This window comes from Maylandia zebra, linkage group LG6, assembly GCF_041146795.1.
Source record: "Maylandia zebra isolate NMK-2024a linkage group LG6, Mzebra_GT3a, whole genome shotgun sequence".
In the NCBI taxonomy this organism is placed as follows: Eukaryota; Metazoa; Chordata; class Actinopteri; order Cichliformes; family Cichlidae; genus Maylandia; species Maylandia zebra.
This window is the reverse complement of record NC_135172.1, coordinates 17,859,242-17,981,137: the sequence shown is the minus strand read 5'-3', so window position 1 is coordinate 17,981,137 and position 121,896 is coordinate 17,859,242. Positions and strand designations below refer to the sequence as shown.

General features: G+C 40.6%; 6 protein-coding genes and 1 long non-coding RNA gene across 18 annotated transcripts; 1 reads left to right on the top strand and 6 right to left on the bottom strand.

Annotated features, from left to right (window-relative positions):
- Window positions 1-851: 851 nt before the first annotated feature.
- On the bottom strand, window positions 852-7,749 carry casp3a (caspase 3, apoptosis-related cysteine peptidase a). The gene is made up of 6 exons (XM_004549271.6): window positions 7,512-7,749; window positions 7,020-7,159; window positions 3,375-3,503; window positions 3,064-3,239; window positions 2,858-2,966; window positions 852-2,742 (listed from the first exon to the last, which is right to left on the bottom strand). The coding sequence occupies exons 1-6, from the start codon at window positions 7,574-7,576 to the stop codon at window positions 2,513-2,515; spliced, it is 849 nt and encodes a 282-aa protein (XP_004549328.1). The 5' UTR covers window positions 7,577-7,749; the 3' UTR covers window positions 852-2,512.
- Window positions 7,750-9,288: 1,539 nt separating this feature from the next.
- On the bottom strand, window positions 9,289-18,822 carry LOC101477730 (oxysterol-binding protein 1). 7 transcript variants are annotated; one of them, XM_076884793.1, is made up of 21 exons: window positions 18,694-18,822; window positions 17,738-17,908; window positions 17,264-17,472; window positions 16,971-17,133; window positions 16,761-16,872; window positions 16,470-16,668; window positions 16,243-16,357; window positions 16,093-16,156; window positions 15,828-15,995; window positions 15,492-15,737; window positions 15,124-15,244; window positions 14,802-14,905; window positions 14,578-14,673; window positions 14,113-14,297; window positions 13,755-13,984; window positions 13,534-13,572; window positions 13,308-13,355; window positions 12,756-12,794; window positions 12,608-12,640; window positions 12,440-12,478; window positions 9,289-12,060 (listed from the first exon to the last, which is right to left on the bottom strand). In XM_076884793.1, exons 2-21 carry the CDS (start codon window positions 17,869-17,871, stop codon window positions 11,918-11,920), a joined length of 2,487 nt encoding a protein of 828 aa, XP_076740908.1. In that variant the 5' UTR covers window positions 17,872-17,908; window positions 18,694-18,822; the 3' UTR covers window positions 9,289-11,917. The 7 variants fall into 7 exon arrangements, with proteins under 7 accessions (XP_076740908.1, XP_076740909.1, XP_076740910.1 ...); XM_076884794.1 differs by lacking the exon at window positions 18,694-18,822 and adding an exon at window positions 18,504-18,670; XM_076884795.1 differs by lacking the exon at window positions 13,534-13,572.
- A 1,575-nt stretch (window positions 18,823-20,397) lies between these two features.
- On the bottom strand, window positions 20,398-23,247 carry sart1 (spliceosome associated factor 1, recruiter of U4/U6.U5 tri-snRNP). The gene is made up of 2 exons (XM_004549264.4): window positions 23,057-23,247; window positions 20,398-22,889 (listed from the first exon to the last, which is right to left on the bottom strand). The coding sequence occupies exon 2, from the start codon at window positions 22,880-22,882 to the stop codon at window positions 20,573-20,575; it is 2,310 nt and encodes a 769-aa protein (XP_004549321.1). The 5' UTR covers window positions 22,883-22,889; window positions 23,057-23,247; the 3' UTR covers window positions 20,398-20,572.
- A 56-nt stretch (window positions 23,248-23,303) lies between these two features.
- pcm1 (pericentriolar material 1) lies at window positions 23,304-46,460 on the top strand. Of its 6 annotated transcripts, none has more exons than XM_012918685.5 (40): window positions 23,304-23,476; window positions 24,663-24,777; window positions 25,193-25,441; window positions 26,539-26,865; window positions 27,988-28,158; window positions 28,645-28,764; window positions 28,983-29,169; window positions 29,512-29,621; window positions 29,868-30,141; window positions 30,231-30,378; window positions 30,697-30,912; window positions 31,097-31,263; window positions 32,167-32,384; window positions 33,056-33,198; window positions 33,287-33,416; window positions 33,953-34,123; window positions 34,263-34,441; window positions 34,622-34,834; window positions 34,918-35,176; window positions 35,308-35,453; window positions 35,535-35,731; window positions 36,492-36,672; window positions 36,759-37,063; window positions 37,273-37,434; window positions 37,727-37,783; window positions 37,992-38,164; window positions 39,871-40,002; window positions 40,561-40,690; window positions 41,105-41,272; window positions 41,401-41,498; window positions 42,056-42,190; window positions 42,293-42,496; window positions 42,595-42,654; window positions 42,745-42,895; window positions 44,443-44,603; window positions 44,693-44,756; window positions 44,873-45,081; window positions 45,190-45,282; window positions 45,429-45,552; window positions 45,753-46,460. In XM_012918685.5, exons 2-40 carry the CDS (start codon window positions 24,682-24,684, stop codon window positions 45,776-45,778), a joined length of 6,354 nt encoding a protein of 2,117 aa, XP_012774139.3. In that variant the 5' UTR covers window positions 23,304-23,476; window positions 24,663-24,681; the 3' UTR covers window positions 45,779-46,460. The 6 variants fall into 6 exon arrangements, with proteins under 6 accessions (XP_012774139.3, XP_012774141.3, XP_012774142.3 ...); XM_076884791.1 differs by having other exon boundaries at window positions 23,308-23,448; XM_012918686.5 differs by lacking the exon at window positions 23,304-23,476 and adding an exon at window positions 23,865-24,019.
- A 762-nt stretch (window positions 46,461-47,222) lies between these two features.
- On the bottom strand, window positions 47,223-52,014 carry asah1b (N-acylsphingosine amidohydrolase (acid ceramidase) 1b). Its single transcript, XM_004549262.4, has 14 exons — window positions 51,853-52,014; window positions 51,656-51,702; window positions 50,620-50,710; window positions 50,447-50,533; window positions 50,260-50,338; window positions 50,099-50,173; window positions 49,964-50,009; window positions 49,738-49,882; window positions 49,558-49,612; window positions 49,395-49,476; window positions 48,790-48,921; window positions 48,128-48,251; window positions 47,954-48,010; window positions 47,223-47,855 (listed from the first exon to the last, which is right to left on the bottom strand). The coding sequence occupies exons 1-14, from the start codon at window positions 51,919-51,921 to the stop codon at window positions 47,766-47,768; spliced, it is 1,179 nt and encodes a 392-aa protein (XP_004549319.1). The 5' UTR covers window positions 51,922-52,014; the 3' UTR covers window positions 47,223-47,765.
- A 2,003-nt stretch (window positions 52,015-54,017) lies between these two features.
- frg1 (FSHD region gene 1) lies at window positions 54,018-70,078 on the bottom strand. Its single transcript, XM_004549263.2, has 9 exons — window positions 69,940-70,078; window positions 68,927-68,994; window positions 68,546-68,668; window positions 60,483-60,540; window positions 60,029-60,143; window positions 57,890-57,994; window positions 57,559-57,650; window positions 54,825-54,935; window positions 54,018-54,170 (listed from the first exon to the last, which is right to left on the bottom strand). Exons 1-9 carry the CDS (start codon window positions 69,996-69,998, stop codon window positions 54,134-54,136), a joined length of 768 nt encoding a protein of 255 aa, XP_004549320.1. The 5' UTR covers window positions 69,999-70,078; the 3' UTR covers window positions 54,018-54,133.
- A 13,601-nt stretch (window positions 70,079-83,679) lies between these two features.
- Window positions 83,680-86,250, bottom strand: LOC143419177 (uncharacterized). The gene is made up of 2 exons (XR_013099155.1): window positions 86,129-86,250; window positions 83,680-83,861 (listed from the first exon to the last, which is right to left on the bottom strand). It is a non-coding gene; the product is annotated as an uncharacterized LOC143419177 (long non-coding RNA).
- Between the last annotated feature and the right edge of the window lie 35,646 nt (window positions 86,251-121,896).

The window sequence follows — 121,896 nt, the reverse complement described above, 5'->3', positions numbered from 1 at the left end:
TCACATTAGATGTAGCGGGACTCAAGCCTCAAGCAAAAAAGTGCAGAAAAAAGTAGTCCACAGAATATTTCCCCAAATGTCTTGGGAATCATCAAGGTGTTTTTCTGGTAAATGGTGATCTATCACATGGATGCCATTTTTGTTTATTCTCTTTCTTATTGCTGAATCATGAACTCTGACCTGAACTGAGGTGAGGCCGGCAGTTCTTTAGATGTTCTGGTTCTTTTGTGACCTGATGAGTTGTTGATGCGCTCTTGGAGTGATTTTGGTCCTGGGAAGGCTCGCCACCGTTACAAGTTTTCTCCATTTGTGGAAAATGATCTCACCGTGGTTTAGTGGAATCTGAAAGTCTTAAATGGCTATGTTGGGGGAGGGAAATTACTTTTTATATCATACAACACAGTGAATCTAATCACTGCAGCTAGAAATTATTACTTTAGGTTCAGTTATGCCATATTTATTTATACTATTAGTTTCAGGTATCAAAGTTAAGATAAAGCATTTTAATCACTGTCGATTGTAAATGTATAATTCACTTGTTTGTGGGAGCAGTTTCAGTAAAGTGCATTTGTGCTCAAGACAGTTTTATCTGGCCCCGGGTCTCAAGTTGCAGTGGTTCAGTTTTTCTCACCTACAGGCAAATCTGGAGAAATCCTGCATATTTAAACTCAAGGCATCGTAAAAGCGGATCTTTTACTGTTGTTTCAGGTTAGCTCTTGTTATGATATTCTGAAAAAACTGGAACGAGTTTGCCAAGAATGTGTCAAAAAATGGGTTTGGTAATCTTTGGTGCTATGAATATTCTTGCAACGGATGAGCCAAAACTAAACAATGAAACCAATTCCACAGCACAGAATACAAAGTGGTCTTTATTTTGCGTGAAAGACAGTTCATCAACCTTACATCACAGCTGCTTACAAAATCATGATTTTACAAAAAAGCCAAATTGAGAAGTGCGTGTCAAACATGCAACGATGAATTATTTTAACAGCGTAAGTGACACATACAGCTGGCTTGCTGTACATAAACAATTGCATTCTCATGATTTGTCACATGTAAAAACAGCATCAATGTGCAATCAAACTGTGCTTCATCTCTTATGAATTAGTTGATATTCATGGTGACATGAGTTTTGCAGAAGAACTTTTACTCAGTTTGCTTGTGGTTATTAAGAAAATTGCATCACTGAAGTACAAAATGTCTTTAGTAAATTTGCATTTCATTATTAATTATTAATTTTTTAAAAAAGCCACCATGAATGTTTCTTTAAGGCTGCAACCAAAAGCTTTTTTCCATCAATATTCAATATTTCTTTTACTGGCTCATTGTTTGTGGAAAAAGGCACATCACTGATCCCTGAAGCCAAAGTGAACATATTCAAAGATCATGTTTGGTCTGACCAAACCTCTTAAGTTTACGGGGAAAGGATGGTACTACACTTTGTGTCTACACAAGATAAAAAACAAAGTGAAAGTATCACCTGTCTGAACAAATCCGTCTTTGTAGTTCCGGTTGTCTGGCAAATTAAACTAACCACATCCTGAAATGTCTAACACTTTGCACCGTGGACTGCCTATGAGGTTAATCGGCCCAGTCAAGAAGCCATGAAAAGAGTAGTGAAATAAAAAAGTTCAAGTATGTCTAACGTGTTAAAATATGGCTCAAAAGACAGCATTGTGCGGATTGCTGAGCACTTCCCATGCAGGCTATTAAACCTGTTTCCCCATCAAAGATTTTCACAAGCAAGAGAAAGAAATAGACCTTTAGAAAAGAAAAAAAACCCCCAGAAAATTAAAAATGTAATTCTGAGCTTTCTAACCCACATACATTTAACTTACAGGATGCTCTTGAATTTGCTACATAATAATTTACCCACCAGGTTCAGGTGGTGCTTTCATTCAGGCTTTGCACAACGCATCAGGTACCGATCCAGTGAATGACATCACTCACACAACAATGGAGACAAATACAAATGTAAATAGAGACGAAAACAAAAAAGACAGACCATCTTCGTGCTTAGACACTTAAGTTACAATAGGCTCCTCATGTATGAGATATTGTTGCTGGTGGACAATCAGCCCGTCTATGGTTTCATGATTACACAAACGCAGAAGGTCAAACTTCCTATCAAACTGACTCACAACAGTTTTCCCTGAAATGTGCAGTGTAAACAGCAAAAAGGCGTCTACGTGTAACACACTCAGCCCGGAAATTCAAGCTGTTATTACTTGTAGACATCTGTAGGTTTTATGTCATGTTGGTATGTGAAAAATAACCTTCCTTTTGGTTAAAGGGCCTGCTGCTGGGGTAAAAGTGAATGCCAGACTTAAATAACTACTCAACACTGAATAAACTTAATAATGCCAAGGTGGTGAAGCATCACTGACATTTGCATCGTGTCTGCCCTCCAAGCAATATGAACGTTAGAAGAGATATCGAGTTGCAAAGTGTACATTTAAATAAAAATAAAAAATTCTAGCACTCCCAAAGCCTTTCTTCTAGTTTTCTGACATTAACCAGAAAAATACATCTCTTTGGTCAGCATCGACACAATACAGGGGATTTGTTTCTTTGCATGAAACCCCGGAGAATTGGAGGCAGACTCAAACTCTACTGCCACCTTGTGGTTCACTCGGGTCATAATGTGCAGGATCTCCAGTTCTTTTCCGTACTTGCTGATCATGTCGCACACCGACTGGATGAACCAGGACCCAGTCTGAGTATTCCTCCATGAGTAGTAACCTGTGTGTAGATGAGTCATGGAATATGCTTTGTTCAAATACAATATTTCTTAAAGGAAACAATATGCAAGCATGCAAAAACAAAGACAAGAAAAAGGAAAGGCCCTTATTTTAACCTGGGGCAGTGGAGAAGGCGTAGAGGAAGTCTGCTTCCACAGGGATCTTAACACCATCAGTTCCGCTGTCTGTTTCAATGCCTGGATCCAGATTTGTACCTCTGCAAGCCTATTCAATGTCAACACATGCACAAAAAAAGAAGCAGCGTTCGTTTACAGGTTTGCAGGTTAGAGGAAGTGGACTAGAAGAGAAACCACCACGGTACCTGGATGAAGAAGAGCTTGGGTTTTCCCGCCAGTGATTTACAGCGATCGCCTCGAAAAAGTGAAGTTAGGTGTTTGAGCGCTACTGAGCCGTCCGTGCCGAAGAACAAGTCTTCATCCCCGTGACTCAAAAGAATGCAGACAAAAGAGGCTGAGTTGCTGTGATCTTCCTTGGATGCTTAAAAAAAACAAAGAGATGGATAAATGAATACACGTACAGCTGATACATAACAAAAGCATGTGAAAAGAGTCAGTAGCATGAGGCTTATTTTTAATTTTACGAGTAGCAGTGGGAGGTTTAAATCATTCTCACCAGCAGTTAAAACGTTCATTATCTGATCAACTGTCTGGTCATTGTACAGCTTCACATGATAACCTAAATTTTTAAATACTCTCATGGCGTTGCCTGCATCCACGTCAGTACCGTTTCGCTGATTCATGCCTGGAACACACAAAACCACAATTCTGGTTACTTCAACATGAAAACCATGTGCAAGACAAATCAACATTTCCTCCTTCTGAGTGTACAAACAAACAAACAATATAAATGGAGCGCATTTTGATTTAGCTTTTCCACACGACAGCCGGGCATGAGAAACCTGACTGGATGTAGCAGGAGGGAGGTGTACTGCAGCTAAACAGCAGCATCTTCAATTTCTTCTTTTAACACGCTTCTAAGTGTTGTACAAAACCACATTATCGGTCCGTTTTATATTGGATTCTGTTGGTACAAGGGTTTTTTTGCCACTGGCAGGTCAGCATTAGCAGCATGTGCTGTTCAGTGTGCTAGACTCAAGCGAAGCAGGAGCGAGTCTGCATGGATCTACCCAATGACTTTGGTGTTAACAGGCGCACCTATTCTTACTAACACATGATCTCCGCCCATCTTGAGCAGCAATGAGCCAGAAAATAACAAAACCTACACAGCTGTAAAGAAACGAGAAAAAAAAAAGACTGCTTTACAGTCACACTGTCAGGGCTTATTCGTCATGAGGCACCTGAACAGAAAAAGAGCTTTGTTATTGTTCAGGTAACACCTGTTCCTTTCCGCTAACTAAACGACGAAGTACAGGATCAACCACTACTGATGTTTACTTGACTCGACGTGTTTGCTCTGAGAACATCGAGATGCATGTTGAATACGCAGTCGTGTGTGCCCTTTTAGTCCTGCCAGACAAGTTTTCAAAAACACAAATCTGATGGAATATTAAGACCATCACAGGACGTTTGTAAAGACAGATGTAGAAGCTGACTGAGACTGGGGGGTTTGGGGGCACTTCTGATTTTTAGAGGGCAAAAAAAAAGAAAAAAAAAAAGAGATATTCCCATTTCAGTAGATACAAATAACACATGGTTATACTGACAAAGATAAATGAAAAGCTGCCATTTGATGTTTATTTTGATGTTTATTCATTGCTATCACGTAAGGGACCTGAGACCTGTATATCCATCAGTATAGTCAGGTGTACATCTTGGGCTTTCTGGCTTTCTTTTCAAAATGATGGGCAAAACTTTGATTCAGTGTCCTCTATGGTTGGCAATAGGAGTTACTAATTCCTGAGTACTTCACTTTTGCTCAGAATTGTAGGAGATTCAGACTCATCGCAGTGTGAGGGATGAGATATTAGAGCAAGATGAAAGGTCAGAGAAGGACACACCAGCTTTCGAGGAGCCTGAACTCGAGCGCAATGATGGCACCAACCATCCGTTACAGTTTTAGGGCTCTGAACAATTTCAGAGAACATAATCAGCTAAAAGTTTGATTTCTTAAACTATTTAATATGTGCCGATTAATGATATATTTGCTAGAAGTGCATTAAAATGTATTGTTCCTTTCTCTGTCATTTACATTCCAACCCCACTGAAATGAGGTTAAACCTTTTTTCTTTGTTAAAACAAGAACATGAAAACAGGACAACACAGCCCACAACCACCAAGCCTGGAGGCCCTCTGATTACCTCAAACAGTAAAACAGCAAACAGGTTTTTGGAGAGACAAAAAAGAAAAAGTTAGAGAACACAAACCAGAGGGAAAGGTTAATCTCTGAAAGTAAATGGAAAAAAAGACAGTATCACGCAACCAGTATAATCATCTGAGCCTCAGAAAATGATAAAGAACTCTGTGCCAACACCCAAAAGCAACAATATTTAAAACAACTTCATTCCTAATAAAAACTACATTTTGAATATTCTCAAACAAAATACTCCACAGCAAATGTTGAACAGGAAGAGGAACTGATCAGCATACTCTCTTGTGGTGCCAGTCATCTTATAGATCACACCCATGCCTTGCGTGCCTGATCATACTTTGAGTCATGTGTCTGAACTTGCTGATGAGCCAGCTGACAGTAAAATGTGCTGGCAGCTCCCAAAACCTACTGTCATCAAATGCAAGGATACTTAACACGTAAACTGCAACAGATCCAACCAGAACATCTAATAAACCTGCAGTGAATGGAGGAAATAGGAATCCACAGCATTAAGGTTAAACCTTCCACACCTATAAACTCTCAAAAGGTGTAGAAGTGAGATGAATCACCTGGTTTCTGTCCTACATAGAGAATAGAGGAGAAGAGAAGCCACACTTTAGCACTGCCTCCACAGTGTGGGCCATTACTGCACAGAGTTCAAGCCTCAACGCAGTGATGCGACACGTTACCAAGGGAGAGCTTAGCATTGCAAATAAGCCCTAACAAACACTTGTCAACAGGCAGATGAAACGTGAGCCTTTAGCCTCAACACACACTCATACAACAAGGTGGCATCACCTCACATTTAATACTCAAAGAAGTCCCCTCCTCCAGCTTTCTACCATGCACACCCCTGTGTCAAAGGCGTCTAGTAAAAATGGGGGGGTGGATGTATTGTCAATAGAAACACTAGTATGGGAATGACACCTAATTAAAGTTTTAACAAAGAAAATTTGAGACAATGGATCCATTACCCAAAGTTAACCTTTACCATTAGTCTGGATTCACTTCCCTATGTAAATAGTTAACTCGGTGCACCACCCATACCTGTTTTTATTTACTAAGCATGAAGAAAACAAAGCAAATACATTTTCTAATGTGTTAATACAGCAACTGGTTTCAACAGTTGTGCAAACATTGTCCTCTATATCAGCTTTGGTCTCTGTATCACTAGTTTATTACTTCACGTAAGGGCCCTAACTTGGCTGAACAACAAAGTGCAACAAGAGCAAAACTGAGCTAATAAATAACCTGTAACCCACATAGTGGTTGCTTTTATGTCCAGATCCATAAAATATCTTGCAATGAACTGGTTGTAATATAAATTGCTAAAGCCCTGAACTCCAGCAGCACAATTCCCGCACACACATCCCAACACTTTAACACGTTTTAAGACCTTCATGTCAAATGTACAGCCATACTGGAGTGGTTTATGCATTCTCTTAGGAAGGGAAAGGTCACTGGTTTGATTCCAGTCGAAGACACAAATCCCTTCGGGGTTGCGTCAAGTGTAAAAACTCTGCCAAATCAAACATGTGGAGCTCCCTGCTAAAGTCACCCTTTGTGACAAGGGAGCTCTAGGTCAATTTTTATGTCTAAAGTGCATAATGGAGTTCAGTAGATCCAAGTTAAATTATGAACTGTATGCATGCAGCAGAACCCTGATGAGCTCTTTTGCATGCATAGTTCCAAAATTAAAGCCTTAATTTCTTCACCCAACTCATCTATATTATGCAGTGCTGGTCAAATCATCGCACATTTCACCTAAAGAGAAATAGATCATCAGTTTGTCTAATGTTACACACGTTAAATGTCACAGACCTGCTGTATATACCAAGTGTAGCTCTACAGCTTCTCACATATGTGACATTTTATCACCTTTCGATTTGCGCTTGAAACTGAATCAGGAAGATTAATTTTAGATGTTACTTACAGCTGTTTCGTTTAGAGTTTAAATTTCAGAAACTAACAGACCGCCCAAATGCTCACCTGTACTCCTGTCAAAGTTCTTGTTGTTGATGATGATACACTGGCCAATTCTGGGGAAATCGAGGCGGTATCTGAAGCTGTGTGACTGGGGCTTGGCATCCACGTCCATGGGGACAGAAGCAGACGAAGAGCCCGCTGATCTGACGGACAAGCCAACATTTAGTTTAGAAGTTTAATGTGTGATTAGAAACTCAGCAAATAATGCACGTCAGAGAGATGCTGCTGTAAATAAAGAAAGAAGCATGCAAAGATTGGACTACAGTTGCAGCTCCGTTATATCAAACGATCAAATAGCACAATGTTAAAGTACAGCAGAGCGTTAATACAGCAGTAAAAAAGGAGGAGAAGAAGAAGAAGACAAAACGAGCGGCTGTGATCTTTGAGGTCAAGGACGACAAACGGTTTCACTCTTACCCTGAACCTTCAACAGGATATGAACACAATAGATCGCAACACATAAAGATCGCTAACTAGCTTAATCCAGTGACTCACTGTTTTCCGTTGCCTGGCTTTGCGTCTGTATCGTCCACTCCAGGTCCGGATCCGTTTTCCGACATTTTTCACAGGCAAGTAATTAAACGCTAACCAAACAAATTCACGCTCTCTATGTGACAAAGAGAAGGCCTCAAAAATGCCCAGTCGTGCTCTGGCAGCGGATGTTCTCCCTTTACTGCTGCTGTGTGGTCCTGAGGGACTCTCTGCTGACTGGTAAACAAAAGATGCTGATGTCACTCAGAGATGCGCTCGTTTTACGTTCAGGGGCGTGCCGAGACGAGAACAGCTACAAACGTCCACGAAACGACTTCTCCAGACGCAAACAACATACGTTTGATCACTGAATTTAACTAACAATCGACCCAAGGCGTTTCACAATAACAGAAATAGAATTTAATTCGGGTTCTTACATTTTATTTTTATTTTAACTCGTGTAATACAATCACTGGCTACTTTGTTGAGTACACCCATTCAACCACAATTTTACATAAATATCAGCCAATCACATGGTAGATGCATTCGAGCGTAGACACCAGAGATGTCAATCTCATTTTATATCGTGGGCCACATCCAGCCCACTATGATCTAAACTCAATCAGACCGTCAGTGTAAAAACGTTTAGTTACACATTTACGGTGCAAATTAGTTTTTCTATGCCAAAGTTTTTCATCTTTAGTAACTGAAAAGAAATAAATCTATCAGCACATTCTCGGGGTTTACATTGTAAATGTGTAAAGTTACAGAAACATTTTGGTAGCTTGCTGTCCCGTATTTATGAAATAAATCTTTTTATGTTAATTCATATAAAATGTTATTTTTTCTTGTGGACCCATTTTAAATGAAAATATTGCAAATACATTTCAGAAACTGCTGACTTACTGGGATTTTTCCAAGCAGTCATCTTTAGGGCTTACAGAGAGCCCAATCCAAGAAAGAACCTTTGAAATGTGGTGAAACAGGAGATTTGAATCACTGGATGCGCAGCCAACTCATCTGCAGCAACTGTGTGATGTTATCATGTCAATATGGTCCACAATGTCACCTCTAAAGGAATGTTTCCAGCACCTTGCTGAATCTATGCCACAAGTAATTAATGCACCTCTAAAGGCAAAAGGACCCAACCCTGTATGAGTAAGGTGTCCCTAATATAGTGTCCAGTGTGTGAACATTTGAAAGTATAGTTTCATCTTTAAAATGAATTAAACCTTTGCACATCCAGGAGTACTTGTTTATAAAAGACCCAAGTTCCACCTTTAACTAGACGTGGAGCTTATTTACACAGACACTACATTATTAAATGTTGGTATGTTGTTTTCAAGGGGTACAGCAATTCAAACAGGTTGAAATAAAAAGTAGTCATCTGCTTTGAAATTACACATATACATTATATTAGTAAAACCGCTTTGTTGAGAGTTGATAAAATTAATACCAAAGATAAGCAGTTCATCTCAATTCAGACTTTAATCCAGCCACAATCTCTAAAACAGGGGTGCTCAATCCCAGTCCTCGAGAGCTACTGTCCTGCAGCTTTTAGATGCATCCTTGTTCCGACACAGCTGAATCAAATGAATGGCTTGTTATCAGGCCTTTTCCAAACTTGATGGCATGCTGAAGAGGTAATCAAACATTTGATTCAGCTGTGTTGGAGTAGGGATGCATCTAAAAGCTGCAGGACAGTAGCTCTCGAGGACTGGGATTGAGCACCCCTGCTCTAAAACAATCCTTTTAAAAACTCCATCAAAAGGACAGAAAAAGGTGAAAAGTTTCCTTAGAATTGTAATTCATTTCATATTTTATTGAACATGGTTTAGGAAAAGTTTCCAGAACAAGCTCACACAAATATCTCAATAGCCAACATCAAAATCTGACCAACTGAGCTTTGGACAGTTGTAGACGAGGACAGTCAGAAAAAGAGGAGGAAAAAAAAACCAAAACACACTAGCTGGAACAAAGTGATCAAACTGGTGGAAACCGACAGAAAAAAAAAAACTAGAAACATAAAGATGAAATGACAGAACCACACAATTCAAACGAACACAGAAACAGAAATGTTACATGTAATAAAAACAACAGAGGACACAAATCTGTACACCTATTCTATAAAGAAGTGTTTTTAAATAGCTCGCAGAGCCTCGGTGAAGATGACGGTGGCAGAACACAAATAAAGACGAATATTTCAAACTGAAAGCTAACTTGGTTGCTAAAGAGCTACATGTTGTAACACGGTGCCCTCGATTCAGAAAATGAAACTATGTTCATATGGAGTAAACAATGATAATGAAACACAAAAAACCCCAAAACAAAACTTTAAAAGTGCATCACTCTTTTTATATTCTTCATCAACACAACTACTTATGATCACAGTTATTTCACTATTTGGTGTATTCACACGGAAATCATTTTCTAGCGCTGTTTTTGTCATCTTTGTTGGTAGAGCTTATTTTAAGTACACTTTAATATGACATTGATTAAAACTTTCTATCACCTGCACAGTCCACCACCTCGAGACAAACAACAGCAAAGACCGAGACAAAAGTCGGTTTGTGCAGCTTTAGTGTTCTTGCTCAACGCTACCCCCGCATTTCAATTTGTGCCTCTTGTAGGAGCAGAGGCACTGTTATTGCTATTTAAAAAAAACAAAAAAGAAAATCTAAACTCACAGCACACAAATATTTGTAATCAAGATTAAAGCTATGCTCGCCAAGTCTGAAGTTAACCACAAAGGCCAAACCACTCGCTTCAAATGCCCTCAGTTTGCAAATCCTCGAGTTAGCAGTAAACTCCACGCAGCTCCGTGACAACTCAGCGCACAGATCTGCTGATTTAAATTTAGTCACAAACTCACGTGGATGGCCTCGACATCTACTGTGAAACCAGGAGTGAAACTTTTAAAGCTAAATTAGAAAAATACATCTGAAATTTATCAGCTTTGAGAAGTGGGGCAGTTTTCCCCAATGCAAATGTCACAAACGCAAATGTCATAGCTGTTGTTTCAATTCTTGAGCAAAGACGCCCCCCCCCCAAAAAAAAGAGTGTTTTCTGAGGTTAAGTGACCGTGACCACAGACAACCTAAAAATGCATCTGCAACAGTAACTGCCATTTCAGTAGTACTCTACTACTCCTGTAGTATGAAATGAACGATGTATGAAGCCATATTCAGGTTTTATATGAGTAACTCCACCAATAAGCAGGACAGCACAGTTATAATAAATACTTCTGGATCTTTGCGGTGTACTTACAGGGCATAGGAGAAGTATTAGAATGGGGGAAAATAAGACAGTTCAAACCATTTTTTTAAAAGTCTTAGTATATAGCTATATTATACCTCCATAGTTGTTGTTTCAGGGGTTGAAGCAGCACCACAAATCACTATAAATTCAAAGGCAAATTCTGCATTAGAGGCCGACTGATATATCAGCTATTTGCCGATTTGTCAGTATTGGCATTTAGAATGACCTATAAATGAGAATGAAATGCAGAACACAGAAACACAAGGAATATTCTGATTGTTGATGTTACGCTTTGTCCACTTCCCTGTTGGCTACACTGTGTTTGAAACACAACAGAAACACAACCAGATGCTCTGAGCATAGTCAGGCAGAGCGTAAACGAGTAGATAAATAAATACATGTAACAAATGTTAAGGAAATGTGTTTATGTGCCCAAAAAGAAAATTAAAAGGTCACTGTGTCAAATTTAGGCCAGTATATCAGTCTTAGAAATCCTATATCAGTCTGGCTCTGTATCTCTGTATCGAACATATGTTCATTTATCTCCAAAATGCCAAAAGCTAAACTTGTGGCCTGAAAATGGTAACGTGGATATTACTGTGGGAATTATAAAAGGATGCGATTTAACTTTGACTTGCTGTGGTTTTGTGCTGAGGAGGCTTTGGAGTATTTGGAAAACAAACAGGAATGTGGCAGAAAAACATACATTAATCATGTTAGGTAGTACCTCAACCTATCAGAGCAAGCCTTTCATATCGAAAGGTACCATCTGGGTCAATAACCCTTCCAACAATAGCACATCCAAAGAAACTGCAGAATGACATTTTCAGAAAGAGCTGCTGCAAACTGCAACCTGAAGGCTGGATCAGAAAACCCTGGACTGGGAAGAGGCTGTGGACCAAAACCAAGCTAAACTTCAGGGTTTGAGAGGCAGTGGGAGGAACACCAACCAGCTGCAGGGTGACTACAATGCCACACAGGCAATCGTGTGTACTTAAACGCGAAGTCCAGCCGACCTTGATCCTGCTGAACGGAGGGGCTGAAGGAGGTTGGTCAGATGACGGGCTAGGCTGATGTCAAACTGGATTTCCTAATTAATGTGATAGGAAAAAGGGGTCCCTCTAACGATCGTGTCATTTGTACACCTCAGTGGGGAAATTGTTCAGCTGTGCTCAGAAGACGTCAGGGCACATATCCCAGTTCCCTTGCTCCTTAGCTTCCCAGTAACCCCCCTTGTAGATGTGCAACGTTTCTCCGGACACAGGATCATCCATCTTCTCAAACCACAGTGCTTGGTAGGTGTCTGGATGGCCACCTATTGAAAAAGAAAAGAACGTTTCAATTTAGAAGCTACAGTAAAGGTTAACCCGCCCCCACTCAGCCAGGATTACATATCATGCTTAAATTAAGCCGATATGCATTCAGAGTTCTGCCCATGAGAAACAAATAAATGTTAGCATTACCTTGATCTTCAGATGCATCCTATACAAACAAAATGCAGGGGGCTCTTTCTGTATAACCACTTGGAGAGGACCAGGCTCACAAATAACACACTAGCTGCTTCAGAGTCAGAGGATGCTGGTCAATCACAGACAAACTGCCACTCTACAATGTTGTGAGGCCTCTACAGCTGTATACAGCTACTCTAAGAGGATCTAAGAGATGGGACAACAGTCGAAATGAATGTTACTTGCTTTTGGCTGGAGCTCCATAAGGGCCTTCCCTGCCTTCCACTAAGAGAGCAAATTGTAAAGAGGAAAATGGTGGAAGTTGGATGTTTTTCTGGTCATTAGGATTCAACTACATTACTAGAAAATGTGATATACTGGTGCTATGCATTAAATCATGATCAGAATACTTGCTTATATAAGGGAAGAGTGACGGTCCATAAGGGGCTATTAAAAGAAAAAGAAAAACAAAAAAAGGATGATTCTTCTTTGGAAGTTGAGACATAACAGAACTGCTGTGATTTGAAAATGACAGTGAGTGAAAACGAAATGGACTACTTGCATGCAACAGGTGTATGAGGGGGGGAATCCTCAGTGTCAGCTGAGCAAAACCCAGCACAAACATAAAGACACATCCAAAATCCACATAAAAAAAGATTTCTTCAAATTTTAAAAGTGCCATGTGTCGCATCTAAGGCATTATTTTCTGCTCAAAAATTTAACAAAAGCCCAACAGACTAATCGTAACAAAGAAATAAGTTGATTTGTGTAATAAACTGATTGTGCTTTAAGAACTGATAGGTCATTTAGATTTGACCTGATTAGGTGGTTCTATAGAGGGTTAGATTATAGATCTTCTCTTTGCTGGTCTAAAATGTGAACATGAGTTAACAATGAGTGAAAATCTCTTTACACTTATAGTTTTGTTCATTATAACCAGGAAGTGAAAATCACTGGAACATCCAAAATGACACATATGAGCTGTGAAGTCACTGATAGCAGCAAACGCACCCAGCAACCACCCCGTGGACATAAACGGTACTTGCTCAGTAAAAAAGCCACACAAAGCACCTTTAAAAGTACACTTTGTATAAAACTGTAAAATGATACTTGCTTTCATCAGAAATCTCACTTGAAGCAGGAGCAGGCTCTTTTGCATCAGCTAAATGAAACAAAGGAACGGGGGAGGGGGGGACATATTAATATAAATAAGCTGTTATTAAGAGAGGAGGATGCTGAGCACCTTAATACTGAACGCACAAACATTTCGTGTGTGCACTTTTGATTGTGCGGTCTGAAGTTCACACCAAAGGTGAGAAGAGACTAAGCTGAGTACTTGCTTTTCAAAGGCGAGTCATTGATCGAAGCCTCAGTGACAGCTTAGCATTAAGAGAGGAGGGGGGGGTAAAAAAAAAAGGAAAGACAAGAAACACCAAGACAGACAAAAATGGATAAAAGATGAATGGACACAACATCAGACAGAAATATAAGACAAATACAAACAAAACAAAAAAAAAAATCAAACCCATGCTAAACACAAACTCGCTCTCCGTCGTCCTACCTTCCTCAGGTGAGCTGGCTGCTTTCACAGCTTCTCTCTCTCTTTCTCGACGGGTGCTGCGTTGTTTTTCTTCTAGACGCTGTTTCTCTGCGTTGGCCTCGTCCCAGTGGCCTTCCTCCATTAACCGCTGGTCAGGTCGCCGCCGACTGTCTGTTGGCGCAACTCCCTCTTCGGGTTCATTGAGAGTCAGAGCCAAAGAGGAGAAGTAGTACATGTTCTCTGCTCCCTCCCTGCAAATTCAACAATATAAAAACATTAAAAGTAAAGAGCAGCAGTATTTACAACAGCTCCGCTCCAAATGTTTGAGAACACGTTCACACTTCTGAACGTCGCCAGGCTTTAAGACTAAAACACTTACGGTAACGGGTTCTTTCTCCAGATTTCTTTGGCTTTGAGTGTCTGATAGACAGTCCTCTGTTTGCCTTCAGTGCCATTTTCACCTTTACTGCTCTGCATAATTTTGGAAAACTCCATTTTCTCATCCCACGTTCCTGACAGGACATAATGCGCTTTTCCATCCTTATCTGTTACTACTCCTGTTACCTAGAAGGAGACATTAATTAATTAAGATATGTTGATTGCAGGCTGTAGAGGAGAGAAAATAATAAAACCATTGCCATTAAAGGCTTCCTATAAGTTTCCTGGGAAAATGACGGCTCATATGCAGAAGGAAAGAGGATGAGGATGACTCAACAGAATCAACTTATGTACTAGTGGATGTAATAACATCATCTTGAAAGGAAAATACTGCCTGAGGAAACCTCACTCAAATTATCTTATTTAAACAAACACAAAAAAAGAAAAAGGAAAAAAAGGAGCCAACCTTTCTCGGTACATCTCTGGAGAAATAACTGTAGGGAGCGAACTTGAGGTGGCAGCGATCTCCTGTCTTGTGGTTCACCACATCTATCTCTCCCGACTGGCACAGGACAAAATAAAGAAAGAAAATGTTCTGCGTGTTTTGTTCTCTAGCAGATTAAAATCAAAACATCATATGAAAACATCTAATGTTTTCATAATGTTTAAGCTAAAACATTTTGGCATTACCTGATCGATCCACAATTTCCCAACAATAATGTTGTGAACTGTTGTGGTCACTTTTTTCCAAGAATAGTGATTGTTGCTCTTTTCAAATATACACTGAATAGAACCTGGAGAGAGAAAAGGGAATGATGTTGCAAGTGATGGAAACGTATCCCATATATCCCATGAACTAAAGTGAAAAAATGAAATTCTACACTGAAATAGTGAATTACAGTAGTGTAAGACAGACGGTGTTCACTGGATAAAAACATCAGGCTTAGCAGGTGTATTGTTCTCGCATGCTGTGTCTTTGTTTGCAGCTATACAAACACACACACGCACTCACCCAAAGGCATGATAGAGAGATATTTCCCTCTAAACTTGCTGGCTAGTGTTATCTCCTGTCTGAGGGTCCAGCCCTTTTCAGAGAAGGCGTGGTGGGCTGCGGCAGGTGGGTGGTGACTGACCTAAGAAGAGGTAACAAAGAGAGAGAAGAGTCAGGAAGCTTAACATATGGTCACTGTAGTTATACAATGGCTTTGAGTGCATTAAGAAAACAAACATGACTAGGACAAAATACTACATGAGTAAATAAAGCATGTTTGCAATGGAAACAGGTAAAACCTGAATCAAAACGATTATAATTTGTGAAAAAACAATGCAATGTAGACCATTTCTGTGTTTTACAATGTGTGTTTGTTTTTTTTTAACTACCTGTTCACAAAGAGAGCGATAACCGCACTCTCTGTGCCGATCGAGCTCAAAGGTTTCTCCGAGCAGAGGGTTGAAGGGCTTTCCTGTGCGGTGGACTGTGGTGGAGTAGGAAGACACTGTGAAGGCTGCCACATAACACATCTGCTCTAGAGAGCTATGACTCTTTGCAGCCTTATCAAGGAGTTCGTAGTACTCCAGGTCTTCAGACAGACGTTGCAACATTGACAGGGGCTCATTAAAATTCACCTAAAAATTCACAGAGACACATCTCATCACTTCTGATTATTTTTAAATGGAAAAGTCACATTGACGCTGTTGTGTGCACAGATTTCTTACAGGCATCGGTATTTTTGAGAGCTCCTTTCCAATACAATTCTTCATGATGCTCCACAGATTGAGGTAATAGTTTGGTTTGTCCGGGATACGAGTTCGCCTTTGCCTAACTGGCTCCAGCTCCAGCGGCTGTGGAGACTCTGGGTTTGATGCCAAAGAAAGTTCATCAAACTGATGGAAGATAAAGAAAATATCAGCAGGAGTTAGGTGGCTTTGATATGGTAATGCAGTTAATACAAAAATAATTAGATATAAAAATTTAACGCACATTTACCGACTGATCATCCGTCCCAGTCTCACTGCTGATCCCACTGATGTTGCTGCCAGATCTCCTGTAGAAGAGGATAAGAGTCAAGTATAAAACAAAACACATGTGGAGGAAAAGAAACGTCTGACAATAGAAAATATCAGTTTGTACCTGTGATATTTGGGGTCAGCGGGGACAGTAATAAACTCTGCTGGCTCCTCCATAGCATCAAAGAACTCATTGTCATCATCCTCGTCACTGGCATCGGCTTTCCCTGAAACACCCCCTGAAATGAAGAAAGAGTTGGAAGACTGAATAACTTAACGGTTCGACAGACCTCAGCAGATCGGTAACGAAGGTGGCAGAGTAAGAATTTCCGATGATGAAAAGACTCTCACCTTTGTTTCCTAAGGCAGGATTACTGAATGAAGGGGGGAGAACTGTTGCTCCTCTGAAAGCTCTTTCTAGGTGGTTGTGCTGTTTGGCTAGCTGCTCCAGAGTCTCCTCCAGACGTATCCTCTGTTCTCTTTCAGTCTGTAAGGCCTTCTGCCAGCGCTTACTGTGGCTCTGAGCCATGGAAAGGAAGTCTCTACATGCCTAGAGGATCACGCAAAAAAATAGACATCATCAGTAACACACTCAGGGGGAGAGCTGTTTGCTCAACTTTTATTAACGCTTGATTGACTTACGTTGATCATGGCATTGGATGTGATTCGGAACAGCGTGGCTCTCTCTGTGACTTGTTTGACCTTTTCTCCCATGTCCACTGCGACACGAAGTCCTTCAAGTTCTGATAAAGACCTAAAATTGTGAAATAAAGATTTTAATGGGTAAGCGTAATTAAAAAAAAAAAAGAAAAAAGATTAGTTAATGGATAATAGTCTGTTAGTAAGTACTACCTTTGGAGAGCAGACCCATGCTTGACAATGAGATCATTGCAGGTGGCAAGATCCTCCACTTTGCTGTTAAGTGTGCGTAATGTAGACTGGATTTCTGTGTTACGGCAGTCTCCACCCTGTCCTGAGTTTGGCGAGACTGCAGGGAAATCATCACCTGAGTCATCTAAGGAAGAAAACAGAGAGTGTCATTAGTCAACACAAACACAATTCAGTGAAAGAGTTTGCTTCTGGGTGCTTTGTAAGCTTTCTCTATGGAGTCCCCTGCATTGTCCTCTGGTAAGAGTCCCTCTTACCAGATTCCGCCTGCATTTGGACAGCCTTCGCCTTTGCAAGTTCCAAAGCAGTGATCCATCGCTGGCGCTCTACTTCGGAGCTGGCCTTCAGGTGATAGGTCTGTGCCCCTCCATTAGAAATCACAAAATTGCACGAATCTTCCACAGCAATGTTGGCTGTGGCCAAGTTAATGGTGCCTCTGCATGTGTGACCCATCTCAGCCTGAGTCCTGAAGACAGAGACGACAACAGCAGTCAAATCTGCAGTTTGCAAATCACTTACATTTATAGATGTGTACTGCTCAGATGGCTTTGTGGTGTTATTGTGGTTCTGTTGCTGTCCTGTAAAAAGGCCTTTATTACAAGGCATACTTATAATAAAATTTTAATGCATGGATCCTCTTTAAGCTATACTTTTGCAATTTCTTTTTGAGCTTGGAATAGAGTAAATTCATTGCAAATTATTATAGCTTCAGTATTCTTCATATAACTTACCTGTAGTAAGAGAGCAAGCCATTGCTGAGAACAAACCAGCGTCTTTGGTAACCTTTTATGTAGTTTGTCCATTTGAAGAGCCAACCCTTGTATGTGTCTCCAGGGGTCGGAGTAGGGGACTTTGGCTCTGACATCACAACAGCCTGTGCTTTCACTGAGTGATGTTACAGGCTGTGGAGAGAAAAACATTTACAGGTGCATTACTGTAAAGTTTGTGTCATGCACATCACATTTGATACATGATGTGCATGATACAAGCTCACTATAAAGACATCACACTTACAGTAAATCAAGACACATTGTAACTACATCCTAAAGTTTATACCATCTTATAACCATATAATTCATCAATCTTTGGCTATATAAGACACAATGCGTTACGGGTAACGGAAGCAGATTCAACCTGCGCCACTAAGATCGGCTGCAATCACTTATGTTTATGTTTACCGAGTCATCAGAATTAAACCTACATAGCCACGCTTGTCAAAGGTAAAAAAAAATATGACTCAACACTGGCACTAGCTCTGGCTCCGTGAAACTTTTAGGCTTGTCGTGGCACCTTCCAGTGAAAACAAAACGAGCTGAGGGACGCTGACACGACTCCAATAACCTGCTTCGCTACAGTTTTATCGCGTTTGAAGGAAACTAATAAACATCCAGAAAACACAGCTCAGCGCCGATAACAGTGAGCTCAACCGTTCCCTTGGTCTCGTAGGATTACATGGAAGTGTCAAATTAACAGCATGGATACTGATAGTCAACTTACCCCGAATACCACATCAAAGCTACTTAAAACTCTGCCCGCTGTCACTAAGCTTGCGGTTAGCTAAACAACAGGAAGCTTTGGAAAAGCTGACACGCCGCAGACGTTGACAATTATCGTTTTAAACCGTGCAGCCCTCTCACTATGCATCCATCCGATGCATAACTTAATGTAATATAGCTGCAAGACTCACCGATGGGCGGGCATATCGAGCTTGATGATGCGACGTTAGCTCGCTAGTTTTTGCTTCGCTAACCACTTTGCTACAGGTTGTGCAACAAAATAGGGTTCGACCAGCATCTAAACCGTGCGCTTTAGTTCCGCCAGTCAATCTAAACGCCTCTCGGCAGTTGATGTAAATGGTTGTACGCCCTGTGAAGATCCAGATATTGTTTTCTTATTTTCAATGTAATACAATCCATCAAGCCTTTATTTGTCACATGCAATGTTACACATACATGTTACCTGCAGTGAAAATGAAAAAAAAAAAAAAAAACGACTCAAAGTTATTTGGTAAGACTCTATAGTTGAAAATTAACCATCCCATAAATTATCTTCACTACTTAATAACTTAAACAACAACAACAACAACAACAAAACGGTTTGCTGACGTTTTTGATCATGAGAAAAAACTTTATTTATCCCTTGTTTGAAAAATAATTTTATCACTTAATGCAAAAAATAATTACTATTATACTATAATTGTCGTAGTGTATGAATGTCTGTATCTATGTATACTATCTTTGCTATTGTAGAATTCTCCCATACGTTTCAGTTCAGGGGTCTTTGTCTCTCTAATAATGTCTGTGGTTCTCCACAGACAAAAAAGAAGCAGGCTATATCAGTGTAAAGAAAACATGCTTAATGTCCATACTCATTCTCATACTAATTCAAAGAAGGTATGCATATTTATAAATACCTTTACATCTGAATCAACTGGCTATGCCCCATTAGTATTGTTCTGGTTTACAGTGTAAAGCAATATGAATGGTATTATGCATGTAAAATAAGTTCATTTATCTACTTTTCCTTTAAAAAAAAATCCAAACTACATTGTTGTATGTATAGCATGACTTTCAGCCCAGTTTATATGAGAACTTACAGATTATGTATTAACGTATAACTAAGAGTTTAGTCCTCCAGGTTGGAGCCTTTTTTGCTTTCAGAACTACTTTAATTCTTTGTAGCATAGATTGAGCAAAGTGCTTAAAACATTCCTCAGAGTTTGGTCCATATTGACATGACCGCATCTTCATTGCTGCAGATCCACTTTGTGAATCTCCTACTACACCACTATTCCAAAGATGTGATCTTGCATCTAGATCACAGTAGATCAGCATTTTCTGAAGTACTCATGCCAGCCCGTCTTGTACCAACACCAGTGCCACTGAAATCACCCTTCATCCTTATTCTGGTGCTCATTTTCAAATTCAGGAAGTTATCTTAAGTATGTCTACACCATCTGATTGGTTTATTAGACATTTTTTATTAACAAGTATTTGAAAAGAAGTGGCCAGTGAGTTTATATTGTTATATTTTGGGTAATTAGTCAATGTGTGCACCCATAATGCACTTATGTTTGCATTAATTCCTGTCATGTAGTTTCCATTAAAAATATTGAAATTAAATGCACCTGCTATATTTGCCAGGGCACAATTACAGACCCTACTCAAACAGCTTTCATGAAACTAAAAGGCATTTTAAACACACAGTGCTCAATTCAATATATCCAGGTTTTTATATAGCACTAGTTCACAGGTACAGTAATCTTTTTTGTGGTAAAGTAAATAACCTACAATATTAGAGAAATAATTTTGTTGTTTTTATGACTTAATATAGCTGTGATCTGAATTAATCATGTAAATTCCAAACACAAGGAAAAACCAAACACTTCCTCTGAATTGTACTGATTTTATTGAACAATTCTTCAACACAACAATGCAGCTTCTATAAACTAGGACATTAAATCGTAGACATTAATTAAAAGATGTGTATGTGTGTGGTGTATTTTATCTATGTACTTGAATATTTCTACGTTAATTATACACAATTATAATACACTTATTTCATGCTTATTTAGTAATGGTGTTTGCATTCATACTCTTTCCACTCCCACTAAGCACAATATATGGCGTTTTCTGGGATTTTTGCTTCTCCTGCAGTAAAGCCACAGTTCCCAGAGGAGTATCGCTGCTGCTCATCTTCTTCAGCAACGCCTCTTCCTCCAGCTTTTTCATCCTCCTCTCGGTCTTCATTTTTCCAGACCCCTTTCCATGGAATCGATGGGAGAGCTGCCTAAAAGCTTCTTTTGGAGTGAGTTTCCGCCCAGACTCGTCCACGTACTCAATCTTGACGTCAGGCTTGTAGCCATCCTTCTCCTTGAAGTCTTGCGTGAAGCCTCTGTATTCTTCCCTGCGGCTGTACTTGTCATCAAAGCCCATCTTGTCCTCGATGCAGTAGTCGCCATTGGGCAGGGCACCCTTTGGCGCTTTGACACGTGCTACTTTCTGCATTTGAGTCTCCAACAGACCCTTATTTTTGCACAGCAACAGGGCAGCAGCGAGGCCGGAGTTGACGATGGGCTCCTCGTCCAAAATGGTGGCAGAGGCTGTGGCGAAATCTGGTTGTTTTTGTTCCTCATCCAGGTTAACTGTGCTCCATCCAACATTCTCATCCATGTCAGAGTCTGAACCTCCAGCATCATCTTTTTCCTCCTCCTGTTCAAAGTCCATAATGTCTTCCTGGTCCTCTCTGTTGCCTGACAGTCCGTATGTTGGGATATCACCCAGGGTTCTGCAAAACTCTGAGGTAGCATTGAAAACAATGTTGTTCTTCTTTTCAGGATCGTCTTCATTGTCATCTTTAACAAGCTTCTTAACCTGCTCTGCCACCTTCGCCCCAGAGTCTTTCAGGAGCTGCATTTGCTTCAGCTTCCTCTGCTTCTCCAACTGCTTCTGCAGCTCCTGCTCTGCCTCATCCTCCTCAATTACAGCTGGCTCAGGAGGGGTAAATTCCTCATCGTCGCTTATGTCCATTTCTGCCATCCTGATGTCGTCAGACAATAGGGGGATTTCATGCGTCACCACCTTCTCCTCTTTCTTTACTTCTTGGTCTTCATCATCCTCCTGTTTGCGGCCTCGGCCACGTGTCCTGGAGCCAAAGTCAGAGCTGCGGGTGTCATCGAGGTGAAGGTCATCTGCAGTGGATGTCTTCTCCTTCTTCCTGATCTTCTTCACTCTACGTTTTGTCTTTTTAAAGCCCACCATTTCCTGTGGTGTGTAGTACTCCGAGGCGATAGAGAGCGCAGGCATTTCCAAGGACTGGGCCTGATTTCGCAGCATTTCTTTCATGGCCTGGAGCTCGCGCTCTCGCTCTCCATCTGCAAAACCACCTGTATTCAACCGGAAGCTCTTTTTCTTCTCACCTTCAATTTCCTCATCATACTTTGACAGAACAGAGCGAGATTTAAATGAAACCATGTCGTCAACGCTCTCCTCTTCTTCGTAAGGTTTGTAATCTGGCTTTTTCTTTTTTAATTCCACATTCTTTTCTGCCTTTTCCTTGTCCACCAGTCCCACATTTACCAGCACATCTTCCTCCTCTTCCAAAACACCTTTGTCTTCAAGGGTCAGGATGACAGTCTGGCCCTCAGAGAAAGACTCTACTTTGTGCTGCACTATGAGTCCCTTTAAATCTCGAGATGTGTACGCATCCTGTTTAATCTGAGCAAATTCCTCCTCTACCAGATTGCTGACACCAAACTCTTCATCCATCTCTTCCAGAAGTTTGGCTCTTTTTTCTGCCATTTCTTTTTCTTTTGCCAGCTTTCTGCTTCTCTCGACCCAGGAGGATGTGTCATCCAGCCAGTCATCCTCAGCTAGGGTTTTGACTTTCCCCAGTTTCAGATTGAGTTTGCGTTTTTCCTTCAAAGCTGCAAGCTTCTCTCTCATCTCTTTCTGCTGCTGGATGACCACGGGGTTGATGGTCTCTGCAACCATGGGTTCCTCTTTGGTCCCAAGCTCTTTCTTGTTCTCATTCAGTTCCAGAGGCTTCAGACCCAACTTTGCCCTGAGTTTGTTTGTTTCCTCGATGCTGAGAGATGCATCTCCGCTCGCAGATTGAGGCTGCACTTCAGTATTGCTTTCCTCATATCCCGCATCTACTTTCTCCTTCTTCACTCGTGGTTCCCCGCTGCTCCTTTCACCCTTCCCACGGCTCTCCCGTCTGCCTCTTTCCCTGGACCTGGAGCGCTTTCTTTTCTCCTTGTCTCGGTCCGAAGTGTCTCTGTCGCGCTCCTTGTGGCGATGTTTCTTATGTTCACGACGGCGCTCCTCTGTGTCCTTATCGCGGCTCTTTTCCTTATGTTTCTTAGACGAACCCATCGTTTATCTGAAAATTACAACAACAACAATTAAAAATGCAAGCAGTGAAAAATAAAACCGCTAGCTTTGACAATTTTAAGATTTGATTGATGACGGGAAAGCGGTTAGCTTTCCCTTGCTAACTAGCTTACATAAGCTATGAAAACTAAGTCATTAACCGAAGCCACAACTTACGTAGTTCGAAGGCAAAGATTGAAATTTGCGTTCAAAATCCAATCTCGGTAAGGGACTAGAATGGTCGGCTGTATGTTTTCTTCAGGCCAGTGTAAATAACCTCACACCACGTTCGTGTAAGTTTAAGAACAAAAAACAGCGTACGACAGTGTTGCTGTTTCCTGAAAACGCACTTCCTGCGATCGTCAGCCAGAGGCTGACGCCGCCTGCCGTGCGGGAGTGTATATGTTATGTCACGCTAGGGATGCGTCCATTAGTTGGTGCGTCTCGGAAACGTTGCTAATAATTAAATGGATTTCACCGGACGAAGAGAGAATCTGTGAAGCTCTTTCTGGCGTATATGAAGAACAACGACGGGCAACAACATCTCTGTCCGTTTCTGGCTCTGAACGGTGACACCACCGTTTCTTATCTTGGAACGTAAGCTAGCTACCTTAGCAAGTGCAGTCCTAACAAAATGACCAAAAGCCATCACTTAACATGATACGTTTTGGTACAGCTACGTTGATGCTAATGTGCGGTGGCACAGAAGTTATTCAGACCTTAAGTTATCCACATAAATGACCGAATTTGCAGCTTTTAAGTGTATTTCAGCTGTCGTTACGCGAGATATTTGTGAGACCGAACTTTTACCTATACATTTAAAGTTAGCTGCACTGCGAGCAGCTGCTACGGCGAGCCTGGGAGCTGGTTAGTACTAGCCAGCTCCATCGGCAAGCTTGACAACTTTAGCCACTCGCTAGCAACACTAGTTTTCTCATTCTTTTGTAGACCAGCGTAAACGTTAAACACCGGGTTAGCTGGTACGGGTTAGTCGGGGTTGCCATGGCGATTGCGGGACGGAACTAGGTCACAAGTGTTGTGCTAGTGAAGTTTAGCAAATATGATGTGTACGCTGATACTAGGGTTTGTGTTTATAGCCAACACCAGCTGCTGCAATACTCGTCGCTGGACTTCTTGTTGGTAATATTATAAATTCTCCTGCGGAGTACAGGAATGAAGCTCGCGCTAGAAGCCGCCGCGCGCTGGGGGGAGTATGTCATAGCTTAGCTTTCCCCGGGAATCCGAGCGGGCCACATACAATAACCAAACGGTAGCTAGCGCTCAGAGACAGGGTACCGAAACAGACGGCACGTTTATGTGATCAGCGCAGAGGTACTGATGCTTTCGAGCTTTAAAATAAAGCCGCTAATTAAACTCTGTTGGTAAGAACTGATGCATATTTAGCTTTACCGTTAACTGTGACTGTCCATCATGTGAAGCGTTGATGAAGTTTTATTCAGAGCCTGTTTAATCAACCGTACGTTGTTATTAATAGCTAAATACGATTAGCCAAGTGACCTTAGTCATAAAGTTAAATTATGAACAAGGTCAAGTTCGTTTTAATGAGATGCGTAATGCCCTGTCTGTCATTGAAGAAATTGATTTAATTCAGTCCGTGGTTCAGTGTGGTGTCTTTCTGTTGTGGATTCCAGCAAGCTTTTAAGAAGCGTTTGCTTAACCACACGGGGTGTCATTTTGATATAGTTGTGTGTTACTTTTTTTGCTTACTTATTTTGAGTGCTTTTTCTGTGCTGACCAGTATGACAATTTTTGTGAATTTCAGCAAGCTGTAGGAGGGTAGCATGGCAACTGGAGGTACACCTTTTGATGACAGTGCAGAAGAGCTGCACAACTGGACTGTAAGCAATTGCAGTCTTGAAGATAGGCTGAACAACATGGTAAGGGCTGGCCCAATGCTGAATGTCAGAATGGTAGAAGCCCCATAATTTCATTGTACATGTACAATGACAATAAAGGACTTTTCTCTTTTTGAAGTACAGCTCATTATCTTTTTTTTCTACCAAGTGATATAAACGCTATGGTAACTCCCATTTATAGCCGTCTATCCTACTTTCTTTTGTATGCTATTTACACTGTGTATTTTAGTTTTGTTTTGATAGTATTATGTAATTAATTGCCAATCAATTTCCCTACGGGATTAATAAAGCTTCTCTCATTCTGATTCTGATCAGTTTCATGTCCATTTTGGAACTATGTTAAACTGCACTCTCCTTTAAAATAAATACATTTCATTGATTTTACCTTGAATAATAATTAACCTCAAATGTTGTTTTTTGTGTGTGCTTTCCTAAGGATTGGGGTGTACAGCAGAAGAAAGCCAACCGATCATCAGAGAAAAACAAGAAAAAGCTGTCAGCTGCGGTGGTGGAAAGCCGCCTCACTAATGATATTTCGCCAGAGTCCACTCCTGGGGCAGGTCGCAGGAGAGCACGCACTCCTCATTCCTTCCCCCATATGAAGTACACGACCCAAATGTCTGTACCGGACCAGGCTGAACTAGACAAACTCCGGCAGAGGATCAATTTTACAGACCTGGATGAGGTAAAATGCTTTGCTTTTTGTTAATGGGTATTACTGTGATAGATTACTAAAAAGTGGCTTGCATGACTTACTGTTAGTGATATGACACCTATGTCCCGTCTCAGGTGGTGGTGTTGTATAAAAATGTTGACTGGCTTCATTTGTTGCTTTTGATTTCTGTTCAAAGAGCTGTTGTGCAGTAACACAATACAGAATTTATAATCTGACAGTGTTTCCTGTGACTGGATGAATATGGCTGCTGTCTTTTAGGAAAAACAATTACAGGAATGCACATGCATGCCACAGGAATCGAGTAAGGCTTACAAGTCATACTGGCTCATGAGAGCAGGTTGCAGACATATCATTGGTATAAATTTCAACTGGGAAATGACACAAAAAAATGTTATAGCTTGGCTACCAGAGTCAGGGACAGTTTATTTTTCAGCTTCGGGTGTCCCAGCCTTCGCATTTCTTTGTTTCACTTAAAAAATTTGGTTGCTTTTGTTGCCGGTTGGGAACAAAAATATTCAGTAGTCAGATTCATTAAAACATCAGGTTTATTAACTAATTTATATGGTAATGATCTCAGAAGTCCCAGTATCTGTCAGGCTACACTTATCATACCGTCAAACTAAAAAGTTAGTGATTAAATCTGCTGTGGCACTTCAGCAGTCGCTGGGGGAAGTGATAGCAGAATATTTTTCATAGTTTGATACAGAGTTGTTTGACTGACCTTGTTCTGTTGCACCAGTGTGGGTGGCAGAATGACAGAGCGGCACACAAGCGTGGGAGATGAATTTGGGGATTGTAAATGGAGAAAGCAAAAGAGAAGATTGTTAATATATAACTATTTGTTTGGCTCTTCATTAGTGGAGAAAGCTAGAAGTTGAGGAGAGTGTTTTTAAAAAAAAAAAAAAAAAAAAAAAAGGCAGTTAGATAAATATATAAATAAAATTACATACCTTTACAATATTCATTTATCCTTTGTCAGATGTTTGCTTTAAAGAAACAAAATTCTGAACATTTACTTCACTTGCAGTTTGTGAAATAAAAAAATAAAAAATACCCAAAACTTTGAGTGGTGATTTGTCTGATTTGTGATGACTTTTCTTACTCAGAGGAGCATCGGCAGTGACTCCCAGGGGCGCGTCACAGCTGCCAACAACCAGCGCCAGTTAGCTGTCGAGAACAAGAAGCCCTATAACTTCCTACCTCTGCATGTAAACACTAACAAAAGCAAGGAGCTGCTCCCCCCCTCCTCCTCTGCCCCGGCTACTCCAGTGATCACCAAGGAAACTAAGAAGCAGAGCCAAGGACTCAGAGACACATTAACTCCTGTCGTTCCTACGAAGGAACCTCCGAGGCTCGGTCATGGCAGCACAGACAGATTGCCCTCGTCGCACAGGGAACATGGCAGAGGAGAGCCGAGAATAGACAGCAGCCAGGTAATGTTTTGTTGTTACTAATTTGATCTGTTGTTTGATGTCCGCTTGATGTCTTGGAGTTTTGATGATTGAGTGGAGAGCAGTTTGCAGACATATCAATCCATTAAGTAGATAGGAATTTTAATGATTGAAAACTCTGACCAGCCTATGGTGCTATGAGGAAAATAAGACTTTTTAAAGCAGTTAGAGGAGATCTATTTGGGAACTTGAATCTTTAACAGTGTGTTAAACATGTTTGCACATCATTGAAACCTTGTATTGATCAAAACAGGACAAAAATGACATGTGAAGTATTGAAACTGCTAACTTGCTTGTTATTTTTAAATGCAACACTATGTTTGAAGTGGATGCAACCAATATCATTTGAATAATTCATAAGTTGGAAAAACTTCAGCAAAAAAAACTTTGGAACATCTAAAAATAAGTTAATATCAGTTTGCAGTGGCTGAGTGGATGCTTAGTTGCTATGAATGCCTACTTTGAGTAACATTCTTAAACTTTTAATGTAAAATTGCAAAAAAGGGGTTATATTGTTATCTGTGGTATATAATATTAACATTCAGATGCTGCAAAGAAATGTTTGCAAGCAAGGAACAAGGCCTAAAACCAGCTACACGTGGTGAATAGCAATTATAGTTAGTTTATGGGGCAGGTACAAGACCTCCAGCAAAGACAGAGTGTGGACTGTTGAAGTGTTGCAGGTAAATGGCACTTACCAAAAACACACACATTTATGTTTATAGTTAATTTGACTGAGATGCAATGAAAATTTTTGATCTTTTCTTGATATTTATATTTTATGCAAGTGAAATAACCTATCCATACATATATGTGTCGTCGTCCGTGTGTTACTGCACTCAACTCTGAGAAACGAGAACTAGGATGAAAGTGAGGGAGAGCCAGTGCAGCTGAAACGAGGCTGTATTTAGGGCACTTTATAAATATGCCACCCTCTGTGCCCAGTGTTTCCGCCCAACCCCCTTTCTTGCCCTTGTTTAGCCCAGTCTGAGCCTTCCTTACAGATGCTTGCTCACCTATCCTACAGTCTTTCTCAGTCTACTCTTTATTTTCAATCTGAAACCCACACCCTTACACCACCCTCCTCTTTTTCTTTGGTCTCAGGTGGTGAGCAAATTGGTACAGATCCGCGAGTATATCAGTAAGGCCAGCTCCATGCGGGATGACCTGGTGGAAAAAAATGACGTGCCGGCCAACGTGGAGCGTCTTTCTCATCTCATCGACCACCTCAAGGAGCAGGAGAAGTCCTATTTACGGTTCCTGCAGAAAATGCTGGTAAATTTGATATTTGTTTCTCCAGCTCCACCCGAATATCTTTTAGAATCTGCTTCATGCTTTTAACATCATTTGGAAATTATTATTTTTATTTATTTATTTATTTATTTATTTATTTATTTTCTTTTACAAATTTGGCTTCTTCATAACTACAGTAGTTTGTTGTCTTTGGGCTATTCCACATGCTATTTAATAAATAGTTTAATCATATTTTAAGCTATAATATGCTATAAAAACTGTAACTACCATTTTTTTATTGTTCTGTGATTTTTTTTTTATTATTATTAATTTTTTGTGTAGTTTTATTTAATATTTTCTCTGAGAAATTAAAATTTCTAGAAAGATACATTTTAGTCTTAAGCCTTGTAGTCTACCAATTAATTATCATCACCATCTATTGCAGTCGAGAGGGAGTATATAGGCATGCCAGTTCTTGATTTTATCCTTTTTTACAATCACTGATTGTTCTCTCTGCTGCTTTTATAGGCACAGGAGAATGAGGAAGATGATGTGGGGACGCTGGACTCTGCAGTTGGCTCAGGTTCAGTGGCAGAGAGCACTTCTCTTAACACAGAAGTTCGATCTTCAGATGCTTCAAATGCAACAGTATGTACAGCTGTTATATACATATGTGCAGTACGTACACACTCTGTTTTGTCTTTGAGTTCTGTGATGAGAAAATGGAAACTAAACATTTTGTCCCTCCTCTGGCTTTTATCTTGTCTTATTTATTTCTTCTAACCTTCTTGTTCAGTAGCAGTACAGTATTGTTAACATGGCTTTTGGTAAAATAATGCTGACTGTCTGTGGGTTTGCATTGTTAGGGAGGAAGGCCAGAAGCCATGCGTGCTGACCAGAAAGAAGAATTGGAGAATCTGCGTAAGCAGCACGAGTTGCTGAAGAAGATGCTGGAGCAGCAGGAGCAGCTCAGGGCCCTGCAGGGCCGACAGGAAGCTCTAATGGCCATGCAGTACAGTGCAGAGCAGGCACTCGCTGTGATTGAAGACACTGGTGAGATATACAGTAAAAAGTGACAGGCATAATCACTGTGTACAGACTATTAGTGTGTAGGGTTAGAATGATCATTCACATCACATCGTTGTGTAAATTGGTCTTAGAGGAAAAATTTAAAACGATTTGTCTCACAAACGGTCGGTTATGCATTCCTGACATCTTAGATGGAATATTCTCAGGAAATATTTATTCAGCAGAGCTAATGTATTTACAAACATTAATCAGTATTCTCTGGTAAAGGTGTTAAGAGTTGAAATTTATATTCAGTGACTGACACAAATAAATCTTTCTTTTTTTTTCTTTTTTTTTTTTCCCTCTTAATTTCTTTGTTGTTATTAGTTGTCACAGAAACCACAGGCAGCGTTTCTGGTCTGAGCATCACCTCAGAACTCAATGATGAGTTAAACGATTTGATCCAGCGGTTCCACAACCAGCTTCATGACTCTCAGGTATGGTAGAAACTGTAAATTTACTCTCTCATGTCCATAAATCATATAATTTTATCCCCTCTGTTTGAGCCATCAGTCTACAGACTTTAGATTTACATTAGATTCATATCAGTTCCATCAGAGCCAGTCATGTCAGACTATTTGTTTAGTACGGTCTGGGAGTAAATCTGTAATGCTGGTGTGAATGGCGTTAGTCTGCCACTCATTTGACAACCCATGTCAAATCTTGAAAAATCCTCCCTGTAGACTAAAGCGGTGCCAGATAACCGGCGTCAGGCAGAGAGTCTTTCCCTCTCCAGAGAGGTGTGCTGGTCTAGGACTCCGCAGCCTGTTGGCCCCCCTCAACACAGGCCGCTCCTCCACTCTGCCTCTGGCCCACACACTGGTCTAGACACTGGAGCAACAGCTGCCAGCGCCAAACTCACCAAACTCCAGGAACTTCAAGACAAAAAGCAGACCATGGACAAGATCCTGCAGGAGCTGCATTCACTCAGAGACCAGACACTCAATAATAACTCACGTATGAGTATTTTTAAGGCATTCTTTTCAACCATTACATGGCTTTTATTCTTCTAAAGTTGTTGATGAATTGCGTGTGGATTCACTTAGGTCGCGGCTTGTCAGCACAGTACAGTCTGAGTATGGGGGGATCTTCAGAGTTTCCATCCACTCTGACCTCTGGGGCCTCAGCCTCAACTTCCTTTCATCCTTCAATTACACAACAGCAGGACAGCTCCAACTCAGCAGATAAGCTCAGGTGCGTACGCAAACAAAGACACAGCTTGAATAGGCAGGTCAAATATCAACAGCAGGTTGCTGTACAGGGAGTGGGGATATAGTATAACATTGACGTCACAAAACCTTCCACACGGCCTCCTGTTGACAAGTTTCATCCTTTTCTAAAGTGCTCTTGAACAAGACACTAGACCTCCTCGTTTATGGCAGTCTTTATTTTCTTTTTTCTATACTTTAGCCTTTGAAAAGGAAGAGAAATGTGAAAATATTTTCCTGGCCTGTCACTTAATTTTTAATGATTAAACCTAGCATATACTCACATTTCATTCACTTCCTGCAGGAAGCTGAAGGAGGTCCACAAGCGCTTGAATGAACTGCGAGAGTTGGTCCAGTACTACGAGCAGACTTCTGATATGATGGTAGACGCAGTAAATGAAAACGTGAAAGATGACGATGATGAGGAGGAGGACGAGGAAGATGAGACGGAGGATGGCTCGATGTTTGAGGCCATGTTTGACTCGGAGCAGGAGAACCGCCAGCCTGTAACTAACATCAGGTGGGTAACTTAATGAATAAAATGTTTTTTGAATTTCTTAATCTTTGTTAACAAGTTCAGTATCTTTTGTTAAAATGGTTATTATTGTCACTGGTTCCAAGTTGCAATATGATAGCATTAGTAATTAGGTGATTGTGTGTAAGTAATTCTACACCGCAACGGTCACTGCACCTTATCTGTTTAGGAACCCACAGCGCGGTGGGAACTGGGCAGACCTGAACAGCCTGACCAACGGGCGCAGCCCCAGGAGTGGCGCCACAAACAACCGGGACGGCAGGCTCAACACTGAATGTGAGATCAACAACCGGTCAGCAGCAAACCTTCGAAGCCTCAACATCCCCTCAGCTATAGGTACACACTGCACAGACTGACACACACTTGATGGTGTTAGTGTTATTTTATAAATAAGAATATGTGAGTTGAATAACAGAGTTAGTCATAATAGGCTTATATAAGCTTATACTGCACTTAATTTTTTAATTTTAGTTTCAGTCCAAGACGGTGTAGTTGGAGTACGGCACCTGAATTACATAACAGATTGAGCTAGCCAGTAGGGAAAATATGACATGGGAAGGACTTGTGGGGCTATCTACCATTTGGGGTTTAAACTTTCAAAATAAAAGCAACAAGGTTGACTGCTGCTAAACTGCTGTAGAAAAAATTGTAAAAATTGCTCACCAACCATTCTCTCAGACTGTAGTACAGTCTGAGAGTAAGTTTGTAATGCTGGTGTGAAAGTCTGCCGCTTGTTTGACAACCCATGTCAAATCTTGTCAAATCCTTCCTGTAGACTAAAGCGGTGCCAGATAACCGGCGTCAGGCTGCAGAAAAATTTGTAAAAATTAGGCACCAAGCATTCGTGAGAGTCTTTAACCCTCTCAGGCTAAAATTAAACTTTTTGTTGCTAATGCACAACCAAGTCCTGCAGTGGTACTTCTGAGTAAAAAAAAAAACAACTCATAAAATATGTATGTGGGGTAATCAGGTTGTTAGTTTTTAACTGTTGCAAATCAGCAACGCCTGCCTCGAGAGGGTTAAAATACCTGGTGGCATGTCCAAATAAAATCCTATGTATGAGAAACTCATTATATGTGTTGTCTTCTGCTGTGTTTTGACCATTGTATAAAATAATGTTAACCTTCATTTTTTATTTCTTTGACTTGAACAGCCACTTAAAGTCAAAGTCAGACCAATGTTTTGTCTTGTTTTTCTGTGATCTGTAAGTGATACTCCTGTAACTTTGCTTTGATTTAGACTGCCAGTACAACAGAGACATCCCCTATAATTTGTTGAAGGATGAAGATGGTCTTGATAATGAGCGAGGGGCGCAGGCTGTGGCTCCAGACAGCGAGGCATCGGAGTCTAGTCGGAGGAGCAGCCTTGGGAATGAAGCTGGTTTTGGTCAGAAGGTCCATCGACAGACTGCGAAGCAAAAACTGTGGCAGCTGCAGGAGCTGGTGGCCATGGTTCAAGTGAGAAAGATGAGAGAACAATGCTCAAAGTTCTGTGGTCATGAGTTGGGTGTAGCTTAACAAAGTAAAAAGATTTTTTTAAAATCCAAACTACCTGTAAAGCAAAGACACTCCAGATTAAACTGTCATTAAATAAACCCAGCAACAACCACTGTAAACCATCATGAGGCTCTGATTCTGTAAATGTGTGTAAAATTAATCATTTTATCCCACTACTGAGGAATCTGTTGCTTACATGCACTTTATTGGTACTTATGGGACTTATGTTTAGGTTCACTATTGAAATACGAAGCGACTTAACAGATTACAGAGTGTTCCAAGCTTTAAATGCTAACCCTACCAGCTGTAGCTGAACCACTGATACTGTGCCAAAGCTTTTAGGTGGAATTCAGTAAGAGTACTTAGACATGAGTAGACATGTAGAAATGTTTTGGATTTTTGGAGACAAATTCAACAACCATTACTTTTACTTATGTTTTAAATAAACATAAGACATTAGTTTGTTGGAATATGAGAAAACAAAAATGAAAAAACAAACACACCTGCAACTGCAAGAAAAATAGGAAAAGACTCTTAAAGACGCTTAAAGCAGTCAGTTGAACTGTTCCCTTAGATCATAAACGACTGACTATTTTAGTGAAGAAGCACTGACCCAATCTGTGTGTATCCAGAGTGATGACACAGATGGAACAACAGCTAATGAGGATGAAGCTTTACGCCAGCAGCCAAATAACACCAGGGCTTCTGTGCCGGGGACATTAGGAGCAGGATCAAAACAGAGTCCCAGAGAAATTACCCTCTCCAGCAAAGCCAGGTACAGAACTGTAAAAATATTCTTTTTGAAAACCCTTTATTTGACTTTGAAGTTGCATCACATCAGTCCCACCCTATTCTTCTGACAGAGAAAAGCTGTATGAGGAGAAGCTACGTCAGCAGAAGCAGGAGCTGAAGATGCTTCATGAAGAGCGTCAGAAGCTCATTGAAATCCAAGGCAAGATCCAGGACTTGCAGTGGGCTTGCCCTGACCTTCAGGTACTTGACTCATATTAATACACATACATGCAGCTATATGTAGGACTGGTGGCAAAGGGAACAGTCTCAGTGTATAAAAACTGACATGTTAATGCTTTAAGAATGTAGTAAGTAATGCTTTTTATTTCTGATTCTTAGTACTTGAAATTGAATTTTGTGGATTCAGTTCATGTCCACCTGTGTTGTTGTTTACACACAAGTGACTGGAGGCAGCTCAGTTATGGCAAAGCCAACCAATGGCACAAACAAACTTGAAATTTCTAAAAATAACTCACTAAGAAAAATGTACATAACATAAGGTTAGTAGATAAAGTTTGTAACATTAAAACATTGATCTCTTGTTTATACTCATACTTCAGAAGTCTTTTTTTTTTTTTGCTTTGTTATATGACAAATTGAATTTTAATCCAGTGTAACTGTAACCACAGATTTTATTCCAACACAGTTAGCCATGTCATGTTGCCATTGTGCTTAGAAGTCAGGTGTTACGAGCTGTTTTCAGATGTAAACAGTATTTCTGCTGGTTTTCCTTCCAGTCATCTGTGTCCAGCACGGTGAGTCAGCAGGGTTTGCTGAGGAAGGTTCCACTTGCAGTTTCCACTCCTGCAACCGCCCCGGCTCCTCCATCGTCTGGAGCCAAAACAAACTCAGCCGTACTCAAAGCCACAGCCCCAGAAGCAGCTACTTCTTCAGTCACTGACAATGAGGTGACAGACTCCACCATAGACGACAAAACACCTGCTAGCTAACTATTTAAACCAACTCTTGTGATATATCAAACACACTTTACACTTTGAGAATAATCCACATCCACTGATTGTTTCTGTTCTTGCTTTGAAATGGCAGCTTTGGTCAGAAATGCGTCGCCATCAAATTTTGCGCGAAGAACTGAGACAGCGAAGAAAGCACTTAGAGTCATTGATGGCTGAACACCAGAGGCGGAGTGGTCTTGGAGACTCTGCCTGCCAGATTGAAGATCAAGAGGGCATCGCTACACCCTCACAGCCTGTCAGCAGGGATGAAAGGTAGGAGAGATTCTGTTCTAGGGGTCTGTCTCATGAGGAGATAATTTTTTTGAAGATGAATAGCAGCGAAAGTGTGTAACGCATGCTCTCTTTTTCGGATGCAGAGCATTTCCTCTGCTAGGTTGTCATTTGTCATTGTTTCACAAACGTTTTGAACCATTGTTCATGATTTGTTATTAGAACAATGGCCACCTGGGGTTCCTCTCCATGCCACCTGGATGATGACGATGATGACGACGATGATGATGAGGAGGAGGAATATCGCTCTGAGATGGGCGCAGAGGAAGAAGAAGAGCAGGAAGAATGTACAGATAGCACCTCTGATGATGACATTCATCTCTACTCACCAAGCAGGAACCTGTGCTCCTACAGTAACAGGAAGAATCAAGGAAGGTCAGACAAAGTGGCAAAGGAAGGATTTATGTCACTGTGTAGTGATCAATAATTTACATGCTTTTTTTTTTTTGTGTCTGCAGCAATCTGAAGCCTCCGGCAGCCTTTTCCAGTGACAGTGGTGGGCTTCTTCATAACAAGACTAAGGCCAAGCAGCAGTCAAGAAGTTTGAACCAGTCTGGAAGCCAGCAAGGGGGCACACGGCGACAAGAAAACCTGCGCTGGGCCTCGGAGCTCTCCTTCACAGAGGGCTCGTATCACTGGCAGGAACAGGTCAGCCAGCTACAGAGACAGTTGGACTACAGCACCAGCATGTGTCAGACACTCCTGCAGGACCAGCAGGTTAGTGCACTCGGCACATACATGCACAGATGCTGAAATGCTCTTTGGTTGAAGTTTGTGTCCAGTGTTTGGATTAAAACCGCTGTCAACAAGTGAAAAGCATTCTTTTTGTGTCTCACCTGTTTCCACAGACACTATCATACATGCTACAAACTCTGCTGACAGGTCAGTACAGCATGTTGCCCAACAACCTGTCATCACCACAGGTTCAGCTCATCATGCACCAGTTACACCAGTGCTACACCCAGCTGGCCTGGCAACAGAACAATATCCAGAGGTGATAACAGCAACTTCAATATGTATTTTTCACTTTATGTCTATGAAGTACAGAAACTACATGATGTCACTTTTCTTTCAGACTAAAGCAGGTCCTCAATGACCTTCTTCATCAGCAGCAGCCTATGCCTTCCTCTTCATCAGCAGGTTGGCAAACCCAGAAGCAGGGATCATCCCAGGAATCCAGCTCCGGCCCTCCAGCCTCTCCTGGTTTCTTCCTCCCCTTCTCCTCTACCCTGCATCCTTCAGCCAACAACATGACATCCCCGTTTCCTCCCAGTATGATATGAAAATTTATCAGCTTTTGAGTTTAATTCTCTAAATAATTTTTGAATTTTTGTGTAATAGAAACGACAGAGAGGGCAAATATTTTTGAGTCTGAAAAGAGAGGAAGTTTGCAAGCAAGCAAGGAAGCAATTTATTTATATAGCACTTTCAGAACAACTCCCAGCTGAACACAAAGTGCTGTACACTTGACATGCCAGAAATGATACACTTAACAAGTAAAAAATAAATAAATAAAAATAAGATGATAATTAAAATGACATTTAAAATAATAAAATTAGCACAAATAGCAAAAAAATAAAATAGTATAAAATGATAATTAGAATTACATTTAAAACAATAAAATCAGGGTCATACTGTGTCATATGCCAAGGAGGAAAAATGGGTTTCAAGACTTGTTTTTAAAGTGGACAGTGAAGGGGCCAAGTTTGCATAAGGATTTTCACTTTTTAACCAGAATTATTGATTATGATGTACTATAAAAGCCAAATTTTACACTTGGCCAGAAATCCTATTTTCCACTCTAAAATTAAAAGTATAACCTCCAGTGACTGCTCTGGCATAAACACTATTGAAAAAATGTTATTATTGGTGTGAATTACACATTTTCAATCGGTGCATTTGATTTAGAAATGGTTAATATATTCAAAGGGGACCTTCAGTAGGTGTGAAATGTAAAAAAATCTCACTGTCTGACTTAATTGCCTAATTGCCATCTTAATCTAAGTTGTTTTTTTTTTCTTTCTGTCTGAAGGCTTTAATTTATATCCCCTGTTCCCTGGTTCCATGAGTGACTTTCCTCAAGGTGCAGTAGGTCAGGCTACTCCTGAACATCAGAAGCAGCAGTCAGATCCCAACACTTCAATCAAAACAGAATACTTGAGTTTCCCTCCACCGCTGCAGCGTTCTCCTCTTAACACTTCTACAGAGAGAGGGTATGTCAATCAATGTTGCCTGAAAACTCATTTGTGTTTCTTTATGGAACATTATTATCAATACCTTCTTTTTTTCCCTGCCTTAGGGCGGCAGGTTGGCTTAACACCTCCTACTCAAACAATATCACTCGCCATCAACTGTCTAACGCTGAGGCCCGAGAGTCTCCCTCCTCCTCTCCCATTTTTGCCAACCACCAATCAAGACATCGTGACTTTGACAAGGGGTCGCAGGAAAGCTTAAGCAGCATGCCCGAGCCGGTCGATCCCACCACCATAACAAAGACTTTTAAAACCGGGCGCAAGGCCTCCGCACAAGCCAACCTGGCCTCCCGAAGCAAGACTCCCAAAAGCCGCCGCAGGAGGAGCAAAGGGCAGGGCAAGAACAGTGAAGGTATTAAAAGTGGAATGCTGCACCCTGCTGAGAGGCCAATTGAATATTTTATGCAGGAAGCTCCTTTTAAAAGCTGTTGAATTCAGTTCCATTGTATTGTGAGTTTATCTTCAGGGGCATTTTTCTGCATTTCCTTACCTAAGTGTCAAATTATTGATATGAGAAACATTATCAGTATGTGTCTTTTCATTTGTTGGTGGCTCCCTCAGGTCATGAGAGCGACAGTGTTGGCAGCACTGCAGACTCTGTCCAGGAGAGGGCAGACACGTGCCACCAGAAGGAGCACAATCAGAGTCTTTTAGACAAACTTACTCAAGAAAAGCTGGACAGCAAGGCTAAGCTTGGGAGCAAACGGAACGACCTCTCCTCTGGTATGGCTGAAGCTGCTTGTAGTAAAATCAATGCACCCTCCTTTTCCTCTGTTATTTCTGTGTGTGTGTGTGTGTGTGTGTGTTTTCTTTTATTTATGATCCACATTATTTTATTGTAGAATGTTTATTCTTTCTCTTTCATAATAACACCCTGTCTTTTTATTTTAATATATATGTAATTGACTTGGCACATTCTTCATGACCACAGATTTCATTTTAATTTTGGGTTAATTTCCTTTTTTTTTTTTTTTTTTTTTTTTTTTTTGTCAATTTTAATTTATCTTACTCACAGCCTATGCTTGGAGAACACCCTTCCTCTCTAACAGAATTGCATGCACTGAAGCACCAGGTAAAGTCACCATGCAGATCTTAGCATTACTTAACTATCCCATGCATGGGCTTTTTTGTTTTCTTCTCCTTTTTGGCTTAACTAAACATGTGTGCAGGATAAATCTTTAGCTGTGAAAATAGTCAGTAGTTTTTTGTATGGTATTTTCTGTTGTTTGTGGCAGTTTGCAAATATCTGTCTGTAATGGTGTCACATCTTTAAATTTCAGATGCAAGCAGTGACTTCTCACTGTTTGAAACGCTGAGGGAGACCATTTACTCTGAAGTAGCTACTTTGATATCCCAGAATGAGTCCCGGCCACACTTTCTCATTGAGCTCTTCCACGAACTGCAGCTGCTCAACACGGACTACTTGCGCCAGAGGGCACTGTATTCCCTACAGGTAGGCTCAAAATTTTCACAACATGTTCAACTGCTGTTTAAATCCAATGTCCTGGGTTCACATAAGATTTTTGGGTGATTTTTATTTTTTTTATTTTATTTTTTTTTCCCATCTGGCTGGAAAGAGGATTCGGTGTGAGAATGTGGCACTGAACATCTGTAAATACAGTCTGTCAAGTATTAAAGATAACTTTGATCACTGACTTGATTTTTACAATCGTCTGAAAATATCTGGGAACACCTCTTTGAAAGAGGTTTGAAAGTATCTCTGCTTTTTGTTGAGACTAGAGCTACAGCTGACGATGGCTACAGATCATCCATCCATCCATCCGCTTCCGCTTCTCCTTTTCAGGGTCGCGGGGGGCACTGGAGCCTATCCCAGCTGTCATAGGGCGAGAGGCAGGGTACACCCTGGACAGGTCGCCAGTCTGTCGCAGGGCTAACACACAGGGACAGACAACCATTCGCACTCACATTCACTCGCACATTCACACCTAGTGACAATTTGGATTATCCAATTAACCTATCCCCACAACCTGCATGTCTTTGGACGGTGGGAGGAAGCCGGAGTACCCGGAGGGAACCCACGCAGACACGGGGAGAACATGCAAACTCCACACAGAAAGACCCCGGCCTGATGTTGGAATTGAACTCAGGACCTTCTTGCTGTGCGGCAACAGTGCTAACCACCGTGCCAGCGTGCTGCCTGGCTACAGATCATTTAAAAAACAAAAAACAAAAAACAAAAAAACTAATTTTGAAAAAACATGGCTACAGATCATATTTTTCAAAATTAGTTTTTTTTATTTTTTCTTTATTTTTTTAAATTTTAATCATGTGATTTTGGCTTCTGATGATTATGAAACTGAAATAATGGAAATAAAACTTTTTTTTCACTGTAATAATTCATGTATAGTGAGTCTAGGCTGTCAGTCTGTGGTTGACCTTAGCTGTCAGCATGTGTCCAAGTCTATTTACTCTAGAGGAGGCTGTAAAACTTGTTGTGAAAGGAGTCTGATATGAGTTGATGAGCCAGTGAAGCTCACTTCTGTCAGATAAGTGATACTGAGGCGATTTGTTGAGGAGATCCTGAACTTTTCTGTAAGTAAGCATTGCTGTTTTGATGCAGTAAGCCTGTGTTAGCTGCTGGTAGCCAGGGTTAGTGAAATTTTCTTTGAAGAGGAACTAACATTGTTTGACTTTGTGGCCAGTCTCTAGCCACATGCATAAAAGGAAGTTAAGTTCAAGAGTTGCATGAAGTTGGTTAAATGTATCCTGTCAATTGAGCAAGATTACAGTATTAACTCAAATAAAGGTGAGGGGTGAATATTTTTTATTTTTACTGGAATTTGGGCTGTCTTCCTCTCTTTTTCCTGACTGCTGTCTAGTTCAGCGCTGTAGCTCTTTGCCATGGCAGGTACAGTGACATATGCACACAAAACAGTAGCAATGGTGGACAAGATAAAGAAATCATGCCGGGTGGGATGTTAACTTAGGGTTGTGTGTGTGTGTGTGTGTGTGTGTGTGTGTTTGTTAGTGCTTCAGTTTTTGTTTTTGCTGATGGGCTTCCTTTTTCATGGACTCTCTCTAGCTTGTGTCTTTGGATGCACTGTAATGTTTATATGTCTGTGACATGACATGGGCAGATAGAGACACTGAAACACTTGATCTAACAGTTATGATACCCTCTCTGTGTGTTTCTTACAGGACATAGTAAGCAGGCATCTAGCCGAGAGGAGTGCAACCGAAGACCAGATGCCCCGTCTTGGTCCTGCAGTTTGGGCTGCCGGCTCTCAGTCTGAGCTCACACCCAGCGAGAGCCTGACTACCAGTGATGCAGTAAGAGAAACATTATTGCTTCCCAGCATGGCATTCTCACACTTTTTTTTTTCTTCCTCCTTTCTCTTGCTTCCATGTCGCTTTGGTCCTTCTGAAGCCTTTCATCCCTCATTGTCATCCTTCCCCTTCGCTTTCTTTCTTACATTTCATTATACCTTTCTTTAATTTCTCTCTCGGCCTCATCTCCTTTCATCCCACCTCGTCTTGTCTCCTTTCATCATTCCATGTCCCTCTTTATTTTCTGACTTTAATTTTCCCTCCCCGATCTTCATTGTCTTTGAGTTTAACTTGACGGCACGCATCAGAAGTATTTTTTCAAAAAAGGAAAAAGAGAAAGGAAAAAAAATGACCCTGTTCTGCCTGTGCGTCTGTTGCCAGATCAGACATGTGGTCTTTGTTCTTCTCCAGGGTCCCCAGAGTTGTACTAATTGGGAGCCAAGGCTTTTGTCTGTCTAAATAATGGCTTCGTTCAGGAGTGATGGATGAAATGTCTAATTTTCCATGCTAAAAAAATGGCGACCACAGCGTATGTGCCTCAAATCTGAATTATTTTTTCAGGAGGTGGTGGAGAAAAATCTGAGGATCACGCAAGACACAATGAAGAAGAGGGATGATGCAGAATCTGTGGACAACGACAGCACCATGTCAACCTCCTCCAACCTGGAACCTTTTGCTAATGATGACCTGGGTATATATAAATGTATTTGGGGAAAATTTCTTTTTTTAAAGTTCCACTTGGAGGTATTCATCTGAAACGTTTTTCCTTCTGCCTTGAACTACAAATCTGGTACCTCCTCTTGCTTTTTTCCCCCGCTGGGCTTGTTAGTGCTGGTTTTGGTAAACCAATCAGTTTACACGTCAGGATCAATAAGTAAACAACAGGACTTTTTGGCAATGTAAAACTTTGACTTGTTGGCCTGCTATCATAACTTGAGAGCAAGGCTGCCATACATTGTTTGATCCCATGGTGTAAACCTGTTTACAGATACAAAACAATCTATTATTCAGTTCTTTTTCTCTTGCTTCACTGATTGTAAAATGTTTGGTGTGTCCCCCCCCTTTTTTTCCTCCTTTCCCTCTCCTTTCTGTGCGGCTCTGACAGGCAACACGGTGATTCATTTAGATAAAGCTCTGGCAAGGATTAGGGAATATGAGCGCATGAAGCTTAAAGCTGAGTTTAACCCCTGCAGCACCAGCACTGCAGGTGCAGGCACTTCTGACGTCTCAAATGCTGAACGTCCTTCTGCTAACCCTGCTGAGCACCTCGAAGGTACCTAATCACAAGACCCTGCATGTGTACAACGAAGGCCTGTGGCTGGCTGATTGTGGTCTTTCTTATGGCTGTTTATTATAAATAGATGGCGTTTTGAATTAATATATATATTTCTCTGTGATCAGGAGCTGCAGGAGGCGAAGTGCACTGCCCTCAGATCGACACCCAGCAGTTGGATCGTCAGATCAAAGCCATCATGACAGAAGTCATTCCCTTCCTTAAGGTAGGATAAACCACAGACAGTGAATAGAGTTTGCTAATATTCAAGTGACGTGAATTTTCTGTGCTTAACAGAAGCAAAACACATTGTGGTTTATTAGTAATTGCTTATTAAACTTTCAACTAAATGTGTATTGAACAAATTAGCCTTTAAGTGGCACCTATTAACCTTTTCAATATTTTCTGTCCTATATACTTTTGAAATGTCAGATGATTATGTTAAACTCTTCCCAGTTTTCAAAAATGTACATGGTTGCAAGAAAGCTCTAAACCCTCAGTTTCAGATTTTCTTGTTTTTCCAGTCTTTAATAAGGTGTGTCTTTCAGGTGTATAGCATTGAGCACAGAGGCTGAACTGAGGGTTTGCACCAAATATAAGAGAAACAGGGATTAATTTCAAATGACTCATGCGAAGTCCAAGAATAAAATGTGGAGTTGGAAATGAGAATGATAGCTGTCCACACACTGCTCTAATGTGCGTTCGGTTGTCAGTAAAGTTCGCGCTTCTGAGCAGTTACTGAAGACTAAAATGACTCGTCACTGTCCGTCTTTCTTCTCACAGGAGAACATGGACGAGGTGTGCTCCGTCCAGCTCTTGACTTCTGTCCGGCGCATGGTCCTCACTCTCACCCAGCAAAACGACGAGAGCAAAGAGTTTGTCCGTTTTTTCCACAGACAGCTGGGAGGCATACTGCAGGTAGGACCGATGCCAGCCTTGCTCTAAATTTGCCTCAACAAGCGCAGTTGGATCACATGAAAAGTTGCCTGTCTGACGGTTCACTCTTTGTTTTTCTTCCAGGACTCTCTCAGTAAATTTGTCGGCCGTACTCTGAAGGATTGCGGGGAGGACCTGCTCGTGGAGATTTCAGAGATCCTCTTCAATGAACTGGCCTTCTTCAGGCTCATGCAGGATTTGGACAACAGCAGCGGCACCGCTTTGGCAGCCAAACACAAACATAAGAACAGGGCTGAGCAGCATAGTAAAGCCAAACACAGTCAGAAGGTTACATCTTTTGTTTTCTTTCTCCAAGCATTTGTAATGCAATGTTAGCTTGAATGATCCTAATTTTAATGCTGTGTTTATTTATTCCTCCGTATTAGAATAATACAGCCGGTGGCGGCAATAAATCTCTTTCTCCAGCATACACAGATGAAGACAAGGTAGGTAATCTTCACACCGATGACTGTTTTATTGGGTGAAACTGTCAGTAATTAATCTTTGTAACGACAATGTCTCTCACTGTCTTCCAGGACCAAGATGAGGCTGAGCAGGGAGGTGCCTCTGCTTCCCAGGAGCTTTACCTGCAGACGCAGATGAAGAACAGTAGGAGCAGTGAGGCTTCGGAGGCTGAAGAGGATAATGAGGATGAAGAAGGTGGACGGGAAGTGCCTCTGTCAATCAGTGAGTGAAAAGTGGAGTAAGAAAAGGCGGTTCTTGTGAATAACTTTAGGTCCTCAGGCTAAAAATGTTCAGTGAACAGAATTCAGCCCTTTGCTTTAATTTGCAAACAGCAAATTATGTTACTTGTCAGGCAGGTTGTTTCTGAGGTGATAAGAGTCTAAATATTTAAAAATGCAAACAAAAAAAACATTCAAATTATGATCCTGTGATTTGAAATCGTTGATAACCACTCTGATAGGAACTTTACATTAAAGGTTTCTTTCAGCCTCACTTTCTTGCTCTTTACTCGGTTTTGTAGTATTTATGACACAAAATTGGCAACTTTTTCTCGTGATGTCTGATCACGCCTCAGTTTTGACTTAATAACTGCAGCCCTCGAACTGTGACGGCCTGAGTTATCCCCGCATGACCCAACGATGCTCCGAAAATCTTCTTGTCGTGTTAAATGGTAAATGGCCTGTATTTATATAGCGCTTTACTAGTCCCTAAGGACCCCAAAGCGCTTTACATATCCAGTCAACCACCCATTCACGCACACATTCACACACTGGTGATGGCAAGCTACATTGTAGCCACAGCCACCCTGGGGCGCACTGACAGAGGCGAGGCTGCCGGACACTGGCGCCACCGGGCCCTCTGACCACCACCAGTAGGCAACGGGTGAAGTGTCTTGCCCAAGGACACAACAACCGAGACTGTCCAAGCCGGGGCTCGAACCGGCAACCTTCCGATTACAAGGCGAACTCCCAACTCTTGAGCCACGATCGCCCGTTAAGAAAGTTCCGCTTTCTTCTCCTTCTTTTCTTCCACCCCACAGGTGGAGTTTGAGGTCAGGTAACTGACCACGAGAGTCAGCACTTCTTGGTCTTCTTTGATCTTCAAGTAGTAGTTTACCTTTTAGGTGTATGTGTACTCATTATCATGCAGTGTGGTACAAACCAGAGGGGGAGCACATCTCTGGAAAATTGAGTGTCTCTGCTCGCTGGCTGAAGTGGAGTCGTTTCAGTGCAGCTGTCTAATTCTGATGCCGTGTTTTCTGCAATTACAAAGCTGCTCAATAAACACCATTATTCTAAAAACCTTTAATCGCAGCCACGTCTCTAACAGGTAAACAGAGGCTGCATGTTAAATGAGCTGCTGTTTAGTAGATCTGAAAGGCTGCTTCAGTAAAAGGTATACAAGTTGAAAGATATCTGACCCTGAGTACAGAATAATAAAAGGTATCTGCAGTGTGATTGGTGCCCTTGAAATGGTGCAAATATTTCAATTACTCTTTATCTGTAATCATAATTTATTGCGTTTAAATGTTTTTGAATCTTCAAATGTTCTTACAGTTTTAAACCCAAAGGTCATTATCTTTTTTCTTTTTAAAGGTTTTTTAAGCACATACTTTTGGGATTTTACGCCTTTATTCAAGAACAAACAGTAAAAACGACCTGGAAAATGGCCAACCAGCTGGGAATCAAAACAGAGAATCGCTGCTCACTTAAACCTGCACCCCGACCACTTTGCCGTTTCATTTTCACTTTTTTTTTTTTGCTTTTCAGGTCTCTCCAAAGCAGAGACGCAGGCGCTGACTAACTATGGCAGTGGGGAGGATGAGAACGAAGAGGAGGAAATCGAGGAGTTTGAAGCAGGACCTGTAGACGTCCAAACATCCTTACAGGCTTCTGCAGACGGACAGGCGGAGCAGGAGAGCACAGCCACGGTCAGCCATGGAGATGTGTGCAACAGCTGTAGCTTACATTATTAAGCAGCTTCTTCTTAGTCTGACTGTGTAATTGTGTTGTACTCCAGGGTACAGCAGCCAGCGAAGCCGAAGAGATAAGAACTGAACAGAGGAGCTCGGAGAATGACGACGGTGAGGCCTTTTCTACGTATTCAGCAGCGGAATTCGATCCCGGCCAGTGCGCGATAGTAAACTTGTCAGGAATATTTTGGGGCTCTCTTTGCACACTCACAAACTTTGTCTTGCAGAAATCGTGAGGTCAGTTGAGACTGTGGATTCTGGAGTGGAGGAGCATGAGAGGGTGGAGTGCCAGAGCCCCGAGGAGGAGAGCAAAGCTGGGGCTTCTGCTGTTGCCTCAGAGAGGGAGTCCACCATGTACCAAGGTCAGGATGTCACCAAGGAGGCAACGACCACAAGCAGCCCAGACACAGACTCGCCCGTCATGATCAGCGTGGATGCAAGTCCAAATATGACCTATATGTGACTTTTTTCCCCTTCCTGTTGTAGAAATAATGTCAAACCTTAATTTGCTGCTTTTTTTTTTTTTTTCTGGGTCTATGCTCAGGAGGTGGGATCTGGTAACGCGAGCCAAAAGTCTGATGAGGACGACTTTGTTAAGGTGGACGACTTACCGCTACAGCTCACAGTCATGTGTGAGGTGCGTAAAGACTAACAGTAAAAAAACAAAACAAAAACGCTCAGTTAAAATGCAAACTGCAAGCATTTTAAAAGCCGAGGCATGACCCCCACCCCGTGGCAAAAGGTGTCTGATTGTACAATGTGTCTGTGTGCTGTAAACATCAGGAGGAGCTGCAGAAGAGGATCGTGGAGGAGCAGCAGAATAACAACCTGTCGGTAGAGATCCTCAACGGGAACACTGAATTGCTGACTGGGCTGGTGGGAAACGCGCAGGCACTGAAGGAACCAGGTATGGATTACAGTCTCTGTCAGTCAAGATCGCAGTTTTGTTTGTGCAGATGTCACACATTTCGCCAAAAGCAAAGCCGCCGTCTCTCGGCAGACATCCACAGACCCGAGCAGCTTTTAAGTCGATACATAAACAAACTGTGAAGCTTTTTTTTGTGACAGCAAATTGTACCCTTTTTTTTTTGCTCTTTTATTTTTCAGAAACCGCTGCTGCCCAGGATGCTTAAAGAATTATACAGATGTTTTGTTTGTTTGTTTTTTAGCAACACTATACTTTAAAACCCTAAAACCTGTTCTGGTTGTAGGATTGTTAACTCTTAATCTGATAGTTTAAAGTTGCAAATCATTTGCGACTCTCTAACAAACACATGTGCAACAGATAATACTAAGACTTGTACTCCTATACAACAACACTTTTGGGTTAATTTTATCCCTGAATATTTAATGTGATTTATGGATAATCTGGAGCGGAGAATTTTCTTCTATGCTCTGGATCACAACAGTTAATCCTCTGCTTGAATCGCTATAGTGCTGATGCTCCTGTTCAGATCCGCCTTAGATTTTTTTTTTTTTTCTCCCATGGTTCTGGGATCAGTTCGATATCACTTGTGATGTTTTGGTTTTTTTTGTTTGTTTTGGTTTTTTTAATGTTTTATTTGTCTTGCTCTGGCCTTACTGTTACTGTACATCTCACCTTTTCTGAAGTTGGTTCCTATTTACAAAGAGATGACAGCTGACTTCAGCTAAATGTTTCTTTAGCTTGAACACACCTTTAAGCTCCAACTCAGCTTCTGTCCCTTCACACTCCTCTTTATATACTGTTTCAGTTAATGGTTAGTCTTTCCATGTATTTAAAATGTTGGCTACAGTAATGAGTTTTAATTAATAAAATGCTGGAACTTTCAAACATGGTTTTGTCATGTGGTTACTACATATATCATAACGATAAATCTCCATTACTGCTCATTGATTGTTTGCTCTTCTTCTTGATACCACTAAATTTGAATGAACTGTCACCTACATAGTTTACTGAACAAATATAATTATATCTAAAAATATGTATGTATATATCGCTTTATAAAGTGGTCGGTGAATGTAGGTAAATATAAGGTATGCCACTTCAACTGGTTAGTAACATATCTACTTAGCCGACTAAAAAAACATGAAGTGGATTTATTGGAGGAAAAAAAAAATAGATCAAAGGCACAGTTCACCCAGTCATACAGAAATATTGTTTCTCTGGCCTGTTTTAGTTTATTCGTGCAGATTGTTTGAGCATGAATTGTCCAGTTCAGGATGTCTGCCTTCTCTGAAATACTGAGCTGTATTATTCTGCAGGAGGTGGTCTGCATCTATGGATGGAAGGCTTGTGCTCATGAAAGTGTGACAGGATGTAATAATATAATGAGCTGAGCTGTTGCCCATCTAGTCTTTTATTTTTCCTGGTTGGTGGATTTAGACAAGACAAAACAGTCCTGCCTGAAATGGCTTTTTTTTTTAATTTTTAAATTTGGTTTGTTGCATTAAGAACTAAGGGCCCTCTAATTCAGTTATAGTCAGAAGCAACGTTTATAGCCAGTATCTCCAAGAGTGGGAAGTTAACATCAAAACCATTTCGATGGATAAGTAGCACTAGAGGTTGGACTGTCCTTTAAATTAAAAGCAGAGCAATCATTATTAGAATTCTTTTAATAGTCATAATTTAAAACAGTGAAAAAGGAAGTAGTTCAGTACCGATGCACATTTGTCATTGTCAGTGTGTAACATGTCAGTCATGTGGTGGCAGATCATTAAGTTCCTCTAACTTAACTGTTATTGACGTATTTGACAAGAGTGAGCTGGAATTGACACATTTAACAAATAAACTGACATTTTGGTTGTGTTACACACACACACACACACACACACACACACACACGTTTCCTAAGCCCACACAGAGATCAACTTATAGACTTGTCCTAAAATACAAATAATTACAGTGGAAAAACAAAATGAGGCACGTTTCTCTTTTATATTAGAAGAGGAAAAAAAGGATTTGGGATTCTCAGAGTTGAAAGTATTACTAAACTGCTTGCAAAACAAATGCTGGAGTGACATGAAACTGGATCAGGTGACTGGTTGCTGTACAAAAGCTTAGTTTTATCCAAAGGATCAGTTGAGTGTCTCTGTGCCAGGAAGCACTTCCAAACTGATCAGGATTCAGTGTCTAGAGGATCACCACGGCATGCATGGGTTTGGGCAGTCCCTGATGTAGGACTCCAGCTTGCCTTCAGAGACCTGCATCAGTGTCGTGTATGTGGTCAACTGGAAAGAAAGTAAATCGAGGAGGAGAAAGTAGTTACAGCCGATCAAAGTACAGTAGTCTTTAATTTTACAAGTCCTGGCAATCATAAAATGCTCACCTTATTCAGCACTGGTTTGGTTGACAGCACATCATACATTGTCTTCACTGAGATGTTCTATTTAAATAAAACAAAAGAAATGATCAAAAGGTGATAAGAGACTCAGACCTAAAGCCAGGTTTCTGACAGAATTCTGTCAGTTCTGGACAGGAAGTGGGCGTCTTCAGTACTCACAGCCTGTGTGGTCTGATTCATGCACTTCATGCCTGGAGTCCTGCGGTCATCCAGGAAGAAAGGGTCCTTCCAGTGGTCGTAGTTTGTCTCCAGGACGTACCACCGGCCCAGCTTCAGATCAATCCTGAGGAACAAGTTGGTCAAACTTCAGTGTGTGACGTGCAATAACAGCAAGTAACTGGACTGTTTACCATCTGACCTCAGCTGCTAGTTAAGCAACAAATCATGAGAGCATGAGGAAAGCAGCATCACTGACTCATGATCCAGTACTTTTGCTGTGTGTTGGATTTTAGTGCCTTAAGCCGTGTACAAACAGGAAGCGATACGCTTGTCACGCATTGCTTTAAAGCTGCCAGCCCGTTGCTTGCAGATCAGGATCTGGGTACCTCAGTGACCCTCTAATGTATTTATCAGTTATATCGATCAATGGTATTATCAATTCTTACTGGTAGTCTCTTTAGTCGCTTGCCTGAAGGTTTACAAGTAACCAAAATAATCACTTTCTATGGTCTCTAGCTACCAAATCGCCACAGATCTACACTGAGATTTTTGCAGGACCTCATGAGGGTGATCTATCATCCCTTTATCCAAGAATACAAGGTTCTGTGTTGTTCAACACACATTTAATATTAAGTGGCCTTGATCTAGGCAGCAGTACTTACTCCAAGATATCAATGCTGAGCAGCCTAGACCTGGTGATGATGCAGCCCTGTCCTGTGCTGTTTCCTCCAAGGATGAAATAGGCTGGAGCGAGCAGCTTGGTCTGAGCCAGACGACTTTTAGCTTCCTCGTAGCTGGAGAGGGAAAAAATAAAAATAAAAATATTGTTCGCAGAAACCGATTCACCAAAGAAACTACAATGCGCTTTAACTCAGTTCTTATGTTGTAGTGAAACTTTCTTTCCAATGAAAGAATTTTATTTTCTAATCATTTTAATATGATTTCTTTCAATGATTTATAATCTGATATTCTTATGCTTTATTTTTCAAAAACTCAAAAGGAGAGATCATCGCTAAAAAACAAACAAACTAATTTATTACTAACAATGCCATCGAAATCCCTAAGATGTATCAAACAGTGGATGCACTGCGTACCAAATAACAGCAAAACTTAATCTTCTACTTAAATCTACTTTTGTCTTGTTATAGTCGGGCACTGCAGCGTTTCACTGCCTCCCACTTCTACACATTAACACGAAAAGGCACACTGTCACACTGTCTTGGTGCTCATTAGTGGCCAAAAAACTGCTTTAAGTATCAAAGAATACCTGGTTGCATTTTCTAGGACTGATCGAGTGAGAAAGCTCATCCACATCCCATCTCTTTGTCCCAAGATCCACTCCAGGATTCCTGCATGAGAGCAGATCAACACGTTGACAAACAATGACAAAACATCTGATCTTGAGCACGTGTAGAACCCCAAAAGCTCACCAATGTATCCTCCGTCGAGGCTGAAGCGCTCGTTCATAGTCAGGGTGAAGATGTTCTGCAAGAGAAACTTTCCTTTTAATCTTCTGTACTTCCACAACTACAAAGAGCATAGGCAACTCTGCTGCCTTAAATAATGTTTTATGCCGATTGAGTCCTCAGATGTGCTACTAAATGACTCACAGGCTTGATGCCGGTGAGCATGCCAACATAACCGGCAAAGTTTGTCGACTTGAAGACTGTCTGGTTGTTTCTCTTGAAGTCGAGGTTGACCACGAGAGGCTTCAGCCTCTCGCTAATGATCCACGACTTGTTCTTCACGTCCCAGCTTTGAAGAAGAACACACTTTTAACCTGTCTGAGGCAAGACTTGGCTTAAAATTTGAAACCTGTGAAACTGATAAACTTACCCCATAAATAGACCAAAGTCTAAGTTTCTGCCATGAATGAGGTTACCTGAAAAAAGCCAAAGCCCAACAGTGTATCAGTTAATTATTAAAAAAAATAAAAATCACTTCACTGACTCCAAAAATCAGCCCACTTACCCTTTTCGTCTTCTGCAACAATCGACGTGCACACGGTGAACACCTCGTAGAAGATGTTAAACAAGACGACTTCACCTAAGAATGACGAAAACAGAGATTATTTGGATTTCCTTTTTCGCTTACTAGAGAGTTGACTACTTTACTTCAATTCATTTATTTACCAAGAGGAGCCCCTGAAGCAGCTGCGATTCCTCTGATTTCTTCATTGAACGGGCTTGGAAGTGTGTCCACCATTAAAGGCTGTGAAACATTGCAAAGGATTCAATCAGAAACACTTGAGATGAAGTTTAAAAAAAAAAAAAAAAAAGTATATATCAAGGAAGTGGGAGAAGAGAAGACAGCACTCACCAGTGCAATGTCGACCATCTCTATCAGCTTTCCGCTCGGCACTAAAGCGTCAGCCAGCTCTTTGATGGCTTCTATCATGTTGACCAGCTGAAGAGAATAAGATCACGATTTTAATGCGCTTTTTTTTCTGGGACTTGGAGCATTATTGCGAAGTGTTTTCCAATGACTCTTACATCTGTTTTTTTGTCAGTAATCACAGCCGACCATCTCTTGCTGGGCGGTAAGTCGAGGTCCACTGTGTACCAGCTCACGGCTCCTTTGAACCTGATTAGAAAGCAAAAGATTTAAAAACGACACTACTCCCCTGCTTTTAGTGGTAAGCCTCCATTCACAGCATTATTGTTCATCGCAGCTAAGTGAGTTCTAATACATTACTGACTTGGTTAAGAAATAATAAAGTGAGTGCAAAACTAGTCGAAGATATGATGACATAAATGATAAATGGCTGGATAAAACTACTTCTTTCGGTTAGAAAGAAGTAGTTTTTTTGCCCCGTCTCCCTCCCCTCACTCCAAACCGGTAATGGAAGATGGCCTCCCCTCCCTGAGCCTGGTTCTGCCAAAGGTTTCTTCCTGTTAAAATGGAGTTTTTCCTTCCCACTTTCATTAAGTGCTTGCCTAAAGGTTGATTGATAGAATTAAAGCACCTTTAGGTGACTGCAGTTGTGACTTGGCGCTGCATAAATATTAGTGAATTGAATTGTCTTTTTAAATTCCTGGGTGGGGGAGTGCAGACATCTAAGGGGGTCCTCATCAAAACTTGTTAAGCCTGATTACTGAAGAATGGTGGCAAAGAATAAATCTTACACTTCCCTTATAGCCGAGAGATCTTTAAAACTCTGTGGATAAAGTTTAAAAGGTGAAGTATCCGATGCATGTGTTGTCCTGATCCCTGCTATCTATATTCATTATTGGCAGTTTTAGCTTTAGTGTACAGTTAAGACACACACACAAAAAGGGAAGAAAGCTCGCCCAGAGCTCACTTAGGGCCAATGGCAGTAATAAAATTGCATAAAGAAATAATACAAAGTATTGTCAACGGATACATGTGCGGCTAACAAATTTACGAGGAGTAAGTGAAAGCAGCAGAGCTCATTACGAAGCAGGGCTGTTATCAAACACAGCAGTGACTCAGCTACCAGGCGAATCACGGAGTTTCTGTAACAACTCTAAAACATTAACATGACAGCTACACAATAATGTGACATACGTGGGGCCTTTCGGTGGATACATGTCCGTCCGACAGTCTTCTGTGTACTGCAAACACACGAAAGTAACAGCAGTAAATAAGCGGGAGAGAAGGTCACTGTCTCTTATGGTTCAAACATCACTGAAAACAATGCAGTCAGACAACAGTCGAGCTTTGATAACACGGCGTGTTAGTGTGGTTAGAGAAATCTTGCTTACCGGAGGCACAAACTGTGTCCATACGACACAGAACGAAGCCGCTAAAACGAGAAGCACACCGGGACCCATTTCAGAAGATCTCCCTCAAACCGCTTTCTAATGTCCAGCTCGGTTTGTTGTTTCGTTAAGTTTACTGCGGAAGTTCCTGCTGTTTATCCCATGACGGCGAACTGACTTTTGCACAGCCGAGGGGAAACAGGAAGAGCTCGAGAATGTATTAAACGCCCTTTCCATTAATAAATGCAGGGAAACACGCATCCCACACGTCTTCTGAGTGGATAAAACAGCACAATTAAAATGGCTTTTGGTTGCCAAGCGAGAGACGTGAACAAAGCAATTACAGAATAATTAAAGTGTTATAAAACACCCCCCCAGATGACAGGACAATGGTTGTTTCCATACGGAAGCGAAAAAGGACACCCGTGATGATTTGCATTTATCTTTCTCATGTGACAGCCAGTTATACACTAATATATATGTATATATTAAAAAAATCCCATTACTTTCCTGATTACTTATTTTCAAAAGTATTTAGTTACTTTATTACTTTGTTACTTTCTAAAAACATGATGCACAACCTGAAAACGTTATATAGCAATAGACCTTTCAGCCCAATTCTATTTTTTCCTGCATAATCCATTATATACAATTAAATCAAATGAAAAAGTTTTTTTAAAACTTGTTTTATTAGTTTGAATCTTTTAACTTTTTTACATCAAGTAAAAATGAAATTATATGAAACATTCTCTGACTTGAAGAAATGTTTTTAACATTTAAACCTATTTTCTCCATATTCCAGCATACAAAATAAAATATTTTTACATAGCAAAACATAAAGTCAAAGATTCAGGACCACTAAGTACTGTTGCTCTTAAGTCTATTTTCACCTGCAATAGTAATCCCTTACTTTTACAAATTACTTGGAAAAAGTAATCAGATTACAGTAACTGGTCATAAGTGGCTGTCACATGAGAAAAATAAATGCAAATCATCACGTGTCCTTTTCCACTTCCGTATAAAAACAACCCTTGACCACGTATATGTATGTATACATATGTGTATATATATATATCTAGCTATACATATATATATGGTCATGTCCTATTTATAAGAAAATTACCTTATGTGGCTTCTTCAACATTTAGTTACTTCATTGCCAGTGTAAACAGGAATCAAAGACATTTGACAAGCCTGTATTTTTCCTTTGAGGCAGAGCTCTTGTGGTCAGTGTGCATTTTCTGTAAAGGTTGTGCAACAGTGGAGCTCTATACAAACTAGTATTAGACAGCAGACCATCTACAGCTTTTAAACACAGTTTAAAAGATGTTTGATTGATAATCACTTTTGTCTCCATTGATTTTATCCTTCTATGGTTTGTTTTTTTATGTCTGTTATTTCGCTTTCTTTTCATTTTTGTAATGCTGACAGTTTTTTTTCTAAAGGTTCTTTATAATTCTGACTACAGGTAGGGACTATGGACAACAATTAGGTTGTGGCTAACTCAACAAGTGAGGATACATTTAAGAAAATATCTGTTCACCCCCCATGTCTAACTATGGGGGGTGAACTGAAATGAATACACATCCTAAAACAGTGAGATCACCAGCACTGCCCTGATACAAAAGAAGTATTTTGTAACTGATTGTATTCATTTTATAACTCATTCTAGACTAGGTTTCATTCACACAGATATTTTGCAGGTGAAAACGTGTAATATCTATGCCCCCATAATCCTGTGCCCAGTGTGCCCATTTAGTAATGCATCAATAGGCCAAAAGGATAAATGCCTGCAGTGGAGGGTAAAACACATGCTGAGTTGTGTAAGTGAATTCACTACCTCTTTTGAGTTGCATTCATGTACCCTTATTGCATAAAATCATTGCAAATACTGAAGCACACAGAGTACTGTCAAACTAAGTTATAGATTAACGAATTAGGTATTGCTGCCTTTCATTAAAGCTTAGTTAAACATCAGCCTGTAGTTAATTTCCCACTAAATAATCTTCATAGTTCACATATCAAATACCACTATACAGGCCATTTTATTCCTATCAAAGGTTGCAAAAGCATTCCACAAACATTAGACACAATTTTTCTCCAGAGCAAAGCAAAGCAAAGAATCTCACAAAGATGAACATGGCTGTAAAAAAGGACACAAAACAAAATAAAGTTTAAAAGTTTATTCAAAATACATAAAACACTCACAGTCATAATCCGATGTCATATGATCAAATCTATAAAATGCATTCATTTACAAAGGCATGACAGCAATCCACATTCTTCACTTGCAGTACCTGTCTGCTTTCATTTTGCTTCGCCTGCAATAAAATAAAAAAAAAGGACATCTTATATTCAGGGTTAATCAGTGCAAATAATACGTGTATTAATTCCATGATTAGAATAACTTGAATTTAAAAACTGCTCTAAATGGTAACTACAGAGAACTGATTTGTGTAAGACTTTATATACTATAAGAGTAGATAAAGATTATGCCAACACAACAGGATAAAACCTCCGAAAATTTCACTGTGTAAAAAAACTAAATCAGAAAAGAAACAAAAATATATATACCCTTCAGTTTTTTTCTAAACCCTTGAATCCCACTTGAATTTTTCAACTGAGATTTTTTCCAAAGCAAATCTTCATTTAAAGATGTAAAACTGCTATCAGCTTTATCTTTGAAAGGGAATCACAAACAGAAGTGAAGTGCAGGAATAAAGTGGATTTTGAATGCACACATGCTGATCTTGAATGCCACCTTTTCATTGCTTTGTATTACACAGTGTGTGAACACACAGGCCTCTGCAGTACCTGAGTGCTTTCTTTTTGCACAAAACACTCCTCTGGCACTTTGAATTTAATAACTTCAGGTAGAAACACTCATTTGGGAAAGAAGATCCCTTAACAGAGAGCGCTCATTAAAAGAAGCGTAAGTGGCTGACAGTAAGGATATAATACACTTATTTTCACACCTGTCGAGCAAAGCTTCGTGAAATTTTCCATCCGTCCTGGCTTTCTTTAGGACAGTGGCGTCGCCCTCATTAACCCTGAGCCTTCGATCTTGAAAACTCTGAAACTTCTTCCTGTAAGACACACACACACACACACACACACACACACACACACACACACACACACACACACACACACACACACACACACACACACACACACACACACACACACACACACAGAAATGTTCAATGACATCAAGGCTTCATAAGCAGCTAAAACCTTAAAAAATAATTCCAAATAATGCTCTCAAGTATTATCTAAATGTTGACAGTGGCACCTAAACAGCAAAAGGCTGAGTGGTTAAGCCTACCAGCTGCCACCAGCGACCACACATACAGTGCTCTTATTTAAATACTCAGCTGCCGGAAGCGTTGAAGTGGGTAGTTGGATTTCCCCTTTAATTAATACATGTTGCTGTGCATCTGAATAAGCTTCACCTGAATATCATAAAGTCCCTGGAAAAAAGCTTAAAATAATCCCTCATTTTAATATAAGCCACCTTAACAACATACTTAAATATCTCAGACAAAACCTTCATAAACAAGTGTGGCAGTGTGTCGGAAAACTCTCCGATATTTACTTTCTCTCCCATTCTGCCTGCATTTTGCCGTTCCCAAGGCACACTCCATCCTGAAAAGCATTTCAGATGCTAAACACTACATCAAGACACAGGCTCAAGGGCAGCCATTATCAACATGTCAGCAAGATGAGTCCATTTCCCCCGCATTCATCTAAAACAAATAATAGTGGCCAACGAAAGCCAAAGCATGCCAAGTAAAAAAAACTAACAAAAACACAGCTTCAGACATATTGCCCGGAACTTAATAGGCCACAGACAGGCTGTATATAAAACACTTGAAGCATTGGAAGCGAAAATGCGCCGCTGCCTGCCTTCTCATCACGCTTTTACAGCAGACCATCAATTGTGCCTTTAAAGGCATTGGATTGATGAGGCAGATCCTTTAGGCGTGATCTTCTTCACACCCAGGCAAGTGTTTTTGCTGTTCAAATCTTGTCAGTAGAGACTGACACTTTAAGATAATTGTGAGGATAAAGAAATTACTGTTTGTTTTCTTTTATTTTCCTCCCTGGTTTTGGGGAGGCAGATGGTGCTCGGTTGAAACTGTAAAATGTCAAATTATTGCAAAATATTAAATTTAATTACTGATAGGAAGCATCAAGTGCTTGTAAGACAAATTCTATTAGCAGTATGAATTTTTTACAAAGAAAGTGTATCAAAGCAGAGTTTATGATTTACAGAAAATGGGACGGAAAAAGGTGATGATCATTTTGAAGCTGATGGTTGGTCCAGGATCGGGTTGTCTAGGCAACCCTCTGAATGTATTTACTACTCTGCCATATGGCAATCACCAGTATCCTGTGCTAAAGTTTATCTTGAGAGCTACTAACGTCTGGTTGCTAGTGTGTTTCCACAGTAGTGACATCATCACCAAGCCGAAGGCAGTGGTTTTCTATGATCTCTGATCGTGACCTCGACACGAATCGTTTCCTGTGTGGATGCAGAGATTAACCCAACGGGCATTAAGCTTTGGCCTTTTCTAACATAACGATTTTAAATTGGGCATTTTTCAGTCTTCTAACCTCTGAAACCGAAGCATCATGTGTAGATGCAGCTCACTGTTTGGAACATCGAGAAGTTGTGACCAGCAGTGTGGTCGGGGTTCAGATGATTTACTTACGCTGAAATATTACAAATGATATGTCATATAAAAGAAGTGTTATCCCTCTTTTCCACTAGTACCTACTCGGCTCAATCTGGTTTTGGTTGTTTTCCATTACAACTGAGAGCCACCTCAATGTGTGTCAGGTCGCCGTAGCAACATGGCCAAAAGTCTTTTGATGTCATTTGTATGCGACACAAACACAACAAAACAATGAAGAACGTTGAGGCGATGGTACATCTGCTGCTCCGTCTACAGCTTTTAGTCAGACTCAAAGACACGGTGTTGGTTTTCATGCTGCTGTTTCCCTTGTTGTTGGGTTTCAAAAAGTTGCTTTCACAACAGTGATGCCACTGGCTGGCCAATCAGTGGCATGCGACTCCACTCACTTGGAAACCCAGTAAAGTAGGTACTAAAAAAGTACCTGGTACCTCTTAATGAATGCCTTTAAATGTAATGTTTTTATGATGTTGTAAACACTGGAGGTTAAACGTTGTTTTTTGAGCAGCTTATCGATGAGACCTCATACTGACTGATACCTATAGCTTTGCTATAGACACAGTATTTCCCTGTCAGATATCCCTCTTTTCCTATCATTTTAACCATCTTGCAACGCCTCACATAAGCACATCAGCTTATCTGTGTTTCACTGCTTGCTACAAGCCTTTTTTTTTTTTTTTTTAAGTAGTGGGCCGTGGTACATGCAGCCGCTTTTTCTGGTTATGGACGTCAATAAATTACAACGTCCTCTTTTTCACAGGCCTATTTTGAAAGAGAACAGAAACGTCTAGTTAAACTTCACATTAAAGGAGAACAAAAGCATCTACTGAACTTAGCAAAGAATAACAGGTAATTATAACATTTACTTATTCTAACTTACGATAACCTTTCTAACGGAGAAGATTCCAAAGAAAATATAAGAGAACTTAACATTTTTCCTTCATTAGTCTTTGTTTGGGCTGCTTACACATTTCATAAGCACCGCTTATAAACAGCAGAGGTTACGTACACATAATTGATCTCGCAGGACTTCACGTTGCCCCTGTCCTCATCTGCAATGTCATCTTTACGCTTGACCTCTCGTTCTGCACAAGTTCGGATCTGTTCTTTGTCCAGTGGGAAAAAAACAAAAAACAAAGAGAAAGAAGAAAGAAAGAGGGAGAGAGAAAGAGAGGAGCAGGAGGGAAGTGGTGCGTTACATATCAATACCTTGAACTCCATGAAGTGAGGTCACAACATTTCCCCCTTCCCACTTAACAGTCAGACCCCTACAGAGATTGCATGCTTAAAATCAAAGGATTAACATGCAACCTTGTGGAAGAACACTATTTACACATCACCTTCACCATCTCGCCATCCCCTGCTGTCTTGCTCTTGGCCACAATGTCCCCGTTGTCACTGTAGGAAATGAAACAGCTATTTGCTGCCAGGAAAGCGATTTTACCCTGAAGCAGAACAAAAAGAAAACACAGGAGATGGGGAGAGGGGTGGGGTCGGGTAGATTAGATAGAATTGCAGTGGGATTGGTTGTTGTGACAGGCATGAAAGGTTGCCCAATATTTGATGTAAAAGAGTTTCAAGGTTGTGCTGGGCAGCTTGTTTATAGTTTCAACAAAGCATGAAGGCAAGCAGCACGCTGCAGTGATAAGGTAGATGCTTTCTGCATAATGAGCTAGTTGCTCATAACTTCAGGTAAATGCCATCTCCCATGGGCTTAATGTCAGTCGAGAGGCGTGTTGTATGAATCAGGGCTCTTTGGGGCTGGTTAAACCAAAACAAAACAAAGAAACTAAAACATAAGCGATCCTTTTACACGATGTGACACAACCACAAAATATGCATGTTGTGTTTCAAATACAAATATTTACAAATTTCAAGAATATAAAGTTCTTATTAAAACATTTATCATTCTTCTGCAAGTTTGAAGGTATCCAAAACATATGAAAAAAAGAGAAAACCCAAGTAAATATATTCAAATGTCTTATCAGACCACTAATTGTTTAGTCAATTATCTTACTTGTGTCGGTGCGATCAGTAGAGCAACTTAGTGTTCACAGCATTATCTGATGCTTTAATTTTTATCTTTATTTAGCCTGTTATCTTTGTTTAGATTTCTATCTTCACATGCACATGTTCTCTGCACTTCACTGCACAGTGGTGCTGCTGCTAGCGGGCTAGTAAATGCACTGATTAAATTTGTGCGACTGCCAAATCATCTCTTCAGAGTATAAAGTCAGACAGTAAAGGGACTAAAAGGCTGCACACCAATTAAAAGTAAGACGCCAGGGTCCCTCCAGTGTTTGTTGGCAGCCACTTTGATAATGAAGGCAATTAGAAACTATGACATAATCATTATTTTTCTTATTTTAATCCAGTGCCTTTAGCAGTTAAATCTGGCTGGTGTACTCTATCGAGAAGGGTTCGATAAACCCAGTGCAACCATTTACTAGATTTAGTGGAGTGATAGCTTCATTAGCAGAGAATAAAGTATCTAAGGTTTTCTATTCTATGTTTCGGCAGCCTGGCCATCCATATCTATGTGAACCTCGTTCCTTTGAAAACACTGTCCCTTTTATTAAAAAGAGTCTCTTCTAACACGGCAATGAAAAAATAGGAAGTCGGAGAGCATTCAGCCACAAAAGGCAAACAATTGTACAAGTGAAATTGCTTGATGACAACTTGCTAGGGACATTTATTGTATTATATAGCGACGGGTTGGTTTTCGGTTGGATCATCACAAGCTTCCAGGTGGATGTAAATGATACACAAAGGAAGAGGAGGGGTAGTGTGGGTGCTGCACCTGCTTGTTTTGGCCTATTATGCTGATGCTGTAGTGTGAGATCAAGCAACTCTAATTTTCAAAATAAATGTCAGATGTTCAGTCGCGACTTGCAATAATACAAACTGGGTAACTGTGCCAACAGCAAAAACAAAAAGAAAACTAAACAAAAACAAACAAAGGCCGTATCAACTTACTGCTAATGCAATGTGAACGTTCCTGGCAGCTGCAGCATTTAATTGGTGGGTTGAGTTATATTTTGACATAATCACAGAAAATTCAGTAGGTTTCAGGATTTATCACTGTATGGCTGTAGTATTCAGCATGTTTTATATAAGTACAAGATAAAAAAACAATGAGCAGAAGCCACAGCGAGCTGCATTCAGCACGCTGCACACCTCTTCATGAGGTAACAAACTTCTTTCACAGCCCTGCTGCTGGCAGACTCAAATATGCGCAGCATGAGTCTGCCAGAATAACTGAAATTGACATTAATAATAAAATCAATAGTTTTGTGACCTGTGGGATTAAGCCACATTTTCTGTCACCACCAGAAACTACTCAAGCTACCAATCTGGAATCTTGAAAAGATGCGTTTGTTTTCTGCAAAAAAACTCACTGGACTAGAAAGAAACTCAAACAGCAGCTCTGCATGTCATTATTGAACTGGTGGCATACATCGATTAGAAGATTTACTCACATCCTGGAAGACTGGTTCCCATTGTTCCCTGGAGCCAATGGCATCAGAGCGCCCCATCACCACACCCTCAGAGCTGATGCCGAGGTACTTTCCATATCCAGACTTCAAGGCTATCCTGCGACAGCAAAAAAGAAAAAAACCCTAAACAGATTTGTAAAAAAGGCTAATCTAATATTCAAAACACGTTCGCCACAGAATATGTGTTTCTCTGTGAAAAGAATAGTTCAATAACATTAGTGTATGAATCTGAGATCTATCACTGAAACTAATGCATAAGAAATAGCTCTGTAACAGGCAGCGTATCTTCAAGGATTGATCGCCCATGGGCTGGTAAATTACTTGTGTACATCTTGACAATAGAAACAGATCCTTAATATAAAATGCAGAAATGGGGTAATAAATCTGCTGGTGAGAAGATGAAAAAACAATGTGCAGTTTATCTTTGTATACTCACCGTGTGTCTGAGAGCTTGATGGCAGTAAACTGTTCGGGAGGATCTGGTCCTTCATCATCTGAAACACAAAGCAACATTTGCCTTTTAAAGATTTTACAGGTGTCAGTGGCCCTCTTCAGATTGTTTAAGTGTTATATTATTGCTCTCATTATAATCTTGGCTTTATTCCATTTTTTGAACCCTATACATAGTTTGTCCTAATTCAATATTTAGAGTTTGAACCTTTGAATCTTTGAACCCGCTTCGTATTTTACTTATGTATGTTTTTCATAAATTATGCAGACCCTCTGGTTATGTAGTGCTGTGCTGATCTGGGTGCCTGAGATGAGGCTACTTTCTGACATTTACAATCAGTCAGAGCTTTGAGGAATTCACAGTCCATCATTCAGGTCAACGCCGAGCAGACTCTGAGATGTTAAAGAATGCATTAATGAATAACAGACACTGATTATGTTTGGAATATGTCTGACTGTGACCCAGTGGGGTGGCTAAAAGAACATCTGCATGTTTCCGCTGACCTGTAGGTGACTGAACATTTCTAAAAGGCTGTAACATCCACAGTGTGGCATCAGTGTAGAAATCTCAGTAAAGACGATGAAATCTTTCATCTCCCTCTTGGTGCTCTAGCTTGTGCCCTCTTTTATCTACTGGAAATTGGTGTTTGCGCATGCAGAGGATGAGGACCCACTAAGGGAATTGGGATGTTTCAATCTTTCAGCCATTTTCACAGGTTCTCAATAAATGTGGTCTGAATTAATTGTTAGTAGGGTCTCTGTTCTGGGAGGACTGTGTCAATGAAAAGCGCTTCCTCAGAAGTGCCTGAAGGCAGAAATGGGTGAAAACTCAGAGTTGGCTCTACCCTCCTCCTCAAGTCAACCCCTGTTCAGCCTTTTCAGTCTGGTGTCTGGATTTACTGCGTAAGTAATTACTGCTTTGTGGACTGAAGGCGAATCCAGGAGCCTACGGTAAACCTCACCCCAGATTAGGTTTTTGCTTCTCAAGTTTGCACGAGCATGGAATAAGTAAAAAGCTGCAGACTTTACATCTTCATTTAAAACGACAAAATGAAAAGCAGAACCACTTATATCCTACTGTACACAGTGACCCCCCCTCCGTATAATCCTGCTCTTCAATTATCCTTGCCCATAATCAACATCATGTAGATAAGTATACACATAAAATAGTCTGAAAGTGTTGCAAACAAGAAAATGTTCTGTTTATAAAATTACAGACAATTGAGAAAAAAAAAATCCTCGAGTTAATTATTGTGATTACTATTATGACTGTCAAAGAAAAGCATCCTGAGCTGATACGGAGCTCTTTTGGACTACTGCAGCACTACTGATATATTATGAAACAACAAGCCTAAAAATAACTACAGGGAGTGCAGAATTATTAGGCAAGTTGTATTTTTGAGGAATAATTGTATTATTGAACAACATCCATGTTCTCAATGAACCCAAAAAACTCATTAATATCAAAGCTGAATGTTTTTGGAAGTAGTTTGTAGTTTGTTTTTAGTTTTAGCTATTTTAGGGGGATATCTGTGTGTGCAGGTGACTATTACTGTGCATAATTATTAGGCAACTTAACAAAAAACAAATAAATACCCATTTCAATTATTTATTTTCACCAGTGAAACCAATATAACATCTCTACATTCACAAATATACATTTCTGACATTCAAAAACAAAAACAAATCAGCGACCAATATAGCCACCTTTCTTTGCAAGGACACTCAAAAGCCTGCCATCCATGGATTCTGTCAGTGTTTTGATCTGTTCACCATCAACATTGCGTGCAGCAGCAACCACAGCCTCCCAGACACTGTTCAGAGAGGTGTACTGTTTTCCCTCCTTGTAAATCTCACATTTGATGATGGACCACAGGTTCTCAATGGGGTTCAGATCAGGTGAACAAGGTGGCCATGTCATTAGTTTTTCTTCTTTTATACCCTTTCTTGCCAGCCACGCCGTGGAGTACTTGGACGCGTGTGATGGAGCATTGTCCTGCATGAAAATCATGTTTTTCTTGAAGGATGCAGACTTCTTCCTGTACCACTGCTTGAAGGTGTCTTCCAGAAACTGGCAGTAGGACTGGGAGTTGAGCTTGACTCCATCCTCAACCCGAAAAGGCCCCACAAGCTCATCTTTGATGATACCAGCCCAAACCAGTACTGCACCTCCAACTTGCTGGCGTCTGAGTCGGACTGGAGCTCTCTGCCCTTTACCAATCCAGCCATGGGCCCATCCATCTGGCCCATCAAGACTCACTCTCATTTCATCAGTCCATAAAACCTTAGAAAAATCAGTCTTGAGATATTTCTTGGCCCAGTCTTGACGTTTCAGCTTGTGTGTCTTGTTCAGTGGTGGTCGTCTTTCAGCCTTTCTTACCTTGGCCATGTCTCTGAGTATTGCACACCTTGTGCTTTTGGGCACTCCAGTGATGTTGCAGCTCTGAAATATGGCCAAACTGGTGGCAAGTGGCATCTTGGCAGCTGCACGCTTGACTTTTCTCAGTTCATGGGCAGTTATTTGGCGCCTTGGTTTTTCCACACGCTTCTTGCGACCCTGTTGACTATTTTGAATGAAACGCTTGATTGTTCGATGATCACGCTTCAAAGCTTTGCAATTTTGAGACTGCTGCATCCCTCTGCAAGATATCTCACTATTTTTGACTTTTCTGAGCCTGTAAAGTCCTTCTTTTGACCCATTTTGCCAAAGGAAAGGACGTTGCCTAATAATTATGCACACCTGATATAGGGTGTTGATGTCATTAGACCACACCCCTTCTCATTACAGCGATGCACATCACCTAATATGCTTAATTGGTAGTAGGCTTTCGAGCCTATACAGCTTGGAGTAAGACAACATGCATGAAGAGGATGAAGTGGACAAAATACTCATTTACCTAATAATTCTGCACTCCCTGTATGCGCTTTCTTTCTGACACAGAACAATATGATCACTGTTTAATCTGTTAGTACAGAAGTTCCCAAAGTGTGGGGCCCGCCCCCTAGGGGGGCCGCAGAGCCATTGCAGGGGGGGCGCAGTATGAAGAAAAAAAAAAAAAAAAAAGAACGCTTGGACACTGCTAGCATAATGGACAGTTTTTTTGACGGGGCTTCCTTCCACACAAACGCAAAGCAGGAGATGAAGCATCGCCAAATATGTTTCCAAACCAACTTCCTTCCAAACCAAAGACTAGAAAATATGGTGAAGCATATCTTCCCTTTGGCTTCACCTGCACAAGTGCCGAGGTAGATCTCCGCGACAGAAGTGGTTTTCCCTGCATCGAAAGCAGCGCTGGGCTGTTCAAATCACAGACAAACAGTATCATTCTTGATTTTTAGTTCACAAGCACTTGTTGTAATGACTAACTACTCCTGACATTTTGGCGATGTTAGCTCTTTATACAGTAAAGTTACAGTGGGATACAAATAATATCAGGCTGATCCTGCCACGATTTGTTCCCTCGGTTCAAATCACGGACAAACAGTATCCCACAGTTATTTTTTTAAACCCATTTTGCACAGAGAGGCATTTTTTGAAAAAATTTATTGATAGCAATGTTGAATATTATTACACAGGAAAAAAACAACTACACGTAAAATAATTACACCGTGATGCCTCTGCCTTTGTAAATAGAGGGACAGTAACTGCGAGTATTTTGTCTCTATCTGCCATTCTGCAATTCATGTCATGTAAACAATAATGTGGAGCACAGCGTGATGTGAAAAAAGGAACATACCTTTGACGTTGCGAGAGGAACTCCGTATTCCTCGTCCACACGTAAACGCAAAACAGGAGTTTTAAAAAAATCTCAGTTTTCGGTGATTCAAAACGCCGTTTCCGTGTGGACGAAAGGTCAGAACGCACAGAAACAGCTGCGTTTTCAAAAATACCCGTGTAGGTGTGCACGTAGCGTAAAAGAGTTAGTAGTTTATTTTATTACTACCTGTAGTTTATTGCAGTTTACTTGTATTTGCTTAATTGTTTACTAAATGTTTGAGAATTGAGACATTTTTCTTGTAAAACAAAGGGGGCCTAGCAAAAAAAAAGGTTGGGAACCACTGTGTTAGTAGATGTACAATTATCATCCGATCATATAAGACCTCAGAGAGAGGGCGATGCAAATTTTTGTGTTAGGAGTAGGGCTGGACGATATGAGGAAAATCTAATATCACGACATTTTTTGGCTATATCACAATGGTTGATCTGATATCCTCGTGTTGGTGTTGTTCCCAGATCATCATACTAAATGTTGTTCCAGGATCAACGTTGCAAGTGACCAATCAGAATATTGTGACGTCATACTTTTGCAACTTCGGGAAAAAGCGGCGTAAAACAAAAAACTGTTCTAAAGCTGCGTGAAACCGCCTCTGTCCGCCGATCAACGGACCATGACCCTAACCCTAACCCTAACCCTTTAATAAACAGTAAGCAGAATTGATATTGTCCTTGCAACATTGGAATTTCATAAATGCACGAATGGCTTGGCGCGCAAAAGAATAACGTCACAACAATGTGATTGGTCACTTGCAATGTTGAACCTGGAACAACACCAACATGAGGATATCAGATCATCCATATCACAATACACGGTATACAAATGTTATTTTCAACCATATAGTGCCATAGAATTTAGAAGACAAAATAAACTGAGACTGAATGACTACAGACCTGTCGCCTTGACGTCTGTGGTCATGAAATCCTTCGAACGACTGGTGTTAGCCCATCTGAAAAACATTACAGGCCACCAGCTGGACCCTCTGCAGTTTGCCTACCGGGCAAACGGGTCGGTGGATGATGCAGTAAACATGGGGCTGCATTACATCCTGGAACACCTCAACCGCCCGGGAACTTATGCCAGGGTCCTGTTTGTGGACTTTAGTTCGGCTTTTAACACCATTGTGCCTGAACTTCTCCCCTCCAAACTCTCCCAGCTCAGCGTGTCACCAGCTACCTGTCAGTGGATCACCAGCTTCCTGACAGATAGAAAGCAACAAGTGAGGCTGGGGGAGATCACCTCTGAAACTCAGTCCCTCAGTATTGGTGCCCATCAAGGATGTGTCCTCTCACCACTGCTGTTCTCCCTCTACACTAACGACTGCACCTCCAAGAACTCGGCTGTTAAACTCCTAAAGTTTGCAGATGACACCACTGTCATTGGCCTCATTCAGGATGGTGATGAGTCTGCATACTGGCAGGAAGTTGAGCAGCTGGTACTCTGGTGCAGTCAGCACAATCTGGAGCTGAACACTCTTAAAACTGTAGAGATGACAGTGGACTTCAGGAGACATCCCTCAACTCTGCTCCCCCTCACCATATCAGACAGCCCTGTGTCGACTGTGAAGACCTTCAAGTTCCTGGGTACCACCATCTCCCAGGACCTGAAGTGGGAGACCAACATCAACTCCATCCTCAAAAAGACCCAGCAGAGGATGTACTTCCTGAGACAACTGGGGAAGTACAGTCTTCCACAGGAGCTGCTGATCCAGTTCTACACTGAGGTCATTGAGTCTGTCCTGTGCTCCTCCATCACAGTCTGGTATGGTGCAGCCACTAAACAGGACAGGAACAGACTGCAGCGGACTGTACGGGCAGCAGAAAGGATCATCGGCGCCCCCTTGTCCTCCATCCAGGATCTGTACCTCTCAAGAACCAGGAAACGGGCAGGGAAAATCATCGCAGACCCCTCACACCCTGGTCACAGACTTTTTGATCTGCTGCCCTCTGGCAGACGGTACAGAAGCCTGCAGACCAGGACCACCCGACACAGGAACAGTTTCTTTCCCCTTGCCATCTCCCTCCTAAACAGTTGACCTGTCACACTGCTCCCACTGCCAGACTGCAACTGCACCTTATGTACATTCTGTAGTATTCATTCCATTTCTGTATTTTATGTATATAAGTTTAGATTAGTTATTTATAGTTGGTTTACACAGCGTTGTGTATGTATGTGTAATGTGTATATATAGACGTGTGTGTGTGTGTGTGTGTGTGTGTGTGTGTGTGTGTGTGTGTGTTTTACATTGCTGTGCTTGAGAGCCACCATCTACCGGAACCAAATTCCTTGTATGTGTCTGCACATATACTTGGCCAATAAACACGATTCTGATTCTGATTCTGAAAAAAATGAAATTAAGAATGTGCTCCTTCATGCTTCTAACATATAAAATTTTACAATAAACCTCAAATTACAGAAACAAAAGCGTAAACAGTGACTATAAAAACAACTGACGAGGAATAGTCACAGGTATCACAGCTGATTTATTTAACATTTTCTTTGATGTGTGGGGAGACGTGGACATGCCAAGATTAAACAGTCTCATTTTGCAGTGGAAGACTTTTCAGCTGGTGGAATAAATTCATGGTACTGCTACCTTTTGCAGCAATAGTTTTATGGCATGCTTTGTTAATGACTGCATTCTGTCTGTGGTGGGGATGGATTTGTGGCATAATTTGCATAGTTCTGTTTTCTGGTCCATGTGAGACACTTCATAACCAAACCATGTCCATGAACAGAGGTAGCCCCTTGTTTAGAAATAAGGTCCTCGATTTGTTTTGACTGGTCCTTCTGTTTGGAGCTACCTGGTTCTGCTTCATCCCCAGTAGCCATGCTGGTATTCTCTGTGCCTGCATCCATGTAGTGACCATCCAAACGATGAAAAAAATATCGCTGTATACAGTGTATTTTGCCACACCACGAAACAAATGATAGATATAATATGAAACGTGTTTCATATTATGTTTTAATTACGTCATCAGTTATATTTCGTCATATCGCACAGCCCTAGTTAGGGGTGATGAGAGCTCAACTCCACCACGAACATGCAAAGTCAGGAGGTCATATACCATAAATTCAGCGACAGGCTCAGGCTCCCAGTGCAAAGTTCTACTTTAATGACCACATCTGAGGTGCAAATGACCTGAGCTGAGGGGCCTGCCATCACATGTAATCACCTCAAACTCAACTCACCACATTCCGCTTTGTTTGTCCCTTTCCCCAAAGTAAGGAAGGCAAAGGGAATGGACAAAACTTGAATAGGGTGAAACTTCTGGTTCGGACTTCGTACAGTCCCATAAAAAACAAAACAAGACCCAAAACAAAATAAAAAAATAGACACCAGTGAAACCTAAATCACAGTTCCTAGGAGCTGATCTTACAGTTAAATCTACAATAGATCACTTTTTTTTCCTTTAGTGACTCAACAGGAACTGTTGTGCCACATCACATAACTTTCCTGTTTTACTCCTAATATAAAAACAACACTGAACACAGCAGGCAGAGTGATGAACACAAAATAAATAACTATGAGCACAAACTAGAAGAATCATGTCATTAAAAATTAAATCCTAGATTCACACACTCCTTTTTATAAAAAGAGGAGAATGGAAAGGAGTATCCATGTACATATTCTTTTGTTTATATTAGCATTACCTTAGTGGATCATACTTGATCTACTTGCTAACCTTTCGGTTGTATTAGTTGGCATGCGTTTGGACTGCCAATCATTAGCAACATGGCTAACTGTAATAATAAGCTGCTGTACAGGATTACAAAAGCCTAAGAATATGCTTTTAAACAATGATAATAACATTTCAATAGCATGCTATGGTCATATGAAAACACAAAGCTGGATAACAGTAGGTAGATGTTGTTGCTTACTGACTGAGAAGAAATAATTCCAGTTTGCTGCTTATTTTAAACCACATTAAATTCCAAACCCTCATCCATAATTGCTTAGTACAGGCAGCCTACTGCTAGCCTAGCGCTATCCACTAAGGACTTCCAAGTTTCTTTGCACAATCTGAGTTCAGATTTCATGATAATGTCTGATGTCGCTTAAAACAAACAAATAATAAAAAAAAAAATCTTGAATGAAATTTAGCTCTATGCTGTATAGATACAGCACAGGACACAGACTTCAAATAGTTTTACACTATTTATCAGCTAATAACTTCGACTGTCTCTAGAATAAGCCATGAGCTGCAGAAATAGCTGAACCTTTGAAAAAAACAGAGTTAAATTTTGATGTAACCCCAGTCTCTCCTCTTACCTCTGTGTGGTGAACCAAGTGTGAAGAGACCGGTATCCAGGGCATGGATGTATGACTTGTTCTGCATCTCTATGGCAACTGTTCCTGTAATTTCTCCAAAGCTGCTTACAGACCACCAGCCACCTAGTGAGAAAAAAAGGTCCATGTCAGAGCTTAAATAATGCACGGCACTACTGTGAATTTAAGAGACATTAACAGTAGGGAAGAATATATTCCTTCAGTCATGAATGTATCAAGAATGTTGATGTTTGAATGAGTTTGAACAGACCCCTCTAATTTATTCGTTTTTATATCTGAAAGATCTTAGCTGTTTGTATGCTCAAAGAACACTTACTGCTTAATGGACAAAATACTAATGTAAAATACAGAAGATATACATACCAACAATATCAAGCCTTTCCTCTTCATCTGTGGCTTTTCTTTTCTTATCTTTGTTTTTCTTCTTTTTCCTGTGACATTAATATCAAGATGGAAAAGATCAGCTTCTTAATGAGCACTAGTTAATAGACAAATTAATGTGGGTATATTTTACCCTGCTTGCTAGCTACAAAGTTATATATATATATATATATATATATATATATATATATTCCTATGTAAAGAAAATGTTTGTGTCAAGTAAATAGGCAGACTGCTTTAATTTAGTATTTTATTACTTTTTTCACACAAAAAAAATCAAAAATGTCTTAAATTGTACAGTAGCTAAATTTAATTATAAAATAGACCTTGCAATATCCAAGCATTTTCCTTGAAATGCAACTTCCACTCTCTTGGAATAATACCAAATAATATATACTAAATACTAAGCAACACCAAATGAATATTATCATTTATTACTTAATATGGATAAAGGGTTTCAGGACTTCTGTTTCTCCATAAAAGTATTCAGCTCCAGTGAATTTTAACCCAAACTATAGCTTGGAGCTTTCATTTTATGAAGTTATTTATGTTCCTTATAATAAATATGATTTTTTTGCAAACCACATGCTGCATAATGTGGGTTTTTTTTTCTTTGTAGTTCTTTCTCTCTCACTTACACTTTCTTTAACATTGCTAACAGATTAGTTTATGTTACTCCAGTTAACTTATGCTTTAGGTAAAGCCTTCAGGTTGGTGGTTTAACATCACGCTTTATCTTTAAATCTTTCTGTTTATTTTGACTGGTAATTATTTCACTTGCAAAGCCCTTTTTTCAAAAACGTTCCTGTCCAACCTTAAAGACTGTAGATATGTTGGTTAACTACGGGCTAAGAGGTAAGTTTCTTCTTTGTAGCATTACTGTTAGCCTAGCCTAGCGTATTAATTAAAGCTAGCAGAGAAAAGAGCACATAATAAGCCCCGAAAAGTAGTTGAGGTGGCATCGGGTAATGCCACAAAGCAAAAATAGCCCTTACCCTTTATTATGACCTTTTAAAACCAGTTTGGTAGATTTTACGTGTGCGTATTCCGCCATGTCTTTAGCTAATGTTAACAGGTAACACAACAAACAAACGCCGTTTCCCGTTCAGAAAAGTACGGTGGCTGCGAAGTAACATTCTGAACCTGACCGTTCAGCTCACATTTCATTCATTTGTAAATCCAAATGAATGAAACATTGCTACCTGCTACTGTAGTAAATAAATACAACTAATCAAAAGTACAAGAATACTAATCATAGAAAAACAAATAAAGTTAAGTACTCTATAGAACAAGGTAGAGTGTCGTCAGAATATAATGTGCAATTAGTACAGCAAATAGCATACTGTTGTAATGGTATGACATTCAAAATTTTTGAATGTTAGTATATAAAATTACATTATTTCACATGAAATATTTTTTTTATTCTGTGCTACATTTGCAAATATACAAATTAGTACAGAAGCATTTTGACAGATAATCACAGTTCAGTAATCAGTCAGAGTAAACTACTTTAGAAACATCATAAAATAACATAATCAAATCTCTCCCAGACTCAAACCACACTAAATAAACTTTGCTCTTTGTCCTTTATTAGGTCATAAATATTTTTTATATGCCATATAATTTTATATACAGTCAGGATCTGAAAAAGTGGCATTTATCTCTTTTTTTTTAAAACAAACAAACAAACAAACACACACACACACACACACACACACACACACACACACAAAATGTTAAATGGTCTCTGAGTCAAACCCATAAGACCCTTCTCACAAATTCCTAAAAAGACACCAATCAGGGTAGGTGGAGGAGGCGTGGTTGACTGGGTTAGTGCTGCTGACCTCTGGCAGATGTCCTTATGTAACCGTGTATGCTAATGATGCCTCATTAGCAGGAATGACCATGACAGGAAGTAATAAATCATTTGTGGATACTGTCAAGAATTAATGCAATAAAACTCAGCTAGTAAGAACTCGGTAAAAAAAAAAAAAAGAGGAAATAACTACACGCAACTTCTGCAACCATCTTAACTCGCACAAAACTTGTTGACTGATGCAATAGTGAGATGGCTGTAATGCCTCAGTGAAACTCCTTGTGTTGCTGTGCTTGAGGAAAAGTTGATTTTGAGTGTGGAAGATTAATCTGTTTAGCAAAGTCCTGTAAGCTTGAGGGAAGTTGGAAAGTAGGGTTTTCAGAAATCATGAATCAACATTTTACCAAGAACTGAATCCCAGTTGTACTGCTTCTGTCATTTGTCAAATTCAGTAATACTCTGACATCAATCCCTGCTGCTGATGGGATTAAACAGTCATAAGTTGTACTGAGAGAGCTGAGTGATTAAGCTTAGAGTCCTTAAAATGAAGTAAATAAGGACGATGTCAAATGAAATGGTAACACACTAACTGATACTTTAGGACCCGAGCATGAAAGTAACAATAACATCCAGTTGCAGCACGTTGCTGCAACACAAATGTCCCACATATTAATACATAAGAAGATATGTGGGTGGGTTTTTTGTTTTTTTTGTTTTTTGGATAAAAAAAGAAATCACTGTAAAGCTTGATAAGAGTTTAATATTAAGAAAATCATTTTGGTTGCCAGATTGAAGAACATTCTGGTGGTCATTTTTTAAAGATACATGAATTATCATGTTTTCCATATCAACAGACCATCAAGCTTTTAGTTAGGATTGTTTTTTAATATTTAGGGCAGAGATTTTACTGAGATCTTATTTTTTGGTGAGTATTTGGATTGTCTTGGAGGGCAAGAACAAAAATGTGGTTATGAAAGAAGAGTCCCCCGTTTCCTGACCCGGAAGCAGCGAGAGAGCCACTTCTGTATGACTTTGAGTCATGGAGGGTAAGGTTTAGACTCTTGCCTGTGCATAAACGCCAAACAGCTTTTCAGACCTTTTCTGGCCTTCTTGGAGTGTTTTGGTGAATTTCCTAGAAGGGGCTCTGCCTGAGGACTCCATAGCTCCTTGGAGACTTCAGCACTCACATGAACATGTGAAAATCGTCGTTATAATATAGGATCAAACGAATCAGTCACAGTCATACAATCTAAGACTGGTCCGCAACCATCTGGAAACCTCCGATCATGAGCATTCCCCAACTAGTTGTGGGTGGCCACTGGAGGTTGATGGCAGTTGCTGGGAAAATGACTGCTCGTTTCCAAATCATGCAGGTTGCAGGCCAGTGGTCATATAAAAAAGATTATTTTGCTTCTTAGTTGGCAAGACTTCATCTAGTGCGCAGTGTCCACCCTTGCCCAGCCATAGACACTTCCCTGCTTTAAAGGTTGTTTAAAGCAAAATCCATGTTCCAATTCTGTAATTGCCTCTCAAGTATGGCTTTTAGCTGTTAGTAGAGAAGAGTGGCATTTTAACTCTGAACAAGTGGAAGTCTAAGTGCACTTGGTTTTCATTCAAAACATTTAATTGACTAAACATAAATTGGCTTATACCACAAAACAGTCACAGAAAATGTAGGATTGCGGTCACAGAGTAGCTGATTAAAGATTTTTTGCTGCAGACCACACTTGTTTGCAACCAAACTTTGTCCCCCCAAAAAATCTTAATCAATATTATCAAAAGGCTCATTGGTCACCCATCTGTTGTCTGTATATTTATTGCTTCAGACATACATGACAATATCATGGCTTGGAAGTTGATGGCATGCTTTGCTATCAACAAGACAAGATTGAAAATCCTCAAACTCCTGAATATGTACAGTAAGATGATGCAACTAATTTAAAGATAAACTTTACAACAAACATCAGTCTAAATCTTTGATGTTCATCTGGTGAAGGATGACTTAATTCAGACACATTTCTGTGTCCTTATGTGTCTTTCGTGTCCTTGTTAAAGGGCCTTTTGTCTAACAAGTCTGCTTGCTCCATTAGCTGCCTTTCAACTGTGAAAAGACACATTCATCATCCTTTATGCACTGTACAAAACTAACACTGCTGACATGGACATTTACTTTTTATTTAAGGCTACCTATTTTATTCTGTTTAGTTAATTAGTTAATGGTTTAGCACTTTGATCTAAACAGAAAGTGGAAGTAGTCTTGTGAAAATTTGCACGAATATGTTCACTATGAGAACCTGATTGCATGAATAGATTTTCACCCCAGTGATGCAGTTAATGTGAATACCTAATCAGTCAATCACATGGCAGCAAATCGGTGTATTTAGGCATGTAGACATGGTCAGGATGACCTGCTGAAGTTCAAACCGAGCAGCACAATGGGGGAAGAAAGGCGATTTAAATAAACGTGCCATAGTTGTTGGTGTCAGATGGTTCGAGTACTTCAGAAACTGCTGATAATTTCTCACACTACCATCTCTAGACTTTATACAGAGTCATCTAAAAAAAGAAAGGAAAAAATATCCTGTGAGCAGCAGTTCTCTGAGTTACTGTTCCCTACCCTGCTGGTAGGAAGGCAAAAGTAACTTAAGTAACTACTTGCTAACACCAAAGTATGCAGAAGCATCTCTGATCATGCAACAGAGCAGCAGAAGACCACACCCTGTGCCACTCCTGTCAGCTAAGAACAGGCAATTAGGCTATAGTTCACATGGGCTAAACAACACTGGACAATAGAAGACAGGAAAAATGTTGCCTGGTCTGATGAGTCTTCATGTCTCCTGTGACATTTAGATGGTATGGTCATAATTTGGCATAACCAGCATGCAAACATGGATCCATCCTGCCTTGTATGAATGGTCCAGGCTGCTTGTGGTGTAATGGTGTAAGGGATATTTTCTGGGCATGCTTTGGGCCCAACTGAGCATCATTTAAAACACCACTGGCTACCTGAGTAATGTTCATCCTTTAATAACGACAGTGAACCCATCCTCCGAGGACAACACACCAAGTTGCAAGGCTCAGAGGATCTCAAACTGGTGTCTTGAACACTGTACTCAGGGCTGGATTAATCATTCTGGACACATCTGCAGGGGCTTACCACAGTTGGGGTCCCATCCATTAGTCTATTTAATTTAATTTAAACATTTTTGACAAATGAAAAAAGGCAAATCTATTTACTCTCACATCAATTATTTTTTAAGCACTCATTCAGTTGTGGGACTGTGAAAAAGCACAACAGATGGAGTGGAGTGGTACTGGCAAGCACCACTGAAAGGAAGGAAAGGAGGACGTAGAGACAGGGATGAGACAAGAACGTGTGTGTGTGTGTGTGTGTGTGTGTGTGTGTGTGTGTGTGTGTGTGTGTGTGAACTTAAATGAGATATATTATTATTCCTTTACAAAGACTTTTTCCATTTCATATTTGACAATTTAAAGATTTTAGTGGAACAGTGCACTGCCTTGACCACTTTTTTTCAGTAAGTTAAAGTGCGCCATAAAAAGTCTCTATAAAACCATTCTGTTTACACATACTTGTATGAGATGTATGACTACTGAGAAAAGAAAAGCCTGACCATAAAAACAACCAAACCAAACATTTGTGCCCAGAGGTCTGTAAACCGATAATCCAGGCATGGCCTCCACAGTCACACATGTGCAGACATTTGCATCGTGTACGTGTAGCAGACAAATCTGCAGCAACTATGTGATGCTATCATGTCAATATGGACTAAAATCTCTGAGGAATGTTTTCAGCACCTTGTTGGAGGCCACGAAGAATGAATGCAGTTCTGAAGGCAAGGGGCTCCAACCTAGTCTCAGCAAGGTGTATACCTAATACTAGGTTGGAGCCCATTGCCTTCAGAACTGCATTCATTCTTCGTGGCCTGACAACATATATTAATCATCTCCAGATGATGAATCCTAATTACAGCATCACAGATCCAATTTATATAAACGAAGGATAATAATGAAATTTAAAGCCTTAAATATGCACTGAGACTCTGGTGAATAATGATATGATGATTTTATCACATAACAAACAGATGTACTGAACAAATTTTTACATTTGCTTTTTTTAAGGATTGCAGTCCAGATGTTTACCAAGCAGTACAGATGATGAATTAATTTGCTATTTATGGTGATCTTCATCAGAAATGCATTCATTAATTACTCACATTTATTACCAGTATACTTATATATAAAAATAATCTTAATATGGGAAGAACTGGCACAAAATGTGCTTTAGATATTGTTGGTGTCCCCCACATTTTCTCAGCTACAAAGGCATATATATATATATATATATAATGTGGACATCAGGCACCATTGCTTGGCATCACATATAAACAAGTGCCTTATTTCAATTCTTCTTCCACCTTTTCTCATTCTTCTCATGTATAACCTTTGCTCGGTTTCCCTTCTTTTCCCCCTTTCAGCTGTTTTTCTCCCAAAACTTATGAAGTCACTCCTACCTTCCACCTCACCTCTGTCACTCCCTTCCCCTGATCCCCCTCCTCTCGTCCTACATCTGCCACATTTAATCCTCCAGCGGGGGATTCAGGTGATAGAAGGTTAAGTTGCTGACAGTGTGTAGTAGGTGTTTTCATAAGTGGCAGCGTGCTGTTACATCGCACTGTGGCCGCACTCTCACTCCGTCAATGTCACCGCTCCTTCACGACGCGTTTCCTCGGCGCGTGTTTGTGCAGACTGCCAGAGTTTATGATGTGGACGACATCTGAGGGAGAGAGACGGATGAGGATGTGTCAAGTGGCTCGGTGGCCCGAGGCTGCTTAGTTAAAAATGTTGTAATGGTGTAATTTTCTGAGAGTGACTCCAGGGAGGAGAGCGATGTGCTAGACAGGGGGAGAATTTAAACGTATGGCCTCTTTAAGCCATTTAATGCATACTTATTGTGACTCTATATTTCACTGAAATTGATGACAGCATTTTGGTAGGATGCGAAAAAGGACATAAAGGTCGATGTCAGACTGTAATTAATGACAGTTTTTAAACCGCATACATCATCCCTTTACAGCAGTTTTTTTAATAAAATATCAATACAGCCAGGCTTTACTTGACTAAAATTACCTGTCACGTGGTAATTATGGGATGGAATGCCATGTCTCAAGTTGTGATTGAACACAGAGTGAGAAGGAAATTAGCCTAACATGCATATTTATTCTCGTATTACCAAATGAAGGATGCAAAAAAAGCCCATTTATCAACAAAAGACACACAATTAAAAAGATTAACTCACACAGTGGAGGGAAGGCTATTTATCCTCACATGAATTCAGCGCCTGCCTTAATACTTTTCATGCTGGACTGGCCTGTGGTATTACTTGACTTCATGGGGCTTTGGGTCTGGAAATTGACTACAGTCTACAGTCATTTAGAGGTCTTATGGCAATTTCGCTGGAGGTTATGGAAGAGAGGAGTTCAGCGAATGGATAAACACCTGTGACATTTCCTTTCAGCGGAATGTTCAAGGTAACTGTTTCCACACTGGGTATTTTTTTCTTTTTTGCTCCTCTATTGCTAGATTTTTAACGCCTCCTCTGAGTGGAAATCCGTCTATGTTATGCCGTTTCGTTTCTTTAATCCTCAATACACACATTTGCTTTTGCCGGGACTTAATTTAGCACGTAGGGGCTTCGGGACATGATTAAATCACAGTACGCTTAAACAGCGCCAAAAGCGGCTTTGAATGTCAATTTTGTCAACATAAATGTACTCTAAACACGATGGTGAATATTAAATTATGCAGAGTTTGATCTTTGGGAAGACAAAAGTCTGTAAGACATAAACAATCCTGTTATCAGTGACCTCTTAAAAACATATGCTGCTCTTCAAGGTTATAGAGGGGGGAAAGAGATAGGTGCTTTTTACAGCCTCTTGGTCTTGAGAAATGCTTTCAGTGTTCCTTTAAAAAAAAAAAAAAAAAAAAAAAAAGCTCTGACGTCTAATTATAAACTTCCAGAAAAAGCCACTGAAAATAAACTTCTTGGTTTAATGTTTTTCTTTCTTTCCTTCCAGAAATAACACTGCAGAACTGTCAATGACAGCTCCTTTTTTTGTTGCTCTGAATGGTTAGCTGTCCACGGCCCTGCTCTACTGGCTCACGCCTTCTTATTCTTGCTTCACAGAGCCACATATCCATGTTTCACTCCTGTCACCATCACCGCTGCCACCTCCCCTCCCCAGCTTTCCCCGCTCTGTGCTCACCGTCTACACATCCTTTCAACCTCATCTTCACACACCTTGAGATTGCCTTCCATCAGCTGTGAATGTTAAAAGAGACTAATTTATGACCTAACCCGGGTCCCTCTGCATCAGCACCGAGGAAAGGCAGTCGGTCCGGGCTGCAAGAATGACTCATCTGCTCTCGTTGTTCTGAGTGCTGTCACTAGGTGGCAGCATACACACATGCACCCAGCGCGCCTCTCTCTCTCCCACACACACAATACTGTTTGCCTCATTTGACAATGAGAATTTCAGGCAGCATCCCATAATGAATCAAAATGAGATATTTTTGAGTAATATATATATGTATGATTGTGGTGAATAGAAAAGGCATTGTTTAAGACACACCCCACAAAGTATGTTGAGCTTTTAGCTAAAAATCAGTTATCAAGAATTAGTCTAAGAACAATCCATTTGCAGAGGGTGTAAAGAAAAAAAAGCAAAAGGATAGTGCTCACTAAAGTATGCTATCGCATGCTGGAGTTTTGGGGAGTTTAGCGCACAAGAATCCAGCTGCATGATAGCAAATAAATTGCCTTATTTACACTCTCCACGGGTGGTATATTCTCTCCGCCTAATTATTCCACTGCTCTTAAACTAATTGCCCCCCCCCCCCCTTGCTATGAAATAAACTGTGCCAAAGATTTTTGGAGCACTTGAACAGAACGTGAATGTTGTTTCATGTCACATGTTTCACCTCCAGCCTGGTGCTCTCCTCAGTCACATTTGCCACATTACTCACTGAGAGGCTTTTTGACTCGAAGCTGCACAACCACAGAGCATGGCTGCATAATTCACAGCCTTGTGTATTTTTAAACTCATCCTTACATTCATAATGCAGAGAAATTTGAATCATGTGACAGTGACACGCTGTTAATCTTTTAGCCTCCGTATCGTGTCTGTGTAGGCTTTGAATCACTGCTAGTTAACGAATACATGGGACACACACACACACACACACACACACACACACACACACACACACTTCTAACGAAAAGAACACTGGCTTACATTCATGGAGACTTACTCCAACCCTAACCATGACTACTACTTTCCTAATACCCAGATTGGTCTACAGTAATATGTCCCATAATACAATACAAAGTCAGATTTATAAACCTCTGTTCGTTTCCTTCTAAATCTCCACAGGCACAGATGGCCTTGCTCCCTCTCTTGTCTTTCTAACTGAAAGGACTTACTCGATTTGGCATCACCTGCTACCAGCTGGCACGTATCCTTTCACCAGCTTTGAATCTGGTCCACCACCCCCCAAACAGGCCAGTGCAGAGGAAATGTGATTTTCATCATCCCGCGCAATTAGCGAGATTTAAAGACGTTTTGTGTCACTGATTGAAAACACCTTCCATTGTTGCTGTAAACAGCGCACAGCGGAGTGAAATCAGGTCGGACATGAATCACCGGCTAGATCTGAACCAGGTTTGAACCCGCGGTCTCACAAGCATATGGTAATCAGGCAGTAATGAACTGTTGTCTGCGGTGTGCGCTGCGAGGTATTCATCCTAACATATTGTAACCGGTCTGTTCGTACCGTGGTGGCATTTGTACTTCACGACACACGTGCACACGCACGTCCCACTCTGCCCCGCTCTCTGGACAGTGAATTATAATTGTAACAAATCGAGCTGAATCGCGCAGGAAAGGGCAGGGTGGCTGTGTCAGCTTGCATCACTCTTTGGAAATGTCACCATTCGTGAGTAAATCTGTCTCAGAGTCACCGCAGAACTTCTTGTAAGTCTCGTAGCCTCACAGTAATATTTTAAACTCACGTGATTTATTTAAACACTCGCGGCGTGTCTGAGGGAAAATCATAAGCAGTGTGAATACAGTTTTGATTTAGAGACGTTAATATAGTAACCGTTTCCCGACACAGTGTCCCCTGGAGCAAGGATGAGGGATTTATGGCCATCACTGGAGTTGAATGACATTCACATATTTAAAGAAGCTGAAAATAACACTTGAAACCAAAACAAAAAGTGAATGTCATATTTATCATTTTAAATGCAGCTGTGAGAACAACTGTGTATTTATTGCTATGATTATTTATTTAATTATTGTTAGAGAAACCAGTGTGATCTAATGCCAGGCAAAACAACTATAGCTGAGGGAAGCTCATGGTTAGGAGACAGGATGTAAATCTCAGCCTGTAATGTAAGCACCTTCTTTTACCACCCATTATTTCACAATGCCTTTAGTTTTCCCTTAGAGTGTGTGAATGCCACACTGCATCCTGCATTGTCGCTGAATATTACCAGTGAAAGTGAGTTGCTGATGCAAATTAGCTGCATAATAACACATTGTCATGTGAGGGATTCAAGCCGCCATTAAAAGGGAATTCGAGAGCATTCATTCAGAGACACCTATTTCCGAACTGTGCACATTCAGAAATGTCAGAACAGGTGAAGCTGGCGGTGGTTTGCATCTTACTCATTCCCCGCAGTTTCCTTTTAATGCATTATATCAGTCACATAAGTGCCTTTTATAGAAGGAATTTGTGCCATATAAATGAACTTGGCAAGCCTCTCCTTACTTTAGAGACTCGGTCTTTAATCATGAATTAAGCTCGAAGCGTTCTTTGGTTCAATCAAGGCTCCTGCGTGTTTGTTAAAGAGGACTGAAGTATTGGGCAATGTGATGTTGATCCCTGCAATCAAACCCACTGCTGTTAGAAAATAATCAGCTACACGGACACAGTTCAAGTGGAAAATCAATGTGAAATTCCTTGCTGATTTCTTGAACTTATTAACCACGACTCTGTGTGCCAGCCGATGAGTGCTCACCGTGATAAAGACTCAAATCACTGCAAGAATGAAATATTACTTTTTGTTTTGTGTGCTTCTCCAGTACAGCAGTATTTTGAAAATCGTGATGCATGCTTTCCTGTGTGCTTTCTGCTGCAGTTTGCTTAGCTCTGTGCTACAGTACGGCTCATTAAAGAGCTGACATACTGATACTGTATTGGCAACCAGTCTTTTTCTTGTTGCCCCATCTTAATACCATAGAAATTGTGTTAGGATTATGCATAAAGCGCTTTTTAGACACAGATTTGCATGTTTGGATTAGTAAAGCCTTGTAATGGAGGCTTGCAGAAAGCTACCATCTTGTTCTGACACATATTGAAACAGTGCGAGGCTGCTTTTCCTTTTAACTACCAGACGTATTCATCTGTCCGTCTGCCAACTCAGATAATTTCTGAGGAGAATTTTGTTCACTTGCTTATAAACACAGGAAGGCGAGGGAAGAGTCTCCCATTTTTAATTATCAACCTCGGTAACCAATCTCCTTGCCTCTACAATATCTTTTGAACAACCACTACATCAAATGGGCTCATTTGCATTTGAGGCGTTGAGAAAATTGAGCGAGCGATGCATGATATTCTGTATGTATGCACCCTTTAGTGACACCCAACCAGATTTCAATATACTGCAAACACAAAATTTACACAAATATATGGAAGAAAATACAAATTGCGTTGATTATCTCGTGTGTTAAAATCAGCTTGCCACAGACTTGACAGAGGAAAGACAGGCTTCCTGTTAGGATTAAGTTTTGCATTTAAACAGTTTTTTTTTTCAGCCACTGGAAGGCACAGCTGTCAAAGTCACAGATCCCAGCGACACCAAATGGAAAGTTCCAGGATTTCTCATCGCTGCACCTTCTTTCCCTCAATCCATCTCACTTAGATTTAGCCGAGATAATGTGATGTGCCTTTAACCATAACTCATGCCTGAATCCAGCCGCTAAGGCACAAATTATATGTACAATAGATATAACCAAAAGTTAATGACGTATGAGAATATCAGCCAGGCTTGTGTTTATTGCAGTTAGTGAAAGAAGCATTTCTGCTTTTGACATCAGTGCATATTGCCTGCTGACAAAGCCCTAATGTGCCTGTTATCTGTCAGAAAAGAATTAAAAATAAAACAAGGCGACCATTAGCTTAGCAGAGATTTTTATAACATATACTACACATTTTTATATCCATGTATCATGATTCAAATGACCAAGGCTGACATCTGATGCAACTGCAGGTAACATAAGCTGCAGGTGCTGAACTGTGAACCTGAAACAGTGGTAGCAGGTATGAAGAGTGGCCGCTCACTAAAAAATGAGAGGTTACATCTGGAAAGTTTTGCGTTCTGTTGGCAGATACACCAACTGACTCTTTTTGGACACAATGTGCACATACTCATGATACTGTTGTTATGGTGTGTATACTATTCACACTTCCGGCATGCAGTGAGTAATATTAACATTCATTTGTCCACAGCTCACTGTCCACTTCAGAAATCTTTCACATTTCTTCCGCTTCTTAGCTCTCTCTCACTCTTTTTTGTTTTTGTCTCCACTTACTGAAGGACAGGACAACTCCGCAATGCCACACTTCCCTCATCAGCTGTTTGCTAGCCTTGTCTGTGTGGTTTTTCCACTCATGCCACCTGTTGAAGATTAATTTAAACATACAGAAAAAGCCTCCATAAGAATTAAGAGGGCAAGAACCAACCAGGTGCTGCAAATCAAATGGAACTGATTAATTGAGCAGTGTGAGCACCTTTGTCAAAGCAGAAATGTTGCCAGTCAGTAAGTTCATGACAGTACAGTTAGATAAAGACTGTACATATGGCTTGTTTGTTGCCGTATCCAGGCCATGTTCTTCTCTCTAAGAAGAACATGACAGCCTGGGTTAGGTTTGCAAAAAACAAGAACACAACACTGGAAAAGACTTCTGGAACAATGTCTTTTAGACAGACAGGACTAAAGTGGGGATGTGTGGTCATAATAAACAATGTTATACGCATACCAACTATTAGGCACGGTGGTGGACGGGTGATGGCAGTTACCAGACCTGGGCACCTTGCAGTCATTGAGTTGACCATGAAACCTCTGAATATTAAAGTATTTTCGAGTCAAATGTGAGGCCGTGTGTCTGACAGCCAAACGGTCAAAACTGATTCATGCAAGAGGACAATGATCCCAAGCACACCAGCGGTGGGACTTTAAGAGAGCTGTGTGTAAATAAATGGATGCAAACCTCAGTGAATGGAAGCAGCGCTGTAAAAACGAGTGAGTCAAAATTGCTCCACAACAAGAAATGTATTAGTGTTTTTATAAGGCACTCATTCAGTGGAATGATGAGGTATACCTAGCTACTCATAGGTTTGCATAGAGGCCTATGAAAACCTGAATATCCACAAAACTGAACAAAAAGCATCTAAAGCGACACATGGAGTTAAGCTGAACTTTACTGTCTGGTCACAGCTTCCTGCAGTCTAATTTTTAATATTGATTTATTGTTAAAAAAAGACAATCTAAATTGCAGCTTTAACTTATAGGATATATCCCACACCGGGGTAAAAGTGTGAGATAGATAAGATGTTCTCCATGAGGCAACTGTGCTAAAGTCCCTCTGATGCTGGTCAAGACACTACAGTAACCACTTTAAGACACCACATATTGATGTCTTCATTTTAATAAATGTAAATAATAAATTATATGTCAAAGATGACAGGATAGGTTGGTGTAGCGTTTGTAGTTGTCAAAAACATAACTCCAATCCTCCGTGCCCATCAAAAAAAGTTTCATAGAGAAATGACCCAGAGGTGTTGTTTCCAGCCTGAAGAGAGACTTGCAAATTCAAATGTAGTTTGGATGTGTGATTCCTACTGTGGTTCAGAGCATCTCTGTGGGTGCCAGACACAGCACATTTGTATTCCTCTCAGCAAAACAAATGCAGTGATGGCTGTGGGAATTTTGGTGCTGTGTGTAACCTCGGAAAACATGAATAATGCGTCTACCGCTTTTGGGAGAAGAGACGAAACAACCAGAAGCTTTATGATCGTAAACGATATTCAAATAGAAATAATAATGAATATTTTAATGAGCATTAAAAGTACACACTGATATACGGGAACACATACATACACAATTATTTCATCATGAATCCCCTGCTATTTCATGCTATTACAAAATCTAAATACCACGAGTTTCTTCATTCAGCCAATAAACAGATACATATTAAAAAGCCAACAGAGTGAATAAAATGAGCTCTGAGAGTTTCCCACGGAACAATTAACCTTCCCGACAGGTGGTGTGATATTACCGTATGAGCTATAGTCGCTTTGCTAACATTCACAACAATGGCAGAACATCTAAGCATGTGCACATTAGATGAGTAGTGGGGAGCAATAACAGGTTGACAGAAAGCAGAGGTGCTCACAGCCATATGGTTCCGTTTACACGAATCCCCTCAGCAGCGTGATGTCATTATACAGCAGCATCACGGAGGAAGCAGGTTCACTCTGAAAGAGTGAACCTGCCTGAACCTCTATTCATCGATTCTTGAAGCGCGTTCGCAGTATTGGCAGGTAAGACAAATCCAAGCCAAATTAGTTTATCAACTCATTGATGGTTTAGGCGAGAAACCAAACCACACACACATACACGCAGAAGCTGAACACATCCATCAGAAACCCAACACTTCGACCTGGTCTTCTCCCCTGGCAGCAGCAGCATGGGTTATTTAGACAAACCAATATAAGCCTCCATACATACACATTCATGAATATTCTGGTCAGGTCCGAACCAGTGGACAGTCAGTACCTTGCTCAGAGGACGCCCAGGAGGTCACAGAGGAGCCAATCAAGTCTTAGCGTGAGGGTCACCGGTGATTATGATGCAGGGGCATAGTTCTCATTACAATCCGCTAAGGCGAGACAGCATGACATGGGCCACAGCTTGGTTACTCATTCCTTACAGTTTCCTGCTCTTTATGCCTTGAAACCTGGTTTAAAAAGAAAAAAATATCACAATGTAGGAAAGTGTAGCCAAGCAGGCGTTAAAATGAAATGGGTCACGCCTGGGAATGATTTCCTTTCTTTTTTTTCTTGCATAAGTGATTTCAAAGCACTCCCTTTAACTCTATCAGAACTAAACAACAGTGAGGAGTCACAAATGAATCTATCAATCCATTTTTGTAAACATTTTTTAAGTATAGATAGTGATTCAAGAAGTTAGGAGCTGTTTACAGTCTCTTTTTTTTAACTGAGTAAACACAAATAAACATTTTTACGATTTTATGCATATTATGGCAAATAAAAAAAGAAAGATAAAATACAAATTAAAAAGTGGTGATTTGGACAGAGTCAGGTTATTTTTCGCCCCAGTTTCTCCAGCAAGCAGCAAACTCCTGGGAAGAAGAAGAATGAAGCTTAAATGGCAAAAAACTGCAGTTCCTCAAATGTCTACCTGAGGCTGGCTCCAAAAGTGAGTGAATCCCCAAAGACCCAGTGTTAAAATGCCCACCTATACAGAAAAAATAAATGACACATAATAATAAATGGCACTTTCCCTGCTGGGACTGCTGTAGAGGGAGAAATGTATTTTTATAAGTACCAATTCCTATTGTATTAATGCTTAAATGCACCAATTATTATGTATGGGTGGTTTTACAGAGAGCTGGCTGATAGAGCTGGCTGAGTAATATTTCTGCTCATTCGAGTCTCTAAACTGCATCTTTTCAACTGTGTTTGTGGCATTGGTGCTTTTTGAAAGTTTTTTTTTTTTTAAACATGGTTCACTGTGTCATTAATGCTGACAACCTACTCAGGAAGACGCTGTATTTGAATGTTCCTAAGCATTGCTTAGCAGATATCTGTGCCTGTCTAATGCATCCATACAGTTGATGGATCCAGCCGGCTAACCAAAGTCACTAGCACTGGCTGAAAATTCGAACCTGCCAACCCAGTTTGGCTACTTTTTAGGATATTGTCCATCATGATGTTGCAATTACACATGCAAACAGTGGAGATTCACATTCGACACTGGATTTGTTCCAGTGCTCGTGTGGTCTGAGCAGGATGGTGTCCACCTTGCATCGAGCTCGTAATGCAGCTGAACAGTTGGGAAACAGTGCACATGTATTGTACAACTATATCTTGATGAGGAAAAAAAAAGAAGAGTTTTTTGTCTTTTTGTCCAGACTTTTTTGAAGAGTTTTTATTCAGCATGATTTATGTTACTGTGAAGTTTTCATCTGTTAGTGACCATGAAAATTACAATTATGCCTCCATCTCCATTATTTAGATAATCTGGTCTTGTTTTAAGATAGCTGCTTATTTTGTTACAAGACTTGCTGCTAGACAGGCTTTAGCTACATTTGTCTCTTACACACAATCAGTGATTTTTTTTTTTCAAATTTTCATCCTAAGCCAAGTTATTCCTTGCTATAACCTTCAAAACAAAAGTGGTATTATCGTCTGCATTTTAGACGTGTGACAATCATGGCAACAATGTAGAATTAATAAAATCCCAGTCACATAGAGACTGGTTTTAGACCATCATGCTAAAGCCCCAATCATGCAGACCTAGAGACTGATACTTCTTTTGCTCATTGACTGTCATCATTGCTGAGCGATGCAATCTCTTCAACTGCTGAACATTTGCTGTCTACCTGTTTTACTTTGCTTCTACCTTCTTTTTTTTGTATGTCTAAATAACTGAATAATTTTTGACATTTATCACAACAAAATATTCTGTTCAAGTGTCAAAATAAACACCAACTAAACCATTAACAAGCATTAGATCAATGCCAGCACAGCCAATACATTTATCAGCGAATTTTCAAAGTACATATCATCAGTTCTGTCATCATGTGATAAAAAGCTGGAAAATTTCTCACATTACTGATCATATTGCTCCTGTTAGAACTATAAATGCACGTTCCACGTAAAGCTTCCTGGAGAAAAACAGCGACAAGGTAACGATGTACAAATAATTAGTCACCAGAGATGGGCAGTAACATGTTACTTGTAACGCGTTACTATAATCTGATTACTTTTTTCAAGTAACGAGTAAAGTAAGGGATTACTGTTGCAAAAACGGTAATTACTGCGTTACTAAAACCGTGATTTTTTGCGAGAATCTCTCACGACAGTGACGGACGCGAGTGCGCCGTTAGTGACAACAGCTGTGTGCAGATCAACAATGGATCACATATCGATTGTGGGAGAGAGTATGAGCGTGCAGCGTTTAAAGCGTGGAAGTACTGACCTTACTCTGAGTTTGATTCCATAAAAAGTGACAAAAACATTATTGTCCATTGTGCGTGGGAAGAAAACTTCTTTTTACAGCGAAAAAACCCCCAAAACTTCTAAGCAAGCACCGAGTAGCTATGACGTAATGGGAAATTCACAGAGAAACTCGCGGATTCTTCCACTGACCGCGGCACACCTGCACCAGGGTAAACCTCCGCCTACCCCACTCCTGCTTTACGGGTGAAAATAGAGCAACAGGACCGCTGAGTCTTTGACTTTATTTATTTTCTGCTGTGTTTTACTTGCATCTATTTGAAAGAGTGAGTGTAAACACAAAAAATATTTTATTTTATGTGCTGGAATGTGTCAAAAATAGGTTTAAATGTTAAACTAATTTATTCAAGTCAGAGAATGTTGCAGATAATTAAATTTTTGCTTGATGCATAAAGTTAAAAGATTAAAATTAATAAAACAAGTTAAAAAAAGAGACTTTTCCATTTGATTACATTTTGTATGATGGATTATGTAGAAAAAGTAGAATTGGGCTGAAAGATCTATCACTTTATCACCTCTTCAGGTTGTAAATCATGTTTTTAAAAGTAACTAAGTAATTAATTACTTTTGAAAATAAGTAATCAGTAAAGTAACAGATTACTTTTTTGGGGAAGTAATCAGTAATTAGTTACTGATTACTTTTTTCAAGTAACTTGACCAACACTGTTAGTCACACACTTGAGAAAAGAGAAAATAGCTTTGAAATCTATAAAAAGACACTTAATTTTTATAATAATAAAATAGCCATACAATCCTACATCTCTCTAACTGATTAACATTAATCAGTCTAATAATGGTTTTCTATTTTTACCTATACTTAATCCCTCCAAAACTGTACCAAATGAATTTCTTTAAAGAAAAAAAATGTAATGAAATTGCATTTCTCTTCCGGAAAAGAGTTTCTAGTATTGGAGAAAATATATATTTTTGTAATTTATCTAGCTAATCACAATCTTATCAAATGACTGCCATGACCTCAGTGTCAGCCTTCTCAGCTGTGAATTCTAAAGGCTTTATTCATCATATAAAGAGTAGGTTCAATATCACCTGATCCGCCCTATAACTATAAGCTTTATTAAAAAGGAAAGTTTTAAATCTACAAGTAAGGAAATCCCTGAAAGTTTCACCTGAATGTAGTATTTTCTGAAAAGGCTACATCACTCTCTGTATTGACCTGGGAGCCCATAATTACTTTTTATTAGTTCATAAAGCTCTCAGTGGTTTGGCCCTTCAGTGCATTACTGATAGGCTCAGTATCTATAATCCAACTAGAACTCTCATCAGATGCAGCTCTTTTAACTGTCTCCAGAATTAGGTCTAAAGTGTGCTGAGGGTGCTTTCAGTTACTGCTGTCCTGTTTTTTGGTACAAGCTGCCTGCTGACCTGAGATCAATTACATATGAAATCTAAAAAAACTCAAAACTGTTTCATTCTCACAGAAATACACAGACATGTGTATGTCAACTTGTGTGTCTGTGTGTTCTACCTCTTTGTAATCTTTTTTTTTTTTTGCTGTATTCATTATAAAGTCATTGTAAAATAATTTATTTATTTCTGTGTTAGGCACATTGAGTTTGAGTATAATGAATTGTGCTGTATGAATAAAATTGCCACAGAGATTGGTGTGTGACCCCCTGGTATTGCTAGGAAAAGAAATTTACATTTCCCAAGCGGTTGGATAAAACCTCCTTGTGATTGTTTGGGTTGCTAGCATGCATCAGTCATTCATAGCTTACATGGAGGTCGCTGACTTGTCTGCCAGGTGCTCTCTGAGCTTTAGTGAAACTGTGAAAAGCATGAAACAAAGCAGAAATAGAAACTGTTGCCTGCTGAGGCATAGCTTTAATTTGGAAGGTGAACCTTCTTCACCTCCAGTTTACTCAAACTTCTGCAAGTGTCAAGTAGTAGTTACTATTTGCAAACATGAACAACTACAAGCAACAGGGATGTTTCATATTTTACTGCCTTTACTTAAATCGCATCCTGATTTTTAAACTCTATCTCGGACTTTGTCTCAGAGAGGAGACACATATATTTTAGTCAGAACATTTATCGTTTGTCGGCACCTCTCTCATCCATTACCAAGCGCAAAATAGCTCATTTATCATTTGTGAATGAATTAGCAACCAGGCTCCAGATGTCATCTGCCTCTTCATGTCTTGTCTTGACTCCCACCTGTCTCTCTTGAACCTTCTCAGTATGCTAGCGGTGCTGCACTGACTGGCAAGGCATTAGATGTACACAGATGAAGGATGGGAGAAGGAAGAAAGAAGACAACGAGACGGTGACTGTGTAAGTAAGGAGAGAAGACAGAGATTAAGTATAAAAGTGTTTGGAGTAAAGCACTCGAGAGAGATGGCTGAGGACAGACGGAGCTGAGAGACATCGAGTCTGAGGGAGGAGGAGAAGAAAAGAAAGTTTTACATAAGTAAGTGAATGAATAAGAGCATGTGCACTCAAGTGTGCATGAAGTATCTCCCCTGTTCTCTCCATTGTTTGGTATTATCCTTCAAAGAGCCAGTTAGACTTCCAGCCAGTCTTTTATCAACACGAGGCTGGACTGCACCTTTCACTTGAAGAACCAAAGTTAGGTCAAAAGTAACTGCGACCGCGTCCACTCAAGAAGCTAAAAATCAAACCAGTACAATGTAATAAATCTGAGCCGTAACCTACTGAAAATAATCCTTACAAATAAATATACATTTATCTTCATTATTTAACTTTAAATTCTTTTTTTCTTTTTTAAGGATTTGTTTCAGTATTGATATATTTCTGGCCACGACAAAGCTATCCATCTTTCTGGGTAAGATGAAGGTACTCAGGAGGCTAACTGTTATACATGTAGGTTCAGAAGTTTTTGGACAACAATGCAATCTTTCTAACTGCCTCTATACACAGTGGATTTTAAAACAAACAGCAAGTCTAAACCCTTAGATTTAATTCAAGGGGTTTAAAAAAGGTATACCAGAATACTGCAAGAATAGCTTTTAATATCCATCCATCCATCTTCTACTTATCTGGGACCAGGTTGCAGGGATAGCAGCCCAAGCAGAGAAACCCAGACCTCCCTCTCCCTAGCCACCTCTTCCAGTTTATCCAAGGGAACACCTTGGATAACATTCCCAGGCTAGCCAAGAGATATAATCTCCCCAGAGTGTCCTGGACCTACTCCTAGGTCTTTGCCTGGCAGGACTTAACTCGAACACCTTGCTTGAGGAGACATCGAGGAGAAGTGTTAGTCAGACAGGCAAACCACCTCAACTGTCTCCTTTCCCTGCCAACATAACAATCAAAGAAAGGATTTGTTGCCCGGACACTGAACTGTGTGCTGTTGGACTCAGGCCGTATTATTTACCCAGGGAATTCTTTCACGTCATCTTGGTGGCTGTCTATGTTCCCCCCTCTGCTAACCCCACAGCTGCATGTGACACTATCCACTCTGCCATAGCTCGGCTACAGACTCAGCACCCGAGTGCCTTTATTGTGATCTCGGGTGACTTCAACCATGTATCACTGGACAATACACTACCAACATTCAAACAATATGTGGACTGTCCCACCAGGGGAGAGAAAAATTTAGACTTACTGTATGCTAACGTCAAGGATGCATACAGCTCCTCCTCCCTCCCCCCACTTGGTAGGTCAGATCATAACCTGATTCACCTCACCCCCCGCTATGTGCCAATTGTGAGGAGGGAACCTGTGACCACCAGGACTGTTAGGAGGTGGTCAGAGGAGGCAATAGCGGAACTACAGGGCTGTTTCGAGGTGACCGACTGGGAAACACTCTGTGAGCCTCACGCCGAGGACACCAATGGGCTTACTGAGTGTATCACAGGCTACATAACTTTCTGCACCGTCTCCATTGTTCCAGCTCAGACTGTTCATTGTTACCCAAATAACAAGCCGTGGGTGACTAAGGACATCAAAGCCCTCCTCAACAACAAGAAGAGGGCTTTCAGAGGGGGCAACAAAGAGGAGGTGAGGAAGATCCAGGTGTTACTAAAGGACAAGATCAGAGAGGCTAAGGACAATTACAGGAGGAAGCTGGAGTGGAAACTCCAGCAGAACAGCATGAGAGAGGTGTGGAGGGGCATGAAGACCATCACTGGATTCAGGCCAACCAACAGCAGGGGAGCTGAGGGAGGTGCGAATAGAGCCGACGAGTTGAATCTGTTTTTCAATAGATTCGACACCACAGTGTCTGCTCCCACCCCCACAACCTCACCTGCAGTCAGCCTGGAATCCAGAGCCACACCACTGTGCCAGCCTCTCTCTTCACATGTTGCCTCCTGTGAGATTCCTGACACTCCTCCCCCACCCATCACCTTCACTCAATACCAGGTTGAGATGCAAATGAGGAGACTTCACTCAGGCAAGTCTGCTGGACCAGATGGAGTGAGTCCCCTTGTCCTCAAGACCTGTGCCCCCCAGCTGTGTGGAGTCTTTCATAAACTGTTTATGCTGAGTCTGAGTCTGCAGAGGGTCCCGGTGATGTGGAAGACATCATGCCTCGTCCCTGTACCAAAGACGCCTCGTCCCAGTGGCCCCCAGGATTACAGGCCCGTGGCACTGACCTCCCACATCATGAAGACCCTGGAAAGGCTCATCCTGGACCAGCTGCGACCCATAGTAAGACCACATCTGGATCCCCTTCAGTTCGCTTATCAGCCTCGTCTCGGAACAGAGGACGCCATCATCTACCTGCTCAATCGTGTCTACACCCATCTGGACCAGCCGGCGAGCACTGTGAGGGTCATGTTTTTGGACTTTTCCAGTGCTTTCAACACCATCAGGCCGACCCTCCTGGGTGATAAGTTAGCAGCGATGCAGGTGGATGCTTCTCTGGTGTCCTGGATTGTTGATTACCTGACAGGAAGACCACAATATGTACGTCTCCCACAGTGTGTGTCTGACAAGGTGATTAGCAACACAGGGGCACCACAGGGGACTGTCCTCTCCCCCTTCCTCTTCACCCTCTACACCACAGACTTCAGCCACTGCACAGAGACATGCCATCTTCAGAAGTTTTCTGATGACTCTGCGGTGGTTGGATGCATCAGCAGGGATGATGAGACAGAGTACCGGGCTGTGGTCGACTCCTTTGTCACGTGGTGTGAGCAGAATCATCTGCAGCTCAACGTGGCAAAGACCAAGGAACTGATCGTGGACTTCAGGAAGACCAGGAAACACTTGACCCCTGTTTCAATCCAGGGGGTCAGTGTTGACATTGTGGAGGACTATAAATACCTTGGAGTACACATTGACAATAAACTGGACTGGGCTAAAAACACCACAGCACTTTACAGGAAGGGCCAGAGTCGTCTCTATTTTTTGAGGCGACTGAGGTCCTTCAACATATGCCGGAAAATGCTGAGGATTTTCTATGAGTCTGTGGTGGCCAGTGCGATCCTCTATGCTGTTGCATGCTGGGGGAGCAGGCTGAGGGTCGCAGATGCCAACAGACTTAATAAACTGATCCGTAAGGCCAGCAATGTTGTGGGGATGGAGCTGGACTCCCTCAAGGTGGTGTCGGAGAGGCGGATGCTGTCCAAGATAAAGACAATGTTGGATAACACCTCCCACCCACTCCATGACATGTTGGTCAGTCACAGGAGCTCGTTCAGTGAGAGACTGAGATTACCGAAAAGCACCACTGAACGACACAGGAAATCATTCCTGCCTGTGGCCATCTCCCTGTACAACGCATCCACTTAACACACTGTTTGCTGCTACAGCTACACATGTTTCTTTTCCAACTATTTATTTATAAGTGACTTATGTATGTATGTATGTATATATATGTATATATTGTACTATTCTTAGTTAGCGTATTGTCTGTCTTGTCTTAATGTTGGTTTAAAATGGAGCACTGTAACAAAAAATAATTTCCCCCAGGGATCAATAAAGTATTCTGATTCTGATTCTGATTCATTGCGGAGGAGTAGTGGGTCTATTGTGAGCCTCTTTCGAATAGCTGAACTCCTCACCCTGTCTCTAAGGGAGAGCCCAGCTACCCTTTAGAGAAAGCTCATTTCTGTTGCTTGTATCCACCGTCTTGTTCCTTTGGTCACTGTCAAAACTTGGGTAGTGACCAAAAGACCAAGTATCTAGGAAAGATTGACAGCTTTCCTAGATACTTGGACTCCTCCTTTTGGGGCAGCAACTTGTCCCTGACCTGGACCGTTTTCTGTCTGAGGACCACAACCTCAGACTTGGAGGTGGTAATTCTCATACCTGCTTCTTCAAACTGCAACCTGCTCCAATGTGAGCTGGAGGCCACCACCTGATGAAGATAACAGCACCACCTCATCTGCAAAAAGTAGAGATACGATTCTGATTTCACCAAGGTGGAAGCCTTCAACCATTTGGCTACACCTACGGTCCCACTATGTCCACAGTTGAAGTCAGCAGTGCCCCCCACACACAATGCACTGTGTGAATAGGGCACTACTTTCTCCTCCTTAGTAGCCCGATGGTTTGCCAGAATCACTTCAAGGCAGTCCAAAAGTCTTTTTCCATGGTTGGCACCCCTTGCAATGCCGTTGAAGTTCTGAACTGTGAAGCGCTGTCTAAGCAGAGAGTGCAACCCTGTGCATGTCTCAATTCATGCTGCTTTTTTTCCTCTCTATCTCTTTCATTGATTTATTTTGGTTTCTCAGCCTTCACTTCCACTGACATCTCTTAAGGCCCCATTCCACACTTTTGTCTGCTTAATTTGTTATGGAATAATTAAGGACATGGCCTCACCTACAAAAGAAATGATCGGTTGATTATTTTTGAAAATTGGGATACTTTTGTTAAACCCCTTGAATTAAAGCTAGAAGTCTGCACTTTAATCAGATCTTGATTGCTTGATTTTAAAATCCAAAGAACTTGGGTAGAGGCAAAATTACAAAAAAGTGTAACTTTCCTCACAGAACCAAAACACCAAATCGGGACTTAAAAATGACAAAATCTCTATTTCGGTATCACCTCAGTGATTGCTTTCACATGAACGCTGTTGACATTTTAATAAAAAGTAATGACAAGTGTAACTTTGTCAGGATAGGAAACCATGAAATATTTAAAGTTGTGTGTAAACATTAAAATGTGAAAACTTTCAGCTGAAAATATATTTAGCTTTTCATCTAAAGCACAAGGGGAAAAAACCCCCCATATAAGTATTTGAGGCACTTGGTTGAGTGTAAGGCCAGGATGGAGAGTATGAACTAGTAAACAACACAAAGCGAGAATGTTTGAATGTATCATTCCTTTAGGCAAACGCTGAAGTTGTGTTAAATTACCTCCTCCTACAGATACACACTTGAACACACTCCACAGTCAGAGAGAAAACTATGTGTTGCAGGTGTACCTATTAGGGAGCAACACTAACTGAACAAGCACTTCATTTTGAGTGTTCCTAGGGGACCGAATAAGACTGGCATTGTTAAGAGATGCAGCATAATTGATGACTGCTAAGAGTTTGTTGTGGTGTTCTGTGATGTGACTGTACCTGTATCAAAATGCTATGACAGTCGACTCCCTGTAGAGAAAGGCCACTCAGTATTTCTCTCAACAAAACAAAACCTCGCTTTGTTATTTTCCTTCCCTGCTGGCTGAATTTACCAAAGAAAACATTCCCTTGTCTGTGTTTTCTTTTTTCTCTGATACCTATTCTCTAGACAGAATAGAAAATGCCAATGGGGGAATATCGAGCCTGATAACAGACTATGACAGTGCTGCCTTAGTGAGGTGTGAGTGACAGTAGAGAGGAGGCGAGTGTGTAGGAGGTAGATTTAATCATGCTGTGAATCTGGTATGCAGAACAATCATACAGAAACAGAGTGAATAAATCTAAGTCTTTGATGGGGCCAAATCATCTCAAAACATTTGCTCTGCGGGTTTTGCAGAGATGCTAAAGAGGGCCAGACCTAAAGGAGCGAGACAACGCATAACCGCTGAGTGTGGGAGAAGCAAGGCAAGGAGGTGATGAAGACGAGCGCTGCCTGTAGTGGGATTGAGTTTACGTCCGTCTTTTGTACTTCTTCATAATTTGATATGTTACCATAGGCTAACAGGCCCCGTGCACCCAAAGAATTAGCCAGTCTCTCAGAGCTTTTCAGAAAGTGTGAAAATAACTGGATGACACATAAAAAAGCATCCATCATGGCTCATTATTTGATCACTCAGTCCATCTGCTCATGCCCTGTAGACAGCTGACTGATATAATTAATAGTCATTAAGTCCATCCACAGAAAATGACTGAGAGGATGAGGCACAAAGAAATGCCGAGTTTATTCTAGTACAAAGCAGATAAGTGTACCCGCCCCTGTAAATGTTATTTGCTTAAACCATTTATTCTTGGCAGAGGTCTCTCTGCAGGGAAAAAAAGAAGTTATCCCTCTTGGGTTTTTACCTTGAGGGAAGCATTCGCAACTAGCATCACCAATGCCAGATCACTAACTGAACAACTTTGGGCAAGTGCTAAAAAGCTCCAAATCCGCAGAGGCCATGCTGTGGGAATAAAGGAATATTTTTGTAATTTTGTATTTTTTTTCAAAGAGTCCCTTGGAGAGTTTTGTTTTTCTCAGTCAATGTGTAGCTATCCCATCCAACTTCTTTTTTTTGAGAGGCTTGTGTAACGTTATTTGAAACAGAGACCAAAGGTAAAAAAAATAAAACATAAAAATAAAAAAAATCTATATATATATAAATAGATATAGATATAGATAAAAAAAATACATGTATATTCCTTCTTGTAATCAATCCAGGCAGTGCACAGGTTGGTCAGCCTAGTCTTGCAGTCTCGGCTGACTGCTCGGCCTACCAGTAGCTGGTGTTTTGTGCCTCTGGTACTCTTGCCCATCCCTTTCTGTGCCCCGCTCGTGTATTGACCCATGTGCCTGTTCATCTTAGCCCCTATGATGCCCAGTGTTGGTCAAGTTACTTGAAAAATTATATATAAAGCAATAAATAACCTGCTTCCTGACAATATTCTAAAAATGTTTTCTAAAAGGGAACGGGGATACAATTTGAGGGGGGAATTAAATTTAAAACATCCTCGTATCCGTACAACATTAAAAAGTTTTTGCATCTCTGTGTGTGGAGTGAAGCTGTGGAACAGACTAAGTAAAGATATGAAGCAATGTCCAAGCATGGTGCAGTTTAAAAAGCGGTTTAAGGATATGGTTTTTACAGGGTACAGGGAAAAGGTAGAGATTTGATAGGGTGTTCTTGTCTAATATTTTCATGTGTGTGCGCATGCACAGGTTTGTTGGTATGGGTATATATATATATATATATATATATATATATATATATATATATATATATATATATATATATATATATATGTATGTATGTATGTATGTATGTATGTATGTATGTATGTATGTATGTATATATATATATATATATATGTGTATGTGTGTATATATATATATATATATATATATATATTAGATATATATAAAATTGTAGGTTGTGTATCCTTCAGGTGTTAATGGGGTTATTGAAAATGTGTATATGTGCGTATGTGTGTATATACGTAGGTATGGATAGATAGAAACATATATGTGTATATATTAAAAAAAAAAAAAAAAATTACACATAACATATAATGTAATTACAAGGAGGTATTTCTGTAGTCTATTGATACTAGATAGTGGAAAAGGGGTGGGATTAAATAAGCTTATGCTTCTTCCTGCTCCTTTTTGAACATGGACGTTATTTGGAGTTGTGGTTGCTCGTTTTCCTTTTGTTTGCTTTGTTCATTTGTCTCTTTTAATTCCATTTTTTTTTTTATACTTTTTCAACATGTTCAAAATAAAGATTCAATCAATCAAAAGTAATCAGTAACTAATTACTGATTACTTCCCCCAAAAAGTAATCCTGTTACTTTACTGATTACTTATTTTCAAAAGTAATTAATTACTTAGTTACTTAGTTACTTTTTAAAAACACTATTTACAACCTGAATAGGTGATAAAGCGATAGATCTTTCAGCCCAATTCTACTTTTTCTGCATAATCCATCATACAAAATGTAATCAAATGGAAAAGTCTCTTTTTAAAACTTGTTTTATCAGTTTTAATCTTTTGACTTTATGCATCAAGCAAAAATTAAATTATATGCACCATTCTCTGACTTGAAGAAATTAGTTTAACATTTAAACCTATTTTCTGCACATTCCAGCACATAAAATAAAATAATTTTTTTTGTGTTTACACTCACTCTTTCAAATAGATGCAAGTAAAACACAGCAGAAAATAAATAAAGTCAAAGACTAGCGGTCCTGTTGCTCTATTTTCACCTGTAAAGCAGGAGTTGTCACAATACGGCTGTGTGCAGGCAAGAGTAGGACCCAAACGCAAACTCACAGAGTCAAAAGGTAAACTCAAAAAACACAGCTTTATTGCTGGCGTGAAGTGGGACACGAAAAACAATACAAAGTAAACTAAACTGGGAAAACTAAAGCACAAGGAGCCACAGGGGAAAAAAAAAAAAAAAAAAAAAAAAAAATCACACAGCTATGAGGGAGGACGCAACACTGACAAAGAGAAACATGGGGCTTAAATACACTGAGGGATAACGAGGGGGAATGAGCCACAGGAGGAGAGCACAGCTGAGTAATTAAGCAGGACGAGGCAAGGGAAGCAAAACTAGAAACATTAACATAGAGCATACTGAAAGTAAAACAGGAAACACACTGACGGAACTCAAGACATGTGAACTTAACAGACTGGGGGAGACAGAACATAGGGATCTGAAACATGGAACAGAAAGGCACAGTAGATCAACATGAACATAACAACGCCACAGGGGAAGAGTAAAACTGAATGCAGGAACACAGGACCTCTTTCAAAATAAAATGGGAAACCTAATGAAACGCAAACATGACAACATAACACAGACATGAAGCACGTGAAGGACAAGGGAGACTTAACGAGGTTGGATACACAAATGAACTCCTAATGAACAAAATAAACTCAAACTTAAAACGCTGGGTCAAAAGACCCAGGATCATGACAGAGCCCCCCCTTCAAGGGCGGATTCTAGACGCCCAAAACCATGAACAAAGAAAAGAAGCAACAAGAAAACAAACATGAAACAAAATCAACACAACCCACCCAGGGCGGGCGGCGGGGGTCCAGGATGGAGGGCCAGAAACAAAACAAAGAATCCGAAGCACTCAGTCCAAACACAAGGGCTTAAGAGTCCGAGACCCTGTCTCAGGAGGGCGACCATGATCTCGGCAGAAAAGGAGTTCATGGCGGAGTAGTTCAGGTGGCCGACCTGGAGGCTGATGGCACAGTAGTCCATAGTTCAAGGGTTCAGGGGGCCGGCCATGTGGAAGGTGGCAAAGCAAGCATGGCTGGCCACACTCTGGTGGCTTGGCTCGTGGCCGGCGGCAACATGGACGAGACCTGTCGGGTGGCTTGGCTCGTGGCCGGTGGCGACGTGGGCGGGTACGAACACCGTCGGGCGGCTTGGCAGGTGGTCGACGGCGTGAACAAGAATTGGCTGGTGGTCGACGGCGTGGACGATAATCCTTGGATGGTTTGGTTGGTTTCCGTCGACAGGCTGTCCTGACAGGCTCCGGAAACAGCCGTGCTGGACCTGGATGTGGCTTGGCAGGTGAGACAAGCAGAGGTGTGGCGTCGACCTCTGGCTGGGCCGTGGCAGGACCAGGCGAGGCAGGACCAGATAATGGCGCTGCAGGCGACGGCGTGGATGGATGCTGGACGGGCTTGGCTGAACCTCCAGCTGGCGCAACAGGACCAGGCGAGGCTGAAGACTCTGAGGCTGGACCAGGCGAGGCTGAAGACTCTGAGGCTGAAGACTCTGAGGCTGAAGACTCTGAGGCTGGACCAGGCGAGGCTGAAGACTCTGAGGCTGGACCAGGCGAGGCTGAAGACTCTGATGAGGCTGGACCAGGTGACGATGTGGACGGAGACACGGAGGCCGCAGCTAGCGTGGATGAAGACACATCAGCTGCAAACGTGGATGAGGCTGCTGGTGGAGCAGCTGGCTCCTCGGACCCTCCAGCTGACGTGGTGTGAAGCTGGTGCGGTTCTCCTGAACCCCCAGCTTACATGGCGTGAGGCTGGACGGGCTCCTCGGGCCCTCCAGCTGACGTAGCATAAGGCTGGGCGGGCTCCTCGGGCCCCCCAGCTGACGTGGCATGAGGCTGGTGCGGTTCTCCTGAACCCCCAGCTGACGTGGCATGAGGCCGGACGGGCTCCCCGGGCCCTCCAGCCGACGTGGCATGAGGCCGGACGGGCTCCTCGGGCCCTCCAGCCGACGTGGCATGAGGCTGGTGCGGTTCTCCTGAACCCCCAACTTACATGGCGTGAGGCTGGACGGGCTCCTCGGGCCCTCCAGCTGACGTAGCATAAGGCTGGGCGGGCTCCTCGGGCCCCCCAGCTGACGTGGCATGAGGCTGGTGCGGTTCTCCTGAACCCCCAGCTGACGTGGCATGAGGCCGGACGGGCTCCCCGGGCCCTCCAGCCGACGTGGCATGAGGCCGGACGGGCTCCTCGGGCCCTCCAGCCGACGTGGCATGAGGCTGGTGCGGTTCTCCTGAACCCCCAGCTGACGTGGCAAGAGGCTGGACGGGCTCCTCGGGCCCTCCAGCTGAAACAGGCGGCGGCGTGGGAGCCACGGAGTGCTGAGCAGACTGTTGAGCGGTTGGTTGTGCAGATGATTGGGCTAACTCCGAGCCTACAGAACACAAGGACAGGGGCTGGATAGGCTCGCCTGAGCCTTCAGCGGACACAGGAATGGGTGCAGGCAACCGCCGGACACGAGCCGCTCCCACCCGAGGAGTAGGTACGGGTACGGAGGTAGGCTGTGTCCTGGCTGGCCTCACCCTGGGAGCCGGGACAGGTGGTGGAGAGCGGCGCTCAGGAGTGGTCACAGGCGTAGGTAGGTTTGCAAAGGCCGTTTCTGAATAAGCTGACTGATGAGCAGCAAAGTCCAGGGGTGAAGCCACACCCAAAACAGTCACTTGAGGTGCAGGTTGAACTTGGTCTGACTCTAAAACATGGTGAGTGTGTTTGAACATGGCTGGCTGTGGAACACAAAATTCAACTTGATTCATGAGCTCAGTGGCATCAAGTCCAAGTCTTCTAGCCAGTTTAACTATGGTAGGAGGCACTCTGTTACTATTTACACCTCCCAGCTGAGGCACAGAAAAAAATAACTCCCTGAGATACTGGCAGAGCATTACGTAGAATCTCAGATACAGGATTGGAATCATGAAGGTTCGGAGGAGCTGGTTGAAAAACTAAAGTGTTCATAGGAGCAGCATGACTAACTGTGGATGAAATGGCAGAAGGATTGGAATCAGAATGTGGCAAACAGTCACTTTTACTCGTGAAAGTGGTCTGCTCAGCTGCTGTGGAACGATGGCGGCGTGAACGCCGTTTTCTCCGGGAAGGAGGGGGAGGAGACGTGCCAGCCCGCGAATCTTCCAGCGGACCGGGCTGAACCTCCTCCGAGTCTTCATAGTGGAGAGGCCGATCTGGGCAGACGTGTACGGTGGAAACGAGGAAGTCCTGGATGAGAGGGTTTAGCGCGCCAAATAGCCAGGGAAGTCCAGAAACCATCCTCTGCAGACGGATAGCTAACTCCTCCTGGTATTCTTCAAAGGGCAGCGCAAACCATTCCTGGCATAGAAACTCCACCGCATAGATCATGTCCTCCCGGAGCTCAGCGGAGGGATTATGAGTTGCTGGGTCCATTGTCTGGTTGCGTCCTTCTGTCACAATACGGCTGTGTGCAGGCAAGAGTAGGACCCAAACGCAAACTCACAGAGTCAAAAGGTAAACTCAAAAAACACAGCTTTATTGCTGGCGTGAAGTGGGACACGAAAAACAATACAAAGTAAACTAAACTGGGAAAACTAAAGCACAAGGAGCCACAGGGGAAAAAAAAAAAAAATCACACAGCTATGAGGGAGGACGCAACACTGACAAAGAGAAACATGGGGCTTAAATACACTGAGGGATAACGAGGGGGAATGAGCCACAGGAGGAGAGCACAGCTGAGAGTAATTAAGCAGGACGAGGCAAGGGAAGCAAAACTAGAAACATTAACATAGAACATACTGAAAGTAAAACAGGAAACACACTGACGGAACTCAAGACATGTGAACTTAACAGACTGGGGGAGACAGAACATAGGGATCTGAAACATGGAACAGAAAGGCACAGTAGATCAACATGAACATAACAACGCCACAGGGGAAGAGTAAAACTGAATGCAGGAACACAGGACCTCTTTCAAAATAAAATGGGAAACCTAATGAAACGCAAACATGACAACATAACACAGACATGAAGCACATGAAGGACAAGGGAGACTTAACGGGGTTGGATACACAAATGAACTCCTAATGAACAAAATAAACTCAAACTTAAAACGCTGGGTCAAAAGACCCAGGATCATGACAGGAGTGGGGTTAGGCGGAGGTTTACCCTGATGCAGGTGTGCCGCAGCGGTCAGTGGAAGAATCTGCGAGTTTCTCTGTGAGTTTCCGATTCCGTCATTGCGCACGAGCTTGTTTAGGGTTTTTTTCGGTGTAAAAAGAAGTTTTCTTCCCACGCACAACGGATGTTAATGTTTTTGTCACTTTTTATGGACTCAAACTTAAAATAAGGTCATTACTTCCACGCTTTAAACGCTGCACGCTCATACTCTCTCCCGCACTTGATATATGATCCATTGTTGATCTGCACACAGCTGTTGTCACTAACGGCGCACTCGCTTACGTCACTGTCATGAGACATTCTCGCAAAAAAAAATCACGGTTTTAGTGACGCAGTAACGCAGCCTTCCTACGGAAAAGTAACGGTAATCTAATTACCGTTTTTGCAATAGTAATCCCTTACTTTACTCGTTACTTGAAAAAAGTAATGAGATTACAGTAACGCGTTACTGCCCATCTCTGATGATGCCTGATAGGAGCTTCCACGTGGTGCTGAGGCAGGTTATTGGTCGGTAGTTGGACAGGACCGGTCCCTTCTGGGGGTCCCTGAGGATCAGGACTGTCCAGCCTTTGGCTTTGGTTAGCCATTCTGGGTGTCTCTCGTCAACTAGCAGCTGGTTCTTTTGTGCTGCCAGGCGCTTGTGGAGTGCAGTCAGCTTCTTCAGCCAGCAAGCGTGAACCATGTGTGAGTACAAGAAAACAATTATTAGAATACAATGTGTTAAATTTGCTTAGATGAGACGGTCCAGCAGTAGATCAGAGGAATAGGGAAGGATTTGTCTGTGTTTTAGTTTGGCTTAGCTGTAGGCCTGATAGTGTGTGTAATTGTTTAGAGGGAAAGGAATTTATTGACACTGGGGGTCTGCTGTCATGAAATGAGACAGGAAGCTACAGTAGGGAATGCGATGCTGATGCTTTAACCTGAATTTAATAAACGCTCATAATTGTTATAAACTTAGAAGTAGGTTTACAGGAGACTCTCCACCCTAAATGTAAATGTAAGACAACAAGAGGCCAATGGTCCAGTGGATGCAGAGTGGGGGTCTCAGTGTTTGTAATATGTTAACTCTGTTTTGTATGTTGTCTAAAGGAATTTGGTGTAGATTGAGTGAGGAGATTACTTTTATGACCGGCAGGAAGTCACGTACACAGAGACACACACACACAGTGCTTTACGACACACCCACACCTACATGCACACTCACTCACGTGCACTCACACAGACACTGTCCATGTGTACATAGCGCTGCAGAACTGTACCCCCCCCCAGCATGTTTACACTGAGTAGGAGATGCTCTGTATCTCATTGTACGACTGTATAGTGACAATAAAGTCATTCTATTCTATACACACGTGTGCGCGCACACAGGCACTCACGTGCTCGTGCATACACACACAGACACAGAGTTTGCAGTACACCATCGGGGTTTTAGGATGGGGTCGCTTCTATAAAGATGACTGAAACAAACAAAGGAGTGGAAGATCTGGAGAGGGACACCGGCCTTGCACATCTCCCCTTCTAGAAGATGCATGCTTAACAAGATGAATAAAGGTTTTTGTGAAAATGACTACTGAGTCCGGTGCCGTCTCTGGATGCCCGAGGAATAAAAAAGGGTGAAACTGATTTTGTAACACATTTCAGGGCCTGGTGCTGTCCAATTCTTCATACTGGAGACCCTTTCTTGGATGTCTGCCACTGTGATGCTTACTCGATCTATCTATCAATCTATATACAGACTGTCTATTGTAAAAATCTGTCAGCTTACAACCTGAAGCGATAGTACATAAAGTATTATGTAAGCTCTCAGTTTTATACTTAATTTCATAGAAAATTCTGTGTTTTCTTTTAATTTTGCTGTCATATGACATGAACAAAAGACAACCCACATTACATTACCTAATGGAGGTGAGAATGAGCAACATTACAGGTTTAGGAAAGTCTTGACTTTATTACTCCACCTGGCAAAACCAGGTGAGATAAACAAGCTGCAGGTGTGGAAGCAATGGGTACAGATTCTCATCCCTCATCACACCCAACTGGAACAAAGCTACTTCGGGCTAATCCCGTTCACAAAGGGACAGTAGGATAGTAGAGGTGGGCGGATTGATCCAAATATTGATAGTATCAATACCAATGCTAATATTGGATCAGTATTCGATCAATACTAAGGCAATTGGACTTTAGCAGATTTTATTTATTTATTTATTTTTACTGGATGCCCTTCCTCATACAACCTCAAAGCATTTTGTGTCTCTTCTCAGATTTGAATGAGATCTTTTGCTTGTTACACTATTATGTAAATCACTACACTATGGAGTCACTAACTGCACCATATTAACAAACTGCCAAGTAAAAATCAAACCTAAAGCACCGGGCAGGTATTTTGGCATAAAAGAAAACACACTCAGTAGGTGACACGTTTGCAAATGTATGACACAGCCTTTAACCTGCCATCTCTCTAGTACAAAGACTGTGTGATGTCTGATTGTGGGAATTTCCACCAATTTGCACTAATGTGACAAAAGCGCAGGTAATAGTCCTGTCAGTTCACAGCTAGCAAGTGGTTGTCCTATTTCCTGTCTGCTGCCTGTTTTACTCATGCAGCACCCTCATCTAAAGGAAACAAAGCCTTTCCTGAAGTGAAAATATGGCTAATATGAACTATCTCTTACTACAAGCTAGAAAGAACAACTTCTGACCTTTTCTGATCCTGATTCTTCAGGCCTCGTTTGATGCCTCCCCCCCATAGCAACTGTTAACCTTATTTAAATAATAAAAATAAAAACATTTTACGGAATAGAAAAATTGTTTGTTTATCATGAACATGACCACAGCCCTTTCTTACATGAAAATAAAAAAATATGAAGCATGAAAAACACACACACACACACACACACACACACACACACACACACACACACACACACACACACACACACACACACACACACACACACACTCTAACTCTGCAGCTCATGACAGAAAGTCAAACACAGTCCAAGTGGAAAGAGATTATGGCAGTTACAATATGATCTAAACAAATGGACCAAAACACAATGTAATGACTTCCAGTGCACAGAGTAAGATTAATGGAGTAGTTTAGAGAAGTGAAGTGACTAATCTCCACACACAGCAGTATTTCTCTTAATTAAAATAGGTGTTCATAAAAAAAAAAGAAGAAGAGCACATTCAGTAGCTTAATGATAGGCAAAAGAGCGATAATTAGTGGCACACAGCACATGCCACTCTGATTTATCACCAGAATCTGTTCACCCTTTGACATCTGTATGTATGACAGGTTTAACAGCGTCCTGTTGTGGATGTAAAACAATTTGATCCTTATTCCACGCGCATCCAAGTTTATTCTAGTATTTTGCATTTAATTAATTTCAGAAGGATCTCATTGATTGCTTTTATGTTTGACAACAGACTTTTAAGAAAGACAGAAATATTGCATTGTAACATTGTTTTACTGGTAGTGTGTTCTCCCAGACAAGATTAAAGGCTGCAGAAATAAATCCACCGGTACATGCGCCTTCAAATCACCAAATAAACAAACACAAATTATTGGCTAATTTGTTATTTTAAGTTATTTTGTTTTGTGCTTTGCAAAGTAATAATTATGGTTTATTAATTAGTTTGTCAAATTTTTTGAATTAAGTGTGATTTGTTTATTTTTATTGAGCTGATTTATTGCACAATTGAAATAGACACTCACCGGACACTTCTTAGGCAGTAGTGGTAATGGTCCCTTTTAATGGTCCCTTTATGAGCACAAGGTACCATCTTCTGATGGCTGCTTCCAGCATTATAACAGGGCATGTCACAAAGCATAGATCATCTAAAACTGGTTTCTTGGACATGACAGTGAGTTCAGTGTACTCAGATTGCCTTCACAGTCAAAAGATCTCAGTCCAGTAGAGCACCCTTGGGATTTGGTGGAACAAAGATAGTCATCTGCAGCAACTGTGCAATGCTATCATGTCACTTTACACCAAAATACACCAGTTTGTATTCCTATAGGGCACAGTTAGCCACTGTGCCCTGTAGGAACCCTGTACTTATTAAACAGTATAACTTCTTTCACCATTCGTCCCATGCTCCACTTCATATAAGTTTAAGAACTAGTAAGAACACCAAGTAAATCGCATGTACTGATTCATTCATTCATTCAAAAAAAATAAAATAAAATTACAATGTAGGTTCAAGGAAAATACTGTGAGTAGATGCTGGGAAATTAAGCTATAAATGGTATGTTGTATCACCCTAAAATATTTAGTAGTGATACATCTCGTTTGAAATACTTTGTTAACAAAGGTTATATTCCCTGTTAGAAGTTTTCTCTTCCTGTTTAGAGATCTCTCTAAAGGGTTATGCTAAATGGAGCCTTTTTTGGAGCGTCCTGAGCTGATCCCTTGGCTGACCTCTGGGTCTCTGCTCATGCGTATCTCATTTGTGTCCATGAAAGCCCCAAAGGCCTATTGGGGCTCTTTTATCTAATTTAGCAAGATAAGACTGAATTCTGGTTGTTCCTTTTTAGACTAAAGGTGAAAGAGTTGTGCTCACTTCATCTGGAAGGGGCAGGCGGGCTGAAGAAATGATGATGACCACAAATACTCTCTGTTGAAGGGCAGCTTTCAGAACTGGATGATTATTAGTCCTGCCAATACGTCTATTCAGGCTTTTCTACCTTGGTACCAAGATGTAATAAATGTTACTGCTTAGACATCTGACTCTCCTGAAATGAAAGTGAAAACCTGGTCTCAAAAAGATTTTCCAAAGTAATGTGCTTTGGTGGTATTAATACAGGCCTAACTGGAACAGGCTAAAACTGGAGGATGCCCTCAGTGGGCTCAGTGGGAGCTACAGCTTTCATGTTTCATCTTAGCCACTTGATGTTTATATTTCATCATTCAAATTCTTTATCATAGATATCCAGAAAATACCAACTAGGTGTTTTAACTGCTCTGTATATTCCCACAGCTCTCTCTAACATGAGTCCTGTTTGTAAAATATGCTGGGTGACAGATTTGCTCACAACTCCCTGCCTTTGTCTGAGTGTGTAGGTTGTGCAGCAGGACCCCTGATGGTTGATGAGTTCAGTCGTTGCTTCAAAGACCCGTCTTACCTCTGAGCAGATTGCTATCACAGCCTGCCGCAGTGAAAAATGTCACCTCAGTTGTCTCATAGGATGTTACCCATTTCCACAGTCATTGATTTTGTAAATGAAACTATTGGAATACATCTCAGTGACAGAATCAAACAGAGCTAATAGCAAATACAAAACATCTTGCCAAGGACAAGAAGCAATATTGCGCAGTGTGTGAAACAAACATGCACAGGTAAGTCTGTGTTACAAAAAAAAATCACAATTCTTCATGATAGTGTACAAAAACTACAATAAAGGTTGACTATAACGGGCATCCAAACTAATGCGGTTGGCCCCACAAATGTGCATCCAAGTGGTTTTCTTATCCATTTTCTCATTCACACATTATTTACCATCCCATCGGTCTCATTTGCATTGTAATGATTAGACTGTGTGCATGCAAAATAGCTTTTTAAAAATGGTTTAATAGTTCTAAATATATTCATGAGATTCCCGGGAGAGTTGTGCAGACCTGTCAGAGTGGAAAGCCATTGGTAGCACCAATAAAATGACTGCAAAAACCTTCCCACAGTGTAAACCTAAAGAATACACCATTCAGTCAATGTTATAATGATACTATAACACAGAGCTGTGCAGTTTCAGTATGTCCACACTCATATCAGATACAAAAAACCCCACAGAGGTTTCTGTGCTGAGTGCTGTACTTGTACGTTTATTCATACGGCCAAGTTTACATGAAACTATTCAATTCAATTCAATTCAATTTTATTTATATAGCGCCAAATCACAACATAAGTCGCCTCAAGGCGCTTCATAGATACAGAGAAAAACCCAACAATCATATGACCCCCTATGAGCAAGCACTTTGGCAACAGTGGGAAGGAAAAACTCCCTTTTAACAGGAAGAAACCTCCGGCAGAACCAGGCTCAGGGAGGGGCGGGGCCATCTGCTGCGACCGGTTGGGGTGAGAGAAGGAAGACAGGATAAAAGACATGCTGTGGAAGAGAGACAGAGGTTAATAACAGATATGATTCAATGCAGAGAGGTCTGTTAATACATAGTGAGCAAGAAAGGTGACTGGAAAGGAAAAACTCAATGCATCATGGGAATCCCCCGGCAGCCTACGTCTATTGCAGCATAACTAAGGGAGGATTCAGGGTCACCTGGTCCAGCCCTAACTATATGCTTTAGCAAAAAGGAAAGTTTTAAGCCTAATCTTAAAAGTAGAGATAGTGTCTGTCTCCCGAATCCAAACTGGAAGCTGGTTCCACAGAAGAGGGGTCTGAAAACTGAAGGCTCTCCCTCCCATTCTACTTTAAATACTCTAGGAACAACAAGTAGGCCTGCAGAGCGAGAGCGAAGTGCTCTAATAGGGTGATATGGTACTACAAGGTCCTTAAGATAAGATGGGGCCTGATTATTTAAGACCTTGTATGTGAGGAGCAGGATTTTGAATTCAATTCTGGATTTAACAGGAAGCCAATGAAGGGAAGCCAAAACAGGAGAAATATGCTCTCTCTTTCTAGTCCCTGTCAGGACTCTTGCTGCAGCATTTTGGATTCGCTGAAGGCTTTTCAGTGAGTTTTTTGGACATCCTGATAATAATGAATTACAGTAGTCCAGCCTGGAAGTAATAAATGCATGAACTAGTTTTTCAGCGTCACTCTGAGACAGGATATTTCTAATTTTAGAGATGTTGCGCAAATGGAAGAAATACTACTAACTACAAAATACTATGGCACAGTTCTGGTCGAATATTTAAGTGCATAGTTTCAACCAATTCAGGGTTGCAGGGTGCTGGAGCCTATCCCATCTGTCATAGGGCGAAAGGCAGGGTATACCCTGGACAGGTTGCCAGTCTATCGCAGGGCTAACACATAGACATAGACAACCATTCACACTCACATTCATACGTATGGGCAATTTAGACTTTCCACTTAATCTATCCCCACTAACTGCATGTCTTTGGACTGTGGGAGGAAGCCGGTGTACCCGGAGAGAACTTAAGCAAACACAGGGATAACATGCAAACTCCACACAGAAAGACCCTGATGGTGGAACTGGACTCAGGACCTTCTTGCAGTGAGGCAACGGGGCTAACCACTGTGCCACTGTGCTGCCCGTATAGTTTTTTAATGAATTTAAAAACAAGAATAGGGTGCACAAGTTTGAATTTATTTTGGGTTTTCTCTAATTCATGTGGGGCTTAAAGCATACATATAGTGTTCTTTAGGAAGTTGCACCTTGATTCTTTTCAGTAGCCATCAACAAATGTCTGGTATAATTTTGGGATATTTTACTGCTCTTCTTGGCCGAATTAGCAAAGTTGATTTAAAATGGTTGGTTTTCCTTTCATTAAGTTGGCTTTTAAGCAAAGTCCGCAGATTTTCAATAGAGCTCAGCAGTTATAGAAGCTTAATGTTAGCCTGCTGTATCCATTCCAAAACTAGTTCTGATATTAATTTACAATCATTGTCATGTAAGAATATCCTATCGTGTCAACAATCTAGCTGTTGATTTGAGGGGAAGTTTAAGATTTGGAGATGGTCCTCCTCTTTCATTGTTCCATCCACTTTGTGCAACTGGCAGCAAAACAGCCCCAAGCATGATGCTACCACCACCATGCTTGACAGTCGGTACAGTGTTCTCCGGTTTGAAAGCCTCATCTTTACTCCTTCAAACATACCTCTTATCACTGTGCCCAATAGCTCGATCTTGGTGTCATCTGACCGTAACACTGGGCAGCTGCAAATTTCAGTTAAACTTCAAGGACTCAATTTGGGAGCAGTAGCAATTTAAAACTGGCTGATCTGTGGACAGCGACACTGGTGTTCCAGCAGTTTCCACTCCATAGCAGGCTTGAGCCTTAGTGGTTCCTGGTTTGTTCCTGAATATCTTAACCAATTTCGTTTCATCTAAGGGTGACAGTCTTCTTCCAGACCTTGGCAAAGTGGTGATATCCAAATAATTTGTATTTGTGTACAACCGTTTGAACTTGTGTACAATTATTAAAGATGTATGCTGTACAATCATTCCACCATGGAAAAAGGATAGTTAAAAAACACACTGAATTACCATAACATTCATACCCAATTTTAGTGTATGTTGACCAGACCACAAATATGTTAACCCACTTTCTAGTATAGCATATATTTATAGTGTAAAATACTGAAAGATCAGCATGTCCCTCAGTTGTTATATAGATTCCAGAGAAGCTGTTACGTCTTCAATCCAGTCTATATTAATTTGTTTCATCATTAAACAAGAAGAGATGAGCTGGACCTGGGGCCTGCTTATAATGACATAAAGCTTTGATCATACCATTGTCTTCCATTAGGTAGGCTGTAAAGCTTTCAGAGAGGAATAACAGAACACTAACCAGATGCCAAGGTCGGACAATAGAGAGCACTGACGTGGCCGGTGTACCTTATCATATGTTAACAATGTCCTTTATGTAACCTAAATGATTCCCTAAATGATTTCTCTGACCTACATACTTCATGTGGTTCCTTATTTTGTGCCTGTATTTATGTTTTCCTCCTGGAAACATCTTTTTTGCGAGACATAAGCTTGAAGACAATGAGCTGGTTCACGTTTTGGGGGGAATTTCAATTAGTGAACTATGGTGCTTTGAGCAGAATGCTAAGATAACCATGCTAACTTAGCCCATTAGTATGGTTAAAAGACTAAAGGAGACATTTCCTGATCTGACACCAGTGAGACGAACTATATCACAGATGTTAAGATAGTTAAAGATAGTTACAGTAGCTCTGCTCCTCTGCCCATATCATGATTACTTTGAAGTTTCATTATTTTTGAGTCACTTGCTGAAATAATTGACTCCAAGTCTTTAATTCCATCATGTTGACACAGGTATAATTTCACCATGTTCATTTCCACATTTAAGTTTAGTATGTTAAAATTTGATAGTAAATGCTAAGCATGAATATAAAGCTGGGGCTTATGAAAATGTTGCTGTTTTTTAAAAAAAATGTCCAGAGATTTGGTCACAAATCGGATTATTAATCAGAGTTTGACCCGGTGATATCACTAGATTAAGAGGCAGAGGCTTTAAGCTGCTATTTTTAATAGCAATACAGTAGCTGGCATTCATCATGGATTTCAAAAACCACAGAAAAGACGTTAAAACAATCAAACAGTTCTGAAGCATTTATGACAAGTGTCGGACAGATCTGGCCTCATGATTTCAGTGTATATGGTTCTGATAATGCCCTTTCATGTTAGATGAATATGACTAACTATTTTTTTTATCATTTCTTTTTCTTTTCTTTCTTTCTTTCTTTCTTTCTTTCTTTCTTTCTTTCTTTCTTTCTTTCTTTCTTTCTTTCTTTCTTTCTTTCTTTCTTTCTTTCTTTCTTTTTTAACCTGCAGCTGCAACCAGCTCTTCTTTGAAGAGTTTCAAGTGAGCTGCTGTAATTCCAAAGTCCCTTCAAAGTCATGCACTCCAAGGAAGAAGCAGCAAAACTTTAGCATGGTGTTCAATTTGAGCTGAGCTGGAAGTTAAGTGGAGCATACAATCTGCTTCAAAAACGGCCTGAAGAGGTATGAATTAAAGGAGAGGGACAGAGGACGAGAGCGGTGGTATTTAATTCACCCGGCACTTCTTAATTGGATTTTTCTTTGATGTCCAATACCAGTCACCATGGGATGGGAAGAATGGGCTTCTCTTAAGGGAGATTTATTTTATAGGCGGTTAAGTGTTCCATATTTCCTTATTAACTGGAGACTGGAAGTGCAATTACTTCAAGAGACAACATTGAAAACATCTGAAGTCTTTGGTCTTTACACCATATTTGAGCACGTCTCTTTTTTCAGGCTTTATGCAATATTTGGCTATCTAATTTTCAAGTGGCTTGGAACAGTAAGTGGGGCTGCAGAGAATATTATCTGTCAACTGTGAGGATATCACTGGAGATATGGTGCCTGTGTCAGCTCTTGCAAAAACAATTTGTTTGACTGAGATTCTCAAATCCCACTTACTGCTTAGCTACTCCAGAAATGTTTGGCAGGATTGTGAAACCCAGAGAAATGTTGATGGCAATGCTGAAACCAATTAATTTACCATTCAGGTCTTCAGCAGTTTGTCCCTGACTTGTTAATAAAAAGAGACAACACGTTTTAAAGTGCTGATAAATTTATCAGCTGGGCAAATGGCACATCTAGGGTATGTGCGTTACAATACTGGATCATGGGAAATGTATTATCGTAAACTACACGATACCAGGAATTGTGGTGTTTTGTTTAAGGAATTTTCATAATGCTGCTTATAAAAATAGTCCTTTTTCCTGTTTTTATTCCTCCTTCATGAACAGATTCGGTGATTATTAAGCTAGTCAGTACATGTAAAAGTGCAAAGGAAATCATCCTAAAGCCTAATAAAAATAATAAGGGTATTGTATGCACATTTATGATGAATTTAGTGTTTTTCGGCTGATTTGTGCACACAAAGCAGTAGCATACCCAGAGAACCAACGCAACACATTACTGTTTCTCTTCTATGAAGCATGACGCGCGCTGTATCTGTCACTCACCTCGAGAGATGGTCACAGATTCTAACTCGTCTCACGAGGGAGACATTTTTAAAACACTGTGGTAGTCGGTGTGGTTTTAGTTCAGCTGCAGGAAAAAAAAGGTGATGCACACTGGCTCAGGGAGCAGTGCCAGGTGGAGTTGATTGGCACAGCTGGTGTGCACTGGTTAATCAGCTTCTCCTTTCTTATGCAGAAGCATGCTGGGACCTGGTGGCCACACACATGCACACACACTCTTTAGCTGCACCAGCAGCAACTGTAATGCTGTCTGTGGGCCACATTTGCAAATAAGGTTCTTTTGTTGTCATCATAGGTGTTTTATAGCACTATTCAATCACAGCATTTTTGACTTACCAACCGTGTGTATGAGTGTGTGCTTTGGGGGGGTGCGGGAGTTGGAGGATAAATATTAAGGCAGCATGGTTAACAAACAGCAGCATCTGTTACACATTTGAATGTTTCTTTCCAACCGTGAAAAGGTCGACAGTGAGCTAGGATCTATTTTTCGTGGAGTAAGTCATCATTTGGCCTCAGATTTAGACCAATAACATTTTAGTGATCTGTAATTGACTCATTTGACTAACATAACCAAAAGATGTGTCTGTGTGTGTGTGTATTTATATCCTTGTGGGGACATGTCATTGACATAATGCTTTCCCTAGCCGCTTACCCTAACCATCAAAAAGAATGCCTAACCCTGACCCTGACCCTTACCCTAAACCTAACCATAACCTAAGTGTAACCCTGACAATAAAACCACATTTTGAATCTCAAAAATGCTTTCAAATTCTTGGGTACCAGGAATTTGGTCCCCACAAGGGTTATTGGTCCCCAAAAGTATACCAAACTTCTAATTTTTGTTCCCCCGAAAGTGTTAGTACACGTACATGTGTGTGTTTATGTGTGTGTGTAATATGTACACTTTAGAAATGTACTGGGTTACGTTGCCATGGGAACTTATGCTGTAACCCATTCTAGATTCGATTCATACAGACCAATATATTCTCTGGAAAAAACCCCATCCCCATTCTTGGAAGATCCCTACACCTCTGTGTGCGGATAGCAGGAGGTGTACAGTTTCTTTTAAAGCTTTTATTCCCTTTTTTCCATCTTGATTTGAAACTATTTTAATACAATTTTGTTGTTCTATGAGCATTATGAATTTAAAACAAAGCAGCTATTTGTACTTGCTGGCCTCATATCAAATTTGCATGTTGACAGCCTATTATTTTTTTTAATATGAATTCTTGCTTAGAGCAATTAGAGCAGTTATATGGGCAGAAATCTGTGCCATCAGAAACTGAATTTGAATGAGTTCAATTTGAATTTGAATTGCTCAGATTGAATCTGAATTGTAACTTGAATAAATGCTTTTGAAAACTGAATTTGAATTAGTCTAATTTGAAATTGAATTTATGGTTTGAAAATGATCATCACTAAATTGAAATTGAATTTTATATTTTGAAAATGAATTGATTTGCTTTGAAACTGCATTTTATCCTTTAAAAATTCAGCTCTCGAATAATTTCAGATTCACTTCTCACCATTCAGTTTCAGTTCTACAATTCAATTTCAGTTCCAAAATTCAGTTTTTTGGAACTTACATCCGGTTCCGGTTCAAGCGCAGATTAATAGAACTACGTTTTACTAGCGGACCGAAAGTGTTACTGATTACTGATGGGAATCTACGGCGTCTTGAGCTGAATTAAGACTCCAGAAGTCATTCGTCATGTCGAATGACCAGCGGATAAACTCTCAGGTTGGTAATAAATGTATTACATGTATAAGAACAAGCCTCAAGTTAACAAATGATAGCCGTATAGTAACTTTTATGCTTATTGCAGCTGCTAGCTAAAAACGCTAATTTAGCGTAGTTTGCCCTGGATTCAGCTTTGACAAACAAACATGATCGACTGTTTCTAGTAGAATTCCAAAGTTGTCATCTTGGACCCTGTCAGAGTACCCCCTCTGTATGCTTGCAGAGACCCCTACAGTAGGGAAACATGCAAAACGGTGCCCAAACCTTTGTATTTTAGCTTTATTTATGTCTTACACAGCATCCCAACTCTTTAGCTAACTTAATAACTTTAGCTAAAGTGAATAGTTAGTCTAATTCATTAGTGCAGCATTACTGGGTCACCTCTGTTTGAAGTGATATAATATGATATACAACTATCAGTGTTTAACTACCATAATAATTCTTAGGGTACTGAGTGCATGCTTAATTAGATTTTTTTTTTTTAAAGCATACTGCTCCATTACTATGTTTGACAGGCTGAAGTTGTCGGGTCACCTCCTAAATCGACCATTTTTTACAGGTGTTTTGTGCCAGAAATGGAGTGTCCACTGAAGACTGAAGATACTGAATCTCTACGCCTTGCCATTGATCCCTCTTGTGCCTTCATCTAGACAAGAGACATTAACTTAACCACTCTCATATGATCTGTACCTACATCACCTTCCCTGACAGTCGTAGCTTGGCTCATCTGAGGGTGAAATTATAAGAATGTGTTATTTTGCAAAGTGCTCTCTAGGGTTCCTAAATAAAATATGGCATTGAGGTCATTTCTTTTGAATTAATCCCTTCTTCTGAAATATAAGAACCTCTCCTGGTTTTAATGGCACTTTGGATTTCCTTACTTTCTGTTCCACTTCCAAACCCAAATAGATGCGACAAGCTGACACAGTAACATGGAAGAGGGAAAGAAGTTGGAAAGGACTACTACAAATAAACCCAATGCCTAACAATGAAAAATATAAAATAAGAACAATAATAATAATAAAGATAAAAGATGAAGTAACAAGTTTTTAGTTTTGTTTATTCCAAATGATCATCCAGATGTCTGTGACATGTGATGACAAACACCATAATGGAAGGCCTTAGTCATCACATGCTTAAACTCATCATATATTTTTGCATATGCTGAACAGGCAGTCAGACATGCTGTAACTGTGGGGTAGAAAACAGCATGAACACCATACGGCAGGGGTCTCAAACTCCAGTCCTCGAGGGCATGGAAAAGTTGCATGACACTGGCCCTTGAGGACTGGAGTTTGAGACCCCTGTCATATGGAATTTGACAGGTGTGGTTGAACTGCATGAAGACTCTGAAGTTTCTCTTCTCTTCTGGCAGGACAGGAATGTGGCCTTGTCCTGTGAGCCACTGTAAGGATGTACTTAGAGTGGAAATGGACTGTCACCGGCCTCAGGCTCTTCACCCTTTTCAAAGACAAAGCAGTCATTTAGATAAAATATTAGATATTGTTTACCTGTAAATGCACAAAGTAAATTTTGAAATGTAATTATTGTCAAGAGTGAACAAGCACTGATAATGTAATCTACAGCTGTGGCCAAACGTTTAGAGAATGAGAAGTGTTGTTTGCTTATTTACAAAGTTTGCTGTTTCAGTGATAGTTGTATATCATATTATATCACTTCAAACAGAGGTGATCCAGTAATGCTGCACTAATGAATTAGACTATTCACGTTAGCTAAAGTTATTAAGTTAGCTAAAGAGTTGGGATGCTGTGTAAGACATAAATAAAGCTAAAATACAAAGGTTTGGGCACCGTTTTGCATGTTTCCCTACTGTAGGGGTCTCTGCAAGCATACAGAGGGGGTACTCTGACAGGGTCCAAGATGACAACTTTGGAATTCTACTAGAAACAGTCGATCATGTTTGTTTGTCAAAGCTGAATCCAGGGCAAACTACGCTAAATTAGCGTTTTTAGCTAACAGCTACAATAAGCATAAAAGTTACCTTACGGCTATCATTTGTTAACATGACGCATGTTCTTATACATGTAATACATTTATTACCAACCTGAGAGTTTATCCGCTGGTCATTCGACATGACGAATGACTTCTGAAGTCTTAATTCAGCTCAAGACGCCGTAGATTCCCATCAGTAACACTTTCGGTCCGCTAGTAAAACGTAGTTCTATTAATCTGCGCTTGAACTGGAACCGGATGTAAGTTCCAAAAAACTGAATTTTGGAACTGAAATTGAATTGTAGAACTGAAACTGAATGGTGAGAAGTGAAACTGAAATTATTCGAGAGCTGAATTTTTAAAGGATAAAATGCAGTTTCAAAGCAAATCAATTCATTTTCAAAATATAAAATACAATTTCAATTTAGTGATGATCATTTTCAAACCATAAATTTAATTTCAAATTAGACTAATTCAAATTCAGTTTTCAAAAGCATTTATTCAAGTTACAATTCAGATTCAATCTGAGCAATTCAAATTCAAATTTAACTTATTCAAATTCAGTTTCTGATGGCACAGATTTCTGCCCATACAGTTACTTGCTCTGTGACCAATAAGAACCACCCAGGCTGTAGCTAGAAAAAAAAGTTCTTTTAGACAATCATTTAATGAAATTCTTCATTATAACCCATCAGATTCCACTGTGTATTAATAAGAAAGTTGTGATACTGAGTCTGTGTTTTTGCTGGCTTTCTCTCCTGGCTTCAAATAGGTCAAACTTTATTCATAAAGTACATTTTGCCTGGACTTACTGATCCTCACACGTATGTAGAGCACACTTAATGCTAAATACTGTACAGCACTTTTCCTCTCACACACACTCCCGCTGTTACTTGTTTGCAGCAGCTGTGTAGCTTATGTATTATGTGTTTAACCTCTTCACATTTTTCTAATATTACAGTTTTACCTTTGTAAAGTCACTGTATCCATGTTTGTGATTGGTCAGATACTGGCGATGGATCCCTTTCATATGTACAGTGCAAGGGAAACCTTAGTTTAACTAAGCTGGTAATCAGCTTCATATGACCCTTTATCCTGAAGGCAGATGTTAGGATAAGTGATTCCAGATAATAGGAGTTGGAGAAGTGTTCTTCTACCTTCTTTTTGGCTTTTTTGATACCCTTCTTTAGATTAGCCCTGGCTGTACTGTAGGCGTGTGCATCTCCTGACCTAAAGGCAGTGTTGCGGGCCTTCAGGAGGAGACAAACATCCCGGTTCATCCAAGGCTTCTGGTTGGGGTACATGGTGATCCGTTTGTGGTTTTGGAGATGTAATCCAGTACAGATGAGGCGTACCTGTCCAGGTCTGTGTGGGTGAACATATTCCAGTCTATGTTTTTAAATCTGTCCTGGAGCACTGCGTCTGTCCCCTCTGGCCACGCTTTAATTGTCCTCACAGCAGGTTTCACACGTTGGATGAGTGGTGAATACCGAGGTGTGAGAGATGGTCCGATTGTCCAACGTGGGGGAGGGGTGTTGCTTTGTAGGCTCCAGACAGGTAGACAGGTAAAGTCAGAAGAACGAAGATAACAAATAAAACTAGAAAAATTTGCATTTCCTGCGAAAATGCTGTGTGGATGCCTTAACGCTGAAGATGTCTGCTGAAAAAAGCTGAAAAAGTTGAAAAAAAAAAAAAAAAAAAAACATTGCCCTGAGCAGGATTTGAACCTGGCCCTTCTGGTCTAAAGGCGGCAATTCACCTCACTGCACCAAACTCATTCACACAAAGAAGAGGTGGAGAGAGTGACAATTGTGGTGAAATTAGCAGAAGCTGCTTAGAATTGTGCTGATAAGAGGTGAAAAAGCTAAACATTTGGCAGAAAAGAGGTGAATCAGAAGAATTTCTGCTGAAAAGAGGCAAAGAAGCAAAAAGATGAGCTGAAAAGAGGTGTAGAAGCAGAAGTACTTGCTGAAGATGGCTGTATGTGTAATGACACACTGGAGAGCAGTGACACACAAGAAAGCAGAGCGCATGCAAGCAGGGAACATGTGTAGCAACTGTCACAGGTAGGATTCAAACCTCTGCCACCGGGTCTCACGGCAGATGCCCTACCCTCTGAGCCATATGAGTTCTGGTCACAAGCAAAGATATGATGAGAGGGACAATGTGCACTGTGGAGCAGAAGCTCAAATTAGCAGAAAAGAGGTGAAGAGGAAGAACTTTGTTGTGAAATGAGGTAAAGAAACTGAAATTTGTGCTTAAAACAAGTGAAAAAGCTGAACTCTGAAATCCTGCTAAAACAGCAGAAGAGGCTGACATTTTTCAGCTACTCATTGAGCCAAACTGGTTCTCACGTAACTGAAAAAAGGTGGAAAAGCTTACAATTCTAATGAAAACAGCAGAAGAGGCTGAGATTTGTGCTGATAAGAGGTGAAAATGCTGAACCAATCAGAGGTACTGCTTCTGTCTGCTTCATCAGGCTGTGTACTTGTATGTATTTCTGCCATAGACTGTTAACAAGAATGTGAGGTCCATATTAGAAAAGCTGCTAAAATCATAAAACTTTGCAGAATTGTAATAAATTATCAATATGAATTACCGGTCTGTGATAGTGTATAAATTTGTACTCAAAAACTAGGTGGGATAGAAGCATAATTCTTGCACTGGGTGAATCAGCGGACTTTGGTGTACTTTGACTACGATTTACATAGCTCTTTGTATCTCCATCGCGGAGACATGACGAGAGAAGAAATGGCTTAATTTTCGGAGTTTGAAAAATGAGAGGAGGACAGATTTCCACCCCTCAAACATGTTTTTGCAGAAACACTGTAATTCCGCTTAAATAGTATGAAATAGCAGTAATACTATGATTTGGCAGAAATACTACTTTTTAGCACAAATACTATTGTACAGAATGGTGTACGTCAGTTTAATGCTGGGTGGTGCTGCAATAGTAACTATCCTCGGTCAGAAGGAGAGGCTGATATCCAGGGATTAGATTACCACAGGTGGAGTTTATTGGCGGTCAGATGGATGGTACAGGGAGGCATGGCATACAGTAGGAGGATGTGGAGAGGTGATATGGTGTGGTTTCTATGATTAAGAACACTGGCAACAAATTCCTCCACTACAAATCAGTCTGATACCACTTCTTACAGGGTTCACGTTTACTAAGGCACTACCCAAAAGGCGCCACAAGAGGGCACTCCAACACAAGAGATGACCTATTTACACTGTAAACACCCCCTACTTAGCCACTACATACTACAGTGATATTACAGTATACAAATTCACACAAATACTATGATTTGGCAGAAATACTATGACTTAGTAGTAATACTATAACATAACAGTTCAATGTTCTTGCACAAATACCACAATATGGCAGAAATACTATGTTTTAGCATAAATACTGTGATTTGGTATAAATACTACGATTTGGCACACATACTATATTCCGCAGATACACTATAACATAACAGATATTCTACGACTTAGTAGTAATACTATAACATAACAGAATTATTAATTGGGCACAAATACCACAATTTGGCAAAAATACTATGATTGGGTACAAATACTATGATTTGGCAATAATACTGCATTTTAACACAACTACTGAGATTTGATTGAAATACTATGATTTTGAAGAAATACTATTACTCCATACAAATACGATGCTTTGGGACAAATACTATGTTTGGGTTCCAATACTATGATGTGCAACAAATACTATGATTTGGCACAAGTACTATGATTTAGTACAAATACTATGATTTGGCAGAAATACTATGCCTTAGTAGTAATACTATAACATAAGAGATATACTATGGTTTTGCAGAGAAACCAAGTTTTCTGCACAAATACCATGATTTGGAACAAATGCTATGATTTAGCAGAAATACTAAGATTGGGTACAAATACTATGATTTGGCAATAATACTGCGTTTTAACAACAACTACTGAGATTTGATTGAAATACTATGACTCCATACAAATACGATGCTTTGGCACAAATACTATGATTTGGCAGAAATACTATGACTTAGTAGTAATACTATAACATAACATATTTCCTAAAAAAAAGTATGAAATTGCAGTAATTCTATGACTTGGCAGAGATACTACGTTTTAGTACAAATACTATAACAACGCAGAAATACTATGACTTAGTAGTAATACTATAACATAACAGTTCAATGTTCTTGCACAAATGCCACAATATGGCAGAAATACTATGTTTTAGCACAAATACTGTGATTTGGTATAAATACTACGATTTGGCACAAATACTATATTCCGCAGATACACTATAACATAACAGATATTCTACAACTTAGTAGTAATACTATAACATAACAGAATTATTAATTGGGCACAAATACCACAATTTGGCAAAAATACTATGATTTGGCACAAATACAATGACTTGGCAAAAATACTATGATTGGGTACAAATACTATGATTTGGCAATAATACTGCATTTTAACACAACTACTGAGATTTGATTGAAATACTATGATTTTGAAGAAATACTATTACTCCATACAAATACGATGCTTTGGGACAAATACTATGTTTTGGTTCCAATACTATGATGTGCAACAAATACTATGATTTGGCACAAGTACTATGATTTAGTACAAATACTATGATTTGGCAGAAATACTATGCCTTAGTAGTAATACTATAACATAAGGGATATACTATGGTTTTGCAGACATACTATGTTTTTGCACAAATACCATGATTTGGCACAAATGCTATGATTTACTAGAAATACTATGAATGGGTACAAATACTATGATTTTGCAATAATACTGCGTTTTAACAACAACTACTGAGATTTGATTGAAATACTATGATTTAGAAGAAATACTATGACTCCATACAAATACGATGCTTTGGCACAAATACTATGATTTGGCACAAGTACTATCATTTAGTACAAATAATGTGATTGGGCAGAAGTACTATGTTTCAGTACAAATACTATGATTTGGCAGGAATACTCTGATTTAGCAGAAATACTATGTTTTAACATAAATACTATCTTTTGGCAGAAATTCCTGCTAAAAAGGACTATTTCTGCTTTTTAGCAGAGATACTGTAATTTGGCATAAATACTATAATTTGGTATAAATACTGTGATTTGGCACATATAATATATTCAGCACATATACTATAACATAACAGAAATATTATGATTTGGCCCCAAAACCATGATTTTGCACAAATACCATGATTTGGCAAATATACTATGATTTTTCAAAAAAATACTATGATTTAGCAGAAGTACTAAGATGTAGTAGAAGTACTTTGCTTTAGCAGAAATACTATGATTGAGGAGTAATACCTAAACATAGGAGAAATATTGATACACAGACACACATACACAGACAGTAAAGGGAACAGGAGCTGTTGAGAGTCTGGGCTTGGTATATGTAGGTCAGTTAAATTAGCTGCACCTGCTGTAGTCAGCCCTTACACACGCAGACACAGAGAGAGGTGTGAGTTTTCTTCAGTGTATTTCTGACATTCAGGATTCCCCTCGAACAAATGGCCATAATTTCCTAACCGTAGAGGCTAGAACGGTCATTCAGACATTGTTTTGTTCAGAAGAGATGGGGGAATCTTCAGGTCTTCATAATTCAGAGATAAAATATAAATTATTAAAGATATATGACTTGTAATACACTAACTGAGTAGAGGCGAAGCAAAAACTGCCTTGACTTGCTCTCAAACAACCTTTGGTAACTCTAAATCTATATGGAGCATCAAAATCATTCTTTCACCGTAAGAAACAGCAGGCTTTGGTGTACAGTCATGGAAATTTTCAGGGCTCTGTGGAAATCCATCAAAAAGATATGATGAGAGAAAAAAGTGACTCATTTCCAGAATTTGAAATCTGATGAAATCTGAGCGAGGGACAAATTTCCTACCCTCAAACAAGTCTAACTCATCTCAGAACGGTAATAGGTGAGAAAATAATTCTTGAATTGTGAGCATCAGGAGTGTCTGAAGATATACCGGGACAAGCCTCATGTCTTAACTTCGCTTCGTTAAGAAGATATGACAATTTGAAAATGCCTCTCATTAGAGAAAACCAGCGGTGATTTTGAACAAACTCTCCATTGAGTTTATATGGAGAGTTTTCTGACTTTGTGTTACTCTGAGGAGATTTGCAAAATAACTATGAGTCCCACAACAATGATAGGGACATTTTCTGAAAGCCAGCAAAAATACCTACGTTTTGGTGTATAATCTGTGGGGCTTGAGTGGAAATTGAGCGAGTAGCAAGAAGTTGTTTGGACATGAAGAGAAAATTCAAACAGTTTCACTGTCCCCTCTGAGTTAATTGCATAGCAACCATAGCAACGCATGTATTTTCTGAAAAATCACAATTTTGCAACTGAAGACTTAAAGAGAGATAAGATGAAAACAGTAGAAGATCTGAAAAAGCTGAATCACACAGGAATAGCCCAATCATTTGAGAACGTTTTAAAGTTTGAATGGAGTTTCTAGGTGAAAGTATGAGGCAGTAGTTAAGTTTCAAAGACAAGAAAGTTTTAGCAGAATTGTGGAAGTTTCCCATTCATTTCAATGGGACAAATTAAAGGAAAAAAGTGTAATATTTTAAAAAGTATAATAGTAATAAACACCAAAAGTCATAGCCGGCATAAGCAGAAAGAGCAGAACAGTTTAGAGTTTGAACGGTGAAAATAGCACAAAAATTGTGGAAGTAGATCCACGGCGAAAAGTGTACGGAAACACCCGGAATAATAAAGAATAAAGAGAAACAGGAACTCAATAGTGTGGATGCCTATTAAGGCATCCACACAATGAACTACAGAGTTAAAATCTCAGTTACAAGGGGAAA

Coding starts and splice junctions, on each gene's coding strand:
- casp3a (XM_004549271.6), bottom strand. CDS start 7,576: ATGTCGGAAAACGGATCCGGACCTGGAGTGGACGATACAGACGCAAAG. Junction 3,240..3,374: donor AATGAACGTTTTAACTGCTG/GTGAGAATGATT, acceptor GTTTTTTTTAAG/CATCCAAGGAAGATCACAGC. Junction 2,967..3,063: donor CCAAGCTCTTCTTCATCCAG/GTACCGTGGTGG, acceptor GACATTGAATAG/GCTTGCAGAGGTACAAATCT.
- LOC101477730 (XM_076884793.1), bottom strand. CDS start 17,871: ATGTCAGAGCCAAAGTCCCCTACTCCGACCCCTGGAGACACATACAAG. Junction 12,641..12,755: donor CCCTCATACACCTGTTGCAT/GCAAGTAGTCCA, acceptor TTCTTTTAATAG/CCCCTTATGGACCGTCACTC. Junction 12,061..12,439: donor TTATGGAGCTCCAGCCAAAA/GCAAGTAACATT, acceptor CTTTTTCAATAG/GTGGCCATCCAGACACCTAC.
- sart1 (XM_004549264.4), bottom strand. CDS start 22,882: ATGGGTTCGTCTAAGAAACATAAGGAAAAGAGCCGCGATAAGGACACA.
- pcm1 (XM_012918685.5), top strand. CDS start 24,682: ATGGCAACTGGAGGTACACCTTTTGATGACAGTGCAGAAGAGCTGCAC. Junction 31,264..32,166: donor CAACATCCCCTCAGCTATAG/GTACACACTGCA, acceptor GCTTTGATTTAG/ACTGCCAGTACAACAGAGAC. Junction 42,896..44,442: donor GGAAGTGCCTCTGTCAATCA/GTGAGTGAAAAG, acceptor TTTGCTTTTCAG/GTCTCTCCAAAGCAGAGACG.
- asah1b (XM_004549262.4), bottom strand. CDS start 51,921: ATGGGTCCCGGTGTGCTTCTCGTTTTAGCGGCTTCGTTCTGTGTCGTA. Junction 50,534..50,619: donor TTACTGACAAAAAAACAGAT/GTAAGAGTCATT, acceptor TATTCTCTTCAG/CTGGTCAACATGATAGAAGC. Junction 50,339..50,446: donor AGATGGTCGACATTGCACTG/GTGAGTGCTGTC, acceptor AATGTTTCACAG/CCTTTAATGGTGGACACACT.
- frg1 (XM_004549263.2), bottom strand. CDS start 69,998: ATGGCGGAATACGCACACGTAAAATCTACCAAACTGGTTTTAAAAGGT. Junction 68,995..69,939: donor TTAAAAGGTCATAATAAAGG/GTAAGGGCTATT, acceptor TTAATGTCACAG/GAAAAAGAAGAAAAACAAAG. Junction 54,936..57,558: donor TCCTGCGAGATCAATTATGT/GTACGTAACCTC, acceptor TGTGTCTTACAG/GAAGAAGTTTCAGAGTTTTC.